Source organism: Trichogramma pretiosum, unplaced genomic scaffold (assembly GCF_000599845.2).
Source record: "Trichogramma pretiosum strain Unisexual culture from Peru unplaced genomic scaffold, Tpre_2.0 scaffold115, whole genome shotgun sequence".
NCBI lineage: Eukaryota > Metazoa > Arthropoda > Insecta > Hymenoptera > Trichogrammatidae > Trichogramma > Trichogramma pretiosum.
In genome coordinates this window covers 7664-142215 of record NW_019640800.1, presented here as the reverse complement: position 1 = coordinate 142215, position 134552 = coordinate 7664, and the positions used below count along the sequence as shown (strand labels likewise).

Here is a 134552-nt window from a genome sequence, read left to right as displayed (position 1 = left end):
CAAAATTCATGTCTAAAAACATCAGATTCTTAGTTTTATACACACTAACAAGGAGAGCTTTTCAGGTTTGGGTCATGGATTTGCTCCAAAATTTTTTTGCGGTCTCCCGGTACCCAATACTGAAGCTCCCTATGCTTAGTTTGATCCAATGGGCCTTAGGGCCCATTTTGTAGAGGATCTTCCACATTATAAAAAAATCTTTGTTATTTTCTATATCGAAATACAAGTATTTAAACGAAAAAATGGGACGATCAAAAGTTTTAAAATTTTTCAAAGAATCTGCTTAAATTTTTTCAGAATTTTTGGGACCATCTACCACTCTCTTTACGAAGTTCTACCCAGGTGAAAATAGTATGTAAGATCTGACTCCAGATCTGGCATCAGATCCGGTATAAGATTTGACAAATGTATACCAGATCTGCCATCAGATCTGACATCAGATCTAATGTCAGATCTGAAGCGACTGTATTGCCTCTAATTAATTAAACAATAAGTTTATTAATAATTAAAATTTTATAATAAATCTTAAAAATAAAAGTTGTTGAATCAATTTAAATTCACATTATCAGAAACCTAAATAATGTAGGAATTTTTCTTAAAGTTATTATTGATGTGATTATTAAAATATAACTAAATTTGTTATAAAACTTTAATTATTTATAAACTTATTGTTTAATTAATTAAAGGCAATACAGTCACTTCAGATCTGACATTAGATCTGATGTCAGATCTGATATCAGTTCTGATGTCGATTATCGAATACAAGATCTGGAGGCAGATCTTACATACTATTTTCACCAGGGTAAAATCTACTAAAAAAGCGTCAAATTTGGGCCTCTTGAATTAAGTGATAGATGTTCCAAAAATTCTAAAAAAATTCAAGTAGATTCTTTGAAAAATTTTAAAACTTTTGATCGTTCCATTTTTTCGTTTAAGTACTTCTATTTCGATATAGAAAATAACAAAGATTTTTTTATAATGTGGAAAATCCTCTACAAAATGGGCCCTAAGGCCCATTTGATCAAACTAAGAACAGGGAGCTTCAGTGTTGGGTACCAGGAGACCGCAAAAAAATTTTGGAGCAAATCCATGACCCAAACCTGAAAAGTTCTCCTTGTAAGTGTTGAGTCATTGATGTATCGACCACCCTAACGTTTACACAGGTTGAAACTCATTCAATATTTTATAGATGCAGTTGCATTGATGTTCTTTTTCTGCTGGGCTCCGTTTCATTTGCAACGGCTATTATATGTGTATGGACAAGATGCAGATTATTATCTAGATATAAATGAATGGTTATATTTAATGAGTGGATGCTTATATTATTCAAGCACAATTGTGAATCCTTTGCTGTATAATTTTGTTTGTAAAAACTATCGCACGGCATGTCTTAAGCTGATGAGATTTATATTTTCATGAGGTATATCTTTGTAAATTTATAAAATAATAAAATAAATAATTGACGTTAACATTGCATCATTTTTTCATCTTGGTTTCAATTTTAAATGTGATTAAAAAGCGTTGAGCTTATTAGCTCGATTTTCTTCGACTGAGAGCAGATCTGCTTCGTTTCGCAGAGCCACAAGATTGCAACTTCGACCTTGCGGACAGGAAGGTGCATTTTTGGGCTCCAGTGAATTAATGGCGTATTATTAAACACGCTGATCCTGGTATGACATGAGGGGTGGCAAATTTTAGAATGAATATTAAATGGTTTTATTATACATGTGTATAAAGATTTATTTACTCGATTTTTTTGCGTGCTCTCGATATTTCCTGTCGGCAGTTTTTACCGGAGTATTTGGATTTAGAAGTCCAAAAAATTCGTCGAAGAAATCTTCGCCAAGTTAGAATTTTTAATTGTTTAAAATATTTCAAGAATAATGTATAAACCGATGAATGGGTAACTCAATTGTAAACAAAATAATCATAAACGATTTTGACATCGTCCCTTGGCACACTGATCATGTTCATAATAAAAACAAATTAGCTTGAATTTTGTCTTTCCCGATCAAACGAATCATAAAAACAAGAGATAAATTTAACTTATTCAATTTCCACATTCAGTATACTGAACCATCGTTTAATTCAGGCAACGAAATGAATAAAAGTGAAAAGAAATCCGAGGAAGTTGTCTCGAAAGATAATTTAAGTCAACACGACATTGTTGTTGCAGACGACAGAAACTACGTATGTGACGTTTGCCAGGAGGTATTTTCACTAGAATCAAGCATGATAACACACCGAGACACAATTCACAATGATCAGAAAAATTACGCATGTGACAAATGCGAAAAAAAAATTGAGTTCCGAAGTCATTTGAGCAGACACCAAGTATCAGTGCATAAAGTCCGCAAAGATTTTGCATGTGACCAATGTACAAAGGAATTTGTGAAAAAATCGAGTTTGCTTACGCACCAAAAATTAGTACATAAAGATCGCGACGATTTTACGTGTAACAAGTGCAAGAAAAAATTTGAAAATAAATCAACTTTACTCAAGCACAACAAAATATTTCACGAAGTTTTCAAAGATTGCTTATGTGAAAAGTGTGCGAAGAGATTTGGAAATAAACGGATTTTGCTTTTGCACATAAAAAGAGCCCATGAGGTCTGCAAAGATTTAACACGTGACAAGAGCGGGGAGAAATTTGAAGCTCAAAGTAATTTAATGAAACACCAAAAAACAGTCCATGAAAGTTGCGAAGATTTTGCATGGGACAGGTGTGATAAGAAATTTGGGGATAAAAGCAATATGATAAAACACCAAAAAATTTTCCACGACGGTCGCATAGACTACGTATGCAATATATGCGAAAAACCATTTGGACTCAAATCTTATTTGCTCTTGCACATAAAGACAGTACACGAAGGTCACACAGACTTCGCATGCGATAAGTGTGAGAAGAAATTTGGTCAAAAAATTCATTTGACCAGGCACCAAAAGACAGTCCAAGAAAATCAAAAAGATTTCCTGTGCGACAAGTGCGAGAAGAAATTTGGGGAACAAGGTAATTTGATCAAATATCAAAAAATAGTTCACGAAGGTCGCAAAGATTACGCATGCGACATTTGTGAGAAGAAATTTGGAAAAAAACCGAATTTGCTCAGACACCAAGAGACAGTGCATTATGGTCGCAAAGATTTTGCATGTGATAAGTGCAATAAAAAATTTGGATATAAACAGCATTTCCTCTTGCACCAAAAGACAGTCCACGAGGGTCGCAAAGATTACGCATGTAATGATTGCGAGCAAAAATTTGGACTTGAATCAGATTTAATGAGGCATCAAAATACAGTCCACGAAGGTCGGAAAGATTTCTCATGTGACAAATGCGAACAGAAATTTGGACTGAAATTTTATTTGTTAAGGCACCAAAAGACAGTCCACGAGGGTCGCAAAGACTACGTATGCGATAAGTGCGAGAAGAAATTTGGACTTAAATATAATTTGTTCATGCACTTAAAGACAGTACACGAAGGTCTCAAAGATTACGCATGCAATAATTGCGAGAAAAAATTTGGACTTGAATCAGATTTAATCAGGCATCAAAATACAGTCCACGAAGGTCGCAAAGACTACGTCTGCGATAAGTGTGAGAAGAAATTTGGACTTAAATGTAATTTGTTCATGCACTTGAAGACAGTTCACGAAGGTCGCAAAGATTACACATGTGACAAGTGTGAAAAAAAGTTTGGACAAAAAGGTAACTTGCTCTCCCATCTAAAGACTGTCCATGAACGTCGAAAAGATTTTGCATGCGACAAGTGTGAGATGAAATTTGGACGAAAATCGCATTTGATCGACCATCAGAAGATAGTCCACGAAGGTCGCAATCATTATGCATGTGACAAGTGCGAGAGGAAATGTAGGGATCAAAGAGAGTTAACTAAGCACCAAAAGATAGTTCATGAAGGTCGCAAAGACTACGTATGCGATAAGTGTGAGAAGAAATTTGGACTTAAATGTAATTTGTTCATGCACTTGAAGACAGTTCACGATGGTTGCAAAGATTTTGCATGTGACAATTGTGACAAAAAATTTGGGGTTCGAAGCAATTTAATCAAACACAAAAAAACATTCCATGAAGGTAGAAAAGACTACGCATGCGAGAAATGCGAGAAAAAATTTGGACTGAAATCCAATTTAGTCAGACACCAAAAAACAGTTCATAAAGGTTGTAAAAATTACTCATGAGAGATGTGCTAGAAGAAATGATGATTAACAGTTGTAAATATGTATAGATACTTATGCAAATAAATTTTTTCAATTTTAATAACAGTTGTGTCAAATTGATTGAGTCTCACCATATATCTATTACAACTTTTAAATTGTCTTAGTGGTATGTTTTCAGATTTTACGTATGTACTACTGATTAGTATACTGTGTGTAGAATTTTTCAAAATTAGTAAAAGACTTGATAATTGTTTTATCCCTTGCTTACTACGTTTATCTGTCCAATTTGAATTGCGTAAGTTGCCCATGCAAAGTTGCGCCGTATTGAGAGCGGCTCCTCTTTCAATCCGGCACTGGCTCCAAACAGAAAGGTAACTCTTTGGAACTCCGGACAGAAATATGTCGGATTCAGCGTTTGATTCTGTATGCTTATACTAGTGCCACACTAACCAATGATCATTAACAACCAGAAGGATTGATTTTATATCGACTTTCAACGTCATTTTTTCCATGTTAATGGCCAAAAATTATGATAAAATGCGTAGATGAAATGTTCGAACAGATTAAACGATAAAAAAAAAACGTTAACATTTTTGCAACAAATTTTTTCGCAATGCTGAAAAAGGTTGATTCTAAATAAGGCTCCTCGTGAATTCACACCTACATATTTCCGACAATTTTTGAGTGAAAAGTAATATAGCAATCCATAGGGTAATCATCCATTGTAGAACAAATCTTCAATTACGTCGATATAAAAATTTAAAAAGAAACTAAATTTTCTAATATTTAGCTGCCTATTCAAAACAAGGAATCAATGACTGGGTTTGGCAGTTAATCAAATCGAAGGTTTTAATAATTCTGCGTCCTATTCTTCGACAGATTGGAAGGCACAAATTGGAGTCCGACTGAATCATGCGCTGCTGTGTAGCTTGTCAAATGTTCTCGGGGTATCAGGTCGAGATAGTCCTGGCCTAAATTTTTTCGGGAAAATTTTTATCTTCATTGCTAAATAGGTAGATACAAAATATAATAACAATATGACCCTATAACCATGTCGTTGAGTTCCACATCTTTGTCAACAGTACGTACACCACATATAGAATGAAATAATATAATGCACTTGGTACGATTGGATCTAGATCGTCATCACCTGAAACAGACCCTAATTTAGAGATCATCAACGAAGATCGAATCCATGAGGTTGATTTCCGGTGTTAAATGATATAATTCTGGCGGCGGGCAGCTAACAGCTGCTGATATCTGCACGCTATACTGCGCTTGCGCAAAAAAAATTTTTGAGAAAATTGAATTAATTAAAATTGCCCCTGCTAAGAGACGAATTTACACATTTTCTGCATTTATTACAGCATAATAATATCATGAGCGTCGAAATTGCTTGATAATATTTCAATTTCTCTGCGCAAAAATGATTAAATGGTCATGAAGTGACGAGATACCGTCGTTTGAAAATAACTTCGATCTATTGATTTTGGTCAATTTCTTACAAAAAACAACATTAAACAGAGTTCAATGTACTCTCTTTTAGTATTTAGTAAATACTTTTCCGTGGCACTTTCTTCGATAAGCTCGTGTAATTTTTTCTTTTCAATTTCCGCTTTTGACTCAGAATACATCTGTAACTCCCGTTCCATGTCTTCGTACAAAGAATCTTCCAAATGCATCTCTAATTTTTCACTTTTGCAAGACATTTCGATAGGTTTCTCTTTCTTTTGGCGTTGTGCGACGTTTTCAGGCGATACGAAGATAAACCAAGCGGGGAACGAGCGTGTCTTCACTGCTTGGCTGTTGAAAGCTAACTGACGAGTGACGCTTGACCTGTGTTTGGCGGTATATTTATAGGTATTACGCGGACGTCGGAGAGATTCCTTCTGCTTTCGCTTGTATTCTGATTCACCAGAGTCTCTCTTACAATCCGGTTGTTTGAAACTTAAAACCACTATATCTTTTGTTCAAGGTTTCTTTGAGAACTTTTGAATGTACCAAAGTAAAGGTAATTAGGGTTCTCCGCACTCGTTTTCTCTCTTTTTCTCTCTCTCTCTCTCTCTCTCTCTCTCTCTCTCTCTCTCTCTTTCTCTCTTACTTCTATATACCGCGTCTTGATAGCTTGGGTTTTCCGCACTAGGGCTGTGCGAGTATCCGATTTTTCGAGTTTTACTCGACTCGAACTCGGCGATTCTAGTCGGGAAAATTCGAGTACCCGAGTTTTTTCGAATACTCGATTTTTTGTCGAGTACTCGAGTTTTTTCGAATACTCGCAATATATTTAAGTTTTAAGTAATTAAATGATGAATCAACAGTCTCTAGACCCCTCTCTTTTTGTGTATATGCTTATAAGTGTGATATTCGCAGCGGCTAGAACTGGAAGAAGAAAATAATTTAAGGGCTGGAGATAGTACCAGCTACTTACCGACGTACTGAAAAATGTTGTCCTCATTTTTCTCCACGAATAATGAATCAATTATCTTGAAACTTCGAAGTAACGTTCAGAAGATTGATATAATTATGCCTGTGCTCTTGTTTTCCAGGATTTGTCTTATAAGCATACTTAAATTAAATTTTTTGGAATCAGAGGTTATGAAAACCAAAAAACATCAATAAAATCTATTTACTTAAAATTTTTGACAATTTCGGAAAAACAAGAGAACAGGCATAATTGTGTCAATCCTCTGAACGTTATTACAAAGTTTTGAAATGATTAATTAACTATTCATTGAGAAAAATGAGGACAAAATAGTTCGGTACTAAATACCGACTGAGATAGGCCTGGCCCTTAAGGCTCCTCTATACAGACGGACAAATACCGACATACCGATATTATTTTGTACCCATTTTTTTTATTCTCTAGACAACCGTTGAACTTGAAACTTCGTGGGCGTGATTATGAAACTTATAAAAATGTGCCTCTGGAGCCAGTTTTCAATAAAATGTTTAATAAAATCATTTTAACTAATTGTTTGAGAATACGTTACTTTTGAGGTTATAAAAGGAGGATAATAGAAAATCAAGTTTGTTTGAAAGTACCGGTCATTTAATTGAAAACTGGCTCCAGAGGCACATTTTTATAAGTTTCATAATCACTCCCACGAAGTTTCAAGTTCAATGGTTGACCAGAGAATAAATAAAATGGGTACAAAATAATTACGTAGTTGTTATCGACTGAGTGTGTATAGAGGGCCCTTAATAGTACCACACCTCATCTCACTTCCCATTATAAGCATGTATGATGTACACACAAAGAGAGGGGTCTAGAGACTGTTGATTCACCATTACTTATTTAAAACTTAATTATATTGCGAATATTCGAAAAAAATCGAGTACTCGACTCGAACTCGAGGAAAAAACTCGAACTCGACGAGTCGAGTTTTTTCGAGCGCACAGCCCTAGAGTACACCTTCTCTGCATTTTCAAAATGCGAAAATCAGAACTAATAATTCAGCATAAATTTTGTTTTTTATTTTTCACCGTTTCGGTCGGCTTAGACTTTAGAGGTTGTATTAGCCGTGTGCTGTACTATGCATGATAATAATTCCGCTGCAACTGCTCATAATAATGTAAAAACAGCGAACTAGAGGCTCTGACTATGCTCGTCTGAATATTATTGTTATTATTGCTGATTTCTTTAATACACGAGCGACCCCTACAACGCTGTATTTACCTATCGAGCTGATACAGATTCATCATAAGGCGAAAGCACATAAGTAAAATTATAAACAGTATAGTGATGTTCTTACAGTGTAACTGTGTCATGTAAAGTGTCTACGACTGTTTTGGGCCAGTAAAGGAAAATAAAAGTACTGTCATTCCAGATTTTACATGACATAATCTTTCAAAATCAATATAAATATTAAACGTTATTTTGATATTCTTGATTTATCATTCTTGACCATTGTTAAACGTCGTATTATTTAATTCAACGTAAATGATCCTTATCTCAGAACCTATTTTGTGGGAAAACGTGAGTGAAGTCTTCTGATTAAGAAATATGTTTATTTTACAGTTGCAGCATAAGTGTTGATGTGGTATTTAATTTTTGAGGTATACAATTTCACCATCCACCATGTTTTGGCATAATAACTATGCACCTTCTGCAGAAATTGAAAATTTGCTTAATGAAGAGGTAACAGTAATGTTTTAGCTTTTATTTGACAATTAATTATAACAGATATAAATTACAGATATATTTACATAATGCATGTTATTTTATGTTACTTTTGTAATCACTGGAAATTAAAATTTATTACAGGATGTAACGTTGAATAAACTGATGGATGCTGAAGATATTTTACAGGAATGTAAAACTCAAAATAAAAAGTTATTAGATTTGTAAGTATAAATTGAAATCTTACAATGCCTTCATGAAATCCAGTTTATAAAACTTTTATTCTCTTGTTCCAAAAATGCAGTTTAACTAGAGCAGATATCTTAGAAGAATTGGTTGATTTAATTACTATTGAACCATCTACAGACTTAGAAGAGCGCAAAAGATATAAATATTCAAATATAGCTTGTGAATTACTCACATGTGATTCGCCACCGCTCACTAAGAAATTAGCAGGTTGTTATTTGATTTTTACCTACAATTTATTTTCATTTTTAGCCTAACTCAATTTTAGCATTACTATTTTTAAAATGTACTTCTTTTTAAAATAAATAATATTTTAGGAAATGATGTTTTGTTGGCAAAGTTATACTCTTTCATAGATAGAGAAGAGCCTTTAAATCCATTATTGGCTTCATTTTTTAGCAAAACTTTGCATGCATTATTAAGACAGCCTTCAGATCAGGTAATCATCAAATATTTTTAATTTTTGTTTTTACCAATATGATTTTATCACTTTATAATGATTTTTTATTTGTTAAGGATTGGTTTTCATATCAGTTTGTATGTCTACAAGTTTTGGAATCTTTGAAGAATCGAAAAAATTGTGTTGATCTTTTGCTGCAACACTTGGGAACTTCTGCAATCATGGATTTAATATTGATTCTATTGACCAAGATTGAAGGAAGTGAGATGCGTCAAAATATTTTTACTGTAAGGAATCCTATTAAGAAGTATATAATGTTTTTTAAATTTCATACAGTTTATAATTAATTTTTTTAGTGGTTAGATGACCAAAATTTGATACAACGTCTAATAAAATTACTATCTCCAACTTCTGATCCTGAAAAACATACAAATGCATCACAACTTTTGTGTGATATAATTAGACATTCCCGAATGGAAATGGAGAAACAACCTACTTTGATACTGCAAACATTGCAATCGTAAATACATTTTTAATTTCATTATTAAAAATTGCTGTACTATGGAAATAATTAAAATACTTTTACAGTGAAGAAACGATACGTTTAATTCTTGACACAATTTTAGTGGAAGAAAAAGTTGAAACTAGTATTGTTGGTGGAATTAGAGTCTTGAACAATATTTTGGGTCAAAAAAAAGAAAAAGACACAGAGACAACTGATGGATATGGTTCACCATTTAACAATCATGTAGAAGATGAAGAGCGTGAAAAATTTATCCCAGTAATAATACCTTACATAAGTCGACTTAATAACTTATTAATTGATCCACCTGTGGTAAGTTGGATATTACATATCTACTACTTATGGATCAATAAATCTTTGATCTTTTTTTACAGAAAGCATCTGTAAAAACTACTGCTGGTCTAGTAGAGAAACCTTTTGGAATGACGCGATTGTACATTTTAAAATTATATGTTAATCTTCTTTCAACACAAAATTTAGATATTTTAACTGCATTTGCAGAATTGAATACCTTTAGTATTCTATTGGTAAGTACAATTAATTTTGTAAAACCTTGTTCACATAACTAATGTTTTATTAAATATTTATCTATTAATATTTATTTCAGGATTTATTTTTTGAATTTTCATGGAATAATTTCTTGCACAGTCAAGTGCAAAAATGTTTGTCTTTAGCATTAAAATGCAGCTCTTCTGATGTTAACGCCAAACTATTTGATAATGTAAAAACCTTTAGTATCAATGTCTTTTTATATAAAATTATGTGTAACATTTAATGCTTATTCTGTTTTGGACTTTTTTTCAGATTTTTATCAAAGCTAGATGTATTGAAAGATTACTCGAAGTTTGGGATGAAGATTATAATAAAAGGTAAAATACAAAGCACTTTAGCCATATAGTTTCATTTTGATTTTTAGAAAACTATCATATCTTAACATTTCTTTTTACAGGAAAGATAACAAGGGTCACTTAGTTGTAATTGCTAATGATATTTTAATTAAATGCTCTGAAGATGATGATTTTAATTCTTTCTTAAAAAAAAATTTATCTGAACCAGTTTTTTCTAAATGGGAGGATTTTGTATCAACTAAGTTACATGATACTAATGAAAATCAAAAAATGTCTCTGGTAAGTAAACAAATAAATAGACGAGTTAATAACAAAAAAATTTATTAGCGCATCGAAAAATTGCTAATTTTTTTTATTGTTCTAATTAAAATATTACTTTTAATATCAGGGCAGTCCCAAATTGACAGAATCGTCTGGCGATGAATATGCATCATCAATGTCTACTTTAACATGGTTGAAAGAAGTATGTAGAAATTTTATGAATATCATAGATAAAGAAATTCGAACTATTAATTAATTATTTATTATTAATTTTAGTCCTTCATGAATTCTCAAGACCAACCGAATGCATCTTCTAATGTTAGTTGTTATCAACCAATATTAGAAGCAGAGAATTGTTATTTCAACTTCCAATCTGATAAGTTTCATGACGTTGATGCAGAAATGTAAGAAATATGCTATTTAATTTGTTAATAATAAAGTTGTCTAGATGGAATGGCTTAGTACTGGTGCCGTTACTTTTATCAATCATACATTATTTAGAATTTTATTATTTTTACATTACAGGAACTCTTTGGAACAAATGAATCAACAATCTCTTAACTTATCCCAAGATTCTGAATTTCTGAAAAGCCAAGAAATATTTAATAATATTTGCGATGATGTTAGTAGTGCTATGCAATGGGGACAAAGTCATGACTGCAATACCGACCAATCTGATTGGTTGAAAAATGAGAAGAATAGTTCAAGCTCTTCGGACGAAGACGAAGGTTCTAGAGATTTTGGCATGGAAGATAATTCCACTGATCGTAAGTTATTTTATTAAATTTTTCAGTCCAACATATGCGTACCTCTTCCTTGACTGCAAAAATCTTAGTAAATATTTCCTGATGTCTTAATTAGAAATACCACGGTACACAAGTGAGGCAATTTTTTATTTACTTTTTTTTATTTTATTTTTTTGATGCGTTGTATATTGATTGAAATATTTCGATTATTTTTATGCTTAAACTGTAAACGGCTGCCTATAATTGTAAACCGTCTTACGTCTAAGTATGTTGGAGCATAATCAAAGCAGTTTTTTATTTAGGAATAACACAACATTTTTTCCAAACATCCAGATCATTTTACGTAATTTCATATCAAGATCTCCAAATGAAGCGTTGATTTTTAGATATGTTTTCAGTTAGTTTACTGCGCTGCTCCGAACTAGGTTTATTCCATTTAGGAACACTTAATCAAAAACGTGGTTTTTATTGTGAAATTTTGAACAAAATGTACTCACACTTATCTGTTGTAGAATCAAACAGATTGCTATTTGCTAAAATTGAAAGTCTCTAGCAACCCCTGATGCGAATATATTTAAAAATTAATTTTTTTAGTTTGGGGTCAAATGAAATCTTTATCGATGAGAGATGCATCATCCCCTATCAATCTTTGGAGTTCAAATACGGTTGAACCTGTTGAGCAAACTGGATGGGCCAACTTCGAAGAGTTTAGTTCTGCGCCTTGTGAAGAAGGTTTAGTACCTTCAACACAATGTGAAAAACCAGAGGCAGAAATAGTTAATGTACCAGCTGAGCCAGAAAATCCAGTTAAATCCGAACTATTGTCACCAATCATTGACGCCGATTCCTCAATAGTCACAAATGAACCAAATTTGACACATAATGCTCCATTAGATTTTGAAGACGAAAATCTTTCTCGTTCGTCCGATTCAAGTGATGAAAAATCTTCAGAAATCGTTCCAGACAGCAACACAAACGCAACCGAAACGGACGGCCGGTATTTAAAATAATAATGTAAAAAGTAGAGTAACATTAATTCTCTTTATTGACCAATTCATGAAGCTGATTAATGTGTAAGATTTTACTGATGAGCTTCGTTAGAATGTGGTATAACAAACAGAATTACTGTTAATCTTAAGATACCGTTTTCTGTCAGTTAATTTCATATAAAAAACTTTTATTTTCAGACCACCTCAAACAGAAGAACTACCCAAAAGTTGAAAAATGTTCATTTAAAAAATTGTTCAATTTTGTTAACAAACTGTTAAATATAATAAAAATAAACGGTAGAATTAATTCCACTAAAAATTTTTGAATAGCCTTGTACTTTTCCCATTATACTAAATAGCTGTCTGAAAGAACAAACTTACCAATTTATACATAATCAATATGTTGAAAAAACATTTAAAAGTACCAAAAAAAGAATAAAACCATTGTGATAAAACCATCTTTTACTAATTTGGAAAAATACAGGAAACATTTTATGGTTTAAATTAAATTATTACGTCGTTAATATCATTATCGATCACTTATTTTGTAGTGGAAATAATCAGTCTTTCAGCAAATTCATCAAAATCTTTCACTAGTTCACGCTTGATCAATTTATTTAGCTTATCATTATGTGAATCCTCGTTCCATTCATAGCTCCGAACAAGATGTGAAAAAGACTCTGGGCTCATCGCTGCATAGAAGAGCTGCAGGAACCAAGTAGCTAAAAATGCTGGAGGGTAGTAATTAATAGTACTAGTAAGACTGAATCAACCAGGCTCCATTTTTACGAAAATTTTATTTAAACATATTAAAATTTTATTACAAATATCTATACATATATACAATAGTCAATCATCATTTCTTCTGGCACTTCTCTCATGCGTAGTTTTTAAAATCTTCATGAATTGTTTTTTGGTGCTTGAGCAAATACAATTTGTGTCCGAATTTCTTCTCGCATTTGTCGCATGCATAATCTTTGCGACCCTCATGAACTGTCTTATGGTGCTTCAAAAAGTCTAGTTTTCTTCCGAATTTCTTCTCACACTTGTCACATGCGAAATCTTTCCGGCCTTCGTGGACAGTCTTTTGGTGCAAGAGGAAATGCTGTCTATATCCAAATTTTTTATTGCACTTATCACATGCAAAATCTTTGCGACCATCATGTACTGTCCTTTGGTGGACAAGCCAATGCTGTTTAAGTCCAAATTTCTTCTCGCAGTTATCGCATGCGTAATTTTTGCGACCTTCGTGGATTGTTCTTTGGTGCTTCAACAAATCTGATTTTTGTTCAAATTTCTTCTCGCACTTGTCACACGCGTGATCTTTTCGACCTTCGTGAACTATTTTTTTATGTTTGATCAATTTCGATTTTTCGCCAAATTTCTTATCGCGTTTGTCGCATGCAAAATCTTTGAAACCTTCGTGGACTATCTTTTGGTGCCTGGTCAAATCTGTTTGATCTCTGCATTTCTTTTTGCACTTGTCGCACGTGAAATCTTTGCGACCTTCGTGTACTGTCATTTGATGTCTCATCAATTTCCTTTTTTCGACAAACTTTTGCTCACAATTTTTGCATGCAAAACCGTTGTGACCTTCGTGTATCGTCTTTTGGTGCCTGTTCAATTTCGATTTTTCGCCAAATTTCTTATCGCATTTGTCGCATGCGAAATCTTTGCAACCCTCGTGGACTATCTCTTGGTGTTTAATCAAATTGCTTCGATCCCCAAATTTCTTCTCGCACTTGTCACACGCGTGATCTTTTCGACCTTCGTGTACTGTCCTTTGGTGTTTAAGCAAATCTGATTTTTGTCCAAACTTATTTTGGCACTTGTTGCATTCATAATCTTTGAGACCGTTATGGACTAGTCTTTGGTGCCTCATCAATTTATATTTACTTCCGAATTTCCACTTGCATTTGTCGCATGCGTAATCTTTGCAACCCTCGTGAACTGTTTTTTGGTGCCTGATCAAATGTGCCTTTTGTCCAAATTTCTTTTCACACCTGTCACATGCGTAATCTTTGCGACCATCATGAACCGTTCTTTGGTGTGTTAGCAAATGCGATTTTTGTGTAAATCTCCTATCACAATTGCTGCATGCAAAATCTTTGCGACCCTCATGGACTGTCTTTTGGTGTACACGCAAAATCCATTGATATCCAAATTTCTTCTCGCATTTGTTACATGAGTGATCTTTGGGACTCTTGTGGACTGTCTTCAGGTGAAATAGCAAATATGATTTTTTTCTAAATTTCTCATCACATTCGTCGCATGCGAAATCTTTGAAATGTTCATGGACTATTTTTATGTGCAAGAGCAAACTCTTTTTATTTCCAAATCTCTTCGCGCACTTTTCACATAAGTAATCTTTGAAAACTTCGTGGAATATTTTGTTATGCTTGAGTAAAGTTGGTTTATTTTCAAATTTTTTCCTGCACTTGTTACACGTGAAATCTTCGTGATCTTTATGTACTAATTTTTGGTGTGTAAGCAAACTCGATTTTTTCACAAATTTCCTTTCGCAACTGTCACATGAAAAATCATTGCGTCCTTTGTGTACTGATATTTGGTGTCTACTCAAATGACTTCGAAACTCAAATTTTTGTTCGCATTTGTCACATTCGTAACTTTTTTGATCAATATGAATTGATTTTCGGTGTGTTATCATGCTTGATTCTAACGTAAATAAGTCCTGACGAATATCACAAACGTTTTGTTTGTCGTTGGAAGAAACAATGTCAAGTTCACTTAAATTATCATTTAAGACAACATCTTCGGATTTCTTCTCATTATTATCCATTCCGATGCATAAATTAAACGATGGATCCTTCTACTTGGTGTCACAAAAATTGAATGAGTAAATTTTATATTAGGTATATAACGACTTGTTTCATCGGGAGCAACATTTAAACTAATTTATGTTACCAATAAATATGATCAGTGTATTGAGGGACGATGTCAAAATCGATTATTATCATTTTGTTTACAACTAAAGTATCGATTTATCTGTATAAATATGATTCTATTAGAAAATATTGTTATAGTTCCTAATATATGATGCGACAAGTATATACGCTACAAGGTTCGAAAAGTTCGGATAAAAAATAAAAAATGAATAATTATAGATTAATGAAATATGTGTACCATGTCATTTTTCAGTCTTCATTTAATAGGATTATTATTAAATGCAATGTTTACATATTCAAAATAAATAATATACCAACAACGTGAGTTGTAAGTTTTGAATAAACCTCACATTAGTTAAATAAAATGGCGCCAATATGAAAAATATGTATTCAGTCTAGTATATATTTCGGAAAACTACCCAAACAAAAAACTCGCATAAATTTTACATATACATCAAGATCTTATGTTGGATTTTATCTACGATAATCGACAGGAGAAATGGTATAGAATTTTATGTAAGAGGTGAGCATTTTTTAACCAATGATAATTTGAATTTTACATCGAAGAATTGTTAATTCAAAGTTAGATAAATATCTAAAAGTCGGTTAACTAGATACATAACTTAGAATTATGTACTTTAGATAGTAGGCAAGTGCATAACTTTTTATGTTTATGTAATTATTATATACGCGCATCACGTGTAACAAGGTAGAGATTACACTGTTTTTTTACTTTAATTGAAGATTTAATACCACTTCGCCGACATGTCTAAACTTAAATATGTTTTCATTATGGATCGACAAACGATTCGAAATTAAATCTTTCAAATTTATTAAATCAATTTTCAAAATTTACCAGCTTGAAAAACTCGTACGAGCCACGACTGAATTTTATCTTCGTATCAGCTAGATGAATCAAGTAAAAATCATAATAATGCATAATTTAATTTTTTTGTTTTCACTTAAATAACATGTTAAATTTTTAAATTAACTTAACCCCTCGAAGGAGCAGAATTATAATTTCTTTTGAAACGTTATAAAATCACTCATCGTTTGAACAACAAAAAAATATTCAAATGTCTGAATCTACATTAAACTCGAAATTTACGAGTAGAGAGTTTCACATTACCGGTGCTGCACGTATGATTTTCAAAAAATTCAAAACATTAGTCTACAATGCTTTTGGGGAACTAAAAATTTCCAATAAGTTTGTTAAACATTTTCCACAAAATTCTTTATGATAGTATCTTAAAGTTTTTTAAAATTATAAAATCTTTACTTGGCATTTGTGAATGAGACTAATTGCCACCACTTTTTAATTAAATTACGAAAGATAGATAATACAAAAATAGAATCATAGAAATAATAAACAGTGTAAATAAAACCTCTCAAAATGAATCGTGATGTTATAATGATTGTGTATACACGCAGTTATTTTATGTTTGAATGAGCTACACTACTTTCTATAATTGCATCATTTCTACATTTCTACAAGCATTATGGTGAATAAAATCGTGATATTTGCACAACGAATGAATTTTTAGAGTACCCGTGTAACTAATATTAATAATTTAAATATTTACTTCGACGAAGCATTATTAATTAATAATTGATGATTAACTTTCCAAATGTGTAGTATAATGCACTTGACTTTGAATAATGATTTTGTTATTAATCTGAAGAAAAATTAAATTGAATATATATCAATATATTACGATAGTTTTCAGAGATTTTTTTTGCACTCTTACTTTTTCTTACTTTTATTTATACACGAATCTCAACAATAACGTTTTAAATCGTTTCTCAAATAAAAACTTGACATTGAAGAAACAATTCAAAAATCTAGAGATACCGAAAACTTTAAAATCTAAGGCTAAAATCGAAATATTTATTAAAAACGCATAAAAATATTTCGAAGAAACTTTTTTGCTGTTTCCTAATCAGAAAATGAAATAATTTAGCACAGGTAAATTTATTGGTAAGAAAAAGATCTATAAGTATCGTACAAATTCCACTCCGCAATCTGCGCTTTGAATATAACATTTTTCAAATAAAAATTTAATTGTAAGACAACTTTATATGCAAAAACGAACAAGACAATTTTAAAATTATTTATTTTAACCAACACTTATGTAATTTACAACCTGAATAATTATGCCCGATTTTTTGCCAAATGTATGCAAATATATTCCTAAAACTTTTAAAATACTTTACTCATGATTTCTATAATTATTGTATGTTATATGAAATATTTCTATTATATTTAAGCAGATATTCTTTTATGTACTGCGCATTCATAATTAGCCAGGGGACGGAGTGGAAGAAAATTATAACTATCCGATTTAAAATGATATCATGCAACGACTGAGTGAGGAGAGGGCGCTGCTCCCTTCTTAGCTAACGGTTGAAGTTGTAAATTATAAATCGTAAACATCGTAAACACTAAAATGTAATAATAGTTCGTATTTGCTGAAGAAGAATGTATTTTCCCATCGTCAAAGCGGTATTAAATATTTTAAGTTATAAATAAAATTACTGCAGTAAAAGGTACAATTATGTTAACTACAAGAAAGTCTACATTCGCATAATTTAAGTACGTGAAACGTGTTGAATAGGAAAAGTATTATCTTGCGCAAGTATATCCGAGCATTATAAATACTCTTACAGTTCAGTATCACTTCCTTATAACTTTCTCTATATTCAAGTGCGCTTGCAAATGATACATGAATCCTTATGGCAATTATTTGAGCATTTTAATTGCATATACAAAGTTTCAAGAGGGTTTGAATGAAAATCATATTTCATTAAACTTGTATCTTCGTTTACAAGTTCGATTTTTAATGAAAAAAAACCTGTTGCCCGAAAATTCTACATGTTTCTACTGAATTATTAAATTATGATCATTGAATTTAAATATTATTCTTACACATTGTCAAAAATAGTTTTTGTAAAAAATATACCAAAACTAGAATTCTTTCCCCCCAAAAAAAGCTAAACATAAAATACATATATTAAGTGACAACTTAATTTTATATAATTGGACTCAGTATTATACCTCATGGGCTTTACATAAGGATCAAGGCCCCTTCCATGAACTATCATTGCTCCCCACTATTTTGGGGCAGTACACGCTATGCCAACTACAAGTTATAAATCTTTATAAATACATTACATTTGATGAAGATTGATTCAGATATACTCGAGCTGCATGTTTGGGTTTTATCGACATTAATAATTTTTAAAAACATTTCAACATGCAGTTTTTCCAGATTATTGTAAGTTTCTTTAGATTTATACTTTATTGATATTTTATTTTTGTGCTAGCTTTATTCTGTTTACTCAATAAATTTTATTGTGTAGATCTTAGTCAAAAGTATTAAATGATACAAGCTGATTTTAAAGAAACTTAAAAAATGATTTATATTGAATACATACCTTTTAAAAATTACAACTTTTATTTTTGGATATAATATAATAATTTCTTTTCTTTTCTATATTTAATAATAAAAATAAAGCTATATTTTAAGAATACTTATATAAAAAGTAAAACAAAGTTCATATGCAAAATATTGCAGCAAGTTTCTTTTGTTTAACGTACTTGTACTTATTTGTATATTCATCTTGACAACCTGACTCTCTTCAGTATTTTTAAACTAATAATTTGAGATTAATTTGATATATTCTTGATAATATTTAAGTACAAAATGATTTATATAATAAATTATTCTTTATTCTAAAAGAGCAGTATTGGTACAAAAAAACAACATGCTATGTAAAATTCATTTGTTTGACTTTATTGGCTTGTATCACTCAGACATTCAATCATTAGCTTTTTTAAATCACAACTTATAATAAAAAAGTAAAACTAAGTAAAACAAAGCAAAATAGTTTAACACAAATAAAAAAATAGTTTTCTACAACTGACACTTAATTACAGTTTTTTGCATGCATGGTTTTTGTGGGAGTAATAGCCAAACCTGGAGACCACCAGTAAGTAAACCAAGATTTATTTTAATCATTTTATTCAAATACTACAACTGAGTTATGAAAAACACATTCATTTTTCCATTTCACTGTTACGTATCAGTTATATGCTGTACGCTATGTTAGAATACACATAATATCTCATGAAAAAGTGATTTCAAATAAATTCAATCATCGTGTCACAAGTTCTAATGCAGTAACATGAACATGAAAAAATTTAAATTCGTTCATTTTCTTCTTGCACTTTAAAAACAAACTTTTTCAGACTACACAACAACATTTATCCAAAAATGTTAATTTTGAAATGCATATTTATGAAAAACTTTATGTAACTTGGCTGCTTTATATAATTAAAATGAAACTTATTTAGACGCGCTTGGGTTGGGGAATAAGTCTGGAAAAATCGGGCAAGCGACCGAACGCGATAATCCTAGGATTATAGACTGCCGCAATCGAGTCTTTAGTGCAGTGACTTAGGTTGGCGCTCGTGAGCGGGGAAAGTCTTTTTGCTCCTGTTTGATGCATGCGGCCGATGCGTGACATACAGTTAGTACTTTTACCGACCCTGGCCGCATTCGCGGACTTGGTTTTTGAAAAGGACAGTACATTAAATATTCTACATTTCGAAAGTGCTAAAAAAATGATTGCCCGTCAAATTTCGTATTTGTCTCTAAAAATTATATTGGAAAATTATGCATCTGGCTACATTCAAAACGCGGAAATCTCGTATAACAAAGCAATTTTTAACGATTTGACTGCCTAGAACGATAAAAATTAAATATGGCTTTTCTTCAAACCTCTTTTTATTATTGAAAACGTGAAAATTCGTCTCTCACAGGAATTTTTTCAAAGGTCGTGCACGTACATGAGCATTGACATCGGTAGTTTTTGTCTGCTGGATTAAGCATTATTTAATTACGGTTTTTGTTTGTGTAAAAGCCACATCCCATCGGTAATCAGAGTAGTTGAGTGAATCGGTAATTTTTTGTTTTGAATTACTAAATTAATTAGCGAAAAATAGAAAGTAAATTTTGCATAGGTGCTTATATGGGGGGACACGTAGTCGATGTATCTAGTATGTTCTAGAGTATTAAATTGTGAGCTAAAATAATTATAAATTGTTCTTCTAGTGAACATGTGAGAATCCACGTGCCATATAAGATACATACCGTGCATCATCATCATGTAAAAAAGGTCCACATTCCAGTGACTAAAATAGAAAAGGTACAAGTACCGGTGCCAGTTCATCATGTGAAAAAAATCGAAGTTCCTGTACCTTATCCTGTCGTTGAGAAAGTCGTGGAAAAGGTGCATGTCCCAATACATGTTCCTGTGCATATACCCGTTCATCATCATCACGAATCTCTACCCGTTCATCATCATCATGAGTCTCACCACCACCAGGGTTGGTCTTAAATAAATGGCCCGAAATTAGATAATCATTTACTGCATTATCGTACAGTATTTTTATAAAAATTTGTCTCGATAATAACTCTGTTTTTTTACCGTCTTTCATCAAAAATGCACTAAAAATCACCTAGTAATACTTCAGCTTTACGTATAAATTTATAATTCAAAATAAAAAAAACTCAAAAAAAAATTCTCAATCAAGATCATGAAAGATTCTAATGCATCATGAAAGAGGTATTTAGATGATCTTTTGTTAATGTGTATTACTTTCAAAACATTTTCCTACCTTTTATATCTATTGAATACTACGTAGAACTATGTTTGCACGATACATTTTCGAATCTCAAAAATTATTATCATTCCTCCATCAACCAGTAAGATAAGTAGATACAATAACTTGATAGGCAAAAATTAAAATGAATTTATATTACCAAAACCGCTGATCAAAATTGAATTTTTTTTTTTATAGCGAATTCTAATAAGCGTTTTGTGAATGAATTTTCTGCATTTAATGGAGATTTTTAAAAAAAGCATATGAGACACCATGTTTTAATGCATAATCTACTATTTCCTCTTAACGTAGTTCAAATTCATTTCTCGAAGAAAACATCAACCGACTAAATACTATATTGTTATCGATTTTTGGTGATGATCGATAATTTATATATCATATTTTTGCCGAAGGACTGTCAAATGAAAAATTATATTTTTAGATGTAAATTAATGTACGCTTCTACCCGTTTTCTACTTACTGCATTGAAAACTGTTTGATTGTAAGACTTATATAAATCCAAAGTGGTGCTGAGGAATCGATATTGAATATCGCCGAGTACGTGGCTACAAACTTTGACTATTTTACTTTGTACAACATGTTGTAATTGACATAAGAATTTAATTGCTTAAGAATAAACTGTAATAAAAATTTATGGAACTTGTTCGACTTTTTTTCACCTTAAAATTTGGTATCTCTCTAAAGATTTTCTAAAGACCCAGATTTTACCCAATAACATTAATGACCAAAAAAAATGTTATACTGAACATAAATGTTTGCAAAAATAAATTTGAACTATAAATCCCTTCTTACCTTGATTTAACTTGAAATTCCCCATTTTATTAGTATCTAACATATTGCAGCAGACCTAGACAATATTTTTTCGAATTATTAATTGTGAGGATGCAAAATGATGTGCGCTTTTTACGTAATTACGATGGTTTGTCTGGATAAAAATTTCATAAGTTTTAGTAATGTTTGTATTAAAATAAATCAGGGTCAAACATTTTTTCTCAATCTTTATTTATTATATTACATACATGTTAAAATATAACATAGAATTACGAATAAAGTAAAAAATTGTCGTACATCAAGTATGCACTGTTAAAACCTTCACAATAGTGTACAAGTAACTATGAATATTTGACATAATTAACAATTTTCTTTGATATATAATTTGCTTATATACTCGATTGCAAGCCCAACAAATTTGTTTCTCCAAACATAATAAAGGTGCTAAGTACTTTTTCTCCAGAAGAAAATCTCAAACCTTCATGCCCAAAACGTGCATTTTCTAACTCATCAGTGTTAGAAAACCTCGTTTCTCGATTCATGTTTTTCTTGTTTTCAAATTTTAGTATTATATTATAAAATAATATAATATATTACAAAAAATTATAAAATATTATTTCAAAAATTACAACTTTTTTAGAAAATTTTTTTACACTTCATCGTACTCTAATAAACCCATCAAATATTCTCATCACACCGCAGATTATTGAAATTTTTTAAAATACGAATTACAAAATATGTGGCTTAAAGATAAAGTTCAAGTTCTACCTACACGAAGACTTGTCAAACTATATTTTTATAAATATTTCTTTGAATAAACAGAATTATCTTTAAACAGATTTTACATTTTTTACTTATGAAAATAGTACATAGACATTAAATGTACATTTATAGTAGTTCGTGACTGAATTTCACACGATATCGTACAATGCTCGTGTCATAGAGGACACTTTCTGGCAGGGCTATAAATAGTATCCAAACTCCATGATTCAACCATACCAAACCGTCAAGTGTCCCCTGAGGTACGAGTGTCGCAAACTTCTACAATACTTAACGTCATAAGCCAAACAATCAAAGGCATTTATTGTCTTTACATACGCTATACGGCCACCGAATAGATACTTTTTTGAAATTATTACGAGTTAGAAAATATGACGTACTGTTTGAGAGATCTAAAAAGTTTTACATCTATTCGAAAATCATGTTTTCAATTTATAGTTATAAAAAACTCCTAGAAAAATAACGCAGAACTATTGAGAAAACGTGCATTTTGTATATCTATAAATTTCAAGCACGACTCCCTAATAGAGAATGGTAAACAGTTATTAAAAGAAAGATCGCTATTTACCTTTAATCTCTCAATTGAGTACTCTTGATAGTTGTTTTAGACTTAAAGAGTTGTCGACTTTACATTAAATTTCTATCAATAACAAATTGAAAAAGTATGTATCGTGTGGCATTTATTAAACTATATAAAAGTAGAAAATTCAAATAAATATTATTCTGTATTGAAAAAATTCTTAAATGTACCAACATGCAGTATTCTGATTAGATTGGAAACTGTAGTGTCTTTTTTCAAATGCTCGAAAATATTTATTCAAATATTTATTTTAATTTATTGTGCATTTACAATCTGAGTTTTTAATATCTTCGCTGTTAATTTTATACAAAAATAATTTTTCAGAAATTTAATCAAAGTTATATTACGTTCGAACTTTGAAAGAAGCTATTAATTTTTAAAAATATTATTTTTTTCAAAACTCTCAGCAATAAAGCTTCAGAGTTTCAGCAACCAAAAGAGACATTTTCTTTAACTATTAGATAGTTCTAAAATATTTTTAATTAATATAATTATCAAAGTTATTTCGCTGCACGAACAACTTGGAGGGATATAAGGGGGCTCAGTTGAAGATTTTATCGAAATTTGAGTAAAATTTATTCGAATTTGTAATCTCGAAATGAAAACGTTCGACAAAACGAATTCGTTAAATTCTGCGTACAAATCTAAATGCGAGAAATTGTGAGTGTCAATCGTGCCTAGAAATTGTTTCTGTAAAAAAATATTACATCAGTAATTCACATCGCCTTTTTGTAAATTTTAAACCGTTTTTATCTCAGTGTTTTTTTTTCAAAATAGCCGATCAACTAGAAAATAGTGAGGCAGTTGTAAACAATACATGATTATCAACCGATTTTCCGAGTTAAGTACTACATCCGTAACGTCTAATGTAACGACGATGTAGTAGTGTTAATGATTCGTACTACCTTATCTTTTTTCGCCATCTATTAATTCTCTACGAATTAATTATCTTATTAGCCATCAACAAACTTTCCAAGAATTTAACCTGCTTTATTGAGCATAACTAATAATGGACTATACAATAGAGACTTGAATGCTTCCAAAAAAGAGCGTATTAAGCAGGCAAGGAATATTCCTTCAATCTAATAGATGTGGATAAGAATATTAGGTCTTATTCGCCACGCCTAGATCTTTCAGATTTTGCAGAACTTTGCTCTCTCATATACGAATATAGTCCCGTGACAGGTTCGAAAACGACTTAAGTAACCAGAGGCTCAAATCTATTTTCATTGCTAATTTTAGAAATGGGATCGAATCTCTGAACAATGTCTGTGTACGCGTGCGTATACGTCCGTACACAAAATTCTTGGAAAAAAGTTGTTTTATTTTAAATGGACTAGTTGCTTTTTATATCGTTTTATAATTAAGATACCACCCCTCTAGAGAACTCAGAATTTATATTTTTTTTTCAAAATAAGGGCTCACAGCACGAACCGAACGCAAAATCGATTAATTTTTATCATTGGAATTTTTCATAATTTACACGTGATTTTAATGGATCAGACAACTCGGTTACAAAAAATAAGTCCAAAAAACGTGTCATAAAAAGCGTACGTAGACAGTAAGTGCATTGGTACTTTTTTCAGCTGTAACCAATTTTTCGTAAATTTATTTTAATGAAATTAAAAAATGTTCATAATGGTTGCTGTTAACTCCTCCAAAAACGTCAGTAATATTAACTCGATATTATGTTCTCTTACGAGGACATCAACTAAATGAAATTAAGCTAAATTTCTGAAAATGTATGCTTCACGCAGTAAAAAAGTAGTTTTCTCAGATTATAAACATTATCACGATATTTTTTAAAACATTCGAGAAATGTTTTTAAAAATAAACTGTTTCGGGGGGACGAATTAAAACAGTCCCCTATGACTAGTAGACATATTGAATAAATACTTTCGATGAGGATTGTAAGACATGGAGAAGCGTCCGTATGGAATAGGTGCTGGTAATGCATTGTTCGTCGAGTAACTTGGAACTTTTTCTTCGTCGGAATAACGTTTTCGCTCCGCGGATCTTCTTCTGACTTGCAGAGTCTCGTTGTTCGGAGCGCAATATATTTTATCGTACATTTTTCTATTGGGCAAAGGCAAGGTATGGCTCCGCGCTTCGAGCTGTCTATTGTCTTCCCTCAACGCGTACAAATGTAATTTTTGCGGCATCGTTAAACTAAGGGAGGGATTCGCTCTTGGATTATTGGTAGACACCAGAACGTTCTTTTTTCGATCGTTGAATCTCGTATAAAAACTTTTCCTATGAATACGATCTATTACGGAATCGGCTACTCTACGGTCGTTGCAGCACAAGGAGTACGATGGCGAAGCTTGCGACGAGGATAAACCATTGACAGGCTGATACGCGCTGTTCGACGAAACCGACGGAGAGTCAAAACTGCGCAAATCTTCGCTAGAGTCGAATGAGTCTCTATTCGATCGAATTTCTCTCGATCTGAGTTGCGACGGCGCTACAGTTTGAGTCTTTTTGTCGTCCTCTGGGCTGGTACTTTTCGAGGGTTTCATTAATTTGCTATTCATTTCGAATTTTTTGAATCTAGAGTCTTTGAACTCTGTTTCCATTTTCTCGTGTTCATCCAAAGAACCATTATTTCTTCTAGATTTTCCTACGGAATTATCAAAACTGTAATTCTCTACGTGCTCTGTTTTTCCATTTGATATACTTTTGGGTTTCACAATGCTCTGAAAATTATAAATAGGTATTTTTGACAGTTTTGAATTGTTTTTTCTAGCTTCATTTTTATTCATACTGACTTGCAATAACTCTACTGCCTTCGGTTTGCGCTCGGTCGATGCGGGGTTTTCCACTGTTAATTCTGGTAATAAATCTGGCTTCATTTTAGATGTGGAAGTCAGATCACGTGCGTTCTTTTCGATAATTATCTGTGTCTGTTTGTTTTTATCTTCAGTTTTGATATTATTTTCTATCAATCGTTTTTTACACTTTTGACATTGGTCCATTATTAACTTTTTACTGACTTCTTTTTCAGGAATATTCACTGATTTAGCAGTTTTTAAACTTTGACAGTTTGTGTCATATTTATCAAAACCCTCAATCGGCTTTGAAAGAGTATTTTGCTTGGGTTCGACACTTTTATTCAAAGTAAGTTTATGAGACCCATTAGGAATAACTTCTGAATTTTCTGAATTATATTTCACTTCGGATTTAGTCGGTTCTGAGCGTAGCTTTTTAGAAGATGCACCGGAAGATTTTCTCGTTCCATTTGAAATTGGTTTGCCGTTAGAATGATGATTTGGTATTTGATTGCTATTCAGTTGTGGATCTTTCAATTCTTGACCTGGCAACGAGCTATTTATTTGATTATCCAATGAACCTCCCACTACTGGAACAGCGATTTTATCTTTATTTTTTATCCGTGGCTGTTTAAGATGACTGTAAGCTTTGGGACGTTTCAAACATGATTTAAGTGGTCCACATTCGGATACCTTTTTTCCGTTTCGTTTTTGCATCTGTTGACCATTCGCTTTGTCAAAAGTGTTGAGATGCGAAAAGTAAGGGGTAAAGTTTATTTTGATTTTATTCGAAATATCATTGAGACTTCGGCTGCGCAACAATTGTGCAATTATTGCAGAAGGCTGATTACTCAATTTAGAGCCAGAACAATCTTGCGATTTTGATCTTGTCAATAATCCCAAATGGGCTCCGTGTCGATAACCGAGCATCAAAAGTTTCTTTATATTTCTTTTCAATATTTTTTGCTCGTTATTAGTAATTTTTCTCCCACAAATGTGCTTATTAAAATCAAGATTTTTAAATAAATGATCGTTCAGGACAGCTGGCGGAATCTTAATTGATTTGTGGGAAAATGAATCAATTTCGTTGCTTAATTTACGATGCGCGTTCGATGTTAACGATTTGGAATATGGGCGACATAAATTTGGGAGACTAATACTGAAGCGGTGGTCGCAGAATTTCCGAATGTTATTACATTTACTTGCTTTCAGTAACTTGTCTAGAAGACGCTTTGGCATCCATTCGAATAAACGATACTTGGATTTCGTCGACTGTTCTCTCGTGAATAAACTGTCGCGCAAATCGAAATCTAGTGGCAACGAAAGGGAGCGTGGGAGCTTGCAGCGTAACTGCTCGACGAGTCGTTGACTAAGCCAGTGCTTCTCTTCGGGCTTGGCTTGACTTTCCGATGTGCTTTGACGTTTCTTGGCTGTGAACAATTAGGAGGCTCACATCAATATTCTGTCACGTTGATCCCTATACTGTTCGGTCCATTCCTGAGACCATAACATAATTAGAAAGTAAAGAACACTTGTAATACAAGTCTTGTATTTGTTTTTTTTTTAATAATAAATCGTAATATTAAAATTAAAGACTTATGGAAAATCAGTGATAAGTTTCATAATATACTTAAATGGAGACCAATCGACCTCCGATCTACGAGTCGTGGCCAAAATATTTTTAGGCTCTTCTGGTACCATATAATGAAGCCTTTCACCTTTAGTTCAACCCAATGGGCCTTAAAAAGCCATTTTTTAAATTGTTTTATTTTTTATATAGGTGTCTTGAAAAAAAATTTGAAAAACCTAAAAATCTCAGAATTAGACCAAAAAAGTGTATGAAAATTTTCAGAATTTTTTAAATATCTGTATAAAAATGACATATTTGGGCTTTTGAAAATAAGAAATAATAAAATAATAATTTGAAGTTTTCGAAAGTTTTAAAAAAAATTTTTTTCATTCTTTGTCGAATTCTAAGCATAAATAGCTCCATTATTATGTACCAGGTGACCCAACATAATTTTGAGGGCAGTATGCGTAATTAAATATAAAACGACTTCCGAAGGTGCGTAAGGCATTTTCTTCTCAACTTTTCTCAAGTTCAAATTAAAAATGAAGCAGGGTTCGTCGCCTCATAAATCGTTACAACCGTCAAACTCGTGGCTATTTTTTGCTAAATTTTCATACTAGTGGTAACTTTTATCTACGTCAAACGAATTATTGCATTTTTAAATTCAATAGGTAATACATGTGTCAAAATAGAAAGCTAAAAACCTTTTACTGAAAATGACTGTAAAATCATTATTCACTCAAAAACTACTACAATTTACCCTTGAATAATTCTAAGATATTCTTCAAAAACAAAGGAACGATCTTTCAACCTGTATTTTTGATTGATTAAAATAAAATTGATGAATCATTGATTTCTCGTAATTTTCGAACTGTTGAGGTCTACCGGTCATCTACCGTATTTTTTTCTTTGGCCGATAAATACGGAGCTTAGAGAACTATGAGAAAATTCCAATTATTGATAAAAGAAGTTTTCAAACGAGTCCCTGATCTATAATCGTCTACCCGCAATATGTGGGATGTATTTTTCAAACCGATAAAGGGTGAACGTTTAATGATATTTGGAAACTAACCGCGAGGTTTAACTTGCTCACGGGGGAAAAGAAAACTCACGCACATGCACACATTATTCACAGACACACACAGAACTTTCTCCGAGAGAAATCAATGTTGATGTTTATCATTTTTATCTCAATTTTATCGAGTCAAGTGAACATTAACATGTAAAAAATTAACGACACACACCTTTACTTACTCTACCTATTTCGTCTTCATAAAGATTATTTCGTGGCGATATAAGCTCTGCCAGATTCATCATGTTATCAACCATATTATCTTTGCTTTCATCATTGCTTGGAAAGCCAAATTTTTCCGAGCTTACCGATGGTCTGAACAGCTTATCCTCGGTATTCCTAGAACATAAAATTAATAGGTACAAAAGATTGAGATTTATTTTGAGATGATTTTTTGAATCAATAAATAACACTCAAATTCACACCACTTTTCCGATAAGTTGATGGTGAATGCTGTTGGTTATTTTGAAACTAATTTACATGTATGTTTAAAAAAATTATATATGATGGGTAACTTTAAAGCTTATGAAAATAGTAATATACGTAACGAGGGCGCAAAGGCTACTTGGGTAAGTAATTTGCTTTACGCAATTGTCGCATAATATACTAAATATCTAAAGAAGAGACTTTTGGGTGACATCCCTCTTGGAACATTTTTTCGAATGGAAAAGCCTATATCGATTTTTCAAAAACCTGCAGGGATTTTACTTCCATCGAGAGAACTTCAAAGTAAACGTCGACAATTTATCAACGCTGAATCGATGCATTATCCACGTAAAATAAGTAAAAGAAATCTACATTAATTTCACGCTAAGTCTACGCCGATTCTGCGGGAATTTTGTGTATGATTTTAAGTATAATATTGCCATTAATGGATGCTTAAACTCTGTAAGGCTTCTAGTGATATCAGTGGTTTTTACGAGAGCTATTTTTACAGTAAATATCAATAATTTATACTGCTATTTTGTTTAAATGTGTAGTTGTTTCCGAAGAATTTTTAATTATTTTTATTCGTAAGTTAATTTTATAAGAAAAAATGATGGGTTTTTGTGCGTTCGTAAGTAAGTAGATTAACCTGGGTAGTGTCGACGGCATCGTCGTGCAAAGCTGATGTGTCTCAAGGGTCTACCCACCTCTACAAGGTGAGGACGAGCTTTGTCATAATGTATTTGATATAATTATATTTTTTATACATTAGGAAGAAAATTTGAAAAAAGTTCCAGGTTAAAAAAAATTACAACACACATAAGTTTCAAATACACAAACAAACCAAAAATACATGAATACAAAATATTAAAAAATTTCAAAAAAAAAACCACGAAAATTAGATTTAAGATCAAAATCATAAGCAGATGTAATCAGCTGTTACGGCATCTTCTTTAGCAATAGTGTTACCTACGATCTCGAATTATTTCACTAGGATTATCACAAACGTTTCGGCTAAGTTCGATTTATAGATTGGTTTTGTGTCTCTACAATTATAATATCACACAATCAAAAAAACATTGACTTTTAAAATCTGAAATTTGTGCTAGCCGCCCGAAGCGTTATAAAAAGCGTGAAAAACTATAGTGAGCTGTTTCATACTGATACCAAAGAACTGACGTATATTGAACCTGTATCGTAGCCGTCTTCTGTATGTGGCAAGTCTCATTAAAAAAAAATGTCAACACGAGTAAAAGGTAGATCCAATTGTTGAGTGAGAACGAATTACAAGTGTAGCTTGTGAGGCGTGTATGAACTTAATTGCGTATTTGTATTTTGGAATTTTCAGGATGTGTTTGTTTAAAATTTTTTGTATTTTAATTGCACTGGACTTACGTATTTTGGCACTGTTTAAGATAAGAACTCGTGGCATAGGAGCATTTGTTCTAAAACCATTTTTTATGCAATATTACAGCCGTCATTTTATCATAGTTTATAAAAGTTTATTATAGTTGGAAATATATTTTCAAAAAAAAAATGTTCATGTAGGCCAGACAGTATAAACACTATTAAAATAAGTAAATGGAATTTTTAAGCAATTTATCAAGTACACGAGAAAAATTCTTTCGAAAATTGTAAATTTCTGCCTCTTGCCACAAATTATTCAAAATTTATTTTTTAAATGTTTGTTCTCTGAAATAACTAATACGTAAATGATAAAATTATTAAATTTTGAATAAATAAAATTATGCTTACTTATGATAAATTAGAATATTATTTATTGAACGAGATTATTGATATCATATACAAAAGAGAAAAGCTCCAAATGAGCAGACATACATGCGTATTACAAAATCAGTGTTAAGTTGTTATGGATAAGGTTTTATTTATTCATACCATCGCAGACGATGTTAAAAATCCTAATTTTATTTTTTAATCCAATTTAAATTACACAAATATATGTTTTCTGATTCAATTTTATGTGTTCATATATAATTCTGTTGAACATATTTAATGTTGTATGGCGTTAGATGTTAAGATTTACTCTCAATGATTATATTTTTTTTAAATTTAATTAGCCGTTGGTTTTTTCCTTTGTTTACTGTTTCGTGTATGAATATTTAGTTACACTTCGAGAGTAAAAGTTTGATAATTTATAATCATGTAGACGATTTTTATTACAAGTGATGTATTAAATCTGTTTCTAAAATGTGTTTAGTCTGTTTTCGATTTGTCATAAAAAATATTATTTCATAGCTAGAAACAAATATATGTAAAAAACTCATCATGTTGACAAGCAAAATTCCCGGGGACACGCAAGGTATTTTTTATACCATATATAACTATCATAAAGTAGACAATCGCAATATTTAAGTTCAATTTTTCATAACAATCTATTACTTTCGTTCAGCATCTCAACTATTTTTAACTTTTATCTATAACAAAATGTTTCCATAGTTTCAAGATAAAACATGTTTTATGAATTTATTAAAATAATAGATGCACCTCAAACCTTTATTTGAAAGGACTTTTTAAGATAATTTACTTACAATAATCAATAAATATTTTATATATAATTTCTCAAGTGAGATAGCGTATGAAAGGATTTTTAACTTATTTTATACTAAGATAAAAACAGGACTGACAAAGTTAGGAACAATTAATTTAATAATTATTTAAACTTGAGAAATGTCGGAGCCAGAGTATTTAGATATTTAGATTTTTATATTAAAAAAATTCAAAAATTGGTCGGACCTTTGGTCGGCTTTTTTCCAAATATTTTTTTTCTTTTTTAATGAACCATTTGCTCATGCGTCATATAGTATATTGCATAACTAGGCCGAAAAAATGAAGAGCCCCCGAAAATGTTACTTTCGGCAAAGATAGCAAACCTTTATCGTATCGAGGCTACCGAATGTGACACTTCCATCCTTGGGTTCCAATAAAAAATATCACTTTTTACAGGATGGAGTCTTGAAAAGAAAGCCTCTTGGTTTGCTTAAAGTAGCTCTTTTTCGATAAAAAAAAATGTTCATATGTAATATACTATACTTGGCTTTTTCAAAAAAGAAAAAGCCAACGACAAAAGTTTGATATCAAAAAAATTGCATTTACTCTTTACACCAGCTTCGACAAATCCTTGAATGAATTTTTTGAAGATTCGTACCTGTTCCAAAAGTCCTGAGAAGAGTTGGAACCGATTCTACTAAGGAGCCTGCCGCTCGGAAAAATCGAATCGCTCGCATTGTCATTTATGTTAAGCCTCTGAGTGAGATTGCGCACGCGCGACAACAGAGTGGAAAAGAGATTCTCGGCCGTGAGAAATTCGAAGCCGTCGTCGTCGTCGTCCTCGCCCGAGGACAGGCTGTCCTCGTGCTCGAGGGTGGCGTAGCGCGGCCTCGAGCTGCGCAGCCGGTGCAAGTGATTCTGCAGAAACTCGTCGTTCTTCTTGGAGAAGCCGGGGAAAAGCGAGGGCTCGTCGTCGTCGTCGTCCTTGCCGCTAGCGTCCGACAGCAGCGTGTTGACTTGGTGCGAGCGCAGGATACGATTGTGGCCCGGATTTTTGGGCATCGTCGGTGGCGGCTCTGACTTGGCGCTGCTGTCGTCGTTGCGCGAATCATTCGCGTAAGTTCTGTCCTCCATCGAGATGGGAATGATGAATTCGCGCGGGCTCTTGCGTATGGGCTCGGGTCCCGTGGCCGAAACGAAGCCGCTCCTCGAGTGCGAATTTATCGGGAAGAACATTTCGGAACGATGACTCGGCGGCTGATGCTGCTGACCGAGCTTCGAGCCGATGTCGAAACTCGAGCGTACGTTGGACGACGACAGGTGGTCCGGACTCGGTACGCTCGTGAGCGTTATCTTCGCTTTGCTGGTTTTGCGAAGTCGAGGTAACGTCGCGCTCTTCGAGTTGCTCGGCTCCGATGCTCCACCGGACGCGCTCGAACTGCCCAACTCCGCTTTGCTATTCTCCAATTGGAACTTCTTGTCGGTCGTCGACAGGGATCGATTCATCGTCGTCGCGCGACTACTGCTCGTCGTCTCCGCGGCGATCTCGATCGGAATCTTGAACTCCTCCGGCTTCGTGATCTTGTTATTGCTATCCGACGAAGCCAACAACGAACCGGCGCTGTATTTGCGCTGCATGGGAGGCTTGCCGAGGGCCCCCGTGATGATGTTGACGGCTCGGCGCTTCTCCTCCTCGCGATCGTACACGTGATCCTCCGATCTCGAACTGTCGATTTTGTTCAGCTCGCACTGCTGTTGCTGGGGCACGTCGATGATGATCTTGGTCACCGCGGGTTTCAGCGTCTGGGGTATCTGCGTGGACGATAGACTGGCCTTGCGCTCGAAGGCCGCCTTGGCGCCCTCCACGTTCACGCCTGGAATGAATAATTTTTTCGCCGGTTTCTGATCGCTCTCGGCCGAGCTCGTCGTCGACGACGAGAGCAGCAGCTGATTGAACTTCTCGGCGGTCTCGAAGATCTTGGATCTGCGGCGCTCGGTGGTGGTGGGCGGCTTGTGCGCGACGATCGGCTCGATCTTCGTCGCCATCTCCGAGTCCAGCGAGAGAGCCTTGATCCTGAGTTTCTTCGGCGCCTTCGACAACTTTTCCGGAGAGAGGCTCTTCTTCTCCTTGTTCTGCTGCTTGTCGTCCGCTGCTTGAGCCTTATCGACGAGTTTAACGATTCTGGGACTCTCTTCCTCCGTTTTCACTGTGGGCTGGGGTTTCGTGACCAATTTATTGGGGTCCGTCAAGTGCAGGAACTGCTTTCTCGATGGCGACGGTGCTATCGATGCCGATTTCACTGGTTCCTTTGCGTCTGCATTCAAAGACATCGCTTCGGGTTTCGTAGCGATGGTATCGTTACTTTGCAACTTTCTTAGAGATTTATCGGATGAATCGTCGAGTTTGATCGCTTGTCGCGTATCATCTGCACTTGGCATTTCATTTTTCGCGTCGGTGATAACTTTTTCTCGGAAAATTTTTACGGGCACACTGGCGTACAATTTCTCATCACTGGAACCATAAATAGGTGCCGAATGATGCCTGAAAAATACACAAACATCAATGCGTAAGAGAAAATTACCGTATTATAATTATGTGTACGTAAAGGATGAAAATTACTTGGTTGCTTTCTTGTACGGACGAGGTCGTCGCGCATCGTTGTCCACCTTAGGCGCAATTTTTCCCTGCTCTTCTTTGGTCGAATCGTCGATCTTCGGAAGCCCTTCACCGACCACCGGCGCCTCCACTTTTTTCTCCCGATGGCTGGCTTTGGGCAGAGTCCAACCGCCCATCTTGTCGACCTGCATGAGGCGCTCCTGGGAGTAGCAGCGCGACGCGGGCGGAACAACGGCGGCGGCGTCGGCCAGCTTATTATTATTGTTGTTGTTGTTCAGCGACGACGTTTCGTTCGCTGCGGCGGGGAGCGCCTCGACCTGTTCCTGAGGTTTGACCAATTGTTGCTCCGGTACCAGCGACAGCAGCAGATCGAGGCGCACGGGTGTCTGCGCGGCCAGATTCTCGGCGATGTAGAGGCAGCTCTGCTCGTAGCCCTCGTTGACCCACCAGTGTGAGCAGATGCGCTCGATATCGGCGCGCTGCGTTGGGGAGACCGTCAGCATGTCTTTGATCAGTGGCGATGCTCCTGCATATACGAAATCAATGAGTTGTATTTAAAATTTTCAAAATAACGAACGATGAAATTACAATGATTTTTTTACGTACGAGACGGCTGCTTCGGCTCGAAATAATCCGAATAAGTTATTTGTTTGACTAGATGTTTAAAGTTGGTACCGTCGAAAGGCATGGCTCCGTAAACGAGGGTATACAAAAGAACACCGAGACTCCAGCAATCGACTTCTGGCCCCAGATAGGGCGTGCCGTTGACGATTTCCGGACTGGCGTACAGAGGACTTCCACAAAAGGTACTGAGCAATCCTTGCTCGTTGAAAACATTGGACAGTCCAAAGTCAGCGATTTTCGCATTGCCGTTCTGGTCCAACAAGATATTTTCCAGTTTTAAATCTCGATGACAGATTTTATGCTTGTGACAGTAAAATATAGCGGTGGATATTTGTCGAAAAATACGCCGAGCCTCCACTTCGGTCAGAACTTTGTGCTCGCTGAGATAGTCGTAGAGTTCGCCTCCCGCGGCGTACTCCATGACGAGAACCATTTTTTCCCGATTTTCGAACACTAAGAAGACAAGAATCGTTATTTAATTTAGATATATTCATCACCGTATTCATAATGTAATTCGTAGTCACCTTCATATATGTGTATGATGTTAGGGTGGTGCACGCTCGACATGATTTGAATTTCACGCCTTATTCGCACGAGATCGGCTTCGGTTTCGATCTTACATTTTTTGATTGTTTTGATAGCAACCTCTTGTCCGGTCTCTTTGTTGATTCCCAGTTGAACTTTGCCATAAGTACCTTGGCCAAGTTTCTTGATGATTGAAAATCTGAAGTAAATAAATTAATGAAACTTGCTGTCATTTGTAGCGATCGAAAATCACTTTTTTAATGTGAACAGCAGCCAAACTTTTTCGGAGTATGCGCTTAGAAATTTTTGGGCGACGTCTAATTATTTGAAATGAAATAAAATTTTTATTTTTAATATTAAGAAAAACCCATACAAGTATTATGATAACTATTTTAATGAAAGCTACATTCAATGGGTTAATTCGTATTTTTCAATTTACTGTAGTGTATTAAATTTTCATTATACACGTAAATCATTCGCTTCGCGAGTTGTCTTTCTAATTTTGGAGTGCACATTAGAATTATGAATAAAAATTTTTAATATTATAAAAAATATTTGACTTATAATTTTTACCTTTGCTTTAGTTTGCGCTTGTGATTGTGAAGCCTCACACCCCCTGCACTCTCCATACCCCCCATAATGTTATGAACGTTTGCTTCACTGATAACCATAGCGATACTATTCAGCTACCTGAAAAATTTGAGAAATACTCTGGATTAGAAACACGTTGTTACCGATTTTTTTTTTAATCACACGATGAAAGTTGCATTAAAAAAATATTTTTTATTGTTTTCTAACTCCAATAAATTGTTATCATTATATTAGTTTTATTTTTCTCATTTTCGCCATGCTATAAAACTAAGATAGATCGTTAAAACATTATATTCATTTACTAAAATGAAATATTTTTGTAGTTACAGATATTAATTTTGTGGTCACTATATGTTTTGAATGTGAGTAATTTTCATTAAGCATATTGTGAAGCGCCTTTCGCATTCTATGGGATAAGTGTGCTTGATGAAAATCAGTCATACTCGGATAAAGAATAAATACGAATTTTGCCTCGCTTATGAGAAATATTCGTATTCGAGTACATAACTCAACAAGCTATAGTACGCGATATGTTTGGCTTTTGAAAATGAACTCATTTCCAAAAAATTTAACAAAAAGCAAACAAATTTCGATAACACGCGATCAAGCCAATTTTCAACATTAAAGCGAAGAAAAATTCAATCGAAAACACTAGACACGTAGTTTTTAAATCAAATAATTTTTATTTTTCGGGTTTGGAATTTTTTGACAATATTTTTATCAAATCTACATTACAAAGCATAGGGTATTAGGTTTAAAGCGTCTGAAAACGTCGTATTAAGGTAATAGCTCGAAAAATATTGACTATAAACCGCATGCCACCGCTTGAGAAATTTCAATTTCTTGAGCCAAAACACCACAAAACATGTTATTAAAATTATTTTTCAAAGGAAACAATAGCAGGCGCGAACTCACAATTAATACTGAAAGCCTATTAATTTATAAATTAATTTTTTTAGTAGGATCTTGGTATTTTTGAGTAAAGACGATCAAATTTTCAAACATACATAAAAAAACTATTTTGCGTTGAATATTTCTCTTTTTTCAAAGTTTCACGAACACGAATGAAAAATTATCGTGAGAATATTGTTTTAGTTTTTCATCAATTTATTGAAAATTACACACTTTCAAGTCTTTTTAGTTAAGACAATTATTTCGTTAAACAGAAAGTTCATAGCTCCATTGATTATTTTATATTTACAAACTACGAAAAAGCGAAAGTTTTTCAAAAATAAAAAAAACGTCTACATTAGTTATCTCATGAAAACTATTTTTAGTACTTCATCAAGATCAAAAATGGCTTTTTTATTTTTAAATTCAAGTGATCGTTATCCAAACATCCTGTTGGCGACTTATTTTAATATAAAATCAGATTCTTTGAACAATTGTGTTTCACCTTTTTTTTTTAACACTACCGTCTACTGCATTCGAAAAAGTCACATTTTATACTGAGGTATGCAACTCATTTTTTAATAATTATTTGAATATCAACATTAAAGTCACATAAGTTGGTATATGTAATAAAAAGGTAAGAAAAATTAATAAACTAACTTTGAAAAATTATAAAAAAACTAGTCGAATTAACGTTGTTTGGCAAAGTAGACTGCGATTTGCTATGAAGTTTAGCTTGAGAAATTATTGACGAACAAGGTCTGAAAATTCAATGATTTAATAAACAGTAGGTTATTTACTAAACCAGATTAATCAGTAGTGCATTTTCATAAATAAACGCTAGAATAATTATTTATTTGATACCGGCAATTCATAATTGTCCTCAGACTTAGCCAGATTTGCGATGACTGCTTTAGGAAAACGGCGCAACTTATACGCAGTAATGTAGGTTTTTGTAGACCAAAATAGCAACAGTATCTGTGCAGTTCAAGAATAGCGAGCTTTCCGTGTCTTCTTAATTTTTCATTTTTAGACATGAGAACACACACGCACGGTACTCGTTTAAAAACCCAAAAAACAAAAATCAAAGTTGCATGGAGATTTTTTTAAAGTTTTATAATTTTAAATTATTACCTTATTTAAAAAACCGATACTTCCGCTGATATTAAGCTAATACTTTATAATTGGATCTTTTTTAAACGTGGATTAGTTTCAAAGTTTTGATGCATAATTAATAAAAAAATTCACCATGTATAAAAAAAACTCGTTTCATAACTGAATTTTCACTTTTAAATCCGAAATGTTCAATCTCTTTACTAGTTACGATGGGTTTAGCACTGCACTGTAAGTCTACAGAAGTTTGAGTTACACTTTTGACGATGCTGTGTTTCTTACTGCGGTCTCTAAGTTAATGGTTTGAAGAGAGTTACAAGTTGAGATTTGAGAGATATCTCACGGCTCAAAACTAAACTAGATATGCTCAAGATATTTTATCTTGTGCGTATTTAGATGTATATATCTGATTCCACCTCTTTGATATTTGATTCGCAATAACGATTTTAGGTCCGCAATTAGTAAAGCTAATAAAATTAATAAGGACTCGTAAAAAGCAATATAAATATTTATATTTTTCCAGTATGTTAAAACTAATAAGGAACAGATCAGATGATGAATTAAGCCGAGTGAAAACTATTATTTATGATAATAAAGATGCATGGTTATTCGTATTCAATATTTACGATTTTTAATTTGCTTTTTAAAAATATACCAATACTGTTAAAATAGTTTTCAATGATATTCGGTTCAAAAATTCGTTTTATAAGAAATTAATCGACAAAAGGCACAAAAGAAGGGTGCGAATAAAGTAAATCTAACTAGGAACATTTTGATTTGATCAAAAGAATATTAAATCGTCTCGTATCTCCTATCGAATGAGCAAATGGTAAAATAAGTTCTAGAAAATGAAATAATTGGCCTAGATTTTTATAAAAATGTTTTGTGGAAATATCGAAAAATAAAGTTTCAAGTTAAAGTTAAAGTCAACCGAATATAAAAGGTTCAAAGTTAATATACATAGTAGATTTTAGTTGTATCATGTATCAGATTAGTTTTAGTGCTTGAATAGGATGTAGATCGTTCTTATTCTTGTGTACAACTCAATATTTACTTTTTTCAATGATTCACTTGATGAAATTTGATAACTACATTTCAATTTTTAAATGACAAAAATAGTCAAAATATTTATTATTAAAGAGCAACTGTTTCAATCGCCCTTATAGTAATTGTTGAAAATTATCAGTTTGAATGATAACAACGCATGGAATGATAATTTTTTTTTTTTATTATTGTAACGAACACGTTCGAGTTTTGCATTGTACATTTACAATATGTAATTATGAATATATATAATATGATATTAATATATACATCTATAAATTTTTTTTATATTCTATGTTCGTAATAAAATTGCATAATAAAACGTAAGCTTTATTAATTAACTATTTAAAAATCTTTTTTTCAGTTAGCATGATAAATTTTAATTTTTACACCATATTACGAGTTTGATTATGTACGTTTCGTTCATGTTTATAAAAAGAACGTACTATGTACTAAACAAAAACAAGATTTCTGAATAAAATTCATGCTCAAAATTAAATATTAAATCTACAGTCATATTTGATACTTCAATGAATTATCTATACTTAAAATTACATTTTAACTAACAATTCTCGGTGATTGTTACAGCAAATTTTGCCTAATTAATTAGTAATATATGTGTAATACACAATGTGTATGTATGTGCAAAGAAACCATTGATTCTAAACCATTTTTAATTCAGCTCCAGACATTTAGATCGGTTATTGATCACTAGAAAATCCATTAAGTTGAATTGATTTTTCATGACTTTTTCGAGTCGTACGTCTCTTTGTATTATTTTACAAGGGAGGCCACTTGACCTCCAAAAGTTCGATGAGCAGATACAATTTTATCCTGCATCGAAGCTTTGTCCATATATTCACGAAAATTCACAAATAATTTCAATTTTACACAAGACTTCATATCGTTTGCTTGTCAATATTAAATTTTTGTACCTCGTATTTACATTGAATATTCCTATGCATAATCATCGGCACGTAATTCTAATAATTTGTCAGTTTTTATCCTATTAATTTTCGTTCACAATGGAACGCCTATAATGGATTTTCTATCATAACTGTTTTCATATTAAATTCTTTTAATTATTGTAACAAAAGAACTGATATAAATTTATGGAGCGTTGTTAAAAATGTTTCAAGAAACAGTTGTGAAAATTTGTGTAAAATACATACACGCATTATAGTTTACCTACATTATGCTATTCCGTAATTCATTGACACCTTCGATAAGTAAATGTTACAAGAGTTAAAAATTTATTTACATATCACTATAAAGTTTAAATAAGAAGTTAATGTCAACAATAAATTATAGAAATAAAATTTCCAATGGTTTCATAAGTCACGCGAGCGTAATTATTAATATATGCTAGTAAATTATCAATGGCTAACATTGGAAGTATTTGTTTTCATTATTCGTAACTTTTTGTTTTTTTTCCTTTTCAATAACTACAATAGTACTTTTTTATTACAAAATTTTTTAGAGAGCTCAAAAAATGTTTCATACTCTTTTGATTAGATATTATACAGAAAAACATCGATAGCAATGAAATATTTAACATAAAATACTGAAATTTGTACAAACTTGCCATAAAAGATAATATAAAATAAAATGAAGTATTCAGTGAATAATAAATATCCGCAGTCTTACAAAGTGAACTTAAAAATAGGCTACAGCCATGAAGTCCTGTGATGTGGGGGTGGCAAAGCATACAAAGAATGAATGTACTGTTGATAACTAGCCGGGTCAACTCCAATATTATGTCCATGGGGTGGAACATAAGAGGGCACTGGTGATGCATAAGGATTAGGGCGTTGCCCTGGTGTGTGAAGAAATGGATGTCCTGAATAAGTTCGTGCTGCAGCAGCTACTACAGCATTTTGACTTGTACACAATTTTGATTCATCTACATTTGTCGAATTTGTTTGTGGCTGTGGTTGATGTTGAGCCTGTTGCTGCTGTTGCTGTCTTAATGCCATGCTATAATACTCCTGAAGATTTGGGTTCCTGAAGTCATCTAAAAATGCGTAAGCAGGGGGGGCAGAGTCTTTATCATAATATGCTGCAGTTGTGGCAGCCGTTCCAGTAACATTTGAGGTTGCAGTAGTAAAATTAAAAGCACTATTGGACTGTTTGAGACCCATCGAATCAATGGTAGAACTGGTAAATTGCGAATATGTTGTTTTTACTTGGTGACTTGCAATATTTGTTGGCAATGGGGTCGCCTCTTTTTGTGACTTCTTTTTTTTAGTTTTTTTCGGCTTTGCAGCATTCAAACTTGGTTGAACTGGTTGATGTGCAACTGGCAATACACTAGGTGATTTTCTCGCTACACCTGCAGCATTTTGTAAATTTTGTAGTAAGGTGAGTTCTAAATCAGATTGTCCAGATGACACAGGACGTGCATAAGGAGACAAATGTTCAGTTTTAGGATCGGGTCGTTGAATTGATAGAAGTTGCTGATCTTTGGCAGTCGTTGAGTGACCAACCAACCCTAAACTTAACCGAGCATAAGCATTATCAGCAAGGCCAGAAGAAAATGCATTGCTAGAGTCAAATTGACTGTGACTTAGTAATGGCTCAAAACCAAACTGCTGTTGTGATTGCGGTGTCGGATCCTGATGTACTCCTCGCTTCATTCCTGGTGAGAGATTGGTATTAGCTGACGCCTCATATGCACGTTTTTTAACAGGAGGTAAACTTGAATTAGCAGTTCCGGGCGGGATTTTAGAACCGACATCGAAAAATCCTGGGTACACTGGTCTACACGCCGGATTTGAAATAGCATATGAGCTAGCCTGAAAACCACTTCCATATAGATGTTCGTGATTTGACAAATTTTGCTGTAAATGAACAATTGAAATTAACGTTATAAAGAGTATAGATTTGACAGAAAATGTTTTATTGCAATTTGTGACTGATTATATAAGCTTAAAATTATTATTATTTCAGTTTCTAATTTTGTCACCAATAGTATAATTTCATGATTGTAAGCATGAATAGAAAATTCTATGCTTAAACATAGCAAGAGCATCAACATACTACAAATCAGAGAAATTTACAAACCTGTCTTTGTTGAGCAAGTTGTTGCTGCACATCATGATTGGATGCTCTTGCACTAGCAGATAATCCAGAAGAGTCAATATTCATTTGGTTGGCTACTACTGGTGAATTTTGTAAGATATTTGTTGGATACGGTGGAAACTGTGCACTTATAGGAGTTTGATAAATCTGTTGGTTGTGTAATCTTTGATCTACATTATCATGCTGCAATGGATGTTTGTCTTTTGATTTAACATTTGAAGTTAAAGGTGCAGAAGATTGACTATAAGCAGATTTCAAAGATTGCGAAAAATTGGAAGGATATAATTGATTTTCTTCTATAACTTTGGTTGTATTTTGAACTAATCGTTGTTGTTGTTGCTGCTCTTGAACTGAAGACTGTGAAAAATTTTGTATCGGCGACGGCTGCTGGGTGGTTAATTCCTGAACTGAATGCGATGATATATACGATTTTGAATGTTGCGAAGATAGCGCAGAAAAATTTATCGGCGCCTGAGACGTTGGTTGCGAATAAGTAGACAATTGTTGTTCAGAAGATTGCTGAACAGAGTACGGAGATGACGATTGGGATGATGAATGAGCGTAACTCGTAGGTGTTTGAGGTGATGTTTGTGAAAATCCTTTCGGCGAAGATTGAACAATCACTAAAATATAAAGAAAATATTCAGTACTTGATTTATATTAAAATATGGCTTAATTACGTGATAATCTGTAGTAAAAACTATGCAACATTTGCTTGCCTCTTAAAAAAAAATGTTAACTCGAGTTTATAAAATATCGATCTTGAATTGTAAAACAACATTTTTTTAGTTAATTTTATTACTGGACAAACATTTCTGCTATAATTGCAGTTCTTTTTCCTCAAGGCAAGGATATTGCATTGCCTATTAGATTAGAAATTACATCAATACACTATGACAAAATGTGAACGTATTTTTTCTTCAGGACAAGGGGTACCATGCAGAACTATTATGCATAATAGCCTTTGTGTATGCGTAATACTTTTAGTTATGAAACAAAAATATAACTTTGCTTACCAAGTTCTGATTGTAAGTATGGACTTGGAGATTGAGTTGCACAGCTCGGTGGTTGAGGTGAAGATTGTGAATAAGTGGAAGACGGTGGCCTGGGAGATACTTGCGAGTATGTTGAATGAGGCGAAGGTTGAGAATAGTTGGGTAGTGGTTGAGGCGAAGATTGCGAGTATGGAGAATGCTGTTGTTGCGGCGAAACTTGTGGACAGTTGAGCGAAGTTGCTGTTGATGGTGAAGGTTGTGAATAGCTGCTCCCAGGAGTTTGTGGCGTAGATGGTTGTGTTTGCGGTGATGACTGAGAATAATTCATAGGTTGCGGCGATGACTGTGGATACGGCGATGTTTGAAGAGAACGAGGAGACTGAATAATAAAAAAAACCAAAGTAAAAATAAAATCATGAGCAAAAAATCATTTATGTTACACAACATCGTTGTGTGTAAAATAATTTGAAAAGTATAATGTTAAGCAGTTCAAAAAAGTAGTGAGCAAACTTAATGATTCCTTTACCTGAGCTGGACATACTGATGATTGATTTTGAGCAGAAATTTGATTAGACTGTGGCAAATGCTGTGGATTTGGACTGATTTGAGAATACAGACTAGGTGATGAAGGCTGATCATAACTAGCTGGTGCTAAGTAAGCAGGCGATGTGGGCTGCTGCAGTGGTGACGGAGTTGGTGGAAGTTGAGCACTATAACGCGGTGGAGTAGTGTAATAAGGGCTATTGTATGGACTGCTCCCAGTTGACATAGCATCTTGATAAAATCCTGCACCTCTGTTTTGAGGATCTATTGAGACAGTTGGCGAAATGACTTCTGCAGATTGACTCACTTGCTGAGGTGAATGACCTGCACGACTAGGCATTGATTCTTGTGAGAAAGATGATAAACTTTCATTTGTATTACATCCACTCATATTAGTGAGATGCTGATTGTTTACTGCAGCAATCGGTCCAGTGCTACTACTTTCATTCGTTGAAACTGTAGTTTTAGATTCTGGAGCCGTCTGGATTTTTTCTTCCTTTTTTTTCTCCAAATTTTCTTCTTCTTCTTTTTTACACTTTGATTTTGGACCTCCAAAAGCTTTGAACCTATAAAAAAAGGGGAAGCTCTCAATATTCATGATGAAGAAGCTTATGAACTTAACAACACATAAAATAAATTACAAGTAAAACAAGATTATTCATTCAAAATATTTTAAAATTGTTTGGTCTGAATTCATCTCTAAAATAAATTAGAATATAAGTTATTAAGACAATTAAAATGAGTACAAAAATTGCTATTGTTTGAATAAAAGTAAAAAATTAATGATGCATTTGTCTTACCATGCACTAAGATTGGGAGTTGCAGTTTTTGTTTGAGGAGTCTCTTGTTTAACAACATTTTTATCAATACTAGTATTCTTGCTTGATGCAGATGAAACTTTTGAATCAGAAGATCTGTGCACATCATTATCCGTTGAAGTTACTGATTTGCTTATCCCTTCATCTTCATCATCTTCATTAGATAAATGTGTATTTGGAGAGGAAATAATGCTTTTACAAATTAGTTGAATTGAATCAACATTTTTAAGAACAGTGCCAAGGCTAAGTTTTGGCTCATCATCATTCTTTTGATTGGAATTTTGTTCTTTATCAGTGGTTGAACGATTATCCATAGATTCAGATAAAGATGGTGATTCACTGTTTGGCTTTTTAAATAATAAGTTTCCTTTACTCTTTCCCGGTTGTAATCTATCAATGGTTCTTTGGATTTTTTTAGGTCGAGGTAATGTGTTAGAAGATGGACATTTAGGTCTTTTTCTAGAGTTTTCTCCTGGACACAATCCTGCTTTATTATTTGTTGAAACTGATGTTGTTGGGAGAATTGGTTCATTCGAAGTATCACTCACAGATTCCTTTTTGATAGATGTATCATTATCAGATGAAAATTCAGAAACACGAGGAGTATCATCCAACCATTTATTCATATCCTAATTTCACAAATAAATCAACTATTATATTTAGAAATATAATTTACAATTTGAGTACTAAATATACTTACATTGAGTGTTTGTTCCGTTGCTTGATTTAGAGCTTGAATATCATTCTTTACTAATCCTTTAGCTTCTTTCTTTACTAATCCTTTAGCTTCTTTCTTTTCTAATCCTTTAGCTTCTTTCTTTTCTAATCCTTTAGCTTCTTTCTTGATTGAAGATTTGCTTTTTTTTGATTCTTTGTCATCTTGACTCTTCTTTTCATTTTTAATATGTTTTTTCGATTTTGACTTCTTAACACCTGATTTATTTTTGTCATGAATAGGTTCATCGTGAGAAGATACTTTTTTAGAAACATGAACGCCTTTTGCAGATTTTTTTTTTCGTTTTTTTTCCAATTCCAATTTTAATTTTTCTTCTTGACGTTTTTTACTTATCCTGTCTTTCAAACCATCCAGGCATTCAATATCTTCCTTTTTAGTTGTAATGGACTCAATATTTTTTACAATATTCTTACTAGTGCTTAAAATACTTCCAATATCATCTAAAGAAGTTTTCATTTCCCCATTTTTCAAGAATAAATTCGTGTTTTGACATTTTTCGATTTCTTCTTCTTGATCATCCTCATTGTCTGAGTAATCTGAAGTATTTTGAAGTTTTTTAGATAATTTATGAATAAGGTCTTTTTCACTTTTTGATTTCCTTTTTTTTACTTTGTCAATTAAAATATCTAATTTCTGTTTTTTTCTTACTTTCTGAGTTTTATCCTTGGAATCATCAACTAAATTTAACTCCTTTTTAATATCTTTTTTCTTTTTATTTTCTTTAAGTTCTTTATCTGTTTGTGATCCTGAATTACGTTCAACTTTTTTATTTTTTTCAGTTGTTTTAATATTTAGATCATCTACTTCGTTGCTTGATAAATTTTGATTTTTAGAAACACTATTAATATTATGAACTTTTGTTTTTTTCGATTTTGTCGAATTTAGTGCAGCTTTCTTTTGAGTTATTTCAGATTTTTCTTCAATATCATGTTCTTGTATTTGATTCTTTACTTTTTTGGCTTTACTTTTAATATCTTTATTTTCATTTTTCATAATTACCTCTTCAACAATATCCTTTTTTTCAGATGTATTTGTAGACTTGACTTTAATTTTTTTATCACTTAGTTTTGCAGGCGATTTTTCTTCAGAATTTTTTTGTTTTGACTGTTTACGTTTTGGACTATGTCTGGGAGATGCTGGTGAAAAACTCTTACTTTTGGAATTTTTCAAAGATTCTTTTTCATTACACGAACTCGTAGATAAAGAATCTTCACTAGAAGCTTCAAATTCTAAGAATTTATCAACAGCTTTATTGAAAATTTCTTTAAGATTCAAAGCCATTTCAGTGTATTCTGAGTAAAAAAAAAAACCATAAGATTAGAATGTCTATTAACTTTTGAAATTTTTTGAATTTGGATCTTACCATTATCAGAACCATTATACTGTTTACAATTTTCTATTATGAGATTAAAATCACGTTTAAATTGGTTTATGGTTTTATATGCTCCATCATCTAATTTATCTTCCATAGTGCTAAGATCCATTGGTTTTCGAACAACACTATAATACCTGAAAAAAAAATTCATTTTTATAATTTGGTAAACATTATTAATTCAAATCTTGCATAAGTACCTTGGAGCATATTGTTCATCCACAGGATCGGCAAAAGGCCAGGCATCTTCATGATCTTTTAAAATCTTGAGAACTTTATGCATACCAATTTGTTGCTCTTCTTCTTCAATACCAATATTATCTTTATATCCATAGTTAGTGGAATCATTCTTTCCTTGCTTCCCAATACTACTTTTGTCCTCAACATTTTTGATTACATCTTGTGTAACTTCCAAAAGAAATGGTCCATCAAGGGAGGCTAGAGAATTATTAGTTTGTCTGCCTTTCTTTTGAATTGGAGGTAAAGGCAAGTCTTCAGTTTTTGCAGCTTTTGATGGATTCTTAGAATTCTTTTTTATTGATTTTGTATTTACTTTTGGTTTAATCTTGCTTTTGACCATGATTAAATCTTTGATCTGAGACAAGTTTTAAAAAATTGATTTACTCCTTTTATTACTTCTTTTATAAAAAGAAAGCTTTGGTACGTAGAGTATGGTTCTTCAGTAAATTTACTTCAAAGTCAATATATAGTATAAAATTTTGTGTACAATTTGGATAAAATTTTTTTAATAATTTAAAGAGACTAATAATTTTTTCATGTACAATACTTTGTAAATGTTTGAGTTCAATTGAAAGACACTATTTTACTACTACTTTTTTAGAACTTCCTTTAAGGAAATTAATTTGTTTTCCTCCTCCTTTTCTTCCTCCTTTTTCTTCTTTGCCAATCAACACCAACTCCGTTGATATCAACTGTTTTTATGTCAGGAATTTTTTTACGAGATGGATTTAAAATTTCTGAAGTTATTTTTTCTATATAATGGATTTCTGTCAAAGTACCAATAGGTAGAATTTTTACAGTCATGACCTAATGGTTCCACATATAGAATATCCAAATCCAAATCATATGATTGTTATTCCTAAAACAAAGGATTTATAATATAAGATCATTTTGATTTATAAAAAATCTTGATGTTAATATTTTAAGATAAATCATTATCTTACTTTGAACATCAAACCAAAAGTTGTAAAAGGTTTGAAAAAATATTGTCAAACATCTTTTACAAGAATAAGGCTTTTCAAAGGCTGATGATCAAATTTTCAACTTTTTGAACCTAAAGTTAGAAAATTCAAGATGTTAATCTTAGATATCTTAGAATCTTATATTCATTATTATGGTATCATGGTTTTTAATTATTCAGTTGTTTTGTTACTGATAAACTTATCTCAACTTTCAGTGGATTACTGGATTACTGAAATATTATTATTTTGAATATTGATTGAATATTCTAATTTTGGAGATGCATGCTGAGTTAGTAAAAGGAAATTTATAGAATTAAACAATTTTAATAAGATTTGAGATGTATCATTGTGAATAATATTTTTATCAATGCTATGAATAGTACTTTCTGCAAGAGCATTGATGAATTAAAAAACAAGAATGAAATGTTAAAGTTATTATGTTATAAAGAAAATGTCTAATTTATATCAAGTTAGCACTGCATAGAATATTTTGAAAACAAGTTTTAATGTAAAATTATTAACAATCAAACAAGAATAAAATTCTTACAAATGCTAATATAAATTGTAATATGACATTTCATTATATTCTATTCAAAACATTCAAGAACATAGTAGATATTAATGTTTTTTGTATTCTGACAATCAAATACAGTTCTACTTTTTACAATTGTTACAATATGAGTTTAAAATGTAATTTAAAACAAAGTGTATTATCCATAAGTTATATGCAAGATAGAAAATATTGTATACAAAATATGCATAAGCTCAAATAATGAATTAGCATTGTATTAATTATCTAAGAAGTATTTTTAATATGGAAATATTTTAATTCAAATTACATGTTTATTAATGGAATAATACTATTTGGTTCTATATTTCATCAATATAATTTACTTTTTGATTTCTAAAATCTATTTGTTATTCTCCAAATCTTCAAGAGTTGAAAATCTTGATTGATTTTACAGTCAAAAGTTATTGTTTACACAACTCATAGGTTTATTCAACAAAACCAAATCATAGCAATTTTATTTCATTTGCATCATTGAAAAAAGTAAATACTATAGAAGTACCAATAATTGACATAGGGGTTAGTATGAGTCACATCTTTGCTCTTGATTTACTTTCATAACTTTTTCACATGATAATTATTGATGGATATTGAGGATAGACTTATAAATTTGCTCATTTGGATAACAGAAGAATTGATTGATCAGTGTTGCATGTGGTATAAACCAAAAAGTGAAACATTGAATCAAACAACAAGAGAAAGTTTAAAATAGATAAAAGTTGAGGCAGAATTGAATATAATAATTGTAATTTATGTATACCTAAAAGTTGTGTCCAGGTTCAAAGTTTACACTACATGTTGAACGTAGCATATCGTCTATGCTTCTAATGTCACTCAAAAACAATACTGGACATGTTAGAATCACTCGATATTTAGCGAAAACACGAATTCACAGAAGTGTGCCGTGGACGTATGCAGCAGCTTTTCTTGGTCAGTTTCAATTTGTCGTCGAGTAAAATTTTCAACACTGCACGATTCTTTCACTAATTATAATCGATCGTCGTTTTCGCATCGGTCAGTACTCAAAATGTGATCTAAGTGTCTGAGTGCACGGACGTGTATGAAGCGCAATAGTGGCACACGAATCGGACTGCTTGTGTGAGCCAACTAATTTATCTTATCTCTTTTTTTTCCTTCCCCGCCTGCGACGCTCGAGGATAAACTGTGGGACTGGCGGAGCGCGGACTGGAATTGATGCGCAATCAGCATTGTGCGTGTGTGCCACATAGAGCTAGTTACTATAGAGTACTCGGTGCCTCTGTTGATTTGTTTTTTCGACAACAATTGAAAATGATGCACGAGCAAGGGTCAAACTACTTGTCAAGTTTTGAAAGATCCACTGCTTTCGTAGTTCGTAATTAGAACTTGAGATGTAATTTTTAATAATTGAATTTCTACGAAGTTTTGCGACAAGTTTGCATGGTTTCGATCGTAGTCTTCGTACAATTAAAAATGTTTCCGACCATGGAATAGTTAAGTTACTGCTCCAATAGTCATAATCAATGAATGAACATTTTACGAAAATTTCGTCGGTATTTTTTCCTAAATTTTGACATTTTTTAATGACACTTTCTTCGAAAGCTTACGGTTTCATGAGGTGAAATTTCGTAGCTCTCAAGTAACCTGACAGTAACGCGCAAGCGCACGGTCAGCATTATTATTATTTCTGAGGTTCATTCCACTCGGTCTCCATGAATCCATGATGCCCCCTTGCCCCTCGAGTCAACACTTTGCACATATTGCGTTCGTTCCAACGTCCACAAAAGCAACGAGAAATGCGGGAAATTTAAAACTATGGGAGAAATTAAAGTTGATTGCATACGGTAAATTTTAAAAAAATTTTCAGTTATTCCAATACGAATTTTCAAACAGACTCCAAAAAAATGTATTTTTTTTCAAACAAGGAACGGGTCACTTATGTACTTAAGATAATACCAAAGTTATTATATTAATGACATTTTTATACCCTTCTATACATTACACAAGCTTGTCTTTATTTCGATATTTCTAGACTTTTACGCAGATTTTTATTTAGAAAATATTGGGTGACAATTTTTGAAAACTTTGTTCAAAATCCTTATTTTTAGCCTGATTTATGGTGTTAAAACTATTTATAATATAGACTCATGAATATTCCCAATAAGTTAAAAATTTTAAAAATTGCCACAAGACACTATATAAGATCCTAAATAAGTGAGTATGAATGATCCTTCCAAAGATCTCATAGGTAATCCATGTCATAATTTGAACTTTCTCACCTTGGTGCAGCCCAGTGGTCTGTGATATTCAGCTACGACTGCTGATATCGTCAGGTATTGGCATAAACAGAGTTTCAATAGATTAAAGTCAATTCATCTTTTCAAAATGTGTGGTGTTGTATGTATTTATATTTATATTACAGTTGAAAAGCTGAGGAATTTTTTTCAAAAATTATTTAATAATGGTTCAACTTTGAGGTCAAAATCTCAATTTTCCACAAAAGCTAGCTCTTTTGAAACAGTAAACTTCATGACAAAGTTCTGTAATACAAAAATCAAACTTGAGAATTTTTTGTTAGATACATAGAAAGGTATATTATTTTAAAATAGTGTTTATTTTAGTTTCATGTTGATAAACATTTTATAAGTTATATTTAATTCACTAATTAAAATAATATTAGTCACTGATATTAAAATTGTTTCAAGGAATACTCAAGAGAATAAATATTTTTTATCAATTATGAAGCTAACATTAAACATGCTGCTAGTGTAAACCAATTGACAATCTGACTTATTTACAAGGTATGGAAACTTTATAACTTAAAAGTATATATATTGTCATATTAATAGAGATGTTCCAGTGAAATAGATTTACAAACCATGAATTCAATAGCTTTAATTAATAATAAAGTATAAAATGGAATGTTTTCCATAAAAGTAATGAATTTGTTAACACTATGCAATAATTTGTAAAAACTCATAAAATTAAAAGCAGATTATAAATTTAAAAAATGTATGTTTGTATGTCTATATCCTTTTTAGTTGCAAACAATTTTATTGTATATTTTCTCACAAGCCACTAAGTTATTAACTTTTTAAAACAATCATTTCTTTTTTTTGGTTTTTGTTTGTGACTCCGTAACTTGAAACTGTGGTGCCTGCCAATCTAATGGTTTTCTGCGATACATTGGCCATGGCGGAACTGTTATAATGAATGCTAAGACAAATCCAGCTCCAAGAATGTAAATTGTCTGTGAAAATTGTTGAATAATGTAACCCCATATAAACCCTACAACCTAAAAATAAAAAAATTAAATTAGCTTTTTGATTCTAAAAAATACTACTCATTAACTAAAGGAAAAAATTACCCCAAATAAAGTTACAATAATTCTTGATAAACGTTCTGCTCTGGCTTGGCCTTCATAGTCCTTAAAAGTAAACAAAAATAACGAGTTTGATGTGAGACAATAATTTTAATATGATTTATTCTGGTTACTTTAATCGTAAAATAATTGTTTGAGATCTGTCAAAAAAAACATATGTATTCCAAAATAAACCATTTGTGACTTACCATATGCATGGGTATATTTTTCAATTTTTCTATGAATTCCGTCATGATCTCAACTAGATACAAATAAAGTGGTAGAAAAAGCACGAGACATTCAATATGGAATGTGCTAAAATTCAATAATATTTCGCGTGTGAGTAATATGAGTTATATTTTCATGTATTATTATTTTTGCTTCACGTAAAAAATCATGTAAATACATACATGTATAGCAGAAGAGCGCCCTCACCTCATGAAGCGCCGCAAACCGCTAACATACATATACCTATATGTATAATCGGCACATAATATACCTATATTATATATATGTGTGTATTGTGTATATGTATTTGATGATTGATCGTGCATATGTGGCGAGTTGCTATGCCAGTTGCCACTGGATGTCGCTTTGCTATAGGAATTTTGCTGCAAGCAACTCCAAATATAAAACGGTTGGGCGTTACTATAAATGCCGGATCCGACTCATTATCCCCGAGCACTTAAGGGTCAGGGATGGCCTTCGCCTAACTGATGAGCCCAATGGGAAGGCCCCTTAATTTTTTACACATTTTTTCGTGAACTTTTTAAAGAATCAATATTTTTATTAATAAAGATCTCATTTAATTTTTCTATTTCCCGTCACTCTCATACTTCTATGTTCAAAGCGAGGGTTTCTTTCATTGCTCATTTACGGTACGGAAAAAAGAGGTTCAGTAATAAGTAAACAAAAGAATGTAATAAAATCGTATTATTATTTACGATTTGTAGTGCTCGCATGCGTCAACGTACGGAGCTATTTGCCGGTGATCGGCGAGTCATGACAACTGTCTGCGAAGCTTTATAATATTACCAAAATTCGGAGCTGTATTTCTGATCATAAGTTTGTCCACAAGGAGCTCTTTCTATAAGATATTGTTTTTTGCAGTTCTTACAATCATTATGAAGGCCTTTTAAAAATCCTCCTAAAAAATTCACTCAAGATTTGAGATAAGATTTTACATAAGATTTGGCACCAATCTTGCGGGGGAGTAATTTACTTTTTAAACGAGAAAAAAAGAAAAGATTTGATTTGACCCCGAAATCCGATTCTACGGGCAAAAATACATAAGTATCATACACAAGTATATTTTTTTAAAGGTTTTTATTAAAAAATTTATTGCAAACAACAAAAATTGTTTATACATTTAAGAATTTTTTTCTCGAGAAAAAAATCATGAAAAATGAAAAGTTCTTAAAACTTTTCAAAAAATACACTGAAATTTTTCAATTTAGCAACTGCCATAATTTTGCCAAATTTGAAGAAATGGTCATAAAAATCAAGAAAATTTCATATTTTAGTGTATTCTTTGAGCAATAATATATCCCCATATATAATATTATATTTAAAAGTTTTTTTGAAAGACATAAAGGACCTTAGTTCGAATCCTATTTTCGAACACAGAATTTTTCGAAACAAATATTAAACGTTGTAAATTCAAAAAAGGGCTGCATGAAAGAATAAGTGTACCATAAAAATGTACACAATTTATGGAAAATTAGATAGGAAATCAGGTACTTTCTTACCCATGAAGTCTCATCTGATTTCGTACCTAATTATTTTTCCTTAGGAAGTCGCGATTGCAACCGCTTATTAATTGATCGAAGCCCTAAATTGTTCTGCATAATTAAAATAATCACCACAAAAATAACTTAAAATGAAAAAGAAATCAAAGCATAGGTGTTTCTTGAATGTGATGAATAATTATAAATTTAAGTACAAAGTAACATGGCACTAAATGAATGTGTTGGATACTAGGTAAATATTGTGCTTTTTGCCACGAGAAAAAAAGGAAGTAAAAAAGTAATTAAACATCGAGTATACTATTCGTATTCAGTTTTGATTATTACATAGGAAAAATTCATGGAAATACTTTCAATAATTACAAAATTCAATTCACTTCTGCTACAAGCTTTCAAATATAAATCACTTTTCATATTGAATATATTGTCTTTTCATAACGTGTACAATTAAGCCATCAACAAATTCTCATTCAACTTGACAATTAACTCAATTAAAATGCAATCGATCCAGTGGTCAACTAACGGGTCCGAAGAATCCTAAATTCCTGAGCGTTGAATTGACCCTTGGTATCAGTTGATCTTTGTATCTCCAAATCGTGGTGTCGAGCACGCTATTTTCACGATACTCGACGCACGACTTTTTCAACGATTTTACGCAGTCGGCTCGATAATGCTGCAATTGAGCGTCCGTTGTGTCAATGGGGTAACTAGTGCAACCAGCTCCAAGACAGGCCAGTGGAAAGTGATTGTGCAACGTAACAACGCGCTCTGGATTGTGAAAACATTTTATGTACTGATTTGGCTTCGTGAAGTTCTTGGATCGAAACACGTGTTGCAGCATGTGAGCCCAGCTGTAAGGAACAAAAAAAAAATGCGTACATTTTAGTACGCGTGAAATTTTACAGAAAATAAAAATAAAATGTCGGGTAATCTCACCTAGGTATATCTTTGAAAGCGCCGTGCGAATGAAGGAGATCGTCGAGAAAATAAACGTTGCGCACATTGTAAGAGGCACGAGTTTCGTTACGCAGTTTCAGTGCTTTTGGCATGACCCTGTCCATGAGTTCTCGCCACGTGGCGTCGCGAACGGGCATGATCACCTCGTCAACGTCCAGAAGGACTATGTACTTGAACTCGTACATGTGTTTGTACAAGCAATCGTTGTAGGGAATGAGCTCGTTCTGACGCTTGTGATTGGTCTTTTTGGTGAGATAAAGATGCTGGAATCCCGGCACATTGGGCTGGTGTCCCGGCAAAGTGAGCGGAGTCACGTGCACGCGTCCCAGACGCTCGTAATGTTGCAGCACCTTGCTGACGTTCGGATGAACTTGCAGCTCGTAGAAAAAAATTTTGTCAGCGCCGAGAAGGTTGAGCAGCTCGATCCACTCGACCATTCGCACGGACAGATCATCGTGCAAAAAGTCGAGGCCCTTGACGCAAACGGCGAAGTCGTGTTTCTTGTCGTTGGGCGGTCTGTTGTAGATGACTCGAAGGTTGTTGCTCGCCGTGTCGCAGCGACGCTCGACCAACGACACCGAGGCCGGGGCGCCTCGATGCCAGTGCGACTGCGGCACCTTGCACGCTATCACGTACGGTTGATAGATGCCTTGCTTGTAATTTCCCCACTTTTTGTACCACACGTATTTGTACTCTAAAATCTCGACGATTCGAGGGTACCGCTCGTTTTCCCACCACATCTGACAGTAAGTGCGAACCGTCGGTTCGATGCGGTCGATCATGCCGACGATCCTGATGGCCGGCCCGATGCGAGACAAGCCGCGCACGTCGTAGAACGCGCCGAACAATTGAAAGGTGCCGTTGTTCGTGCGCAGCGTTTGCCAGTAGGCATTGTTGAATTCGAGCTCGAAAATACTGGGATATCGCGGCAGACAGCCACCCTGATTGGTCTCGTTGCGATTGGGCTTCGTCTGTTGCTTGACTCTATAAAGATTCCAATAGCTCAACGGAAGACTGGGAAGACGTTCCTCGATCTCGCGAACCAATTCGTCCTCGCTACGGGGACCGCGTCGATCGATGAGAAGCTTGTCCAACTCCGAGTCTTGCTGTTGATTGGTCTGAGATTCTTTGGCCGACTGAAGAAATACGCTATTTTGATTGCTGCCATTGCTGACCGCGACTTGGCGCAATTGTACCGTGGCGATCAGAATCAGACCCCAGGCCAACAGCAGCAATAGCGCGCGCTTGGTGAAGCGCGAACTAATGTAGTTTTGTAGCATTATTCATGAATTACTTATTTATTCTTGCTCTCCAAATTGGATGTTACCTGAAATTAAATAAGTCGATTTGCGTGAAAAAGGTTTGGATAAAAAATGATTTTGCATAATAATAATTGTTTTTATTAGAATTAGTTAGGCATTGTCCTCTTTACCATGTGTATTGTATATTATTCAAAAAAAAGGTTCCAAGCAATTATCAATGAATCGTTAAAACCCGATTTTTGGGTAAAAATGCAAAGAAGATCGTCCATCACCTTTTTACAGGAGCATCCAATACATGCTAGCTTTTATGTGTTAATTTAAATATAAAAGTGTTATTCTTTGTAAGGAATATCAATATATTGTACATACAATGTATGTGTACTGTAAAATGACACTTATAGGAACATGTACATGCAACGCGGTCATTCCTAGTAAGGTGATGCCTTGGCCACAATTTTTACCGAACGAGCACAGATAATGTATATTTTCGTAACTTTTTTCCAGGCTGATTTTTGAAAAACGGCTCTGCAGAGCCCTCCGAATTATAGCTGTGAATAACTGTACCAAATTTCAGCCAATTTCATCAGGTAGTTTTTCCGGAAAACAGGATCGAAATTTTTGATTACTGTGTGCAGGATAAAATCATATGATGTTTTGGCATGATTTTTCATATAATTTTTTATATGATTTATCATATGATTTTTCACAGCAAAGGAGGCAAACCCATATTTTAATTTAAAAACCACTAGAAGGAAGTGCCAAAATATAAGTTAAAGTCTGAATTAATTAATGTCATTGAAAATGAAGAAACTACTTTTGAAAATAGCTTAAAAATGTACATTTAGAGCACAAAAATTTGAATATATTAAAAGAGTTTGAAGTGAATTATAAAACTGCCGAACTGTTGAATCATCAAACTGCCTGAATTTGTACCGTTTTGTAAACGATTAGCATCAATATTTTCTTGATGGTAAGATAACACTGTTATATCTAAATTTCCATGACTACTAGTTTTATAATTCACTTCAAACTCTTTTAAATTATTTAAATTGTTGTGCTCTAAATGTACATTTTTTTAGCTATTTTCAAAAGTAGTTTCTTCATTTTCAATAACAATAATAAATTCAGACTTTATATTTTGGCACTTCCTTCTGATGGTTTTTATATTAAAAATAAGGGTTTGTTTCCCTTCCTGGGAAAAATCTCATGATAAATCATATAAAAAATCATTGGATAAATCATGCCAAAACATCATATGATTTTTCCCATGATTTTTTTCAGCAGAGGACGTCGAAAAGTAACCTTGAATTTGATCTTGAACGTACAGAAAAAAGTATTTTCCTAACTGCTGGAAGCCAGCAAGCGAATCTCGACTTTATCGTTTCGCTAGCAGTCAGTCGTACCCCTCGAACCGCAATTTCAGTCCGGTCATTTATTGACCGATTAAAGTCGTTGTTTCGGTAGTCTCGATGAAAGAAAATGTGCTGCTCTACGTAAACAGTAAAGTGAAAGTATATATCATTCAAAAAATTGAATAAATTAAAAGAATTGAATTAATAATAATTTAGCTTAAGCTTCGATAAAAAAAAAGTACACAATGCATACAATCAAAATATAACAAAAAGTTATCATTTTCTAGGCTCATGATCGTAATAGTAGTGCTGCTGCTTGACAAACAGAAGTAGGTAGCGAAAAACCCCTTAAAGGAAATTGGGCACAAGTGGCGTTTGCTCGTAATCATCAAGAAACAGCCCTTCAGAATAGCCGATGAGATAAGGTCTGGCACGAGTTGAAAGGAAATTAAGCACTGATCATCTTTTTTTTTTATATTAAAAACCAGTAAACGATGCTCGCAAAGAAATCACCTGCTCCAAGTTCGAGAAGAAATTTGGACAAAATGAGAAACGATTCAAACGCCAAATGACAGTACACAAAAGTCCCAAAGATTACGCATGTGACAAGTGAAAGAAGACATCTGGAACGACTTTCGTGATCCAAACGGCTTCTCACAATTGTTACATGCGGAATCTCTGCGACTCTTATGTAAAATCATTTAGGGCTCGAACCGAGTCTCAAATTGTCCAAACCACTCCTCGTACTTGCAACATGTGACGTCTCCACGAAAATCGTCAACTGGTTTTTGATATAAAAAAAATGATGTTCAGTTCTAAATTTCCTTACAACACGTCCCAGACGCCATCTCAGCGACTATCCAGGAGGACTATCTCTCGATGAGTGTAAGCAAACGCCACTTGTGCCCAAGTTCCCTATAGATACCACAGCCCCTTGCCGGGATACTCCGAGCTGTCTTATCTATAACACGTGGCCTTATGGGAGAAAGTCTTTTCCTGGCTGACGCGAGCCACTGGGTCGCTCTCGACTTTATCTTTTCGCGAGCATTCAGTCCTACCCCTCGAACGGCAATTTCAGTCCGGTCACTCGGCGCGTCGTTCTAGTACGGTTGGTCATTGACCGACTCGAGTCGTTGTTTCGGTAGTCTCGATGAAAGAAAATGTGCTGCTCTATGTAAACAGTAAGGGAAAGTATATATTATTCAAAAAATTGAATAAATTAAAAAAATTGAAATAATAATAATTAAACTTAAGCTTCGATAAAAAAAAAAGTACACAATGCATACAATCAAAATATAATAAAAAGTTATCATTTTCTAGGCTCATTATCGTAATATTTTTAGTATCGCCAAACACTATGGCCAAGGCATCGCCTTTATGTATCATTTATTTAGCTGAAACTTGAAAAATCGAGTTCTAATGGAGGCTTATCAAAGGAAAAGTCAAATTTGTTCTTTTTTTTCATTTATTTATTCGATCGACGTGTAACATTGAAAAAATTAGATACAGCGGAGTTAAATTTATCCAGATTTTTGGCCCGAAACCGCCAAGTAAATGTTTATCAAGTCCTTGCTGCTCAGATTTTCGAGGATCATTTCACAGCATTCCATCGGCAGCCGATAGTGCGTCAATCCTATGAAAGGCTCCAGCGCCCAGCTCATGAGAAATTTCCACGCCAGCTTGTCGCACAGAAACGCGTCGCTAGTCCGTCTCTTGGGCAGATCTTTATGCGCTTTCGAGCGCGAGAACGCCAAGTAGTCCGCGTACGTGACTTGTTTCGCCGCCTGTCTGGGCCCAAGCTCGATCAGTTTGTAGAGCGATACGTTGGAATTTATCATCGATCTTTCCGCGTCTTCCACGAAACCACGACGGCACGCGTGTTCTTCGATTTTCTCCGACCCCTTGAAAAAGTCAAACTTGACGAAAAATCGCATGATAGCCAAGGCGTCGCTCTCGGCCAGTTCGTATCCTTTCCTTTTGAGGTGCTCGACGACGAGCATGAGCTTGGACGCCGCTTCCAAGTTGTAATTGATCAAATTTTTACTCTGTATCGCTGCGAATCGCTTGGAAACGCCTTCGAAATCGGGAAAAACGAAGTTCGATAGATCGGCTCCGCGTTCCAGAAGCAGATTGACGTTGTACGGCAAGAAATTCATTACGGCCACATGGAGAGGTGTCAAGTTCCACGCGTTACCGGCATGATCGATTTCAAGCGTCCGCTGTGAGTTGTCGCAGATTTCAAACAGCTTCTTCATAGATTCCTCGTGCTCGTCCGTCATGCAATAAAAGTGTAGCAGAGTCGATTCAGCCTCATTGGTGTAATTTGGATTAGCGCCATTTCTCAGCAGCAATTCGGCAACTTCGTAATTCTTAAAAGCCATAGCTACTAGAAACGGTGTGCAAGCGTCTTCGTTCTGGGCGTCCACCTGCAGCGTCTGCTTCGTCTCCTCGCAAATCTCGATGAACCTCTTCATCAAGTCATAATCGCGAGGATCGTATCGAGTGCTCAATCGGTGTAGAATTGTATTTCGCATTTCTTTGTCGGCAAAATTGGGATCGGCACCGTGTGCCAACAGAATTCTCATCACCGCCGAGCTCGTTTCCGGCCTGCCGATCAGAGCGAAGTACAGGGGTGGAGTGAACCCGGGACAATTGGGATTCTGACCTGACGCGAGAAATTTCTCGACTACGTCCAAGCAGCCGTAAAGACAAGCCACGTGGAAATGTGAAACTATTTCGTTCACGTAATTGACGTCGAACCGATCGTAAATGAGAAAAAGGTCACTCATGACCATGGGCGAGATTGCACCCGCGTAATTGTACGATATGGTGTGCAAAGGAGTAGAACGACTCAATAGCTTGCCGTCTCCATCGAACTCGGGCACGTCCTTGTAGCCGCAGCTGACAACGAACTTGACGATCAGTTCTCCCGGATAATCATCATCGTAATCGCCATCGATATTCACGGCTTCTTCGAGCAACTGATCGATTTGACGTGGCTGAAGAAATTGCCGAAGATCCGGATACGGCGAATCCCAACGGTGAATTAACTCGTGTAGTCGATAGACAAGTGTCTGTCGCTTTTCTAGCGATTCCCACTCGACGTCGCTTAGTAAATTTTCGAAAATTTCGATTTCTCCTAGTGTAGGCACTGACTGCGGTAGACGCGACATCTTCCTGCGCCGCACTCACTAAAAACTTTCACTTATGACTTGAGATACTTTTAATTTATTTCACGAGACTCACGGCGCAACGATGGATGCAACGTCTCTGTGATGTTCGCGCTGTAAAGTCTCGGCGTGGACTGAGAGCTGTCTTGCATCATGTTAATTTTCATAAGAAAAAATTTAGTTCGAGCGGCCGACGCTGGCATTTTTTCGGGACGCGTCCGGTTTTTCCATAAGATTACGTGTAAATGGTGACTGTAGCGCCACTCTAAGCTCCACTCAAACGCTCAGAGCGAATTTGGAGAAAGTAAAAAAGTGAGGCCCCGCCTACTTTACCAGTTGGTTAGCTGTTCCACAGCGCAGCGCCTCTCAGTATTCAATGTGAGAGACCCATAAGAACTAATAAGGAATATAGTCATACCCTATTTTTCTAATTCTAACATGGAAATTAAAATTAAATGAGATGCGCTGCGACATCATAGACTTTCCAATAAATGGAGGTGGACACGATGCTCTCACGAAGAAAGTGGGAAACTATTTGTTGGGAAGATTAAGTTATCTTTCAATTAGTGTATTAAAAACTACATGTACACTGAGACAAAAAATTCATTGATTCAATGAAAATTTAATTAAATACAATCTTTGAAATAATTTCATTGAAATAATCTTTTGTTCTTTAGTTTCATGAAATTTTGGTAAAAACAACAAAATATTTAGTTGTACTACCAGTTGTACCACTTGAGCTGAAATTTAGAAATTAAGGTTCTTGGGGTTTATGAATATGATTTTTGACATAAAATTTGAATTCCTCATCACATTTTACATAAAAAATCATGTTTCAATCATTTTTTCATATTCACTCTTGGAAAGCAGAATAAAATATGAAAAATCAAATTACAACTCTGATCCAAGGGGGGGGACAGTTGACACGATATAGTCCATATACATGCCAATCTTTAGATCATGACTGCTAGGCAAGGTATCATTTGTACACATGAAACTTGTACACGGGCATTTCTGTACACAAGTAAAATGTGTATAAATATTGGACAAGTTTCATATGTACAAATGATACCTTGCCGGCTGCTATACTATGGGTACTTGACCAAGAGAAATAAAAAGTGATAAAAGAAGTAGTCAAAGAAGAAGTGTTCTCAAAGTTTCTGGGATGATTTCATTTTCATAATGATTCAAAAATATTGTATATCAAGCCCAGCTCCCCTAATTTTACCCACAAAAATTCCAACAAATAAAAAATGGTTCAAATATCATACCAGTGAGAATAAAGAGTTGACAAAAATTTATGAATGTTTTGACAGCAAATTTTAGATATTTTTTGGTAGGTAATTTTTATATTTTTTTATGAAATTGACTTGAAATTGATTAAACCCTAGATATTGACGATCCAGTTCTATTTTGGAAGCACACTTATAAGTACATTGTACATTTTTATTAAAATTATATAAAATAGTAACCATTCTGATAAAAATGTTAAAAAGTTTTGGGATAATTTGGGCATAGCTGATGATTGAGAAATCAATAATTGATATATCGATAAACATATGGCAATCCTCTCAAAAGTTTTTAAAATTTTGAAGCAGATATGTGATTTGGATTTCACGTAGACTCCTGGTTTGTAGATATTATAAAAGTACATGTTGCGTGGTAATCATTTCATTTGTTTGAAAAATTATTGTTTACATAAATACTCCCTCACCAAGTTAATTATAATTATCAAAAATTACTAAAAATTTCTTTTTTTGTCATTGAAATTAGAAAACATAATTTATCACAGTAACTAGCACCATTAGTACAACAAGTATGGCAACAATAATTAAGCTAGAATACAACAAACTAAGTAAAAAAAATTTAGATTTAACAAAACTGCATAGCATAAATGTGTAATTTAGCTAAAGTAATCAGTATAAACTAGAAAAACTTACTAAAAAAATAACAATAGTGTGATAAATAGCCTTGAAAGGCATCAACTCAGCTACTTCAGTGTAACAAAATCTTCAGAACCTTTGACTTGCTGAAGTGGGGTGTAATCTTCTTATGGACATTATTGCCAATAGTTTCAACAAACAACTTAGTTTTTCTCATGTTGCTGGGTGATTTTGACATTTTATGTCAATGGCAACTTTTTTTACAGACATAAATATAAACTGATACTTTATACACTTGTTATTTTATATACTTATACTCACTTTAAATACTCATAAAATCTAACATGATACATTTAAGATCAAAATCGGTATACTAATTCTTGTATAAAAAGTAAATTTTCCAAATTTAATAACTGATATGTATGCTAAACCACATGATTTTCGGATTGCTTTTAGGGTCCGTCTTTATATACGATAGCAGATAGTGGTTATAACGCTAAGGTTTTCTGCTAGTAATGGAGCTCGGCATCTTCAGGTGCGATTACAGGTGGCAAGATTCAATTTGGTAATCTTGCAACATTTTCTGTTAGTAATTACTTTTTACCATGTATGTAAAAACTCTATACGTTGATGTCATTCATGATTGTTCGAACGAATTATAAACAAATTTTTTCGAATTAGATACAATTATTCAAAATATTGACATTTTCTACAAAAAAAAAATTATATTTAAAATTATGAAATTTTGAAATAGTTATTTTTTAAGTTTTATTCGTATGTAGAGTCAAATTTGACTTTCATCGAACTTTAATTGTTAGAGAACGAGAGTATTACCAAGAAAGCTTAAATTGTTATCTTGAAAATGTACACTTTGCCGCTAAAATGAAAGCAAAAAAAAATTTTTCAAATTTTTTTTTCGTTTGATGAAGAATCGAGACATCATCATCCACAAAGACTACTACTCGCTATTGACAGCATACACGTATTCGCAAGAGCATGAAAGTTAAATCTTATCCTCTTTATACCGTAAATAATAAAAATAATTGAATTTTTTTAGTATTAATCGATGTTTCCAGTGCCAAGCACATCAATTTTCATAAGCTAAACAACATGATTTGGTGATTTTAATTATTTTAATGAACAATAAAATTTAATAAAATTTATTTCCACTCACCAACATGTATTGAACATCGGAATATCCTGATACCTATATTTTTTCATATCTTTACCGTTGAATCATGTAATAGACATTTTCAAATAATTTTATTCTATAAGGTATAGGAGGTGAGGTATTTAATGAAATAGAAAAAAAGATAACATTTGAGAAGTATTTTATTATTTTTTAAAAATGCAAATAATTAAAATAACTTCGTTGATTTGTATATAAAATCATTTAAAAAAAAAGAAAAATTTCATTCAATACTAATTACTAAGTAATAAATATGAAACAAGAACTATATGATGTAATTTCTGAACTGTGAAACTTACACAAAGCTTCAAATATTCAATTAAAAGTATTTTAATTCTTGCAACACTATTGTGCCGTAAAGATTGCTTATTAACAAACAATAAAAGCTATCAATGAGGAATATCTCTTTAGGAGTCATAAGAATATCAAAAACTGAACGATTCATAATAATTATAAATCAATGCTTTTTGGGTAACATTTTTACAAACTTGTCAGTCTTAGGTGTAAACATTTTACAAGGTTTCTAAAATTTACATCATACCACCCATGCCACCCATGCCACCCATACCACCCATGCCGCCCATACCACCGCCTGGCATTGGGCTTTCTTCTTTAGGTAATTCGGTAACAACGGCTTCGGCAGTCGTGAGGAGAGAAGCAACACCAGCAGCATCGGTCAGAGCAGTACGTACTACCTTAGTAGGATCAATGATTCCCTTCTCGATCATGTCAACATACTCATTGTTTAATGCGTCATAGCCCAGTGTACCTTCTGAGACTTTGGCTACTACCACGCTACCATCAACGCCAGCGTTCTGAGCGATTTGTTGGCAAGGCATGCGAAGAGCATTTGCTACAATGTTGATGCCAGTCTTTTGATCCTCATTTGATGGTGAAAGAGTTTTCAGAGACGGCGCACATCTCAACAAGGCAGTACCACCTGGAAAATTTGAAGTGTAAATTAATATGCTGTATTAAAAAAAGACATAATAAAAAAGAAAGAAAAGAGTACTAACCTCCGGGGACAATGCCTTCTTCTACTGCAGCCCTAGTAGCATTAAGAGCATCATGAACTCTATCTTTCTTCTCATTGACTTCAACTTCGCTGCTTCCACCTACTCTCAATACAGCTACGCCAGATGCTAATCTAGCAAGACGCTCTTGCAATTTTTCTTTTTCATAATCGGAAGTTGTATTTTCAATTTGATCACGGAGTTGATCAGATCTTCTGTCAATGTCAGTCTTCTTACCCTTTCCTTTCAACAGAAGACAATCATCTTTCGTAATGACAACTTCTCCAACTTGACCTAAGTCAGTGGGCTAAAAATCAAAGTAAAAAAAAATTATTTATAAATTCTCAATGGAACAAAAACATTTTCATATTTTTCATCATGCGTACTTGAACATCTTCAATTTTCACCATATCAGCATCATCTCCAAAGACAATACCACCGGTGGCAATAGCCATATCTTGCATGGTAGCCTTTCGGTTGTCTCCAAAGCCTGGAGCTTTGACAGCAGCTACTTGGAGACCGATCTTTAATCTATTGACGACCAAAGTAGAAAGAGCTTCTCCATCAATATCTTCAGCAATGATGACAAGTGGTTTACGCTGAGAATTAGCAAGTTCAAGAGCAGGGATTATGCTTTGGACCGAAGAGATTTTTTTGTCGCTGAATAAGAGTAAAGCATCTTGGAATTCAACTTTGGCTCCTTTGGAGGAATTGATGAAGTAAGGTGAAATATATCCACGGTCAAATTTCATTCCTTCAATGATCTCAAGCTCATCATTCAAGGTTTTTCCGTCTTTAACTGTAATTACACCTTCCTTTCCAACTTTCCTCATAGCATCAGAAATCAGATTTCCAATTGCTAAATCACCATTGGCTGAGATGGTAGCGACTTGTGCAATTTCTTCTGGTGTTGTAACAGGTTTACTCAAAGTTTTAAGTTCTTCCTTAATTTTTTCAACTGCCATCATGACTCCTATAAGAAAACAATTATTAAGTACAAGTTTCAAATCATTTTATTATGAAGAGATTATTATATTCGTTCAACTTACCGCGTCTGATTTCAATTGGATTGGCACCTTTGCTGATCTTTTCAAAGCCTTCTTTGGCAATGGCTCGAGCTAAGACAGTAGCGGTTGTAGTACCATCACCAGCTTCTTCATTTGTGTTGTTGGCCACATCTTGCACAAGTTTGGCTCCAATGTTTTGGAATTTGTCTTTTAGTTCAACACCTTTAGCAACTGTAACACCATCCTTGGTGATTTTAGGACTGCCCCAACTTTGTTCTAATATGACATTGCGACCCTTAGGACCCATAGTCACAGCTACAGCATCAGCCAAAATGTCAACACCTTGAAGCATTAAAGCTCTAACTTCTGCTCCAAATCTCACATCCTTGGCATAGCCAGCTTGAAGTTGCACCTTTCGGAGAGCAACCGAGCGAAGAAGTGTGGGTAGTCTGAACATCTAAAATTGATAAAAAGTAAACAATTAATATATAATGCTTTAAAGTAACATAAATTGATGGATTGTTGTTGTTTTTAAACAAATTAAATAGTAATATCGTCATATTATACAATACATTGCACTCAAAGATTCATGGTTATGTAAAAACCGCCGTGTGACCACTAAATCAACGTGTGCAATTGATTACACGAAAAACGTATTAACTCGTTATTGATTCATCTAAGTTGATGAAAACTTTAACCAAAAAAGTTGTTCTAGTTTATGAAAATTAAATTATTTCACATTTTTTTTACAAATGCCGGATACGGAGTTAACAACACTCGATGTGAAAAACGAAGCGAAATTATAACCGCTACACGTAATGACTCGTAATTATTAGAAGCATTCATACCTTGTAAAATGTTTTTTCCTTTCTCGGTAATAAAATTTATGATAAATTCCAAAATTATTCTCGTCTGCAGACTCCGAAGTGAAGTTGCAATGCCAGTTCCTTCTACTAAAATGAGTGAGGTATACCGATACGAGCGGGCAGACGTGGAATTAGATCTCTCGCGTGCGCGTTGCGCTGCGTTGCGTGTTGGAATAGTCTTCGTCACTGTCCCCACTGCGGTCTGGGGGGTCTTGACCGAATCATCCAGAAAGTGTTGTATGTAGATGTCTGCTTCTTTATCGTGTATATTGTATGCCGGCAAAGTTCTGGAAACCCGAAAACTTCTAGAACCTCGATCGATCTGACCGTCTTATCGAAAAAATTGAGAAAAAATGCCTCCCAATTGTTTGTTAAGAATCCATGAGAAATTTGAATATTATATAAACTATACGTAATGACGATCGGATTATAAACAGATATGTTCAAGTAGTACTGTTTAGCGCGGTCTAGGAATTTATATAAAAAAATAAACTCATGTTTTTTAACAAATTATTATGACAAAATAAAACTCATACCGCAATTAATATTTTGAGTTTTCATTTATCAAATGACAAATCTTTTTGCTTCACATGTCAACAACATAAATCATTATCATTCGCTAAATTGCAATGCAAATATTTCTCGAGCATAAATAATCGAGAATGCTCATTCATAAAAATTGTTCGACATAAATATTTGAAGTGATTTTTCGAGTACACCTGAGATGCTCGAAAATGTCGCATTATGACATAATTTCGTGAAATTTCGCATCGATTTTACGTCATCATATTTTTCGCTGTACAATGAGAAAAGTGCTGGGACAATTCGGTACCGGCACTCCTACGCGACGATTACGTAATTTTGGTCCCATGTTACGGAGATGAACTTGCCACATGGAGCGCTGAAAAAATTGTTTTATTCGGAGTTCAAGTTGCCACGCGGCACCGGCGCGCCGGCCTGAATGTTCGCAGTCTCAAAACACGCTAGAAGCCGTGAAGCACGCCGCAATTCAGTTGAGCGAATGATCTAGATAGGTACCGTGTTACACAGACACAGTCGACCGTACTCGAGGAGAACATCTTCATTGCTCGCCGCAGTGCAATTCGTCGCAAAGGTTATACGCGCAAAGGATTAATTATCATTTTTTAGGCTTTTTCCAATTGTCATCCAAAAACGAACTATGGTAAGTCTTGGGTGTTGCAGTTTTGTTTTTCGATTTCAAAGATTATTTTAGTATCTTACCAATTAGTTTAGTTATGTAAAAGTTGAAATTACGGTTTGAAAATTTTATTTTTCAAAATTCATTTGTATGTTGGTAGAATCTTGGTACTTTTTGATAATACAAATGAATGATAAAATTCACGAAGTTTAGATATTTAACGATCATTTTTTTTTTACAATGAGACCACAGAAAATTTTTAGCTCTTAACTTATACACAATTTTTATTCTCTGTTTAATAATTGATAATTTTGTTTAAAATGTTTCAGTCTGCTGCCGCTGTTGTTAAACGACTCGTTCCTTTGTTTGATAGAGTTCTTATCCAAAGGGCAGAAGCTGTTACCAAAACTAAAGGTGGCATTGTCATCCCTGAGAAAGCCCAGGGCAAGGTATTGAAAGGAACAGTTGTCGCAGTTGGACCAGGATCCAGAAATGAGGTCAGTCTCATTAAAGCAATATAAATATTTCATAATTATTTCATTTTTGATAAACAATAATTTTTATATTTTATAAATTTCAGAAAGGAGAACATATTACACCAAGCATCAAGGTTGGCGATGTAGTGTTACTACCTGAATATGGAGGTACTAAAGTCGAGCTAGAAGATAAAAAAGAGTTTCACTTATTCCGTGAGGCAGATATTTTGGCTAAGTTGGAGGAATAAACAAAAGTTAATTTACTCGATAGAACGTTATTTGATACATTATCAGTGTTTAATTTTTACTTTTTAGAAAATGTTGACGACAAGAGTTTTGTCAAATAAACTTTTCAAGTCATTTAGTTGGTAACCAACATTGTTTCATTTATGATATTAATAATAAAATATTCAAAATGAAAAAGTTCGATTTTTTTATGTATTGACACTTATAACTTTTATTAACAACTAAATTTTTAACATGTATATGGTTTTTACAAAAGTTTGATTCCTTTCTTGACACCAGCCTTAATACCAGATATTTCACCTCCATATTTGGTAACTTCTTTTCTGACTTGTCGGACCTAAAAATAATTAATATTATAGTAATATGTATGTATAAATGTTGGAAAAAAAGAGAAAAAAAGAAACTTACTGCTCCTTTTCTATGTATAATGGCCTTGCGATATTTGTTTCTATGTTTAACTCTGGGATTCCTCTGTTCTTTTTTCCTGTGTGGTGTAAGACCTTTGTTTTTAGCTATTTGGTAATTAATAAATCTCTTTTCATCTTCAGGATTTTCGCTGCTCTGTTCTGAACTTGGATTAACTAATGCATTATTATCATTCTTACTGCTTTCATCCATCATATCCTTTTCCTCTTCATTATCTTCTTCATTATCTTCTTCATTATCTTCTTCATTATCCTCTTCACTGTTCTCTTCGTTTGACATTTCAAGTTTATGTTCATATTCACATACAGACTTGTCACAATTTTTGACCTTGTACAGTGTTTTTCCTTCTTCTTGTGATTCTAATAAAATTTGTGCTTTTTCTATGAGATCTCCTTGATCTTTTTCAATCTGGTATAATATCTCCTTATACTTTCCTAATTTTTTGATGACAGGATGAGAGGCAATAGGTACATTTTTTGATTTTAGCATTAAGTAGTAAGAAATATTCATACAGTAGTGCATGATTACATCTAATTTAGTTTTGAAAAATTTTGTTGAAGCCAATTCTGGATAATTTGATTCAAAACTTTTTAAATACGGAACTAAAACATGTTTAGCTTCTGTCAAGTACCCTACAAAAAAACATGAATCAATTATTAATTATAGTTATATCATGTATGTTAATAGTTATATTAAGCTAAAGAGTTTAAAGCATTACCTTTGAAATCAGCTAATATTGGTTTAAATTCAGGACTTTCTTTTTCAAAAAATATTTTTTTCTCTCTTTTACTAAGTTTATCCAAATCAGTCTTAGTTTTGTAGGATTCGTATTTATCATCACTGACTGTACTTGATGTTGTAACAAAAGACTCTAGGCCAAAATCATTTTCATCAATTTGTTCAAACAGGCGCTTTTGCAAACTTGTTGCTACCTCTTCTTCTTTTTCAGCCTCTTCAATATCTTTTTGACTGACTGAATTATAATCAGGATCAACATAGTCTGTGGCATAATATGCTTTTTTCTTTTTACCCCACGCTTTTTCGTTGGGTAAATTAAAGTCAGTATTGAGACCCTCAATATCAGATTCTATAGAATCATGGTCATCTTCTTCAGAAATTAAACCACCCATAACCTCATCATCGCTGTCAAAATTTTGTTTTTTTGATCCATTATATTGTTGTAGTTTATTTTGACCTTCAAATGAATCATCATCAGAATCAAAATTGTCCATCATTTCTTCATCAGACATTTTGAGTATTAAAAATTTTATTATTTATCTACAAACTGTCAATCGACTGAAAATAATATAAGTATTATTAACATCATTTATAAAAATAATGACTTGGTTAAAAATAAAAATTAATGCTACAATAAATTGAATATGTTTCAAAGTCTATGTCAAGTTTTCAAATAAACACAACAAGTTAATCTACAAAATAACGAGGTTAAAGTAGTCGGTAAAGTGCAAGGAAATGATGATTTTTATCAAAATATATCACTTAAATGTCAACTTGATTTATATTAATTGTAGAGCATGAAAAAGTTTCAAAACATACCTGACAGTAAAAAACAAAAATTAGCTGGCACGTTTGTTATTAGTATAATAGATGGATCTATACACTTCAAAAGCACGTGTGAAATGTTCGACAATTTAAATCTCAACTGAGAGAAAGTATAATCATTAGAACCGAATAAGCAACTCCATTATTGCCCGCATGGCGCACGTGCAGTCAGATTTCAGAGTCGTGTTAAAACAGGTTGACCCAGGTCCCAGCAGCCTCAGCACAACATACCTTATGAAAAAAGCTGACTGTCTTGAACACCATCACCATGGCATGTTTTTACACAGCTTTGCGCACGTGTATATGTATATGCAATGCATATCGCAATGCCCAGCAGACCGCGGGAAATAAATATGAGAGTCATTCAAAATGAATTATTCGGTATTAATCCATTTGAAGTTTTTACAAACAAATTAAATTAAGTGAACTGTTGAACGGACGTCAGATGTAAAAAAAAAAAAATACGCTTCGAGCATGAACTAAATAATGACAAGGGCTAGTTTTTGGTTTTTAATTTTTCATTGTTGCTATTATTGTTTTTTCATACTGGGTTTAAAAACAATTATAATAAAAAACTTTACCATTTTTTCGTATTGTAATGTTGAAAAAAATCTATGTTTTATTAATATGCTCTACAAATCCATTTTTTTAAGCTTAAAAAGAATTGTGTAAGTACTATTTTATGAAGTATTTGAAAAAAAAGTATCCCGCAGTGTGCGAAGTTGTGAAACGTAAACGCGACCGTCCTAACCAAAGAACTCCCTATACAATAAGGCATTTAATTATGGATCCTTGGTTATAGAACGGTCACGTTTTTCCCCCCACCATAGACTCACCTTACTCAACGTGCCTGCTGTCCGCTCGCAGTAAAGTGGCTGGTGTCTCTGTCTGGTGTATAGATAGTTGCTCCAATACACGTCTATGCGTTGGCTATATAGTACAGTCATCGCATATAAGTCTGACCAGTCTTGTAACTCGCACATAGTCCGTAGGCTTATGGACGTTCGTGAGCGAGAGCTAAACATTTTAAGCAATAATTAGTGTACACCTAGTTTGTGAGTGTATAGTGCATATCCCTTCAATGCATCGTTACTTCTTCAGGCATATATTCCGCTACCCAAAACGTGGGTAATCAACGAACGAGGTATTCTCGTTCAAACTGTCTGCAATTGAGTTTCCATTACACCTGTATTATGTGTGTATAGTTCTATGTCAATAATAGGACTGTAAAACGTTTGTTCTGCTGAATGTTATTTGAGGCATCTTGTATGCATGAGTGCATAAATTTATTGCTGAATACTTATTCACCTTAACCTCTAAAATTGCCCAAATTTGTTGAACTGTGCCGAGCATATCATTCCAAAAGTGAGGTTATACCATACAGTTTCACAAAGCTTTATAATGCCTAATAAGAAATCGAACAAATCTTTTTGGAGTGTTGGACGTGGAGGAGGAAGATCTAATAAATCTCATGATGAAAAACGTTATTCAGGAGGTATGTATTTACACACAACTATTATTTTTGTATTAAATGAATTCTATACTTACTTTTTTGCTCTTGAAGTATAATTTGTACAACTTATGCGTTTTTTTCGTTACTGCTTCACAAAGATATGATTTTTTAGTTTTCTAAAGCTTATTTAATGTTATTTATTTCACATTACCTAATATCAGTAATTTAGATTCATAAATTAAACAAATTCTTCCAGAACATGACGATAGAATGGGTCACTCCGTAGAAGGATCCAAGTTTCTTCACAGCAAACCTAGAGTTTCATTTAAAAAACAAAACTTCAAACCAGATAAATTTAGGAATAATTTTCTCAAAAATATTGATGAGGATGTTTTGATGTCTGGTTCTAATAACAATGGGCGTCAACTTCATAGAGGACGAGGCAAACATTTTCCCAGAGGGAGAAATAGTCCATTACCTAGAAATGATCGTAGAAATGGCAGAGTTCCAAATACACATGAATCAACAGGCTGGTCAAGAATTGATGTAAGTAACTTAAAAAGAATTTTTTTACATTACCATTAATTATCATTTTATTTCATTCTTTAAATGTCATTTCTTATTCTATATGACTAACATTTCTACAATATTTAAAGTTATTTTTATGCGTTTTGTGTGATATGAACCAGCAGAATTTCAATTTTTATTTTTGGGCTAGTTTTGCCATCTCCTTAAATATTACAGTTCTATAACTAGAATGAGTTGTAAATTATTTGAAATAGTTTTTTGTAGGAATATGTTTATTACTTTATTTCAAAATTGTCGCTAGAACTTATAGAAGCAAACTTTTTACAAATTTTTTTGATTTTCTTATGATGAAAAATGGTTTGAAAATTAATTGCAAATGATTCCTAACTCTTAAGTATTAATTTCAGAATATAAATAATTTAAAAATAAAATACTTTTCTTTTCTTATAAGTGTATTAATTCTTTGTATGATAAGAACAATTATTGTGTAATTAACCATAATTAATGCTTACAATTTTTCTTTACATTGCAGATTCCATACGGAGAAAATTACACAAAAGATTTTGTGATCAACAGTTTACACAGATTTGTTGCTCCTTTAATATTTAATCCACTAATGGTAACTTATTAAAAATTATATATTTCAAAAATACACTTGTAGATAAGAATATATCAAATAATAATATATCATTATTTTTTAGTACAAAGCAGAAGGAAAAGATGCACACTTTTATGTGGATGATGGTAATGTTGCTAAGAAATTAAAAGATTGCAATGAATACTTTGAAAGAAATGGGCATAAAATGCAAGTTCGTGTCAAAACTGGAGTTGAGCCACCGGTAGTGCAGCTTAGTAATGAGCTTGAAGAAAAAATAAAACTGGTATTGAATAAACGATTTATTGCAAGCACAATGGCCTTGGATCTGTCAAAATTTCATCTAGACTCAGGTATGTAACATGCTAATTGTGAAATAATTTTTGTTTAATGCAGCAATAATCTCATTGCTAATATTCATTCTTTTATGTATTCTTACAGACTTAGTGCAAGATTATTTTTGTCCTCTTAATAGACCTATCATGTTGGAACATGTGATGAGTGTTGTTGCAGAGTTTAAGCCAGATTTACAAGCACTTAATCTGGATTCAAATAAATTAAACAATCCATCACAAAAAGGATTTGGTTCAATATTAAACAAGTTTAAAAACTTGAAGATTTTATATCTAGGTGATAACAAGGTGCGTTTTTGTTACACTTTCACATAGAGAACGGTTTCACTTATAAAAAATTATTAATAATAAAATTAATTTCATTTTATAGTTCAGGGATATACATTTTTTGAATAATTTAAAAGAATTACCTTTGGAAGAATTACGACTTGAGGGAAATCCATTATGCAACAAATATAATATTAAAGAAGAATATGAGAGTGAAGTTAGAAAAATTTTTCCAAAGTTACTAAAATTGGTAAGTATAAAAAATTTACTATGTTGAATTCATCTTAAGAAACAATAAACTTTAGTTACATTTATTATATGTGTATTTTAGGATGGAGCACAGTTACCACCTCCGATACTTTTTGATGTAGATGATCAAAAACTTAAATATCCACCAACTAATCAAGTTTTTGTAGTTAATGAACAGGCTAAAGAAATTGCTAAACAATTCTTAGAGCTATATTTCAAAGTTTTTGACAGTGGAAATCGTAGTCCATTACTCGATGCGTATCATGAAAATGCTTTATATAGTATGACTTCAAATATATCCCAAGGTCCAAATTACAAACAATACATTACTGAAAGTCGAAGTTTAAACAGAGTATCAGATTTAACTAAAAGAAGAAAATTACTGAAAACAGGAAAAATTTCTGTACTTTCCTCTATTTGTGAATTGCCACCTACAGAGCATGATTTAAACAGTTTCACGATGGACGTGAATTTTGTAACAGTGAGTATCTAATTTTAATACAAGATTTAATTTAATTAATATAAATAAAAACGTCGATTATAAATCATTTTACTTTTGTAGGAAGCAATGATGATTATTACTGTTACTGGATTATATAAAGAATTAATAGGAAAAATTAGCAAAGATATTATAAGATTTTTTAATCGTACATGGATCATTGTCCCTCAAGGAACTGGATTCTGCATAGCTAATGAAGAATTACACATAACTTATGCATCCGCACAACAAGAAAAAAAATTTATGAGCCAACCTGCAGCTGTTCAATCACCTTCATTAGCAGGTCCATCTTCAACAGTTTCAGTTGAAAATCAGGTTCCTTTAAGTGAAGAAGCAAAACAACATATGACAGTTGAACTTAGTGCGCAAACAAATATGAATATTGAATGGAGTTTCAAGTGCTTACAAGAAGTAAACTGGAGTTTTCAAGCTGCTGTTGCAGCCTTTCATGAGGCTTCAAGACAAGGCAAAATACCTCAAGAAGCTTTTAATAAATAAGTTTTTGTGTAATTTGATAATGTTTTTATTACGAAAAATTTCACGAACCTGTACAATAACTAATCATTGCTGAAATCATTAGCTTCTTCAGAATGTTTTAATTTAATAATGAATTTTTGAAATAATTGATAATTGATGATAGATATTAGTTGTTCAGAGATTATGTTCATTATAGCTATTCTAAAGGAGAGAAAAATATCATGGCTATTTAACTTATTTTTCGGAAACAATATTTCTGAATTCAACTAAATAAAATGATGAATTAAAAAAAAAATTATTTAAAAATTATTTTTTATAGATTTAAATAGCCAAAATTTTTTAATTTTGAACAGATAATAACATTTTTATAAACTGCTAAACTGTTGTTACATTCACATCTTTGATCATCTCTGAATTGTCAATAGTGTAAATATATACTTATGTTCATTTACTTATTAAAAATGAGTTACTCTAATTTACAAACTGTAAATAATATTCAGAAATAAAATTCTTTTTATAATAAAAATAGTAATTATCAATAAGATTCTAATAACACCAAATACCTAGTCCACATAAATAGATAAAACCTACTATAATAATAAACAAAATATCAAGGGAAGTTTCTCAGTTAATTATGATAATAAGAATATACCATCTCTTACAGAATAATCTCACAAGTCATATTGATTTTTTCACGCTCATAAATATCGAGGAATGAATTTTTGACGAATTTTTTAAACTGAAAAATGATGATAGACCCAATGTTTATCGATTCAGATGTATTGTTTCATTCTGGAATCGATTCTACAAAACAAAAAATGTCTAGCATTAACTCCCAGTTCGCGTATAATAAAAACTTTACGTGCTAAGTAAGCAAACCATTTTACTCATATTGAATTCAATTTTTTATATGGATGTGAATTGAATATGTTCTCTTTGACCAAATTTTTATTCAAAGCTCAGATATTAAAATTAAAAAATTTATATTCCGAAGTCTGGGCACGCAAAATTACACTTACGTAAAACTCAGGCATTTGAATACAGATTTAAAAAAACATCGTATAAGCTATGAAAAATCTTTTTTAAAATATAACTTCAAAACTGCCTACACGATCCCGATTACTAACAAAACTGCCAATAATTATTCCTATATTCCCCTCCTCTAGCTTCCGCGCGAGTCTAGAGACAGCAAGCTTTAAGAATTCAATAACACACTAATGTCAGTTATTACGGTCGATATCGTACTGCGCATAAACAAGCAACAATAAACATATTTGTTTAAATTAAATAATTATAACTCTTCAAAATAAAATATTGTTATATAAGAAGATCCGAAGATGAACAACAGTGAGACGTATCAAACAAGTATCAACTCTTTTGTAGGTAAATAGCTATTCATAATTTTATGCAAATTTATTTAATCAGCCCATTAAACTTCATTGATATTGCGACTATAATGTTTTTAATTATAAATTATATTAATGTTGTTATGAGAAGGTGTGCATGTAGAACATCAAATTGTAATCATAACCTTTTCAATAACTTGTAAATAAAAGCCCTCAAGATGACAACAAGCACTATTTGACATTGCATCTGTTATTCATTTGCACATAAGAGAAATGAAAGATAATATGCATATTTTTATACCATAGATAATTTTATAAATATTTTTGTAATTTACCATCTCAAGTACAATCTAGTTTCTGATATAATTTAAAGATCAAAATTACATTAAAAATAAATGTAAAAAAAGTATCAGCTAAATAAATTTTTTTTAAATTTTACAGGTACAAAAGCCCAAGAAAGTTCTTATTAATAACTGGATAATGAATAGTAGTGACATTAAATAAGTCAAAATGTCAGTTCAAAATAAAGTAAAACTTCTGAGCCAGTTAAAAAATTTACTAAACAAATTTTTACGTGATAAAAATTATAAAATAATAACAAATAAAGATTATATTGAGTTCTTTCAAAATCTTTCTTATGCACAAAATGAATTTGGAAAAAAGTATTTAAATTTTTATGAAAATCAAGATTCAAGCAGTGTAAAAGTTTCTATTAAAAATAATGAATCTATTCGTGATGAAATAAAACCCAAAAATATACTCATCTGTGACAAAAAAGATGATCAACCAAAAACTGGAATGGTAAATGAATATTATTATAAACATTTATTATTTATATCATGGTCTGAAATATAAATTTAGCTACTTCACAATTTACTTAAAATTCAATTAATTGGTTTTGATTCCTTGATAACAGTGAGGAATTTTAAAGTTTCAATATTTCATATTACATATTACAACAGTATTATTTCAGGCTTTGATGTATATAATCAAAAATTTTTAAATTATATTATACATTCAATTTAAAACAATTATTAAAAATTTGTATCAGTTGACTCCTCAAACTGGAACTTCATCAGAACTGAAAGATGCTTATTATTATTTACCTCAAATAATCACAGATTTAATTAAGCCAAAAATAAGTAGCATTAACAAACAACCTCTTCCAAGTACAATGCCCAAATGGAAAACCAGTGTACAAAATAAAATCACTAAAAATAGTATATTATCTAGAACAAGACATATTTTAAACAGTATTGTTACTGCAGAGTCAAATTCTTCAAAATGGAGACGAATTGAAGATTTACTTTATCATTTGGAACAGTTTCCAGAAGCACGTCATTACGCTGTTAAAAGTGGTGCAGTTAGAATTTTACTCAAATCACAAAATCTTACAAAGGATCAACAAATCAAAGGTAATTTTTGAAACACTCTCAAATTGATATTCATAATAATAAATTGAATATTATATATTTTAGCCACAATCAAAGAAGCCTTAGCAGTTTTAGGTCATGTAGATTTTCTACCAGCTCGAGGAATCAGAATTTTAGCTATTGATGGTGGCGGAATAAGAGGAGTCTTAGTTATTGAAATGCTGAAAAAATTAGAACAGTTGACAGGGAAAAAAGTTCACGAAATGTTTGATTACATTTGCGGTGTAAGCACTGGAGCTATTTTGTCTGCAGTTTTAGGTAAATATCCATGAAAATCCATTCATATTTAGCATCACATTTTATCAATCATTTCTTAATAAATGGTTTATTAAAGCAGCCATGGTTGAAGACACAAAACAAGGTAATTTTTTCCAACGTGCTCACATTGTTTTCAATATCCTTGCGCATGAAATTTCATATTTTTGTAAAATAATTTTCCTTTGGATAGCTACTTAGTAGTAACTTCATTCGTAAAATTTTTTTTCATAATATTCTCACTTTTTTCACAAAAAAATTAAATTTGAAAGGAGGCCACAAAAGAAAATCATTGGATGAAATTTCGGAGTTGTACAAAGAACTGAGCACTAGAATTTTTACACAGAGTACTTTTAAAGGTACTAGCGGTTTAGTTTATCGGCAAGCTTATTATGATACCGCACTATGGGAACAAATGTTACAAGAACAATTAGGTACTAGAGATTTAATAAAAACAACTCGAGATCCAATTGCTCCGAAGGTAAGAATAACATTTTTATTAAATTGATTGAAATCGTAAGTCCCATAGTTTTATATTACGTTGATATACTTATTATATAATTTTTCGTTAATATTTACCATAGTTTTCAGTAGTATCTGCTGTAGTTAATCACGAACGTGTGATGGCCTATGTCTTTAGAAATTATGCCATACCTATTGGTGTGGAAAGTCAGTATTTAGGTTCTTACAAGCACAAATTATGGGAAGCAGTAAGAGCTTCAGCAGCAGCTCCAATATATTTTGAAGAATTCAAATGTGGTGGTTTTCTTCATCAAGATGGAGGTAATTTTGTAAAACTGTTAATGCTTTTACTAAACTCAATACATTGAAAAATAGAATTGTATATCGCTCTTAGCTTTTTATACTTGTTGATCACGTTATTGCCCTTAGTATATTTGCGTAATTGACGTATTCATTAGTTACTTTTGACTTTGACTTCGGTCAAATGAATGAGCTATTATGTATTCAAAGAGACTTGTAAACTTTTTTCCTTCGTTTCGGGCTTGACAGATCAAGTATCCGTTAATCCACATGTCTTGTTAATTTCAAAACTGTCGAAATCTTTTAGTTACACTCCTTAACCGGTATGCGAACGATTTTTCAATCTTCGAATTTATTTTTCAATTTTTAGATTTTCCGATGTGGGCATATATCTTTCTCTTAGAATTATTATTTCTTTAGAACTTTAGGACCTTTGCCATAAGGAAAAGTTCCGTAAAGCTTAAAACTGTTCCTATCCAAAATGCAACTTTAATCCCGTTTCATTTTAGCAACATTTGTAATATGATTTAATATTGTATTCGAAATTGAATCTTAACTTTCGAGTGAACGAGAATAAAATTGTCGCTTTTTACTGCGTTAAAGCTAAACGAAGTTTAAATAAAAAATATTTCATTTTCTGTAGGTATAATGGTAAATAATCCTTGTGCTGTCGCTATTCACGAAGCCAAACAATTATGGCCGAATAGTCCAATTCAATGTGTCCTTTCATTTGGAACTGGAAGAACACCGTTAAATATTAACAACTTTTCGGATGATAAGATAGAAACGGCAGCATCAAGTTGGAAAGATAAATTCTACAAAATTCTTGACAGTGCTACTGACACAGAAGGTTTATTAATTAACAACTTTAACTTCTATATAATTAATTCACTTAGAAATATTTTGTTCAAACATTTTCATTATTTTTTCGTAGCCGTACATATTATGTTGAATGATCTTTTACCGGACCACGCTTACTTCCGATTCAATCCTTATCTAACGGAAATGGTGACAATGGTGGAAATTCGCCCTGATAAAATTTCTCAGTTAGAGCAAGATGCTCGAATGTATATTCGCCGAAACGAAGAAAAGTTTCGACAAGCAGCTAAAGTTTTAACGCAGAAGAAAAAACTTTCTCAAAAAGTGAAAGATTGGATAAAATGGAAAAAAACTACTCTTGGTATTTAATATATAGTCATTAATAGTCATTGATTTAATAGATGAAATTTTATTATTTCTTAACATCAAAGAAATTTGAATAAACTGTGATAATTTATTTTATATTAAGTGAATCTTTACTATAAATGCGTGTATTGTACAAAGAACTGAAATAAAATAAAAAAATGTATTGAAAAGAAATTTTATTTGCATAAATTTTATTCATGATACCAATTTGAAGTAAATCGTTGCATGTTATCCTGTCTTTATTTTAAATATTATTTTTATTCGTAATTAAAAGCCATTTATTACTACTGGAAACACTAGCTGCATTTAACACTCAATTTCGAATAATAAACATTAAGTATTGTAGAATAATTATTAACAAAGTTTTAGATCGTTCTGCGTTTTTTTGCTCACTTAAATTCACATTACTTTATTTTTTCACGAAAATTTGTTTTTTCATCCAAATGTAATCCGATAATTATAGCGATTAGCATAATGGATTTTTCAATGACGTTAATTGATAATAAATCGCAGATGACTCAAATTTCCATGTAAATTCAAAATATTTGGATTGTTTACATTGGTTTTTAAAATTGTTGAAGAGTGACTTTATAAGAATCTTTTAAGGTGATTTATCTGGTTTTTAAATTTTTTTTTCAACCAATTCCCATCAAATCTGCCGGCTATGGCTCAACAGCGTTCTGCAGTCAGTGCACACTTAGCCGCATGGATTACAACAGAGCCGGCACGCTGTAAATTCAAAACATGATCTCGGCAAGATTTCAGTTATAGAGGTTAAAAGTTGCATTCGAGTTATAAGATGATTGTATACATTCTATCGCATATCATTTGCATCAATTGTTAATACACAAAAAAGCTCGATTAAAGAGTATCATTTATGATTTGAAAGGTTTTTGAGAAAATGTTGTCCAAAGTTAATTATACCACCATGAGATGTTGTTTCTCATCAATGAGACTTTACTTGGATTGCAGTAGATACAATTGCATTGTTGTTCATAGTAAAATTCAAAAAAGGAAATATTCCGACTCGTCAAAAGAACCCTCTGTATCAAAACTTTTAGAGGAGGCTGCATCATTTAATACAAGTGATAGTTCAGAGTGGAGTACAAGCCCCTATCCTGTTACAGCTGATCATGACAAACCAAAACCAAAGAAAAATATCATAGATCCTACAGATACATCAATAATATTGTTTCCAGGCCAAGGAGTTATAAACGTTGGAGATGCCAAAAAGTATTTAAGATTTCCACGAGTGAAAGATCTTTATGAGATTGCAAGTAGTGTACTTGGATATGATCTTTTAAAGTTAAGTCTTAAAGGTCCTCAAAATTTGTTAGATAGAACTGAATTCAATCAACCCGCAACTGTTGTATTATCATTGGCAGCCTTAGAAAAACTTCAGGAAGAGAGGCCGAAAGCTTTTGAATCATGTGTGGCTACTGCAGGTTATAGTGTAGGAGAATTAACAGCTCTAATCTTTTCTGGTGCTCTAACTTATGAAGAAGGACTAAAATTAGTAAAAGCAAGGGCTGTAGCAATGCAAAGTGCCACAGAAATGTCTAATCAAGGAATGCTTTCATGTATTTGTACTCCTAGCGCTAATGTATCTCTGATTTGTAAAGAAGCTGAAAAATGGGCGATGGATATTGGTGCATCCGAACCAATTTGCAGGTCAAATATTTTTTTATGATATTAAATTTATACTATTAAGATTACATTCCTAAATCATATATTTTTTACAGGGTTGCCATTTATTTGTATACTCAAATGAAAGTTATTGGTGGGTGCAATGAAGCTCTTCAATACATTGAAAAAAATTCTCGTAATTTAGGTTTACGCAAAGTGTCCAGACTTCCTGTATCTGGGGCATTTCATACTAGTTTGATGGAACCAGCGTTGAAATCATTCGTGAAAGCTTTAAACAATGCACCTTTAAGTTCACCCAACACAACAGTATATTCTAATTTTTCTGGTAAAGTCTTCAGTACGAATCCATCACAAATGAAAAAGCAAATAATCAAACAAATCATTTCACCGGTCAAGTGGGAGCAAATTATGCAAACTATGTATAGCAGGCCACCAGGAACTGAATTTCCAAGAACTTTTGATGTGGGGTCAAAAGGAATGCTAAAAACTATTTTAAAAAATATCAATGCTAAGGCAATTGATGAATGTCATGTATATTAATGTTAATAAGTTGTTGACTATTGTACATTTTTATAAAATATAATTTATTTGCGAGTTTTTAAGAATGTTAGTTTTTGATTATGTATTTTTACACTTAATAAAGAACTAAAATTGACGATGGTTGATCTTTATAAATAATAGTAATGATAGTAATGATATGGATAACATTTGTGAGATTCTTATGATTGATACAATACGTTTTTGTAAATTTTTTTCTGATAAAACCACTAATGAATACGCGCCCACCTGGCCGTACTCGATCGTCAAATTGAACGTCACCCGTCTACTTGACAAGACGGACCGGAACCTTTGTATCGTTAGAACAGTTTGATGCTGTTCTAATTCTAAGACTAGGTTTTATAGTAACACTATAAATTTCATGCTGATGAAAGAGTTGTTTGAATATTTTTTTAATGTGTATTCATCTATTCGTGTCAAAAATGCGCGAAAAATCCGACGGTTCTCTGCCATAATAAGGTCAGAGCGATCTGATAAGAGTATTAAATGATATATTTTTATAAAAATTTGTTTCGACTATTTGATCCATAGAATGAGACAATGAAACAAAAATAAAAAGATATGATGATATAAAAATGAGTACATTTAAAAAGTGCTAATAAAATATTGTACAAGTATATGACTGAGTTATTTGCACCAATTTGTTATATTTTTATTTCATGTTATGTGTAAACATTCAGTTATTGATAAAGTACGAATGGTAACTTGTCATGATTTCGAGATTTCAGACTTACACAGATATATTTTATACAAGAATAATAAACACAATTAACATACCTAAATTAAATTCATATATTACGAATAAGTCTTGGCTTGCGAACTAACAAACAACATGAAGTTAAGCCAGAACTCACTTTAGCCAGTTCCTGTATGCAGACAGGTTTGGATGGAAAATCTATTTTTTCAGCGAATAATTTACTTGACTGCGGTATTTCCTCCGGCGATCGGTGAATTAACACACCATTTACGTAGAGGACATTTGCCGCGGTATCTTCTGGTACTGTTAAAGTTTGATAACTGTACGTGGCTTCCCTTTCGATCCGCTGGTGATCAATTTAATTATTTAATAAAAGCAAATCAAGCGAAAAAAAAATGTTTACTATTGTACCTTGAGGACTTCTTGAGATGATTTTCCTGAACTAACGCAAATAACATCAGGACCTGCCATGGTTACCAAAGTTTTCAGACGGTTTGACTCGGATACCTGAAAAATTATTTTTCGCTCATGTATGTGGATCTTGGAGAATTCTCTACATTCATAAAAATATTAAAAAAAAAGAATGATGGATTCTATTCTATATATCATACTACAAAACTCGTAAATCGGAAAATCGTTGCTGTTAGGTGATCACTTTGCTTACGAGTTATTACCGATTTTTGCGCGATCTCGAATGACAAGGCGTGCGTTTTTGCTATTACTTTTATTAAGTTACTCAAACGTTCCTATTTAGAAAAACTTTTTCGAGTTCGTGTGACTCATTCCATTTTTGAAAAATATTTAGAAAAATTATATGTCTGTTCGAAATGTCGACTTAGGTAAAACTTTCAATCGTCACAAAAACTACGTAGAGAATAAGAAAATATAATCGTTAAAATAATTTACTTTTATCGGTGTGCAAGGGTATTCAGGAAATGCAGCTGCCACAGCTTGTGCTCCACCTTCATTTGTGAACTGCGACAATCCAACGAAAAATTCCCTGCCTGAGAAAAAATCGATGCATTATTTATCATAAAAAAAATAAAAAATATCAAAAAACAAAAATAAGTTACCAGTAAATAGAACGTCTCCACCGTCTAAACATGCTTGCTCATCCGCAATTTCTATCAATGGAATTTCCAATTCTTTTTTTAAGACAGCTCTCAAGGTTTGAATCTGAAACGAAATTTTAATCATTGAAATGAATATATAAAATTGAATAATTATCCTTTATAAATTATTCGCTACTTTACTGTCGCTTTTCCTACATTAAACTATTATGAATAATTATATCTAAAAGCGCGATTTTTAAAAATCTACAGTTTAAAAACGTTATATTCCATTAACAAAATCAAAAATGACTTCATAGGCTTTGGATTTTTTCTGAAACAATCACGAGATTTTAGGCCAGACTATTAAAAAATAATTTCACAATTTTAACAAACTTTTTTGAACTTTTATAAATTCAGATGACGTCTACGGTAACTTGAGCTTTCAACTGTACAGTTTTCCGCGCGGTCTATAGTTATACATCTTGAGGTAACACTTAATGAAAGTTCATAGTTTTATAATTCTTCTTTGTCAAAATGAACTTCTGGCGGGGATATTCAATTCGTGGTAATTTATAGTGTTGAAATTAAAGCGCAGTTGTTCGAAAAATAAAGCGTAAAAACAAGAATTTATCGCCCATTGATAAATAGAGCTATTGAATATATAGAAATGGTATTCCTCATCTTTTTTTCAAAAATAAATTCTCGTGTGTATTAATTTTAAATAAAGCACTAATCATTCGTAGATGGTGCATAAAGTGAGCTTTCTACGTGAAAATTACTTTTAAATTCTACTGTATTAATAATAACCTCCTTGATCCTGGAAGACTCCTTTGGTTTGGCGATAAGGGCCACGCCGTTGCAGACAATCGCGAGATCCTCGACGTAGCAGCAAAGGGGCGACGCCTCGTCGGGCGGCATCTCGATGACGTCGAGGCCAATCTGTCGCAGCAGCAGAGCCAAGGCCTGGTGCTGCTTACGAGCCTCCTCCGGCTGTATTTCGGCACAGGTGCGCAAGGACATGGGTACGCGACAAATGATCGCGTGCGTGTAATGCACCGACATCTTGACAGCTCGCCGAAAAAAAAAAAAATCTTCGCGATCTCACTGCGCGGAAGGAAAATTACTAATTGCGATGCATCATCGTACACAGTATACTGTATATATGTACGTGTATTTCGGTGCAATTGATACGAACGGATACGGCGCACACACGCAGTACACACAGTACCTTAGGCACTGTGCACTTCCCGATTCATTATATTATATAGATTGGGTGGCGCTGTGCAGGGGGGATTGTGTGTCGAACATATTATAGCAACACCCGTGAATATAATTCTGTAATATGGTTGGTCGAATTCTTTCTCTCTCTCTCTGTCTAACGGAGTTCACGACCAAGTCCAGCGCGCAACAACATATAGAAACGAGCTTAATTTCAAGGGTGCGTCAAAACCTGGCGTCGACGTTTCGAAATAAAGCAACAGGATGTATTTGAAAATATTATTCATTGGAAGCGTAATAGATTGAAAATAAAAATTTTGAGGATAATATTTTTCATGCGTGTTACCCATGAAACAATTTCAATACTATTAATTAAAATTCATTTTTTGAAAAATAATAATTTTATGACTTCAAAGAGCTACCTTAAAGTAGGCCCCAGGAGAGTCACGACATTGTTCCTGAACATATCAAACGTAGCTGTATATGAATTATGCTGAGCGAAGCGAAATTTTTTAACTAAGCTTTTCATGCAGTCTTGTAGGTAGACGAAATTATATCTCATTATCGTAGACTTAATTTATGTGAAATTCATACGCTTTTTAAGCATCTAAGAAGTAGCTGCTTTTTTGTGGAAGTGACAAATTTAGTCAATTTTGTTTTCAAAAGTTTATAAGAAACAAACAATATTATTTTTTACGTCTGTACCAAAGCCCTAAGTATATTTTTGACATTAAAACAACTTTTTTTTAAATTTTTGTAGATAAGTAAGTTGCTAGGATTTTATATACTTCCGTTTTTTACCATTTGTTCATATCAAAAAGTTAGCACCCGAGACAAAACCGGAAGTATCATACCACGCTGAGATTTGATTTTCAATATGAGATTATTGAGATGATAAGTGCAATCTTCCCAATTTTAAATATTCTTGAGTTGATTTAAGTATTTTTGAGTTATTTATAAGCTTTTTGAGTTTTATTTTTGTTGCGATAAGACATTTAGATTGCTTCGGATTTTTTTTTACTGAACTGAGTCATTAAATTTATTTAGAGTTGTTTTGGTTTCTTATATATTCCTCAATAAGCTTGAATTTTATAATTCAACAGTGAGTACAATTGAATGAGAATTATAATTATCAAATTGGACAATTTTTTCGGAAGAGAAGGAATGGATATTTACAGTGAATTATAAAGCAATGTACGAAATTGAGACCGTACGGACGGGTCGCGAGATAAATAATTTTTATCTTACAGACTGTTATGTGATACTTTTTGCAAAAAATTTTATATTCCATTATTTGGCTGAAAGTCGTAAAATTAGAAAGCAACTCGTTCAAACTGTGTGAACATATTTAGCCTAATATTTTTGTAGTTTGTAAATAGCCGGCTAGTCGCAGCTAATAATTGATAGTATATATTCTCACTATACCTAATTATTTAAACAGTAATAACAATTTGATATTTTTTAGTAATTTCTATTTGTTCTGTAGGCAATCGTACAAATAAATCGACTCATATATCGCTGAGTTTTGTATTCATTAATCTTACTAACAAACAAAGGTAAAAATGTATGACGGGAGATTCCACATAAATAATATTGCATGTAATTTCTACATTAGGACTGTGCGTATCTACGATTTTACCTACGATTAAAAGTATTCCAGTGAATCACATTGAGATCTTGTTATCATATTTCATTTATGGGACTTAGCTCGTATATTTTATGCCTAACGGTGAATTTCATTTTTATTACAATAAAAGAAAACGACGCAGCGCGAAGAAGTCCTCCGTTCACATATTGCTGTTGATTACATTTTTTACATAATGCGAAAAAAAAACACTTGATAAAACAGGACGTAGTTACTTAAGAGCAATTGGTTTCGTCGTGTAACCGATTGATTAGCGGTTTGATACGAATAACACGCAGAACAATGCCCGCAGACAGAAGTGTCTTTCCCAGCTCGCTGCTCAAAAGAAATTTATATTTTCTATTGGGAGTTGACGAAAAATCATGTAAATGTCTACGAGCCGTGATTAAAAAAATTCAATGTAATAACAAAATAAAAATATTACTACCATTTTGAAAAATTGATTTGCAATTTTAACGATATACCAAGCTCATAAATATTTTTCAAAGGATGCAGAAGATAAACAAAACAACTTTTTTTTACCAATTATTTATTTAAATTTTCGTAAAAAAGAATTTCAAATTATACTTTACAGTAAATGCATTCACAGTTCATCATGTTCACTTTGTTCATCATCCTTCTCGTCGGTTGAGATTTCAGATTCATCCTTTTCTGAATCATTGATGTCTTCAATGTTATCATCTTCAATTTCTGGAACTTCATCCAGTGGAATACCTAAGGATTTTCGCATGAGTTTTTCAATGTTATCAGCAAAACTTGCTGTTTCTTTCAACATATATCCTGATCTCAAGGTAGCAGTTTGGAACATCATCAAAGCCATATTGTAGGTGTTTTCATCTTCAGCATCTTGTTCTACCCTTCGCAATAATTCCCTCATCAGTGGATGATGTGGATTGATTTCAAGAGTCTTCTTTTGATTTAAATAATATGACTTTTGTGGGTCATCAGATTTCTGATGGGCATTAGATATCGCAAGCCTTTCCATGTTTCCAGTCCAACCAAACATACTTGCGACTAGAGCACAAGGAGAATTTGTCAAACGATCTGAAATTTGTGCTTTGCTGATATTATCTTTCAACTTTTCATTCAAATATTTCAAAAGAGGTTCATAAATTTTTTCCAATTCTGCTTTCTTCTCAGTATATTTTTCTCCTTCATCAATTGAAAATCCTTCTTTAGCTACATTTTGGAATTTCTTTCCATCAAATTCTGGAATTGATGAAAGTGCATACTCATCAACAGCTTCAACCAAGTATAAAACTTCATAATTCTTCTTTAGCAATCTTTCCACAAATGGCGATTTTTCAACATCACTAATTGAGGAGCCTGCAATGTAATAAATGTTATTTTGATTTGGTTTCATACGAGAAACATAATCACTCAATGTTGTTGCTTTATTGCTGAATGAGCTGCGGAACATAAGTAATTTTGATAATCTGGCACGATTTTGAGCATCCTCAATAAGTCCTAATTTAATATTAGTACTGTATTCTTTCCAGAAAGAATCATAATCTTCTTTTGGTATTTTCTTAATCATATCTAAAACTTTACGAATAAGCTTCTTCTTGATAATTTTCATTAGCTTGTGTTGTTGTAAGTTTTCTCGAGAAACATTAAGGGGTAAATCATCACTATCAACTATACCTTGAATAAAAGACAAATAATTTGGCATTAAATCATTGAATTTGTCTGAAATGAAAACTCTTCTAACATATAACTTAATGTTATCATCTTTAGTTCCATAACGATTAAAACTATCACTAGGCTGAACCTTAGGAATAAATAAGAGAGATTTAAATGTAACTTCGCCTTCTGCTACGAAATGAACTTTAGCTAGGGGTTCCTGGGTATCTTTAGTTAAAGACTTGTAGAAACTATTATACTGCTCTTCAGTGATCTCTGATGGTTTTATAGTCCAAATTGGTTTAGCATCATTTATTAATTCCCAATCCCAAACTGTTTTAGTTACTTTTTTCTTCTCTGCTTTATCTTGATCATTTTCAATAGTGGCATCATCATCATCACTTTGCTCCTTCTCTGCATCTTTTGTTTCAGGAGTTTTTTCATCAACTTCATCTGAATCTACTTCAATATTTTTACTACTCCACATGTAAATAGGGAAATTGATGAATTGGGAATATTTTCTGATAAGATTTTTGATAGTATCCTCTTCCAAAAAGTCTTGAGCTTCATTTTTCAAGTACAGGCTGAAAATAAACAGTATTATTAGTAAAATAATTAGAAATTAACAATCAATACAAAATTGAAATTATATTATTTACCTTATGGTTGTTCCCCTCTTGAGTGTATTCCTAGGGTCTTCAACAATGCTATAGCTGTTACTGTCAGATTCCCAGATGTATTGTTTATCATCATTATGTTTAGTTGTTACAACAACTTTGTTTGCAACAAGAAAAGCTGAATAAAAGCCAACACCAAACTGACCAATCATATCATTCATGTCTTGTGAATTCATAGAGTTTTGCATCTTGCCCAAAAATTCTGCTGTTCCAGATTTGGCTATAGTTCCTAAATTACCTATCAGATCATTTTTAGTCATACCAATTCCAGAATCAGTAATACTTAGTATTTTATTATCTTTATCAGCCTTTATTCTGATCATTAAATTGGAGTCTGATTCAAGAACATTTTTATCGGTGAGAGAGAGCAACCTGATTTTATCAAGTGCATCGGAAGCATTTGATATGAGTTCTCTTAAAAAGATTTCCTTGTTACGGTATAATGAATTAATAATAAGTTTCATCATACGATTAACCTCTGTTTGAAACGTAAAACTCTCAGCTTTTTCTTTGAGTTTTTGATATTCAGCACTATCCAGTCCATCATGAAGCTCCTTTGTTTTCAATGGTACATGTTCTTCTGTAAAATAAAAAAATTTATACACATTATTTTTATTGGAGTAAATTAAATCTTAACGCAAAAATTATTGTTAAGTAATTTAAGAATATAATAAAAATAATGAAAGTTTTCAAATTATTTTGCTTTCCTTTAATTTGATCAATGGACTAAGTCCGTAACAATTGGAAAGTATTTCGCAAAGACAAAATAACGATTTGAGTCATCAATAACAAAACGAAAATGTTTATAAATATTTCAATTTTTGTTCCGGTAATTATGTTAAAAAATTGTGATTGTTAATTCACCTGTGCGAAGAGCTTCGCGACTTGATCCTAAATCATCTTCGACAGTGCCGACTTTTTCGACGATGAAGTCTTCTTGCGCCGACACACATTCTAGAAAGGAGTAGAAAACAATTTATCAAAATATGTTTCAAACTGTTGGGCATACTTTATCTCAATGAACACAAGAAAATTCGTACCTGTTACTAAGAAAACGGCAGCGAGAAAAATTATTAGAGGCTTCATATCATTTGAATAACTAGGCAACAAAAATGCCAAAGTAACGGAAGAATCGAAACTAAACTTTTTTGCAAAAGTTTTTGCTTTTTGAACCGTTGTAAACCGGCTGCGTGACACACGCTACGACCTTCTAGACTGATATAGCTGTTCTTGCGCTGTATTTACACGTATATGTTTGTGTATCGATGCTGTATACGTCGCGAAGGCAAAGCGAAAATTCAATTCGCTAAAATTCTGACCAATGGGCGCAGTCCACGACGTTTATTAGTCTACAATCTGTCAATATTTTAAGTTCAGTACACGCAAAAAGAATCTAAGCGGTGATCGATTTATTAAAAAATTATAGAGAAATTGAACTATAAAAATCCTTTGAACCAAAAGTTTAAAATTATAAACATCGCAAAAATAAAGAAAGAGCTTTCTGGATTGAATATCGGTTTTGTATACTACCCTTATGCATGCGTGACCGTCCAAATCAACTTGAATTAATGAAATACATGTTTTCTTTTAAAAAATGTTAAATTCTTCATTTCCACCAGTATTTTGATCGAGAATGCTAAAGTTTAGAGTATAATTTGTTTACATATTATAAATGTCGCAAAATTAATAAGAAATAGAATACGAGAGGGGGGACTGAAAACGTGTACAGTTCATTATTGGTGTTATGCCACATCCAGAGGGTTTTCGTAGCTGATGAAGCGAATAGTCTCCGCGCACGTTTTTTTATGTATTTTGAATTTCGAAATAATAATATTTAAAGTAAATTTCGTTAACGAAGAATTGTTATTAATAAATACCAGACTAATTTAAAGAATATTAAATGTTATATAATTCTTTGACTTTTTTCGCACGAAGTATGAATTATAATATGTAAAAATCGTCGAGCATTCAAAATCAAGTTGTAACACTTATGATGAAATGAATAATTTTCAATTTCAATGCCAGAAATCGAAAACATAAGATTAGGTTTTTATTTTGTAAAAGTTGTAGGTTTGTATATGTGTGGTAATTATGCCTAAGTATACAGTAGCGAAAAAAGGCAAAATGTTTGATGAAAAATAGAAAATTGAGATTGTGTTATAAATAAAACACATTTAGTTCTCAACAATTCTGCACTGTTTCACCAAGCTTTTTTTATAATTTATGTTGTTATTTTCTCAATGGCGCTGAAACGGGCAGCAAATATTTTTATTTTAAGTCCCCAATGAATTACACCAACTAGAAGATAATAGATATTACTTGAAATTTCAACTCCTGGATTTTTACATTCAAATACTATTTATCATATAAAAAGTTATACAATTCGAAAATTAATACTTTTAACGAACCCCTAAGTAAATGTTGCTAAGAACAACTGTAGCAAATTTTGCCGCCAATTTTATTTTGTAGTTTTCCCGGAAAACTGCGAATCAATTTTTGATCTGGAATAAGGGAATTGAAAATTTTCAAATTGTTTCCCGAGAAAATTTATACCGAATGAATTATGTTTATCCAGTTTTTCAGACCGATAATGTGATGGAAGGGTCAATTGCACCGTTGTTCAAAAATCATTCCAGAAAAAAATTAAGCATTTTTAGTTACGCATGCAGTCTGCACTCTGCAAACAACGAGACTTGCATGCAGCAACATGTAAATTATCAGATTTATTTTTCGATCGATGTTTAGGTGAATTTCTGAATCATTTCGCAGATTGATCTATCATGATGAATAAGTTATATTTTTGTACGGATAATTTTAAAACGTATCTGAACAAAAAAGTTAATTAATTATGCAAATGTTAAAAATGATTTAAACAACTTTCATGAAATCTTGCAGCAAAAGTTCAATTTTGTTTTTCAAATTAGAAAGATAGAGGATAGAAATAGTTCACTTAAGCTTTCAAAGTATGTTTATAACATATAATAACTAACAATTGATCAATAGTTCATTAATAAAAATTAAGTGATCGCTAAAAATTTGAAAATAAAAGCTAGCTCACGTTTGCCCGTTGGTCACCGTTCCTTCCATTCCTTAAAATTCTTATTCTTTACGTTTCTGATTTCGACGGTGGTGCTCTTGCATTAACTTTTTCTAACAACAAGTATTGCTATTCAGAATTTAAAACTGGAAATGCATTAGAATTGACTCAACATTGAATGCAAGCTTATGAACATTCAACAATTTGATTGCAGTCAAATCTTTAACAAGTTCCATAATGACAGTTTGACGCATATGTTCCTCGCAAAACCTTATACCTACGATCTAACTTATCACGTGTCCTGCGTGTTAAGAGCGGTTGTTGTCCCGCATTTTCTATACATTTGAAGACAGTTCCCCGGGTAGCTGCCATAGTATAGCGACTCTCACGAATTCAAGAAAGTTCCCCTAATCGCGAGCAATTTTCAAACGATATCGCTTTTTTGCAAATCTTCAGCTTCAACTCTAGAAGTAGTAGTGTTTTATTGAGTCGCAATAAATTGAACTTATTTTCTAATTCAAAATGTCAGACGAGAAAAAGGTAGCGTACCCCAACCTAAAAATTTCGCTTGTATCAAACGTAAACATTGATTTTGTAATTATTATAATTTTTTTTTCGCTAGGATTCTAAAGAATCGGAGCACATCAACTTGAAAGTGCTTGGGCAAGATAACGGTGTGGTCCAGTTCAAAATCAAAAAACATACACCTTTGAGAAAACTAATGAATGCTTACTGTGACCGAGCGGTAAATAAAATATTGCGTGCATAGAACATTTATTTTTTTTACCAGTTATTGTCAATCGATATTTTATTCAAGGGCCTGGCGATTGCTGCAGTCAGATTTCGATTCGATGGACAACCAATTCATGAATTAGATACACCATCAACATTAGAAATGGAAGAAGGTGATACTATAGAAGTATATCAACAACAAGTAGGCGGGAATCTACTATAGAAATAATAATATCATACATCCGTACATTATCACATTTAAGCGTACAACTAGTAACTTTAATATCCTTGACGAATACGTTTTTCTATTTTATTTTTAAATGTAAGTAAGGTTCAAAAATTAAACAGAAGTTATTTTGTAACTTTATTCCATTTAAAGATTTACAAATGTCATTATTATTCAATAAGTAAGAAACTTTTTTATTTTACATAAATTTCTTAAATTATAGAATTCTAAAGTAATTTATGTAACTACAGTGAATGTATATTTTTAAATAAATGTATAATAGCAAATGATAACTATATATTTATTTCATATTCAACTTGTTAATCCAGCTTTCTGTCGACATAGTGACATTAGTGCTCGGAGCATAAATTGTCTCCTTGATAATTGCCTAACTTGCTTCAAGAAAACATCCAAATCTATTATCCCACTCCTTAAACCTTCAGCCAAATAATATATAGCATCTTCTGTAGCAGCTTCCTCAACGAATGCATTTAACATTCTGTAAGCATGAATTATGTGTTAGTATGAGAAGAAAAAAATTGGATAGAAACAAAGGTAAGTACTTACTGTTTATATAAAGGTGCAATTGTAGTAACAGCTTCATCAACTTCGATAGTTTGATTATCAGAAAGTTTCATAACTTCTTTCTCCAATTCCACTTCTTTTTCTTGCAATATTTGAATATTTTTTTCAAGCTGAGTCTTCTCCATTTGCAGCTTTGCAAAAAGCTCACTTAAATTAGCAGATCCATTTGATAACTCCTGCTGAGTACGTCTTAATGTTTCAAGTTCCGCTTGTAATTGCGAGAATTGTTCGCGGAACCTACGTTTTAATTTATCTCCAATAGCTGATAGCAATGAAACTCTAATGTGCTCTTCTGTTATGGTTCCTGTTCCCCCACTTGAAATTCCAGAAACCGCAGGAGTCTGTTAAAAAAATGCTCATTTATTCAATTCCATATAAAAATATTAAATCTTAAAAGAAAAAAACTTACTGGAGGGTAGGGAAATGAATTAGGATAATTCGGTGTTGGATAATTTACACCAGATGTGGGGTAAGGAGGGTAGTTGGCAAATAAGTCTGACTGTGGATAAATATTTGACATTCCTTGCTGAGGAGGTTGAGGAAATCCAGGTTGTCCAACATTCATTGGCATTGGAGGCATAGTCGCTGAAAAATCACATTTTTATGCAAGAAAGTAAAAAAAATTGTGTAAAAAACATTTCAAAATATCGAAGATTCTAAAAACATTTTCTTACATTGTTTAGGATATGGCGTGGTATTTATCATCGACAGGGGACCTGTTTTTGGACGTGCATACACAGGGGGATGTTCTCCAAACACAACAATCATAACTTGAATGAGACTGCACAAATCTGATTTGTGCTGCAATAAGATAGTTTTCAAGTAAATTATTTGATTAATTTAATTTTTAGATAGCAAAATATCTTTTTACATACAGGTATCCATTCGTGTAAATATGGCAAGTAAATTTTACCATTATGGTCAACATAATTGCTAACTTTAATATTCATTTCTGGAGTAGGTGTAACATAACACATAGGGGCATTATTAGGATGTGTGTCCATTAACCATATACAAATTGGTATGTGGTAAGTATTTCCTTCAATCAAAATATACATTAATATGTTTTTTAAATTATTGAAATATTTCAAAATTTCTAAATCATACCTTTAAAGGGTACCGGTATGGTTCCTTGTAAGTTAATTAGTTCCTTCCGAGTTCCATCATTAAAAACTTTGACATAAAATAAATGCATTGATGTGAAACAAATCTTAGGCTAACTTTCACATGAGGATATAATGGTCACTTACCGAATTTCTCTATTTTCCAATGAAGCCCTCGGTAGTATTCCAAAACTCTGAAAACATCTCTACGTGTGACATCTGGATTGACATACTGAAATTTATTAAAAAATGTATTGTTTTGAAACATGGTATTTCTTTTGTAAACTAAATCAATAAATTACATACTTTACTAAGAAACTGCTTTATTTTTAAGTCGTCATTATGAGCCATTTTTACAGCGTGTCTGAAAAACTACATAAATATCAAAGATAAGGATGCAAAATTAAGTTAGTTGAAGGTATAAGTAAAAAAAAGTTCATTTTAATAATTCAAGTCACAGATAGAAAAAGAATGAGCATTTACTTTCGATCGAGTACTTCACGTTATCTGAATTAAAACGTAACGAATCAATGTGATGAGTTAGTAAGAAATAAAAAATTGCGGTCATAACAAAGTGTGTGTGACGACATACAAATGTCAGTCAATTATAGAAGAAAGAGCATGAGCATTTAACCGAATATATTCATTCAATGCATCAAAAACGTAACTAAAATTTTCATGAATTTATGAAATGAAATTGCTCCACATTTGCGTGAATAACGTGTATTTCTTTCATTAAATGCTTTGAAGATAATGTCAATTGAAATTAATTTTACATAAAATGTTTCTTTCAATTATTTTTAAACTTTTTTTATGCAATTATTCATGAAAATGTCGATGTTTCAGATCATTTTTGCGGTTAAATAAACTTCACAAGCACATTTGTATCCGATCGACACTGACAGATGAAAAGAATTTATAAACAAAGTTTTTACGATGATTTTATGCTTTTCGTTGGTTTTCCGTACAATACTCACGATCAGGAATTAACCAATAACACAGCGCCTCTATACACATCGCATATGTTTCAGCCCGCATTTAGCTGACATACATGACACAGACTATAGTTTTATGCTTGGGTTATTCAAAAATTTCACGTCTTATTCACGCTAAGGTATATTGACAGTCATTCCTCATAGGTTTAACGTGGATTTCCCTTGGATTTCGGGTTAAATGTTTAGTAAAATTGACTCAGCAAAATAATAATTCGTTATCTTCATTTTTGCAAGTTTTAATTTCTATAAAACTTTGAATTTTTTGTAAAAGACAAAAATCGTGTCATTTATACCATGGCTGCTTATAAACCGAGGTGAATATAAGGAAACAATAATTTTTAACAAACTAATTTTTTTACACACCCAATCAGTTAAAAAAGTTGAACAAAAATCACAATGTTTTCACGCTAATCTATCTGAAAGAAATACAATATAAAATTAAACAATTACGCAAATAATGATATTGTGCCGTAATGAACTTTAGTTACACATAAATATCAAAGCAAAGACATAAAATATCTTTAAAATTTGTACTTGAAAAGTAAAATAATTATTTAGGCATAAATTTAAGGGTTTTAAAGTGTATCTAGTTGTAAATAGCAAAACTTGCATTCTAGCAATTCATATATGTATTGTGTTGTGTACCCCGGAGTATAGAGGTCTCTGCTTGATGTAGAAGTGAGAGGTCTAACATCATGGATCATAAGCCTGCGGTGGCGTCATTTTAGTGATCAGGTCAGAACTGCAGAACCATTAGGCACTGCGTTCTTAGCCATTTCCGAGTTTTCACTCTCCACAATCAGAGATTTTTTAGTAAAAAGTGTTCATAAATGCAGAAACTTGTCTTAGAATTACTGACGTAGAAGCAAGGAACAGCAACACAAAGCAAAACAATGTCAGATCAGTAAGTAATTTACGAGCACTATTAGTAATTTTAATGATTATTATCATCTTGTTACAAAACATATTTCATTTTCTCATCTCTTTGGAAATGAATTGCACTGCAGTTTAGTTTTATTTTAACAATGTTAGATGTAACATTGTAATCAAAAGCCAAGTATTGTAAGGTTAACTCGCATGACGTCGCTATTATTTTAACGTAAATATTTACTGATTAGTTTCATTCATCATTTCCTAAACTTGCTATACTCATTATTTACTTTCTCATTTGTGTTGCTAGATTTATCTTTGATTACCAGAACAGAAACTTGCATTTTTTATGACTTCCAGCCAATTTTTTTTTGTGTGATACTATTACATAAAAATTAATGTTTTTCATTTTTACAGTGATGAAGCCTTGCTGGATGAAGATCTTGGCGATGAAGTTTACGACTTGGGAAATGACGAAGAAGAAGCTCTCTTAGCTGATGATGAAATTGATAACGAGAGGGTGAGAGTCTCATGCGGCACACTGCAAATTTTCTTCGCTTAATGCCGCATACTTATTGTGATTTACCTATTAATTTAGACTATATTAGGTTGACGATCTATCAAGTATCTTATCTCTCATGTGGAAACACTTTAAATTGATTTGTTTTGTGAAATTTTATGGCCCCTTTTTCAATGCACAAGTACATAAAATAATGCTTTTAAATAATGGATAAACTACATGTCACGTGTTTTATGTCCAAAGTATATTCTCTATTCAGACCTTTTCATTTAGTTTCTATTTATTTAATTAGTTTTAAATACATACCAAGAGTAAAATTTAAATGTAAGAATGATACAGTATTAGAAATTGTTGTTGATTCAATTTAAAAATTTATAAAAACATTCAACCTTGTTTAAAAAGTTATAGATATACTTGTATTTATATATAAATAACTACAAATTGCGCCAAGTATTCCTTTAAAATATCCAGAACATATTTAGGTAATATGTACATCGAAATCATGAAAATTTTGAGTTCTTGTAAATGGTATCACTATACCACATTATCATAACCATTAATTTTCAATAATTTTTTTATTAATATATATCAGGATAGAAACTCTATTTATACCCAGGCTTGTATACTTATTAGAAATGGATCAAATTTTAAGAACTTTTTTAACTGAAGTTCTTTCAGTATTTAAATTATACTAGTTCAAAGAAGTAGATATTGGTTTCTTTTCATTATGTACATATGAGTTCAAAGAGCATGTGTGCTAAAATTATATTTTAAATGGAATTAATATCACTTCTATTGAAATGATATAAGAATTTTATATTTAAGATTGTATATATCGTTGAATCGTTTGTTGCGCGCAGTCCAAAAAAACTTTTCCTGAGATGAATAATTAAAAAGGAAAATAACGCTCTAATTTTTATACAGTCATTTACACTACTATATATGATAAACTTATTAAGACATGCAACCAACTATTCAACCAATTGCCTCAGAATCAGCTTTAATGTATCTTAGTATTTATTAGGCTGTGTTAAACAATGAAAAATGAAGTTTATAAACTATTTTCCTCCCGTATAATCGAGGTGTGTTGAATGAATGATCAAGAATAATGAGATATATTGTGATGTTGTTATTTATAAATATATATTTATATATTTTATGTTGTATCATTTTCATTACAACATATATTTTCAATTACTCAAACTCTCTGATTCTTTAAAATTAACAAAGCTTCACTCGCTTGAAGTTATCTTGATGACCAAAGAAAAGGGTTAATAATGAATTTTATAACATGTACAGGAAAAATTTCATGAAGAATTATAATTTTTTATTGGGGAGACTGGATTTTTTTTCTGAAAAAGCTTTAATTACACTCTTTTCGAAAAGAAAAAGAATATTTCAACTGTGATTATATAAATTACTTCCCTGAATTGCACCAAAGATTTTCAAAAAGTTACTGCCGAAAAAATAATATTTTTACTTACATTTAGCGAAAATGTTAGACTCATGTAAAATTGGTAGTCTAAATGAAATTGGTGTATATTTTCTTATTTAAATATTTGGATTTGTAGTAAAATCATTAAAATTGTAATACATCAATTTTACATCTAAATGTTAAGCTTAAACTTTTTATAAAAGATATATACAGTTTAAAGAGAGAAATAGGTTTTACAAATTGTAAATGGTTAATAAGTTTAACTAAGCATAATTAACATACTATAATGTTTTAGAATGTTACTGTAGTTTAAGATTTACTTAAAGTCAATACAGGAAATGTTTTTCCATCAATTTTTATCCCAAATGTTCGTAATTTAGTTACCTGTGCAGCAGAGCTACTCTTCAAAAGCAGATGAAGAAACAGATGACATTCTGGATCTAGGAGTCACGGATGCTTTCGATGATTTGGTAACCGAAGATGAAAATATTCAATCCAAGACAAAGTCACATGTAGAAGTCAATATTTGTCAAAAAAATGATATTCCTAATGAACTTAGTTCAAATGAATTGAGGAAGAGTCAAATACAAGAAAAGTCAGAAGCTGTAAAAAGTTCAACAAAATATGAATCAATAGGAGATAGAGGAAGACAACAGAATCATTCGGATGAAGAACCTTCTGTGAAACAGAAAATAGATCTTCGTGAAAAATTGAAAGAAAGAAATAATTTTAATAAACACAATCATGTTACTGATGATGAAGATGGTGAAGAACTCAAAGAAAGGAGAAACCGTTTTCAAAGTGAAAGGACTGTTGTTCCAACCAAAGCCAATCAAGAAATCCCAGATTCCTTGGAAAAAGTTGTTACTTCAGATCAACACGTCAAGACACATAATCGCAGAGAGCGTGATAAAAACAGGGATAGAAGTGAGCGCTTTGAACGAAGAACATTAGCAAATCGTCCTGGAGGAAGGTATGATCCTCATTTACCTATAAGGTAAGATTACAATCAGATTTATGCATTTATATCTAATTTTTTTAACACAATTTACTTAAAACTAAAATTAATGTTAAAGGTATCACCATGGACCTTTACCTCAGACTCCAGGAACAATGCATTATAGACCTGAAAATCGTTCTGCTTTTCAATGTGGAAATTCTGCTAGTGGACCTCTACCTTTAGGTGTATCAAATTTGGGTCAGCCAAGACATTCTATGTATCCTCCAATACCATCTTATCATCATCCACAGAAAAGTGGACCACATCCGCACTATAATGATCCACAGTTATCAGCACCAATGTTGCCCAATCAGTATCCAGAACCTATGCAGCCATCACAATTACCTTCATTGGTTCCAGGGCCGTTAATGGATTATAGATCGCGAGGATTAGCTCCTCCACCACCAGGAATAGGTCAGGCTCCGGCTGCCTATGGACTAGCACCTCATACTTTTCCGCCTGCTCCATATTCACAGCACATGAATGAACACAGCTCTGTGCCGGTAATGACAGGTAATCAAGCTAACCAACCACTGCCACCACACAGACCTTCTACCTATGATTCTCGAATGACCAGTTCTTATGAGCCTGGTTACGAAATGAGACCTAAACCTCCTGCAAACTTTGGTCAAACGCCATCGCAAATCGGGGTTCCATACTCAAATCAATCCCTACAACAATGCAGGCCACAACCATCAGTAACAGCAACTCCTCAGGAAGTTAATACATCTCAAAAGTTACTTGTTACTCCCAGTGTAAACAGTGTATCTAATGTTCCTGTTATTCCGACGGGTCACAAGATTCTCATAAACCCTCACTTCAAGGGAAAAATCGATAGTATGTTCTTTAATATTATTTGAATTTTTGAATATTTTTTGAGATCATCGTTAATTGATTTTTATTTTTTAGATAAAACATTGCATGATCCAGCTGAAACATTTGTTCAAGCGCTCAGAAATGCATCTAATTCTAGTTCACGAGACGGACGTTCGTCTTCTAATCAAGCTAAGAGTGATGTAAGATTCATTTAAGTAACTTGACATTATTAAATTTTAAAATTGATTAATTTTTAATTTCTATTTCAAATTTCAGGATCCCTTTTCTTATTTTTCCGATATGTGGCAAGAAAGCAAATCACAAAGAGTACAAAATTCTCATTCGCATCGTTCATATTCTCCTGAAAATAATTACAATAAAAGTAGTAATCATGATAAGTTCAAATCTGAACCTCAATGGTCTCACAAAAATGAACATTTAGAGGTAAATTAGAAATTTCATAATTGTATAATATCAAAATATTAAAATTTGTTATTGTCATATTTACAATTTATAATTTATAATATTATAGGCAGGCAGCAAAAAAAATTATGACTCCAGAGACTACATTGTTAGTATTGATCAGCTTATTCAAATATTCAAACTACTATTAAAATCAAAAACTATATTTGAATTTTTATTTTCAGGAACATAAAAAATCGCGAGATATGTATCGAGAAAAAGATAGAGAGAGAGAAAAGGAAAGAGAAAAAGATAAAGAAAGAAAAAGGGAGAAAGATTTGTCTCCTAAATCTAAAAGTGATGTAACAGATTCACTGTTAAAAAATAGTCACAAAATTGATGACCATGAAAATTTAGTTAATAAATCAGTGCACGAAGAGAAAAAGAAATTTTCTCACCACTCAGGTAAAGAAACCGTTCGAACGGTTGTTAAAAGAGCTAGTGATACGCCAATCGATAAGTTTACAGTAGATAAAGTAGCGAAAAAACTCAAAATTCCTGCAAAAAATTCAGCAAGCAAGAATGCGGAAGAAAATATAATAAAGGTTCGTAAAATCTTTGCTTAATTACGACTCTTTTTGGCTGAATTTTAATTTAATATGTATTAATATTAGCAGGAAGAAGAATTAGACCCTGAAATGAAAGAATACCGAATGAAAATGGAAGAACAAAAAAGGCTTCGTGAAAAAATTATTTTGGAAAAGGAAAATCGGCGAAAATTAGCAGCTATGGAAAAAAATAAATCTGAACATTCCACCAACAGCAATGAAATAGGTAAGCCTATAATAATTCAACAGACTTTCGGATATTTTCAATGTTAACATATTTATTAATACTTTTAAACATTTTTTACAGACAAAGCACGAGTTCAGTTAACAATTGTTTCTACCGAAAAAGAAACCAAAAAAGGGAAAATCAATCTTTCAGCTGCCAAAACCTTAGAAAGTCTAACAAATGTACACTCCTCAGAGGTATAAACCAATATCTCATTCCACTAGCTTCCGAAGATTTATACAATTATGAAACAATACCGTGATCGCGATTTTTTAAATCAATTAACTTGCCTTAGTAACTTTCATCAACCATCTGTTTAAAGAATCATTGAATTATATTTTTAGATTACCTAGTTAAATTTTTTTAATTTAATTGTTTTTACGACAATGAAATTATTTTACCTGTTTTACAATTTGCTAGTGTTTTATTTTTATTTGTATTATTCTTTATTATCTGACTGAAGTCATTAAATTTATTTTATATTCCATGAAGAATGGGACCCGTGTTGTAGTAAAATATTTTACAAAAATTGATATCAGTTCAATTTGTGAATCAAGTTTTTTTAATAAATATAGAACGCATTTTTCATGACCCGAAATTTATTCTGTTGTATGTTTTTATCGTTTGAATAAAGTGAATATTTTTATAATTTTTGTTTTCTTTCCAATTACCCTGAAGTTAGGATTTATGAATTATTAGTAATTTTACATGAATTTTAGATATTTGCATAATAATTTCAATGCATTAATTAATACATGACAAAAATGAACTACTTTTTGCAGGAATCTTCATTCGGTTTTCAATCTTTGAATGAAATGAAAAAATATCGAAAAAAAAATGTATCTAATGTATTGGAATCTGAACAAAAGTCAATAGAGGAATCAAAAGGCGATATTGAAAAGATTACTGAATCGGATCAAGAATCTGATGATGACTCTGAAGAATCAAACACAGCAATGAGTGATTATATCGAGAAGGTCAGCGATAAATCTGATGAAGATGATGGCGGGAAAAGCAAGCTTTTATCACGAATTGTTCTGGGCAGAAATAAAAGAGTTCTCAAGACGAAACTAGATCAAAGTAGCATAATTCAAAAACCAACAGTCAATGCACACAGACAGCTTGGACAGATTCGCAAGTTGCTCGCAAATTCTTGTACGCAACGCGTTGTAGTTTCTCCAGCATCTAAAATTCAGCAGAAAAATAATGCAGGAGCCATCAGTCAGCGCAATATTGTACATAAATCGGACGCGAAGAAGCTTTTAAAATCAAATATCGTGAGGGTTGATAACCTGGCTGCAACCACAACTGAGCATCAAATTAGGAAAATGTGTCAAGGGATCGGCAGTATTGAGGTCATTCTCTCTTTTTTTTAAGATTTCTATATAATGATGTACATAATATTTAATTTTTTCTTTCTTATTTTTTTTTTAAATACACTAATGTTTATTGCCCTTACAATTACTTTTATAATTATGTGATACAACCTAAATTTTATATCATTAATATATTAACATATTATTTTTACTTTATGTTATAGAGTATACAAATGGGCGATGGTAATGCCACAATTATTTTTAAAACGCAATCAGCAGCTATGGTTTTTCATAAGAAATATCAGCGAAAAATGCTGGACTTGTCACTTATTAAAGTACAATTGATATCACAAATTTCGATGTCTAAGAACTCATCTGAACACTAAAAAAAATTACACAGAGGACTAACGAAATTTCCTAAAGCTATAGCTAAAGATTTTGTCTTCATCTAAATATCGATATATAGTAAAGCAAAAAAGATTTGCTAAGTTTTTTGCCTTCTTTCAAGTCAGGCTATTTGTATAGTATGAATAAATATATGTTATATATATACGTATTACATTGCAATTATTTATTATGGTTTTCGCATACCAAGTTACCTTTTTTCGTTTAAGAAAAAAGAAAATTGTAAAAAAATGAAATAAATCTATAAAACTTTGTAAATTACATTTTTTAAATAAACAGCAAACATTATCTTTACAAATACTATATTAATTGTAAGATATGCTATGCAATCCACGTATTCTCGATCGAATCATGATGTTTTATAACGATTTAATGAGTAGTCGGTAAAAATGAAAATTTTTATAATGTATATTTAAAAGATGACCGAAATAAACTTGAATCACAAAAAAATGTTTCTATTTTCTGAATGTTGTATCCGGTGCATGTTTACTTTCGATAATGAACAAAAAATATATTCTGAGAGCTTTGTAGAGCTTATGTACACCTTGAAGTAAATAATTATACATAAATGCAAATTGTATAACATCTGTACTTTTATCCGAACTTTAGGCAGCAAAAAAATTTATTTGAACTTCAGAAGAAAGATTTTCGCGTGCGAATATAGAAATAAAAAAAGGCTCACTTGTTCGCCCACGAATGCTACTTTTAATAAACTTAAATGATTTATAAAAATAACGTACGTAAGAGCCATTCGATCGTGAAAAGATTAGCTTGGTTTTCTCAAAAACGACTTTTATGGCAAGCTCTTGGTTTAATTTTCAAGTAAAACAGGTAAAAATTTTAGTTTTCTTAGAAACACTAATATGATCCTTCATTAATAGTTAATAAAATCGAGTTATGAGATAACATTTTAGAAATTTAGACCAGTTTGTCGAAGAATTTTAATAGTAATTTGTAAAAAATGGTTCTTGGGTGAAATAAAGTAATTTTAACGTTATTTTTTATGAATTCCCAAAGAAAATTATTTTGTACAACATGATTCATTGATTTTTCTGATATTTCTAAAAACTATTAAATTAAATTATATTTATTCTCAAAAAATTAGGTGTAACTTGTATGAATGATTATATACGATAAATGTATTACATAGAATTAAGGAGTCAGAAGTAATCACCTGAAATTATTTATAATTTCGAACCCGCATAAGCTCGATTAAATTGACTTATCTCATAGTTTAGGCATTATTAATTAGTCAAAAAATGTCACGTGCACGATCAGATTGTCAAGGAAAATTTAATTTGTAGTTCAATAATGATTCTTATGAAATATATCGAGTTTCGCATTTTGTTGATCAGTTACAGAAATTAATTTTTTTGTATTGCATTTTTGGACAAACAGTTTTTTTTTATTCATTTTTTTCATATGACTTACAGAATATGTCAAAGTGTTACTGCACCTCCTGATCATGCGAATGAAAAACGCGTAAACCCATATTACGGTGTTATGTCGACCATTCTACTTTTCAACTTTCAACTTTTCTTGATTCTGAAATATTTTATGTAATAATTTTCTATGATATACTGTACTGTGAAGAACAAAAAAGTCTTTGAAATTTTTTCAAAGAGCATGCATATATTTTTTCTAAATTTTCTCAAAAATCTTTTTAATTTTAAAATAGCTTTCAAGTGGCGCCGGGCGGGGTCAAATTACTAAATTATAGGCGACAATTTGACAGCACACTGCACAGACCCTGACAAGCTGACTGATCCAAAATTGATATAAATTAATTAGGAGCCGCTTTGAAAATTCCTTCATTACATCGATTTATTAATATTACAAAAAATGGAGTTGCTTGGAATTTATGCAATTTTATGGATTTTTCATTTATTAGATGAAATCTTGAAAATTTTATTTATTTTTTTTTCAGAGCCAAATAGACTTTTACATTGCAATTTGAAAATATTTATTTATAAATAAAACTTTTATAGCGATTTTAAGTTTCCGATAGGGTGTATCACGGCGTTCAAACATTCATAAATTCAACTTGTTCCACGTTCTGACTTCCATGATTTCTAACTTCACGTGCTAGACCTTAACCAGAATTGTAGAAGAGGCCGTTTCTCGCTGTGTACCTCAATTATAGACGACGACGTACAAAACTGTTACTGTTCGTATAAGCCGCTTTACAAAAGACGAATATTCATTTACTCTTACGGTTGCTTTAACGACTGACCATTTATAGCGAAACCCATTGTTTCATTTTAGCTGTTTTAAATATTCCCAACTCATCAGAGGTTACTCGATCGTTTACCATTGCTAATCATTACAATCACTAGTAAATATTTAACGTCTAAGCTAGAAGCTAAATACTTTGGATAACCATGACTCAAGAAGGACAGTAAGTAAACTTACATTTCACATGTAGATATTTTATGTTACGACGATCGAATCTAATCGGTGCATGCCGCTATTCGCCATGTTCATATTTTTTCGGCTTATGATAATGCTTATTTGAGAATATTCCCGAAACTTAGACGGGGTGATTGTAGCTATAATTCTATTTTATTTTTGTCTCGAATATATTTATGATTTCTTAATTAATGAGTTAACTAACAGTTAATATACCTACGTGATAAAATGTTATTAGTCAGTCATATCACTTATAATACTTGAACCCTATCTAAGTAAAAATCAATTTCTATCATTTTATGTTTCTGATTACAATGATGAACAAATTATTACTTAATTTTTACGAAATGACAATCATTTTACCCAATTAGAGATAACTATCATTACACATACATTCTTTAATTATAGTTTATTACAAAAATGAACTCGAATTCTTGAAAATAAGAATTTTACTTTAATATGGCACCTAAGTCAAAAAACGATATACTCCTATTCTTTCTTGATTCCTCAATCAGAAGTAACATTTTCTATCTTGCAACCAATAGACAAATGTCATTATTTGTCAAAGACTCAAGAAAAATAGTACAAATGTACAAGTATAGTAATACAGTGGTAACAAATTGTCTCAAATCTCATTTTAATCAACCTCAGCTTTGCTTTGATTACTTATACACAACAGATCCGGAACATTCTTTCTTACTTTTAGTATTCAGTAATCTATCATCAATAAAATACCTATATAATATTTTATTTTTGCAGGATTCCACCTCCTCCCGTTATTTGGGCTCAAAGAAGTAATATTTTGTATGTAACAGTGTGTCTAGAAGACTGTAAAAATCCAACTATAAGAATTGAGCCAGATAAAATATACTTCAAAAGTGTTGGTGGAGTAGACGGTAAAGAGCATGAAGTAACAATCAATTTATACAAGGAAATAGATCCAGAAAAATCGGTCAAAACTCCCAAAGGCCGAATTTATGAAATGATTTTGTCAAAGAAAGAACCCGGTCCATTCTGGCCTAGACTTACAAAAGAGAATAAAAAGTTCCATTGGCTGAAAAGTGATTTCAATAAATGGCAAGATGAAGATGAAAGTGATGATGAAGTAGGTAACATGGATCCAAACAGTTTGGAAGAGGTAAATAAATTTGACATTTAACTTTTTCTAAAGCCAATATATTATCTGTTCATGGAATAATTTTTTATTATGAATTTACTTGTAGATGATGCGTCAAATGGGTGGACTTGGTGGAGCTGGTAATAATATGGCCAAACCTAACTTTGATGATTTAGACAATGATGCAGAGGGTGATGATGACAGTGATGACGACGAGATGCCCGATTTAGAATAAACAACTGATTAAGTACTGATTATTAATAATGGGACGAATTGCATTGTTATAGAAATCAACATGCTCATACAAACTTCTTTATCATATCTTATTGTTTTTATGTTATAAAAATAAATGGCCTTTACTATACCACTAGTAGTAAAAAAAATTAAATAACTTCAATTAGACTGCCATAACCATTTATTTATTGACTGTAAAGCATATATTACAAATCCAAGTGTCAATTTTTCATTTTTACTTTTGATAATGAAGTTTCTACCTCATCAAGTTAGAAATAAGAGTTGAATAATAATGATGAATTAGATGTGTATACATAAATTCTTTTGCATTTTTCATTTGTAATAAATGGTTGTTTTATTTAATTGTACTACTAAGACAAGTATATATCACAATAATCCTGCTACTAACAAAATGAATTTAAAATTACATTAAATTAAAAATTATTCGAGGCCCCTCTGAGTGCTAAGTATCCAGCATTTATGTCGGTAGGCAAACTTCTAATTATTTTAAATTCTTCTCCAGTAGCATAAAACAATTTGGTCTGAGGATCTGTGTAAGGTGCCTGAAAAAAAAGTATTGTTACATGTTGTCATCGGAGAACATTTGCATTCTAGAGACTGGCTTTACATACCGGTAGACCTGATAGATCTGAGTACTTTTTATTTGGTTTTGAACTTGGCTGAGAATTTATTAAACTATCTGAAATGATAAAAATATTAAAAACCCTCTGAAAAAGTTTCTAAATGATGAATTATGATAAATAACTTACAATGCATCATGTGGCTTCCCCATGATACGACTCTTTCTTGGCTTAAAATTTGTTTGAGAGAACGCCAAATACGTTTCTTACCAGAATTGTTAAAATTCCTATACTTAGGTTTGAAACTGGAGTTTTTAAAAAATGGAGAATCATTTGTTTTGATTACTTTGTCACTAACCATGTTTGTTTCTTTAGTCATACGAATTAGTACTTAATTTCGTTCTTAATGTTTAGTATTTTAAATACTAAAAATAATTTCTTTACCAATAATGCAATTGCATACTGCTGAAATAAGCAGCGCAAGTAAGAAAAAGGTACTGAGTTTTGTTGTTGACTCGTGCAACACGTGTGCTTACAATTCAGGCGATGAATCGTGTTCGTTCTCGGCTCTGTTTACTATAAGCGGCAAAGATGGCCGACGTTATACATATATATTTGATATTATCCGGACAAAATAATCATTTGCTCAGAATTGAAGGAAAATGACTATTTTTAACGAGATCTTCTTTCGAATGAGGGGAAAGGCCCACGAGGAGCGAAGGAATATCATGATTCAGAATGTAAACAAATTGATTGGATCCACAAGAAATAAGGGTATTTGTACGGCAGTATAAGTAGCATGCATGGGGAGACTATTGATACGTTGCCCAATGTGGTATCCGTCTCATTTACGACGAATAAGTTTTAGCTATGAAATTAAAGCTCGTATCATAGTACTTCGCAATGATTGAAGCTAAAAAAAAATTCGTTAGGGAGAATCAAACCAAGAACCTTATGAATCCAACTTATCTTTTTTTTATAGCTTTGATAGGTAAATAGCTTTCCCAACAGACAGTACAGCTGTCACATCCATTGACATCAAACTCTCGAGCTGCCATAATTTTTTTTCAATGCTCGCGCCGTACAAAAACTCGTTTTTTAAGGCCGAATTTTGGGCTTATCGGAAAACTTGTATGGGACTTGGCGCTTTCCTGCAGGATTTGACTGGACATTTTTTCACGGAAACGAGTTTAAATAGTTCGCGCCACCAAATTGAAAAAAAATTCATCTTTTTTATTTTTAAATTTTATATTATAACTAGATTTCTGGAGAATTAACCATTTAAAACAACAAATAATTCTCAGACCCTCGAGAGCGAAGTTTCACGATGGCCCTTAGACAGGAACGTCCTTCCACGAAGCTTGTTAAATGGCTCTCAATGAATCCTTCTGTGTCTCATGATACTTTTCAATATCGAGATAAAATCATCAATTTAAAAAGAATAACAAATTTTATTTAATATTGTTTTAGATGTATAAAAATCTACATTTTATTGTTATTGCGCAGGAGGTCGATTTTAAGATTTTCTCATCTGTTATGATGAAAAATATTTTATGGTACTCAGGATATTCGGAGTAACTTAAAGAGCTCCATACCATAAAGTGTTTTTATACAGTCCTTGTACTGTAACGTACTATGAAGGATTTGAGGCATTTATTCAAAACAATATTACGCATAAAATGTGAAGCTTTTTTTTATTATATAATCACACTAGACATAAAGAACATAAGAAGGATTTGAAAAACATTGTTTTTAGTTCCAGCTGTTCTTAAAAATAAAGAATACTTGTCATACTGTGAAAAGTACGTAAAAACGCCATTAACATTATCCATGGGGCGATCAAGTTGAAATTGGTGAGTTGTGACCCTGAAGAAGTGTAGACTGGGATCGGAGGCGGCGCTGCATAAGTAGACTCTCACTAGGAGGCGAAAGTCCAAACAAACTTACGGACTCATGATTAGAATTGGTTACACTTATTTTCAAGGAATTATGAGCGCATTCGTTGCCTAGTTCCGAGAGCTCACTGTTTGAGTCGGACATATGACCATATGGATGATTATCGTCGTCGGCGGATGAAGTAGAAGTCTGAGGATCCAGCTCGGTTGACACTTCTACAAGCTCTCGTAGATTCAATGAAAAATGTTGTAGGACTACTCTATTAACAGCCATAGCGGATTCAGCAAAAGCAGACAGCTCTCGAGCGGAATTATTGCGTCTTATTGTTTGAGGAGTTTGAAGTGGCCGATCTGTATGCTTGCGGATTCTTGGTCCTGGATTTATCCATGGATGGTTCAATACGCTTTCAGCACTGAGACGCTTATGCGCTTGTTTTACAAGTAAGCCTCGAATAAGATCTTTTGCTTCTTGCGAAATATCAGCCCATTCGGCAGGAGGAAAATCGTACTTTCCATTTTGAATACTTGTAAACAGTAATTGCTGGCAGGCGCGACAGTTCTCACCACGTTCCCAGCCACATTTTTCTCCGCAATTTCCGTAAAAAGGTGGATAGCCGCAAAGTAAAATGTACATTATGACCCCGAGGCTCCACAAATCACAGCGTTTGTCGTAATAATTGGCTTCGCCGACAAAAGCTTCGACCACTTCGGGAGCCATGAATTCGGCACTGCCAACGGGTGTAAGAAGTTGTGGTGTTGCGATCGGTGATGATACGCACGCATTAAATTTTATCCCAGAACCAAGGTCAAAATCACAGATTTTAATTGGTGTAAGTTTATGTGGGTCAACGCATAAAATATTTTCAGGCTTGAGATCTCGATGTGCAATACCTGGAAAAAAAACGATTAGTTAAAATTTAACGTTAAGAGAAACTATTACAAATCATTAGTATAGTGTTCATAAATGATTCTCACCTTTCTTATGCAAAAATTTGAGAGCACTAGCAATTTCTGCAATAATATAACTAGCTTCGCGCTCGCTAAAGTGTATACGTTCTTGGATGCGACTAAGTAATTGTCCTCCGTTAACTTTCTCAAAAACAAGATAAAATCTCTCCTCATCTTCAAAAAACTCAATTAGTTGAATAATGTTAGGATGTCCTTGGCAGTGATGAAACATCTCAACTTCTTTAAAAACGCGTTCCCGGGCATGCCCGGGAATTTTATCAATTATTTTCACAGCATATTCAAGATCTGTGTATAGTGAAGCACAAGTTTGCACGGATGCATAGGCACCTTCTCCCAATACTTCACCAGTAAGTTTATATAGCTCTGTAACACACAAAATTTATGAAAAGATTAGTTTATAATTTTTCCAAAACTTTTCGAAGTTTCAAAAAACGATTATTTTCGATTACATTTCATAAATTGAGCGGACGAAGAAATGTACAATTAATGAGAAGTTGATTAATAAAATATTTATTAGTGTTGTCAGTTTAGTTCATTACGTTTGGAGTTAGTATAGATACAAATAAACCTTCTTGCCTCTGGTCACAAACGCTTTTCAAACATTTTTTCCTATGGGTAGGTCAATATTTAAAATCATTTGTATTGTATTTTTTTTCAATTTTTTATGATCATCGTTGTGATCTTGTCCCAAACGAACGAGATTTCACATATTTTTTTGATAGAAAAACACGAGTTTCTTGAAAATATTTGTTTTGACTCAAATTTCGAAATTGAAGAATAATTGATACATAAATGTCATACGTATTTCTTGCGTTCATAGGATGTGTACCAAAAAGTTCGATGGTTACAACATCAAAATTCAACGACACGCGTAGCAAAAACATTTCTTAAGAACGTTTCAATTTTTTGGGCCTCAACTGTCTTCAAAAATAGGAATTCGACAAATTCCCGAAATAATAAGGCCACAACAGAATAAGTATCAGAATCAAAAATGAATTCAAATGATCAGTGATCCTAAAGCTTAGAAACATCTTGAAACGAAATGAAAATTTTTATGAAAAAAGCTCAAGCAACGAAAAAGTCAGCTCACGCGTTAGAGCAAAACGAAGAAGCCCATCCTAACTGAGTCTGATGATGATTTCTTTGAATCTCGTGGTAATGAAATTTTCTCCGAAATCATTGCAAAATCAACCAACCACACGAAAATATAAAACGAAAAGCTTGATTGAATAAAAATTATAAAATTCAAATATCCACCATGATTTAGGGCGCTAAATTTTAGAAAAACTAATCGGCCAATCATCTCTCGTTTTTTAGGAACTTGATTTATGACAATAAAGAACATACGAAAAGCCTGTATTTTGAAACAAAACACATAATAGCAACCAAATTTATGAAATTAGTCAAAAAGATACATTTTCCCTGCAGTAAACTGAAAAAAGCTCTAAATTAAACATTACTAAATAAAGCATACCTTCATACTCTAACAAACCATATAAACCTGCAAGACTTGATAGCTAGGATACAATTCGACTTCAAAAATGTATACCTAGAAAAAAGCCCTAAGGTATCGATGACAGCATTGCACGGGTATTCAACAGACGAAAGGAACCTATTAACCTCCGCAAAAACCTCTCACTGTAACACCTTCGAAAACTAAAAAAAAATGAAAAGATTGTACAAAAAAAAAGTAAAAAAAAACATTTTAAATTTTATCCAAAATACTTATAAGGTATAAATATAAATAACTAAAAACAAATTAAAATAAAGGATAAGATCTTGGGAATGTAGAGACTTTCCGATAAAACTCAATTGACTTTTGACTTTTCCGGATCGAACAAGCTCGATATATTCTCGTCAACGTAAACGATGGCCTTTCTCTATGCAACCAACTACGGATTCAGCTCCACGCAGATGCCAGCAACGCAAGCGACCGGTTCTGGTGATGGTTCTATCTCGGAGTAGCTCCATCGGTTTTCACGGCTAAGCCATGGTACCACCAACAGCTAAACTGTCGCTTTGAAGCTAATCAAGTACAAGTTAGCATGTTAGCATTGTAAAAATTGGATGATACAACGGAATAAAAACGGATTTTCAACGGCCATACGGATATGAAACATTGTGTTAAAATACGGACCAAGACGTCTCGCCAACCTCGCAAATGTTAAATAAATCTTGCTAAAACCCCCACACGTTTATGCTTTAAATTCGCTCTTATGAAACATTATGACATTTCTGAACATTCGTATTAATTTAGATTGTGTGAGGAGCGATACAATGAATATTAGAAACAACAATGATGTTCCAAATCGTCACACAGACTCATTGTGAAGTATTTGAAATGAAAACGCATGGAGGTTGCAGCAAGAATGGAATAATTCTTGTCGGAAACCCGAGTGATTTCTAGTTAATACAATCGAATTTTGTTATCAGTGCACGGTATCCAAAAAGCAGCTACGTTCTGTGGATTCGCTCACGAAATCAATTTTTGATTTCTGATCTTAGGAATGGCTATTTTTCTTTTAATTAAATTTGGTGTATTATATGAAACGATTCGTTAGAACTTCGAACTTGATTACGAAAAAATCGCAAGTTTTGCGACGAAATTACGAAAATAATGAGATAGAAAATCCCATTTTTAGCACGGATTCAACGTGATTTTTCACCTAACTTTAAGATTAATTTTTCTACAGAAACTATTGGGTAAATTTTGTGAAAAAAACCTTACCTTGGAAACATGTTGAATATATAGATGAGCTAGTACGTTTCTTTTTACGTCTTTTTTGTCTGGCCTCTTCTTGACGAGCCTGAACTTGGTTCATTGATTCTCCAGATGTAGTTACTTCATCTATAAATATAATGTATGTTTATTTCAACTCCAAAATGATAGAATATTTGACAAAGTTCTTAGCAATTTGTATAATTTTAAATGAAAATAATTTGTTATTGAGAAACTTCTCGTAAGACATTCGGTAGGGGGGATAGCCTATGAAAATCGAGCGCGCAAGTGAGTGAGCCTGATAATTGAAGGAATGTAGACTTCTGAGCGATTCTCTAGCTCGGAAAGGAACGTCTTGAAGGAAAAAATAAGCAAAAAATATCCGGGTCTCTACTATTGAATGGTTTATGTAAAAATAAAATCATTAGAAATTTCAATATATTTCTTAGACGCTATAAAAGTAAAAAAAAATCGGTACCGATAGAAAAAGGATGTTCCTATGAATTCTAGGTGATTCTTATTGATTTGATAACGAAAATGATGTCTTCTGTCTAATTTTGACATGCTGCAAAAAATAATGAAAGACCCACAACCCACAATAGGTTTAAATTATATAGAAAAGTTAAAAAAATTAATTTAAAAATGTCACATTGATTATAAAATCAATTATACTTCATCGTTTAAAATCATTTAAAATTTTTTGAAAATTATCTATTTTCAAATTATGAGTTGTTAATATTACTTGAGTGTAACTTCATTATCGATATTCTTTGAAATTCCAGCATAATAGGAAGTAAATGCAAATGCTTAATATAGAAGCCATCTGTTTTGTCATCGGACAGTATATTTTAAAGTCTTTTAATTTATTCAAGTGCAGTGCGTATGTCAAAATCAAGATCATTACTTGTGAGTGGTTGAATACAAAATCAAATCACCTGACATATGAATCTCAACATTAAAATGAATAAATATTTGGTGGAATAACTTGTACGTGTAGACAAAAACAGAGTTTTAAATAATTTAGTCTAATGAATTTGGTTTTATTTAAAGCTAACTTGACAATTTCTCATGTTATTTTATTGATAAAAAAATATTTTAATTTTACCTTGAACGATATCTTGACTTGGCTTCTCTTCATTTTCTTTTTGGATTTTTTGTACCATAGTATTACAAACGCTCAAAATACTGAAAAGAAAATTATTATTTTTCAAAATTGTTAAATAAATCATTAAACAATGAGAGTTTTCTAGTTACATCTAAAATCTAGTATACTTGAAATACAAATTTTAAAATGTATGAATAATTGCGTTGACACAAATAATGCTATAAAATTTTTGTCTAAAGCACTTCATTTAGAATTCATGTTATAATACGTAATAAAAATAAAAAATATTCAATGAATTTGAAAATCAAGTCAACATGCTTATTGAGTAAAATATCTATGTTTCATAGATTATTAAGACTTACATCTAATCCTTGGAGCTCCAAATTCAAGCAACGTACTTGCAGAAAACTCAATGTAAGGCACTGCAAGATGCTTTTATGTATTTTTATAATTCCTATTCACATACTCATGTATCACATTGCAAGTTTGTTGATCAGATATTATCAAAAATCATGTAACTGCAATCGGTTTTTGTAGTGGTAGCTGATTTAGATTATTATAGTCGCTACTGCTATATACTGTGTTATCAAAATGAATAAACACATCAATTGTGTGTATATATATATCTCTATGCAAATTTGACCTTGACGAATTCGAAAACTTGTGAACCAGGTTATATATCGGTGATTTTTATCTACTGTCAACCTGATCACGTTATAACGCTCTAATAAAACAGTTGTAATGGTTTTTTCATTATGAAAAAACTGTCTTGATTGCTTTAACTGTTTTGGAATTCGATATGTTTACTCGTCAAGAGTATATACGCACTACGCAGTGTCATTTAGTGTAACTGGAACTTCAAGTTACCGACGCTGCCCAGCACTGCCGACGCGTGCGTTGATATATTCAATGCTTATAGCTCGCGAATCGTGATAGGTCAAAATATGGTGCACGATCATACGTATTTTGTAAATGTCACGAAAATACGTAGAAAATCCATGAATTTTTATGATGCTATTAAGATGTTTTCTCTAATTCAGCGGTGATTTGGTCATAAATTATATTTGTAAGGTCGTAAATACGAGTTCGTTAGAATACAAACAACTTGATTTTTTGACATGAAGTTTCTCGAATAAAGACATTATTTTGGAATGAAGCAAAATTGAATTTTTTTACCAATTTTGAAACACATATTCTAATATTCTTTCCGAATAATCATGCTAGGGTACAATTAAATTTATTTTTAAAAAATGTACAATCCAACTTTGAGCTCTATTAGATCCATGAGAATATTAACTCAGGTCTCAAATTGTTTAGTTTTAATTTTTAATGTACTTCACAAGATTATACACTATAATTAAGGTATTCAATTCTGCAACAACACAAATCGTAAATACATCGTAAAAGGGGCTAACTCCGTTTTAAAGTACGCGACAATAATAATAATAGTATATAGGGCTAACATACAGAATAAAGGTCTTATTTCGCTGCATTTACACTTTGAGTTATTATAAAATTAAACTCGAGCAAGTGTATTGTTAGATGCTTGTATCATGCCAAATTTTCGAATTATCACGCGCATTATAATAGGGTAGGTAAACATGCTAAAGATAATTTTAAACTTTGACCAATTGCTGCACCTCATTGCATACAAGTAAGTAAAAATTCTAAAAAGCACCGTTGATTAGTAAATTTCCTCACTTTTAAAATGAGTAATTTATTTTATTTTTTTGTATAAGCTTCAAAAACTAAAATAATTTTCAATCACTTGAACCATCAGTTTAAACTAATGATTCAAATGATTTTTTAGTTTTGTCAATTTATCAAGCTCTATTTCCAGAAGTGTAGGAGTATTACATGGTAACATTTTACATTAAAAGAACAAAGAAAAATAAATATATTCATTTTTATTTGAATAAATGATTTGAATTATGCAATGACAGTTGCAAATAAATCAGTCATCAAAGACATTTGATATGCTTATTAGTAAGTAAAAATGGTCAATTTCAAGGGAGTCAAGCCCTTCCTAAATAAATTTTACTTTAAAAAATAAACAAAGAAGCTTACATCAAATTCATGCACACATTTGTACATATACACTGTGGACATCAAACATTTTCAGTATATTATTTTTACATTATTTATGTACATTTTATCTTTTTACAATTTGTAGTAAATATAATATTTTGATCACAATGTTATATTAATTAGTTAAACTTATTATCAGTTTATGATCATTCTTTCATACTCAATTACATTTTTACCAAAATCAAACAGAGTATAAATAAGCATCTAATTTGTTTTTAGTATTAGGAGGAGATGTGAATGGAGAGAACCAAGCGATGGAAAATCTACCAAACACAGCTTGAAGTGATTTCCAGTGACTATTACGAACCCATCGAGCTTCTTCTTTTTTTAATTGTTCTATACCCTGCAAAATAAAAAATTGCATAAGTATTACAATATTTTAAACTCTTTCTCAAACTTACAGTTTCATCATTCCAAATGGCCTGTAACTGAGTACCAAGCATGACCGCTGTAAAGATTGCAAAAAGAAGAGCTTCAAATGTCAAAAATAACAATAAAATTACTGTTGCTGGAGGACTAAATGTGGTGCAATCTTTCCACTCTTGTCGTACACAAGTTGTGAATTGTTGAACGCACAACATTAATGACTGTAAGGATATTCCAGCTACATAGAACTGAAATTATTTAATGTTAAATAATGAAAAAAGATTATACTATTGAATTTAATTATTGAATTATACTTACAGTAAATAATACAAAGTATTTTTGGTTATTTTCTCCCACACAATTATTTACCCAAGGACAATGATGATCCATTTTTCTTATACATCTTTGACACACAGAGCAATGATGAGCTCTTTCAGGTTTAATAGAACAACATTTAGGACATTTAAATATCACTTGTCCTTCTACAAAACCCATCTGTTGAATCATTTCTTTTGTTGCATTGCCTTTGGGTACCGCACCCTATAATAATGAATTCAATAAACTTCATTATTATGATTTTAACTATAAATTTGTTTTAATTACAGAAGTTATAAAACTTACAGGGTCTGTAAACATAGTTTTTATATGTGAAATAAATGCAAGGAAAGTTAATGTCTGGAATATGGCTATGTTCAACGTGGAATAAAAAGTATTAATTTTAGGTATGAGAATTACGGCCATAACAACAAATTCAGCATAAATAATCAATAACCATGTGAGGATTGCACAAATTATACCACATATGTCCTGCAAATTACATTAAAATAATTTTAAATTATTTCCTTAAAATTTTTGAGTGACATAAAAGAAAAATACCTTAATACACCAAAGTTTTTTACTGCAGCAGCGATTATGGATATCTTTCTCTCTTTGAGAGATTAAGTAATCATAATCCATTTTGGCATTTATCTATTCAAATATTGAAATAATCTTGAGGTCAGTTTTCTTTTGACTTACAATTTACATATCCTGTGATACTATCATCTTGATAAATTAAAAAAAGTTTACAAAAAACGTAATTAACTTTAACTTTACTGACAATTGTACTTTCATCAAAATAACTGTAAAGATTCAAAATACTTGGAGCAATATAATTTGTTATTCACGCTACTAACTATCTTCATCACTAAAATTCAAAATTTGTTGATATCATTGACACATAAGAGTCTATGTACAGTGTTTTTGTCAGTTCATGTAGAATTATAGAGAATCTACTTATATATGTGAGTTTGTTTGTGTGTATGTGAGTGCAGTACTGCCAGCGACAGCTCACAGCACTCACAGCACGGCCTGAGGTGAACGGACGACGGATGCTAAAAACTAGTTATCGAAACTAAATATCCTGACTTATCGATAGATACCGAAATCGAAAATATTCTTGAATTATAAGAGAGAGGTAAAATATTCAACTTATGATCGACAAAAAAATTACTTATTAACTGTTTGAGAGCATCCGTAGCAATTAAGATAGCAAAAAGAGTAAAAAAAAACAAAAGATACCGTACGTTTTATTTGATTTGGCGCCGATTTTATGATTCAGACACGAAAACAGAATCGAGCTCATTTCGAAGGTTCGCGTAGACTAAAGAGCCACGATATCACCTGTTGTCCGCAATCAATTGTAATTTTACCTTGTGTTAAACCATAATCCGTAAATTTGGCTGCTCATATCTTCCCACTGTTAGTTCGCAGCGCTGATCCTCGTCATTTGGGTAAAAAAATACACTGATTTGAGAGTGTTACGACTCGAACTGGTATAAAATCAATCACCAGCCGATCACGTATTCATCGTGAATTTTTCATCTGGAAATCCAATGATTTTATTCAACAGGGACCTGATCACAGCGACAGTACCGCTTCATTACGCATTTGAGCAATCACATCCGGTTTTGTCATATTGTATCTAGCATTTTTTCACAATCTTCTTCGGAATATTTTTCCGTATCGCACATACAGAAGATTAAAATGAATTTCTGGACATTCTATATATTTCACGTCAACTTTCTTGCGGAGTTTTTCATTTTCCATAAAAAAAAAAAAGAAAGAAAATAACTGTAAAAGATGAATATCACAAAACAGGTATTATGACTTTTCTATTATAAATCGCATTATTGTCTATTGAGAAAAAATAGTATACTCAATTTTTTATTTTCACAACGAAAATTTCACCCTTATTGCTTCATGTCAACACACTCAACTCATTTTATACATAAAGAGAGAGCACACGAATAGTTTGGTACAGTAGATGCCGCTTATAAGAATCACGATGGGACCAGACGTTTTGATTCGTATAAACGGCTGATTCAATTAAACGATGCAGTAAGAAATTGTAAATATTAATAAAAAAAAACGTTTATAGGTTTGTCAAATTTAACCGTTTTTCAAATTTTATTACGCGTCAATGGAATACTTATTGCTTGGAGGAAGCTACTACAAAAAATTCATCAATTTTTGATTGCTTCTTATTAGTGCGGACTATTTTTTGAACGACTTTAAGAATTTTCTCAACATCTTCGTCTTTTCCACACCTTTTTCTTTTACGATTTAAACTTCCGTTTTCAATGTTAGCCGCTTCTAGGTCATGACGATTTTTCAAAATCCTATTGAGTTGCGTCTGTGAAACTTCTAATTTGGCTGCTGCTTCACGTTGACTGCACTTTTCGAACAAGTCGTACTGTTTTAGTAACTCTTTCTTCTGGAGCAACGTTAAATCTTTTCCAGGCATGGTGAATTTCGAATTTTATATTTGTTTACTTGATGACGGTTCAATATCGTTTGATTCGTATAAACGGGTTTTGATTCCATTATACTGAAATCGGGACTTTTAATTAACATGTAAAAGTATAGAGGGAAATCGGGACCAAGCGTTTTGATTCGTATAAACGGCGGATTCGATTAAGCGAGATTCATATAAGCGGCATCTACTGTATATTCAGCATTCGATTTTCTATACAATTTTTTTTTGTTGCAATCACCAAAAAAAAATTACATGATTCAATTGTAATGCAAATAAGTCAAAAGTAAGATATTTTTCTCTTAAAAATCAATCTCAGATTTAGGATTAGCAGCAATAATTTAATTAAGGAAAAACTTTTAACTATCGATAAAAATTATAGAAATAAGCACATTGAACGAATTTATTTGTTCTGCTCTGTAATTTATTTATAATTTTCATTAATCGTAACATGTATGCAATTTCTTATGCATGAGAGGGCATAGTTAAATATATCTGTAAAGAGAAATGAGCTAATTTCGTATCTTTGATTATAAATTAACATAAATTTCGAGATTATTCTTGGATCATATCGATCATACATTTGTATGAAAAATGATCAGAAATAGTAATGAATTGAAATGGATATGAAACTAACATATTTTGATAACATTTTCAATGTATATTATTCATACACAATAATAATATACACAATAATTAAAAATAAGTTTATTAATACTATTACGAGATAAAAATTTTTCTGAAAATTTGTTTCTCATTTTTCATAAACGTTATCAATCGTAGTTGAATCTTCTTTTGCCATCAAAACGAAAACCGTAAGCAGCACTATTCGGGGCGTTTATTAAAGCCGGATTCTTATATTTGTGGAACGAGCCATGCAAATGTGGAGGGCGTGCTACATCATCTTCGTATCCCTTCAAATAGAATGCTTCGAAGTGTCCTTGAGGTAGCAATATATTTTTCAATGATTCATCTTCTGGATCGTAGGCAAAGGATTGTATCAAAATACTCATTATGATGAATAGAATCTGCAACGAAAGTTCACGAAATCATGCTATTTTTCAGCAGTTATTACAGCATATGTTAGTTACTGCATAAATAAATAATGTACGAAAGCTTGAAATTAGCTATTTATCAATTTCGATATTTAGATAATAATAATTTTGAAGTACAGTAAAACCTCATATTGAAGTAAAAATTTTTAGGAGGCAGCTGTTAACTTTTTTCGATTTATAAGTATAATTGGCATGATCGAATTTTTTATTTGATAGGTTGGAACGATCCAATCATATGTCTATCAGAGAGATAGAGAATATTTCATTAATAAATATCACATTTTTACTGAATCAATCATTCATTTTATTGTAACTGAAATAAATCGGAAATCTATAATTGTAATTGTAAAACTGTAATCGTAATATAATCGTAATGGTTTGTATAGAAAACTATTAGCTCTTATTAAGAAAAATATTAGCTCATACTAATATAGGTCTACTTTTCATATTATAGTTGAAAAAATGTATGTAACGTAAGCGTTTCAACGAAAAAATTCAAATTCGTGGAGCGCAAGTTTTATTTTTACAAATAAAAATTCCTATTATACAGGTTTTTTTGAAGGGGACTTTTAGAGGAATTCATCTTACAAAAGTTTGTACTAATGATTTGAGGTTCTATACTTGTAATGGATTCAAACTATTATAATTAGTCGATGATCTTTTTTTTTAACTTTTAAAATTAAAATAAGATATAACCTACCATAGTGATAATTTGGAGGATGTTATGGTACGATATGGAAAGATGATAAAATATCGATCGAACTCATTAACAAACACTGTCTTCAAAGATGTAAGTAATCTATCGAGAATATATCGTTAAAACTGTAAAACAAAAACATTTTATTTGTTATTTTATTATTTTATTCCACAAAAATAGTCGATTTCTTATAATATCGTTTTATAAAAAAAATATATTCCATGATAACTATTAATTGTTGGAAGAATACATGATTAATAAAACACAAAAACAAAAAAAAAAGAAATAAAACTGCGCAAAAATACATATGATTCACGTTTACTTACGAACATTGCGACTTTCACTTACGGGTTACTTATGTCGAATATACTATAGTGGAATCAGTACCATCAGATGTTGCTCAATTATTTTACTCAAGCATAATGGTTGCATCGATCATGACGATTAAATGTTATTTTATTATGGGACTCTTATGCAAATTGAAACATAATAAATTGAAAGACGTTTTTTTACTATTAGCTGCGCGTGTTATTCAACTATAAATCTATAACAGTATAAATAAGCCTTATAACAAGATTATTTTTTGTATGAACGATCTCTATAAAATAGTTATTACATTTGAATGTGTATTTTACGAATTTAAAAAATAATGAATATTCCAAAGGGAAATCAATGTACGAGTTTCAAGGACTTTATTACAATGTTACTCATGGAAATTCAACAACACAATATACAGGTATGATGTACCCGCACAGTACAGTGTATGATACGTAATGCCGATTCTCAGTGAGATCGAATAGCCAAAAAAAAATTACTAAGTGTTGTCGTGTAAATTGTTTGTAAGGTCATAAATGTTACAAAATTCTATTAGAAATTTTAAAAATTCCTAGCTCAGCTTCGAGAGATTTTCGAAAAAAAGGCTTGTGAGATTTTTTACTGAATATCGTCTGAAATTTTAGAAAAAAACTCCAAATCGGTCTGCGAAAGAATCAATTTAATAAATTTCGATCTGGATTTTTATGCGATATTTTTTCCATTTTAAGCGATTTTTAACCCAATGATGAATCGAATCTTTTTGATATTTACTTTTTTTGCCTTTTCAACGCATAAAAAATCCAATAAAGCCATAGCCAAATAACCAAAAATAAATAATCGATCTGAAAAAATTTTTCTTTTCAATCCTTCCGTTTGTTTTTCTCTAAAATTTTTTACTTTACTTGACACTTCTCGTCTGTTTTTGAACAGTTTTCTCGAGTCACTATGCGTTTATGATAATTCATCAAACTTGGCCAAAAACACTATCAGACGCGAAAGAAAGTAATGTGACCGGTCACGTAACGATGCGTTCAACTTCCGAAATGCAAAAGCTGTCTGCTGTTATCGACCCAGCTTGATCAGCACTCGGCGCTAGGTAAATATATCTTACACAGTGATATCATTATATAATGGTTTTAAACTTTTAACCTAGCTTTTATATATCGACAGGCCTGCGCAAGTGCTCTTTAATGAATCTTTAATGACAGAATTGTAGCAAGAATTTAATCATTCGAGATAACTACGGACCGCATCAAAGTCGAATTCTTTGACATTTCACTCTAGCCTATAGTTGTGAATTAACGAAGCTTAGTATTTCGAACATTTTGTCGAATCGTTATAAAATCTTAGCAGAAATGGGTCGCAAATTTATAGTGGGAGGCAATTGGAAGATGAATGGAAACAAAAAAGAAATAAATGATATTGTTGCTTTCTTAAAAGCTGGACCTCTTGATCCTAATGTTGGTAAGTATCCCCGCATACAATTTAAGAATTCCATATGTTACATCTAATCATGAATAATTCAATTTTAATTATCTTTTTCCTTCTTTTTTATATGAGAAAAGTTAATTGCTTAAACATTTAAAATTACGTATTTTCACGTACTACATATTTAAAATTGGCACGTAGTATATAATACTAAGTGTAGGAAGTCAGTAATTTATGGCCAACCATCACATTAGTAAAATAAACTAGTTTTTTTTTTAAATGTATTTTTTTGTATTAAAATTAATATTAATAAATGATTAAAAAAGAACTTAGCATTTAAGTTACCTTATTTATATTACAGAGGTAGTTGTTGGAGTACCTTCCATTTATTTATCATACACTAAAGAAATTTTGCCTGCTAATGTCAGTATCAGTGCTCAGAATTGTTATAAAGTACCAAAAGGAGCATTTACTGGAGAAATAAGTCCAGCAATGTTAGTGGATAATGGCATTCCATGGGTCATAATTGGTCATTCTGAAAGACGAAATGTTTTTGGGGAATCAGATGAATTGGTAGCTGAAAAAGTTGCTCATGCTCTAGAAGCTGGTTTAAAAGTAAATATTTGTAATTGATTTCTTACACTAACTACTGACAAAATGTAAAAATTTACTTTTGTTTGTATTTATAGGTCATAGCTTGCATTGGAGAAAAATTAGAAGAACGAGAGGCTGGAAAAACTGAAGAGGTAGTGTTCAGACAAACCAAGGCTATTGCTGATAAAATTAAATCATGGGATAATGTTGTTGTGGCATATGAACCAGTATGGGCTATTGGTACTGGCAAAACAGCTTCGCCTCAACAGGCACAAGAAGTACATGATAAACTTCGTCAATGGTTTGCTGCAAATGTTAGCCCGGCTGTTGCAGAATCATTAAGAATTCAATACGGAGGATCAGTTACTGCTGATAATGCCAAAGATCTCGCAAAAGAAAAAGATATTGATGGTTTTCTGGTTGGAGGAGCTTCCTTGAAACCTGATTTTGTAAAAATTATAAATGCAAAACAGTAAAAATTTCCATTCATAAGAAATTATGTTGCACTGACTTGTTACTGTGTATATCGTAAATAAATGTTGCTAGTTGAGAAAATCAATATTTGCTGTATCCTGATAACTAAAAATGGCATTGAAAAATGAATTGACACTAGACCATTCAATAAATAACAAAGTTTATCTTATATTTAAATGATGAAACTATCGTACAAGTAATGAACAAGAGCATTGATAGCATTCATTGCTTCAACAAACTATAAGCTAATGTACAATTCATTTCATTTTCCTTTGCTTAAAACAAGCGCAGGTGCTTTTAAATAACCCATCATCCTGAGCCCGTCCTGTTTGACCCTCTCATGAGCTATGTTGACAAGAGATTTAAAAGTTCTGGGCTCCCAAACAGCTAAATCAGCTAGACTTTTATGATTTAAATGAATTTCAGATCGTGTCAAACCTTCTTTTACACCTTTGTAAGTAAGGCCATGTTCCATTGCTGCAGAATCAATTCTATTCATCCAAATCTAAAGGATAAAAAACATTAATATTTATTCAAAAATTATTGTTTTTGTTTTCTTACCTGTCTTATTATGTCGTACTTTGCATCTCTGCCTTTGGTCGCAAATTGCAGAGATCTGTGTACAGCTCGAATAGCCATACTGTAACAATTTCTGAATCGTCCTCTGAAATGCTGCAAAAGAATATTATTTTAAGTATTTTAATATGTAACTTTATGTTCGTTTTTTTTAAGTAAGTACTTACAGAACTCAATCGAAATATTCTTCTTTTCCGCCAGAATTCATCAGGGCCTCTAGCTCTAGTCATGAGTGCTAAAGTTTGGAAAACCATGTTGATGAATTAAGTTGTTGTCAAATTTCTGTAACATGTATGAAAGATATTTTTCATCAGGACATTGCATTATATTAAAAAAAACCTATTACAAATTTGAATGAGTTACTATTCATAATTCATTGTACAGCCTCAATCAATCAAGGATCAGTTGTATCCTTCTATTAGACAAGTATAAAATTTATTTTATGGGTATGAGTATAATTTGATTATTTGGCAGTGTCTTGTATTAGTTTTAGTTTGTCATAAAATTTAATTCTTTGAAATTCAGTTCTATTATTACAAAAAGGACCGAGAATGCCAAGACTTATTAGTGAAGTACAAAAGTAAATAAATAGAACTCAACAATGCATGCACTATAATTTACTTTGGTTATGTAGAGATGCATTCATAACTTTTTAATATGTCCTGTAAATTAATTCGAAGATTATTTTTAGACCTGTGCAAATAACTCACTTCGCTTAATGTCTCAATAGAATATCCGTTCAGGATCCTGAAACAACTCAGGATTTTTACAAAAAAAATTATTCGCCGGCGTTCAGATGACAGTCTGCTGAACAGTGTCAGTCGTCAGACGATTTATTTCTTAGAATTTCTGTGAATACTAATCAGTCAAGGAGTATGTCACGGACCAGTCATTTTTATTGCAGAAGCTTATTATTCAAAATACCAGCTTGGCTGGAAAAACTTGTGTTTGAGTGCGATTCTGTAAAGTTTGGAAAAAACTTCTTGTGGGGCTAAAGAGAACTCTTTGAAATACAACAATTATTTTTAAAAACATTAGACTATTAGTTTTCGTAATGCGGGGGTGGATTAACATGCATTGAAATGAGCGAGTGAGGTATTTAAAAATACAGATGTCGCTTTTGTTTATTCCATTTAAACGAGGACCCATGCTGCATATGCACGGACCACAGTAGGTCAGCGGGTGGACCCATATTGGTTGTTTATTGTGTATTAAAGTTCAAAATAATAAATTAAAAGTACTTGCCACTAGTTTAAAAGCTCGTTCAAGAAGTATCAGATATTTCTTAAATCATTGATTCTTCGTCATCAGTGAATCAAATATCGAGAACCGAACAAACACTACAAAAAAATATTGCATTTCTGACAGTTCAGCAAGTATTAGCCGCGTATCGTTATGCAATAATTGAAAATAATTATTACGTGGCCGAGTCATAATATGCCGGTATCTTCTGCTCCATGACATTTGGTAATATTGTTTTGGCAGACGGAGTTAGTACTTGCTTAAGTTTGATCCATGAGTGTTCGAATCATTTGTAATGGCAGGTAACACGAAAAAAGCTCTCAAGTCTCTATCCAGCCAATTGTTTAAGGGAAATTTTCCGTACAGTGTTGGTGGAGCTACAGAAAATGTTTCAAAACAGATTTCCATTATACAGAATAGTGCTAGAACTAAATTAGGTCATTTAATGAAGGTAATGTATCATTACCTTTTTCGTAGATTCATTTTAATTTTCTTTTTATTTATTTTAATTATTACTCTTATTTTTAGCAATTGAATGGGTCTTCTATTACTCAAAATCCTGATATTGTTGATCTACAAAGTTCTCGACCATTACCCAGGAATTTGATGAACTATTGGAATTGGTATCAGCAACTAACTGGGATGGACAAAATTGAAGCTGCGAAAAATCATGTGATTTTTATTCAGAACAAACTTTTTGAGTGTCAAGATCAACGTCGGCACATTGCTCAACAAGTTGCTTCTGTCACTGAAAAGCTAAAAGATATATATAGTGAGCTTATTCAAACTAAAAGAAACGATAGCAAATATGTGCAACTCACTATTTTAGAAAATAAAAAGTTGCAAGAACATTTGAAACTAGCTGAGCAGTTAGAACTAATAGAAGGAGAAGAGAAAGATTATTTTACGCGATTAGCAACGGCTATCAAAGAATATCATGATTGTCAAGCTATAAATACACAACAATTTAAATATTTATCTATTTTGGCTTCAGCATCATTAGCCATATTTTCGTTGATTGGATCAATTATTTATAATAATATACGAATCTCGAGTATGAAGAATTTAATATCAGAAGCACAAAATTCAATAGAAAGTAACTTGAATGATCAACTTCTTTTGATATCAAAGAAAATTGATGTACAAGAAGAGAATATTACTGCAGCTCTTACTTCGCTTCAAATCAATAATGTTAGCGAATCACAAATAAGCAATGTTCCTCATCAGGATTATGAAGTTGCATCTACACATACACCTTATCTAGATATGGAACAAATCAAAGTTACTAGCTATTACTTGGGTGTAACGGTATGCCTTATATATTTAATACGATCTTTCAGTTGAAAAATAATTTTCATAAAAAATATTAACGGTGCTAAATATTCAAATTATTTATAATAAATGTAAATAAATTTTACTGTAATATATATTAAAAAATATATGTATTTTGTATTTTAGATTTAATAAATTTGCAGATATCTTTGTTGACAGAATTTTTAGAATTATAGAGACAATAATTTATACAAATATTTTAGCTTTTATTTGTGTGATATCAAATATGCTTTACCATAATAAATAAAGAAATGAACATGAACTTTGTTTTTATTTTCTACAACTGATGTTTTCTTGCCAAATATTTTAATAATATAGTTTTTGAGGGAAATTATGTTTGCCACGATTTCCACTCCAATCCATCTGGAGGCCGTTTTTCAACTGGCTGTTCACAAACTTGTTTCCAATTTGTACTCAGTACTGTGCCACCAGATTCTTGCTAAATTAAAAATATATCGTTCAGTATAAACATTAATGTAAACATAAATGATTCAAAAATTTATATAAACTTACAAATGATTTGTTCATTGCTCGACGTACTTCATCTGATCCTTGTCCATAAATTTTTTCCAAGACTTCCTTGACGGCATCTCCAGAATCAGTTTTCTCATCAGCCTCTTGTTTGGCAATTTCTTTTTCTACTTGATCCCAATCTTTAGGTTTTTTACTAGAGCTTGGGTACTTGGGAGGTTGATTCATATTTGAAATATCTAGAAAAAATCAGTCGTCAGAAAAAATGTTTTAATACCTAAACTACTTTTTATTAATAATTACTTGGAGAAATTTGCTTCAATTGTGGCTGTTCAGAACTTTGTTGTAAGGCAGACCACCTATACCCATCTTGTTTTTTTAATTTTATTTCTATTTTTGAAGGGAACACTTTGTGGAGAGATTGCTCCGGAACAATCTTGTGAGCTAAATCAAGTTTCAAATTATAATCAGCTCCATTAGGTAATTTGGCTGAAGTGTTTATCTAGAATTATGTAACAATTGATCTATATAATTAAATGAAATTATTAATCTGAAATATTGTTAATAAAAATGTACTCATACAACATACCATAGATTCATTATATTCAATGTTAACATTTTGTGCATTTTTTGCTAATATAGTCACAATGACATGTGTCTCAGTTTGGTACCAGTCATATCGAATTTCATTGGATACCTGAAAACAAGGCGAAAATTTGTGTTGTATTAAATTTCCAAACATCAACAATAAATTTCTGTAAAATCATAAATTTAACCTTTTTTACTGGCGGAACAGTTGAAGATAGCTCATTGGACATTGCGACGAATAAATAGTATATTTTATATATAGAATCACTTTATTAAAACTTAATATTCATTAAAAGATGATCTCAAAATATTTCTTCATTCATTTGATGATGGAAAATATTTAATTTGTGATACACTTATTTGAGATAAAACTGAACCTATGAATCGAAGATTTAGTTAATTTCTATCAACTGCAATATCCGACTCGTAACTCTTATGGGAAATTAATAAATACATAAATGAAGCTAGGCAATACTGCAACTGTGTTTTACAAATCACTTATTTTTTATGCCAATAATGCCTTGGTCAGTTACTCATTACACGCATGCTGGCGCGATTCTGGATCTGCTTGGGACCTTTTGGCATTTATTTTTATTCAGCAGTTACGGCGCCCTCTTTTGTTACTCAATTAAATATATATATTCCAAAAGTTCGAGAAGTTTTAGGTGCTTAATTGCGAGTAGAATAACATAAAGATCGAAAGCTTTTATAGGATCATATTAAAAAAAGACAGCAGCGTCGAAAAGCTGAAAAAATATTATATCAGCATTTTCTTGATTGAATAAAATTTCCTCATTAATATAATTCACATGTATAACTATCTGTGAATATTTATTACGTAGATTTTATTTTGCTTAGATTCAACGTAGATAATTCTACACTATTGACTTAAAAACTAACACTCTTATAAATTCTCAGAAAAGTGTTAGCTACTGTACATTAGCAGACTCGATTCATTCAAGAATTGTTGTAATGCTTGGTCGGAAGCAATAATTGCAACTGAATTTTGATTATAATTTGATAAATCAGAATCGAATCAGAATAAAACTGATCGATTCTAAAACTAACGCCTCAATTAAAAAATTCAAATATCATTTATGATTAATTTCACCTACAAACACGATGCTCAGAAACGAAACCCTCTTATATATAATAAAAAATCCAATAATAATATAAAATATATTAAAAAAAATCCAAAAGATTTTCTTATATTTTCGGGCTTGATCATAAATGACGAAAGCTTTTCCATTAAAGAAAATAATTCTAGTTTCAAATGCTGACACTTCATATGACGTCTTAGAAAACATCGGTAATAATGTCAGAAAATGACGTCTGAAAAATGTCACTATTTTTAACGAAGTTATACAGTTTATAACCTACTAATTTTAGTTTATTTATTTTCTTCATTTACACATAAACAAATGACCGTACCAGTAGTGTGTTGAACTACAATGAAAACCATAAATCTATAACACCCAAGTACACGTTTTACTCTCACCCATCAAGATCGTTAGCTTATTTCAGGATTATTTATAAATTGAAAAGCAATGTCTGTCATCAAAATAGCAACTATTTCAAACTATTATTTATTATGCACGAGCTCATAGCGTGCCCTTAAGTTATAATAACGTAAATAAATTTGCTTAAACAATTAAAATTAACTGTATCACGTGGCATGATTAAATTTGAATCACAATGTATATTTTAAAAATTAATTATTTTATCAGATGTGTTGCTAACAATAATATTAGGAAAATTTTATGTTCGTCTGTACGTCTAAAATCATCATATTTTAAAAGTGATAGTGTTCTTAAGCGACATCTTCCAATATACTCAAATGAAGTATATAAAATTGATAAAATTATAAAAAATCAACACAAGTACTTTCATACTACTCCAAAAAAAGATGGCTTGTTTGCAGTCATTATAACACCTCTAATTAGACTTTCTGCATTTTTATTTGGTAAAATATTCAAAAAGTGGTATACTTCAAGGACTGATGAAGAAAAAAAGATATTTTGGCAGAAGTTTCATAAAAGAAAATTCATTTACTTAGGTAATACTTGTAAGCATCGATTCTTGTCAAACTCTTTGTAACTGAATATATTTTAGGAATTTTGGGCTTATATTTGTCTTCAATTTTTATTTATTATATTTCTCATTTGAAATATGATTCATTAATTGACCGCTCACAATTTATCATGTTGAGTGATACACAGAAAGAAGAACTTGCACAAATAGTGTACGAGAATGTAAGTAGTATTTATTGTGATCCATTTTTTTTTTTAAATTAAATATTTTCTGTTTTTTTTTTTCAGCATCTAGAACAATATGGATCAGCATTGATATCTAAAGATGATCCAGTATACACCAGAGTGTTGAGAGTTGTTGCTAGAATAATAAATGCAAATAAAGATCTACCTCATTTTCAAAACAAGACATGGACCTTAGCTATAGTTGATTCTCCAACTAAAAATGCTTATGTTTTACCAGTTAACTAATTATACATTCTTTGCCTAATTTCTACATACCAAAGATCATATTTTGAAATTAAATTTGTTCCTTACTCTAGGGTGGCAATATGTTTGTATTCTCTGGTTTATTACATATAACAGAAAATGATGATCAATTGGCAATTGTTTTGGCTCATGAAATGGCTCATACAATATTAAACCACCCTGTAAGTCTAATCTTTAAATTTCAATGCTTTATTCTAAGGATAAAAATGTATCTAAAGTAATCAAAATAGATTCATTTGTTTTAAGTATGAGCAGGTTTCAAGAGGAATCATTATTGATTTGATTATGGCTATACCTCTGGCTGTCGTATGGGCTTTATTTCCGGACTTATATGCGCTTTACTTTACATTTACAGGTCAATCAATTGTAAATATTTTCTGTAATTTACCATATAGCAGATCACTCGAAAATGAAGCTGATATCGTTGGAATTCTACTTGCAGCAAAGGTAACAATTTTTTAATATTTGCATTAAATATATTTATTATTGTTATAATCATGCTTTGTTAATATAAAATAATTACAGGCATGCATAGATGTTAGAGAAGCTGTTGTGTTTTGGGGTTTAATGCGTACTCTAATAGAATTGGACATTGAACCTAAACAAATTCCATGGTTATCTACTCATCCTGATCATGGCGATAGAGAAAGGCGCATCAATACTTTTATGGATGAAGCTTTGAAAATTCGAAACCTAGCACAAGTAAGTAAAAATTTTTTTGTTTCAAAGAATATTCAATTAAAATATATAGCCCTATAGTTCCAATTGATAAACATAATAATAAATAAAAAATTAATATACCCAATGATCGCATCCTATAATAGTTGAAAATAAAAATTTGAATGAATCAATTCTGTTTCATTTAAACCCCTTATTAAAGAAAATCATTTAGTAAATGTTCTACAGAATACTTATAGAAGTAATTTTCAGTGACTGTATGGATTGAATTTTTTATATATTTTTTTCATTTTTATTTATTTATTTTACTATCAAAATAAGTCTGAAATTTATTATTGGACAATCTTTTGGACTTTTGGACAACTTGGAGAGCCCGTAGCTCTCAAGTTACGCAACATCTCGCTGCCGTAGATTCAAAAGTGTGTTTGGATCCACAAATGAAAAAAACCGTAGTAGTTAAGCGCTAATGACAAAAGGAAAAAAATAACGACCGCTTGGTCATTCATAATAAAATGAATTAAGCCAATGTTTCATTCGGATCGCTTCAATGCTTCTAAGTCCGCGCTCACGCTTGCGGCTAATTAGTTTTAAAAAATCCGCCAGTACACAGAACCTTGAGAATCGGTAAAAAATTCTAAAAATTTAGTCGTGGTTTTTGACTAAATTTAAGGCTTATTTGAATGTATGGAAAATGACGGTCGCATAGGTAGTCTTTAACTCCTTATCGTAACGCGGTACGATAGTTACCGTAGTCGAAGTGACTCCTTATCGACTCGGCAAGTCGATACGAGCGGGGTTTGGTTTTTTGTGGACTTTCATTGTGCCCAACCCACGCTGATATCTGCTCGATTCACTTTTTTATGCTTTGCTGCATCACAAACGAGTGTTGTAAGCACCCCCTTCTCTTTACCTTCGCTCCGTTGGTGTTTTGACTGAAGAAAAGTTTCAACCAACTAAATTGAAGATTTGGAGTAGCAGGACTATACAGAATATTTTGAAAAATAATCAATAATAGTATAAAAATTAGACCCGCTTCTATATGTGCCGTGTTAAAAGTGCATATGAAATGAGTCAAAAATCCTGTGAAATGTTCTGAATCTACAAAAGGCCCAGACAAATCGCATAAGTTTGTCGACGACCCTTAAAATGACTCTTAAATTAAACATTTTTCCATACATGGTTTTAAAATTTTGGTATGGTATTATTCAAGGGCAATCCAACTATTTCTCTGCGAAATTGCAGATCGTAAAACATCACTTATTTCATATGCAAGGAATTCGCAAAAAATTTGTATCTAAAACTAAGTAGTGAATCATATTAGGTTGACTCGATGCATCTAATGCAATGCAATGAAATCCGATGCATGTCCATTTAGTCCCATTTATTTCCTTGTAGAATTTCGTTTTTTCCAATTTAAAAGAGATAGAAATAGGGTAGCGAGCCAGATCGACCTGATGCAACAGATCGTTGGGATTCAGTTAGATACCTTACACTCACCCACTAAAACTCAGGTGATCAAAACGTTCCTGAAGAATTGTGCAAGCGATCGTAGTAGGGAATCATAACTTCTATCAAAACAAAGCTAGGTCAATTTTAGAGGCGTTAGTAACTTATGGGATTGATGTCCGATACCCGACGAGCCCAAAGAAGTTAAACTTGAAAAATGTATGGCATACGAATACATAATTGATTCTTCGATGAAGACACGACGATGGACATAATACCGACCTGTAGATGTTTATAATGTAAATTTTCCACGGTATTTTTTATTAAATGTGATTTGGAACATTGAAATGATATCGCATGTATTAAAAACTAAAAACTCAAAAATAATTCGTTAAATCATTTCACACCTTAAAATGGGGATTAAACAATAATGTGGTCATTATTATACTTTTTTTTTCAGTGTCCACGAATAAGTTCCAAAGATCCGAGAGAAGCATTCTACGGGCGATCTCGTTCTGAAATGGAGTCTCAGCTTAAGGAGAAAGGAATTATTTTTTAAAAATTGTAACTACAAAATTATTTTATATACCACATGTACATTGAAAAAAAAATAGATTTTTAATAATATACACGTTATAAAAATTGACTAATTTAATAGAATATTGTTATTTTCCTCGCCAATCCATAGACCTTATCTTTTATAGATGATCGATATAATTATAATTTCTCAACTTTAACATTTAAATAAACATTTATTTTATGCACGTCGATTCTACGGTTGATCTACGAAAAAGTCCATGGGCTTGGGACTCATGTCTTTGAGACATGAATGATTACGCCCTCAGGTGAAGTGATTAATTTCATCCTTTACAAAGAGAATTTTCACGAAGGTTCGGATTTATTTATAACTCTAGAGGCAGAGAAAAAATTAGATTCATTTTTTAGATTTAGTAGATTTTTTTATGGGAACGTGAGGTTTAATTCTGTACGAATAACTCTAGTCCAAAGTAGTCCGGATTAATAATCTCACCTTCAATTTTGATTTCATTACGAAAACTAGATGTTCACTTTTTTCAACGCTCAAAATGTAAGCGACTCGAACGATCAACATGTATACAAACTTTCGCATAATTTTCATCAGTATACTGAGAACCTCCGTGAACAGATATTCTCGATAACGTCACCGCGTTAGAGCGCTCAATGTTTAAAATGATGGATTTTCATGGTAAAATCCTCGTGGAAATCCACGTAGAAGTCCTCGTAGAAATATATGTGAAAATCCTGGTGGAAATCTGTAAGGAAATCTTTGGGGAGAACTGCAATATCACCATAGATTCGAAAAAATCTTTGTGTAAAATCATCTAATTATTTTAAACGGGGCTTTTTTTGTCGACTCCTATGAACTTACCGTAAACTGCTCTGCACCAAGGGATAGACATTACTTCCGTCGCAGATTTTGGTGATGTTCTTCACATTACAACGACTTGGATTCGCAGTAAACAAGGACAGTGGACGAAGACACTCAGTCACTACGTTGAGTTTTTGCTCGACGTGCCTCGCGACACCTCGGGCGACGCGAGTTTTCCTGTAACCCAAGCCTTCGTTATGTAACGCGAGGATTGTACTCATTCTGAAATTTGTACACGAGATGAAGATTATGTCGCAAGCTAAAAATCATAACAAAATAATTTTGATTGACATCTGCTTACCCTCGCATTCAAGTTTAAGTACCTGTCTTGAGAGCCAGCTATAGCGACAGAAAAATATCGATGTGGCCCGGGTACCTTCATTATAGATAAATAATTTGATTGTCAATATAATTATTAGATTCATGATTATTATGAAGTAAAAAATATTTCTGTACATTTATTTTACCTCCACTTACCTACAGCAAACTCATTTAAGCTCATGTACAGCTTGCGAGGTCGAAGTAATACGTGTAAATGTGAAATATGCACTATTTTTCTCATGTAATCTATAAGAATTTTGAGCGAAATCGTTGCTTAGTTTTTCCTAAATTCTCCTAGATGCCACGAAGGGAAATGAATATTAACAACTATCGAACAAAACATGACTATGCATGACTATGATGCTTTATTATACAAAATTTCGATCGAGTTTGATTTTATTCAGTTTATTTTTAAAAAAGAAAAACGCGATCAACGATTGTCCTTGTGTGCAGTGCAAATCAATAGAAAACAACAATAGGCGGAAAGGAAGGAAACGAAGGTGTTAGTAAACCCATTAACCCAGTGGTTATCTATTTTTCTCAAAATACTCGTTTTTCTGTTTGTAATTTTGAATTGTGCGTACAT

General features: G+C 32.2%; 29 protein-coding genes across 39 annotated transcripts in view; 13 read left to right on the top strand and 16 right to left on the bottom strand.

Moving 5' to 3' along the window:
- The window catches only part of LOC106652827 (neuropeptides capa receptor-like), an 8415-nt gene extending 3330 nt beyond the window's left edge, over positions 1 to 5085 (top strand). Inside the window, exons 6-8 of the mRNA XM_023458718.1 lie at positions 1190 to 1383; positions 2068 to 2211; positions 5056 to 5085. Coding sequence (XP_023314486.1) covers positions 1190 to 1383; positions 2068 to 2211; positions 5056 to 5085 — 368 coding nt within the window. The remainder of the gene's footprint in view (positions 1 to 1189; positions 1384 to 2067; positions 2212 to 5055) is intronic.
- Positions 5086 to 7887: 2802 nt separating this feature from the next.
- Positions 7888 to 12607, top strand: LOC106652869 (serine/threonine-protein phosphatase 6 regulatory subunit 3). Of its 2 annotated transcripts, none has more exons than XM_023458734.1 (17): positions 7888 to 7988; positions 8195 to 8314; positions 8441 to 8520; positions 8601 to 8752; positions 8860 to 8981; positions 9059 to 9229; positions 9299 to 9462; positions 9531 to 9777; positions 9840 to 9992; positions 10073 to 10186; positions 10270 to 10334; positions 10415 to 10592; positions 10702 to 10776; positions 10851 to 10978; positions 11100 to 11341; positions 11915 to 12317; positions 12508 to 12607. In XM_023458734.1, exons 2-17 carry the CDS (start codon positions 8255 to 8257, stop codon positions 12539 to 12541), a joined length of 2388 nt encoding a protein of 795 aa, XP_023314502.1. In that variant the 5' UTR covers positions 7888 to 7988; positions 8195 to 8254; the 3' UTR covers positions 12542 to 12607. The 2 variants fall into 2 exon arrangements, with proteins under 2 accessions (XP_023314502.1, XP_014227511.1); XM_014372025.2 differs by having other exon boundaries at positions 7906 to 8112.
- Positions 12608 to 13684: 1077 nt separating this feature from the next.
- On the bottom strand, positions 13685 to 14259 carry LOC111693617 (zinc finger protein 2 homolog; the record flags this gene model as incomplete). The annotated part of the gene is made up of 1 exon (XM_023458739.1): positions 13685 to 14259. A coding segment is annotated over exon 1 (507 nt), but the record flags the coding sequence as incomplete, so codon positions are not given.
- A 4162-nt stretch (positions 14260 to 18421) lies between these two features.
- Positions 18422 to 20615, top strand: LOC111693602 (histidine-rich glycoprotein-like). Its single transcript, XM_023458677.1, has 3 exons — positions 18422 to 18490; positions 19153 to 19205; positions 20330 to 20615. Exons 1-3 carry the CDS (start codon positions 18470 to 18472, stop codon positions 20613 to 20615), a joined length of 360 nt encoding a protein of 119 aa, XP_023314445.1. The 5' UTR covers positions 18422 to 18469.
- A 10248-nt stretch (positions 20616 to 30863) lies between these two features.
- Positions 30864 to 37981, bottom strand: LOC106652828 (protein kinase kin1). The gene is made up of 6 exons (XM_023458693.1): positions 37759 to 37981; positions 35716 to 35832; positions 35142 to 35341; positions 34600 to 35070; positions 33997 to 34519; positions 30864 to 33918 (listed from the first exon to the last, which is right to left on the bottom strand). The coding sequence occupies exons 2-6, from the start codon at positions 35811 to 35813 to the stop codon at positions 31986 to 31988; spliced, it is 3225 nt and encodes a 1074-aa protein (XP_023314461.1). The 5' UTR covers positions 35814 to 35832; positions 37759 to 37981; the 3' UTR covers positions 30864 to 31985.
- A 2163-nt stretch (positions 37982 to 40144) lies between these two features.
- On the bottom strand, positions 40145 to 47419 carry LOC106652829 (histone acetyltransferase KAT6A-like; the record flags this gene model as incomplete). Its single annotated transcript, XM_014371969.2, has 10 exons — positions 40145 to 41621; positions 41845 to 42485; positions 42879 to 43236; positions 43384 to 43966; positions 44201 to 44847; positions 44919 to 46246; positions 46318 to 46463; positions 46527 to 46921; positions 46991 to 47003; positions 47286 to 47419. Coding segments are annotated over 10 exons (5418 nt in total), but the record flags the coding sequence as incomplete, so codon positions are not given.
- Positions 47420 to 50925: 3506 nt separating this feature from the next.
- LOC106652882 (signal peptidase complex subunit 1) lies at positions 50926 to 51931 on the bottom strand. The gene is made up of 4 exons (XM_014372043.2): positions 51847 to 51931; positions 51646 to 51751; positions 51443 to 51502; positions 50926 to 51370 (listed from the first exon to the last, which is right to left on the bottom strand). Exons 2-4 carry the CDS (start codon positions 51688 to 51690, stop codon positions 51179 to 51181), a joined length of 297 nt encoding a protein of 98 aa, XP_014227529.1. The 5' UTR covers positions 51691 to 51751; positions 51847 to 51931; the 3' UTR covers positions 50926 to 51178.
- Positions 51932 to 53462: 1531 nt separating this feature from the next.
- Positions 53463 to 62256, bottom strand: LOC106652859. 2 transcript variants are annotated; one of them, XM_014372012.2, is made up of 4 exons: positions 62127 to 62256; positions 61863 to 62059; positions 54118 to 55465; positions 53463 to 54032 (listed from the first exon to the last, which is right to left on the bottom strand). In XM_014372012.2, exons 3-4 carry the CDS (start codon positions 55416 to 55418, stop codon positions 53696 to 53698), a joined length of 1638 nt encoding a protein of 545 aa, XP_014227498.1. In that variant the 5' UTR covers positions 55419 to 55465; positions 61863 to 62059; positions 62127 to 62256; the 3' UTR covers positions 53463 to 53695. The 2 variants fall into 2 exon arrangements, with proteins under 2 accessions (XP_014227498.1, XP_014227499.1); XM_014372013.2 differs by lacking the exon at positions 61863 to 62059.
- A 954-nt stretch (positions 62257 to 63210) lies between these two features.
- On the bottom strand, positions 63211 to 66281 carry LOC106652841 (60 kDa heat shock protein, mitochondrial). The gene is made up of 5 exons (XM_014371988.2): positions 65863 to 66281; positions 65057 to 65471; positions 64394 to 64980; positions 64011 to 64314; positions 63211 to 63934 (listed from the first exon to the last, which is right to left on the bottom strand). Exons 2-5 carry the CDS (start codon positions 65469 to 65471, stop codon positions 63525 to 63527), a joined length of 1716 nt encoding a protein of 571 aa, XP_014227474.1. The 5' UTR covers positions 65863 to 66281; the 3' UTR covers positions 63211 to 63524.
- A 515-nt stretch (positions 66282 to 66796) lies between these two features.
- Positions 66797 to 67938, top strand: LOC106652858 (10 kDa heat shock protein, mitochondrial). Its single transcript, XM_014372011.2, has 3 exons — positions 66797 to 67063; positions 67369 to 67536; positions 67620 to 67938. Exons 1-3 carry the CDS (start codon positions 67061 to 67063, stop codon positions 67761 to 67763), a joined length of 315 nt encoding a protein of 104 aa, XP_014227497.1. The 5' UTR covers positions 66797 to 67060; the 3' UTR covers positions 67764 to 67938.
- A 7-nt stretch (positions 67939 to 67945) lies between these two features.
- LOC106652857 (something about silencing protein 10) lies at positions 67946 to 70122 on the bottom strand. Its single transcript, XM_014372009.2, has 4 exons — positions 69745 to 70122; positions 68906 to 69483; positions 68170 to 68819; positions 67946 to 68098 (listed from the first exon to the last, which is right to left on the bottom strand). The coding sequence occupies exons 2-4, from the start codon at positions 69435 to 69437 to the stop codon at positions 68009 to 68011; spliced, it is 1272 nt and encodes a 423-aa protein (XP_014227495.1). The 5' UTR covers positions 69438 to 69483; positions 69745 to 70122; the 3' UTR covers positions 67946 to 68008.
- A 495-nt stretch (positions 70123 to 70617) lies between these two features.
- LOC106652852 (nuclear RNA export factor 1-like) lies at positions 70618 to 74534 on the top strand. The gene is made up of 8 exons (XM_014372004.2): positions 70618 to 71245; positions 71460 to 71749; positions 72264 to 72350; positions 72433 to 72679; positions 72768 to 72967; positions 73050 to 73196; positions 73278 to 73676; positions 73758 to 74534. The coding sequence occupies exons 1-8, from the start codon at positions 71152 to 71154 to the stop codon at positions 74190 to 74192; spliced, it is 1899 nt and encodes a 632-aa protein (XP_014227490.1). The 5' UTR covers positions 70618 to 71151; the 3' UTR covers positions 74193 to 74534.
- A 498-nt stretch (positions 74535 to 75032) lies between these two features.
- On the top strand, positions 75033 to 79305 carry LOC106652856 (calcium-independent phospholipase A2-gamma-like). 3 transcript variants are annotated; one of them, XM_014372007.2, is made up of 9 exons: positions 75033 to 75554; positions 75959 to 76318; positions 76569 to 76932; positions 76996 to 77208; positions 77285 to 77311; positions 77478 to 77686; positions 77790 to 77988; positions 78611 to 78817; positions 78902 to 79305. In XM_014372007.2, the coding sequence occupies exons 2-9, from the start codon at positions 76028 to 76030 to the stop codon at positions 79153 to 79155; spliced, it is 1764 nt and encodes a 587-aa protein (XP_014227493.1). In that variant the 5' UTR covers positions 75033 to 75554; positions 75959 to 76027; the 3' UTR covers positions 79156 to 79305. The 3 variants fall into 3 exon arrangements, with proteins under 3 accessions (XP_014227493.1, XP_014227494.1, XP_023314429.1); XM_023458661.1 differs by having other exon boundaries at positions 75037 to 75554; positions 77288 to 77311; XM_014372008.2 differs by lacking the exon at positions 77285 to 77311 and having other exon boundaries at positions 75034 to 75554.
- A 446-nt stretch (positions 79306 to 79751) lies between these two features.
- On the top strand, positions 79752 to 81896 carry LOC106652853 (probable malonyl-CoA-acyl carrier protein transacylase, mitochondrial). The gene is made up of 2 exons (XM_014372005.2): positions 79752 to 80823; positions 80895 to 81896. The coding sequence occupies exons 1-2, from the start codon at positions 80054 to 80056 to the stop codon at positions 81337 to 81339; spliced, it is 1215 nt and encodes a 404-aa protein (XP_014227491.1). The 5' UTR covers positions 79752 to 80053; the 3' UTR covers positions 81340 to 81896.
- An 88-nt stretch (positions 81897 to 81984) lies between these two features.
- LOC106652854 (N(G),N(G)-dimethylarginine dimethylaminohydrolase 1) lies at positions 81985 to 84338 on the bottom strand. The gene is made up of 5 exons (XM_014372006.2): positions 83914 to 84338; positions 83128 to 83230; positions 82961 to 83058; positions 82466 to 82561; positions 81985 to 82400 (listed from the first exon to the last, which is right to left on the bottom strand). The coding sequence occupies exons 1-5, from the start codon at positions 84166 to 84168 to the stop codon at positions 82146 to 82148; spliced, it is 807 nt and encodes a 268-aa protein (XP_014227492.1). The 5' UTR covers positions 84169 to 84338; the 3' UTR covers positions 81985 to 82145.
- Positions 84339 to 86481: 2143 nt separating this feature from the next.
- On the bottom strand, positions 86482 to 89508 carry LOC106652850 (endoplasmin). Its single transcript, XM_014372002.2, has 4 exons — positions 89310 to 89508; positions 89134 to 89223; positions 88252 to 88849; positions 86482 to 88176 (listed from the first exon to the last, which is right to left on the bottom strand). Exons 1-4 carry the CDS (start codon positions 89353 to 89355, stop codon positions 86553 to 86555), a joined length of 2358 nt encoding a protein of 785 aa, XP_014227488.1. The 5' UTR covers positions 89356 to 89508; the 3' UTR covers positions 86482 to 86552.
- Positions 89509 to 91438: 1930 nt separating this feature from the next.
- Positions 91439 to 92551, top strand: LOC106652846 (small ubiquitin-related modifier 3). The gene is made up of 3 exons (XM_014371997.2): positions 91439 to 91846; positions 91929 to 92051; positions 92124 to 92551. Exons 1-3 carry the CDS (start codon positions 91829 to 91831, stop codon positions 92259 to 92261), a joined length of 279 nt encoding a protein of 92 aa, XP_014227483.1. The 5' UTR covers positions 91439 to 91828; the 3' UTR covers positions 92262 to 92551.
- Positions 92390 to 94972, bottom strand: LOC106652844 (tumor susceptibility gene 101 protein). Of its 4 annotated transcripts, none has more exons than XM_014371993.2 (9): positions 94930 to 94972; positions 94259 to 94324; positions 94100 to 94184; positions 93957 to 94022; positions 93725 to 93888; positions 93524 to 93650; positions 93259 to 93434; positions 92832 to 93190; positions 92390 to 92763 (listed from the first exon to the last, which is right to left on the bottom strand). In XM_014371993.2, the coding sequence occupies exons 2-9, from the start codon at positions 94301 to 94303 to the stop codon at positions 92577 to 92579; spliced, it is 1209 nt and encodes a 402-aa protein (XP_014227479.1). In that variant the 5' UTR covers positions 94304 to 94324; positions 94930 to 94972; the 3' UTR covers positions 92390 to 92576. The 4 variants fall into 4 exon arrangements, with proteins under 4 accessions (XP_014227479.1, XP_023314414.1, XP_014227480.1 ...); XM_023458646.1 differs by lacking the exon at positions 94930 to 94972 and adding an exon at positions 94888 to 94910; XM_014371994.2 differs by lacking the exon at positions 94930 to 94972 and adding an exon at positions 94833 to 94861.
- A 687-nt stretch (positions 94973 to 95659) lies between these two features.
- On the top strand, positions 95660 to 103045 carry LOC106652955 (serine/threonine-protein kinase prpf4B-like). Of its 2 annotated transcripts, none has more exons than XM_014372165.2 (12): positions 95660 to 95851; positions 96235 to 96337; positions 98153 to 98769; positions 98849 to 99609; positions 99682 to 99788; positions 99865 to 100032; positions 100121 to 100159; positions 100236 to 100595; positions 100668 to 100824; positions 100906 to 101021; positions 101607 to 102179; positions 102365 to 103045. In XM_014372165.2, exons 1-12 carry the CDS (start codon positions 95841 to 95843, stop codon positions 102524 to 102526), a joined length of 3174 nt encoding a protein of 1057 aa, XP_014227651.1. In that variant the 5' UTR covers positions 95660 to 95840; the 3' UTR covers positions 102527 to 103045. The 2 variants fall into 2 exon arrangements, with proteins under 2 accessions (XP_014227651.1, XP_014227650.1); XM_014372164.2 differs by having other exon boundaries at positions 100665 to 100824; positions 102365 to 103044.
- Positions 103046 to 104691: 1646 nt separating this feature from the next.
- LOC106652860 (prostaglandin E synthase 3) lies at positions 104692 to 106468 on the top strand. The gene is made up of 3 exons (XM_014372015.2): positions 104692 to 104943; positions 105714 to 106092; positions 106178 to 106468. The coding sequence occupies exons 1-3, from the start codon at positions 104927 to 104929 to the stop codon at positions 106304 to 106306; spliced, it is 525 nt and encodes a 174-aa protein (XP_014227501.1). The 5' UTR covers positions 104692 to 104926; the 3' UTR covers positions 106307 to 106468.
- A 187-nt stretch (positions 106469 to 106655) lies between these two features.
- LOC106652861 (INO80 complex subunit C) lies at positions 106656 to 107891 on the bottom strand. Its single transcript, XM_014372016.2, has 3 exons — positions 107076 to 107891; positions 106938 to 107005; positions 106656 to 106868 (listed from the first exon to the last, which is right to left on the bottom strand). Exons 1-3 carry the CDS (start codon positions 107263 to 107265, stop codon positions 106740 to 106742), a joined length of 387 nt encoding a protein of 128 aa, XP_014227502.1. The 5' UTR covers positions 107266 to 107891; the 3' UTR covers positions 106656 to 106739.
- A 670-nt stretch (positions 107892 to 108561) lies between these two features.
- LOC106652847 (MAP kinase-interacting serine/threonine-protein kinase 1-like) lies at positions 108562 to 114436 on the bottom strand. The gene is made up of 5 exons (XM_014371998.2): positions 113937 to 114436; positions 113575 to 113654; positions 112479 to 112598; positions 109757 to 110113; positions 108562 to 109672 (listed from the first exon to the last, which is right to left on the bottom strand). Exons 2-5 carry the CDS (start codon positions 113630 to 113632, stop codon positions 108726 to 108728), a joined length of 1482 nt encoding a protein of 493 aa, XP_014227484.1. The 5' UTR covers positions 113633 to 113654; positions 113937 to 114436; the 3' UTR covers positions 108562 to 108725.
- A 1026-nt stretch (positions 114437 to 115462) lies between these two features.
- LOC106652863 (palmitoyltransferase ZDHHC3) lies at positions 115463 to 117574 on the bottom strand. Its single transcript, XM_014372018.2, has 5 exons — positions 116905 to 117574; positions 116650 to 116835; positions 116347 to 116568; positions 116064 to 116276; positions 115463 to 116005 (listed from the first exon to the last, which is right to left on the bottom strand). Exons 1-5 carry the CDS (start codon positions 116983 to 116985, stop codon positions 115844 to 115846), a joined length of 864 nt encoding a protein of 287 aa, XP_014227504.1. The 5' UTR covers positions 116986 to 117574; the 3' UTR covers positions 115463 to 115843.
- A 2021-nt stretch (positions 117575 to 119595) lies between these two features.
- Positions 119596 to 120693, bottom strand: LOC106652865. Its single transcript, XM_014372020.2, has 2 exons — positions 120578 to 120693; positions 119596 to 119850 (listed from the first exon to the last, which is right to left on the bottom strand). The coding sequence occupies exons 1-2, from the start codon at positions 120578 to 120580 to the stop codon at positions 119596 to 119598; spliced, it is 258 nt and encodes an 85-aa protein (XP_014227506.1). The 5' UTR covers positions 120581 to 120693.
- Positions 120694 to 121976: 1283 nt separating this feature from the next.
- On the top strand, positions 121977 to 123470 carry LOC106652889 (triosephosphate isomerase). The gene is made up of 3 exons (XM_014372053.2): positions 121977 to 122353; positions 122679 to 122932; positions 123007 to 123470. Exons 1-3 carry the CDS (start codon positions 122245 to 122247, stop codon positions 123385 to 123387), a joined length of 744 nt encoding a protein of 247 aa, XP_014227539.1. The 5' UTR covers positions 121977 to 122244; the 3' UTR covers positions 123388 to 123470.
- A 58-nt stretch (positions 123471 to 123528) lies between these two features.
- LOC106652891 (39S ribosomal protein L20, mitochondrial) lies at positions 123529 to 124776 on the bottom strand. Of its 3 annotated transcripts, none has more exons than XM_014372055.1 (4): positions 124672 to 124776; positions 124129 to 124243; positions 123947 to 124057; positions 123529 to 123890 (listed from the first exon to the last, which is right to left on the bottom strand). In XM_014372055.1, exons 2-4 carry the CDS (start codon positions 124213 to 124215, stop codon positions 123648 to 123650), a joined length of 441 nt encoding a protein of 146 aa, XP_014227541.1. In that variant the 5' UTR covers positions 124216 to 124243; positions 124672 to 124776; the 3' UTR covers positions 123529 to 123647. The 3 variants fall into 3 exon arrangements, with proteins under 3 accessions (XP_014227541.1, XP_014227542.1, XP_014227543.1); XM_014372056.1 differs by lacking the exon at positions 124672 to 124776 and adding an exon at positions 124583 to 124669; XM_014372057.2 differs by lacking the exon at positions 124672 to 124776 and adding an exon at positions 124325 to 124550.
- Positions 124777 to 125110: 334 nt separating this feature from the next.
- On the top strand, positions 125111 to 126574 carry LOC106652888. Its single transcript, XM_014372052.2, has 2 exons — positions 125111 to 125654; positions 125732 to 126574. Exons 1-2 carry the CDS (start codon positions 125499 to 125501, stop codon positions 126545 to 126547), a joined length of 972 nt encoding a protein of 323 aa, XP_014227538.1. The 5' UTR covers positions 125111 to 125498; the 3' UTR covers positions 126548 to 126574.
- Positions 126575 to 126787: 213 nt separating this feature from the next.
- Positions 126788 to 128160, bottom strand: LOC106652890 (protein SGT1 homolog). Its single transcript, XM_023458630.1, has 5 exons — positions 127783 to 128160; positions 127596 to 127703; positions 127310 to 127508; positions 127049 to 127245; positions 126788 to 126974 (listed from the first exon to the last, which is right to left on the bottom strand). Exons 1-5 carry the CDS (start codon positions 127822 to 127824, stop codon positions 126867 to 126869), a joined length of 654 nt encoding a protein of 217 aa, XP_023314398.1. The 5' UTR covers positions 127825 to 128160; the 3' UTR covers positions 126788 to 126866.
- A 725-nt stretch (positions 128161 to 128885) lies between these two features.
- Positions 128886 to 132848, top strand: LOC106652887 (metalloendopeptidase OMA1, mitochondrial-like). Its single transcript, XM_014372050.2, has 7 exons — positions 128886 to 129650; positions 129707 to 129846; positions 129913 to 130086; positions 130167 to 130274; positions 130360 to 130560; positions 130639 to 130815; positions 132698 to 132848. Exons 1-7 carry the CDS (start codon positions 129290 to 129292, stop codon positions 132794 to 132796), a joined length of 1260 nt encoding a protein of 419 aa, XP_014227536.1. The 5' UTR covers positions 128886 to 129289; the 3' UTR covers positions 132797 to 132848.
- The last annotated feature ends 1704 nt before the right edge of the window (positions 132849 to 134552 follow it).

Bases quoted from the DNA above. Each gene is read 5' to 3' on its own strand.
- LOC106652857 (XM_014372009.2), bottom strand. From the start codon at position 69,437: ATGTCTGATGAAGAAATGATGGACAATTTTGATTCTGATGATGATTCA. The intron at 68,820-68,905 runs GTAATGCTTTAA...GTTTTTTTGTAG, and splicing joins AATATTAGCTGATTTCAAAG to GGTACTTGACAGAAGCTAAA. The intron at 68,099-68,169 runs GTAAGTTTCTTT...AATTATTTTTAG, and splicing joins TTATACATAGAAAAGGAGCA to GTCCGACAAGTCAGAAAAGA.
- LOC106652888 (XM_014372052.2), top strand. From the start codon at position 125,499: ATGGCAGGTAACACGAAAAAAGCTCTCAAGTCTCTATCCAGCCAATTG. The intron at 125,655-125,731 runs GTAATGTATCAT...TCTTATTTTTAG, and splicing joins AATTAGGTCATTTAATGAAG to CAATTGAATGGGTCTTCTAT.
- LOC106652828 (XM_023458693.1), bottom strand. From the start codon at position 35,813: ATGGTTATCAGTGAAGCAAACGTTCATAACATTATGGGGGGTATGGAG. The intron at 35,342-35,715 runs GTAAAAATTATA...TATTTACTTCAG, and splicing joins AAGCGCAAACTAAAGCAAAG to ATTTTCAATCATCAAGAAAC. The intron at 35,071-35,141 runs GTGACTACGAAT...TTGTCTTCTTAG, and splicing joins CATCATACACATATATGAAG to TGTTCGAAAATCGGGAAAAA.
- LOC106652854 (XM_014372006.2), bottom strand. From the start codon at position 84,168: ATGTCGGTGCATTACACGCACGCGATCATTTGTCGCGTACCCATGTCC. The intron at 82,562-82,960 runs GTAAATTATTTT...ATAATTTTTCAG, and splicing joins ACCCTTGCACACCGATAAAA to GTATCCGAGTCAAACCGTCT. The intron at 82,401-82,465 runs GTACAATAGTAA...ATTGATCACCAG, and splicing joins CATCTCAAGAAGTCCTCAAG to CGGATCGAAAGGGAAGCCAC.
- LOC106652859 (XM_014372012.2), bottom strand. From the start codon at position 55,418: ATGCTACAAAACTACATTAGTTCGCGCTTCACCAAGCGCGCGCTATTG. The intron at 54,033-54,117 runs GTGAGATTACCC...TGTTCCTTACAG, and splicing joins GCTTTCAAAGATATACCTAG to CTGGGCTCACATGCTGCAAC.
- LOC106652882 (XM_014372043.2), bottom strand. From the start codon at position 51,690: ATGACGGAATTCATAGAAAAATTGAAAAATATACCCATGCATATG. The intron at 51,503-51,645 runs GTAAGTCACAAA...TTTACTTTTAAG, and splicing joins AAAATATACCCATGCATATG to GACTATGAAGGCCAAGCCAG. The intron at 51,371-51,442 runs GTAATTTTTTCC...TTTTATTTTTAG, and splicing joins TTATTGTAACTTTATTTGGG to GTTGTAGGGTTTATATGGGG.
- LOC106652852 (XM_014372004.2), top strand. From the start codon at position 71,152: ATGCCTAATAAGAAATCGAACAAATCTTTTTGGAGTGTTGGACGTGGA. The intron at 71,750-72,263 runs GTAAGTAACTTA...TTTACATTGCAG, and splicing joins CAGGCTGGTCAAGAATTGAT to ATTCCATACGGAGAAAATTA. The intron at 72,351-72,432 runs GTAACTTATTAA...ATTATTTTTTAG, and splicing joins TAATATTTAATCCACTAATG to TACAAAGCAGAAGGAAAAGA.
- LOC106652863 (XM_014372018.2), bottom strand. From the start codon at position 116,985: ATGGATTATGATTACTTAATCTCTCAAAGAGAGAAAGATATCCATAAT. The intron at 116,569-116,649 runs GTAAGTTTTATA...TCATTATTATAG, and splicing joins AAACTATGTTTACAGACCCT to GGTGCGGTACCCAAAGGCAA. The intron at 116,277-116,346 runs GTAAGTATAATT...AAATAATTTCAG, and splicing joins AATACTTTGTATTATTTACT to TTCTATGTAGCTGGAATATC.
- LOC106652858 (XM_014372011.2), top strand. The intron at 67,537-67,619 runs GTCAGTCTCATT...TATAAATTTCAG, and splicing joins GACCAGGATCCAGAAATGAG to AAAGGAGAACATATTACACC.
- LOC106652853 (XM_014372005.2), top strand. From the start codon at position 80,054: ATGTTGTCCAAAGTTAATTATACCACCATGAGATGTTGTTTCTCATCA. The intron at 80,824-80,894 runs GTCAAATATTTT...TATTTTTTACAG, and splicing joins GCATCCGAACCAATTTGCAG to GGTTGCCATTTATTTGTATA.
- LOC106652844 (XM_014371993.2), bottom strand. From the start codon at position 94,303: ATGGCTCATAATGACGACTTAAAAATAAAGCAGTTTCTTAGTAAA. The intron at 93,889-93,956 runs GTATGATTTAGA...TTTTGATTGAAG, and splicing joins CATACCGGTACCCTTTAAAG to GAAATACTTACCACATACCA. The intron at 93,435-93,523 runs GTAAGAAAATGT...GTGATTTTTCAG, and splicing joins CACGCCATATCCTAAACAAT to CGACTATGCCTCCAATGCCA.
- LOC106652846 (XM_014371997.2), top strand. The intron at 92,052-92,123 runs GTAAATAAAATA...ATTTTATTCAAG, and splicing joins ATGCTTACTGTGACCGAGCG to GGCCTGGCGATTGCTGCAGT.
- LOC106652890 (XM_023458630.1), bottom strand. From the start codon at position 127,824: ATGTCCAATGAGCTATCTTCAACTGTTCCGCCAGTAAAAAAG. The intron at 127,246-127,309 runs GTAATTATTAAT...GATTTTTTCTAG, and splicing joins ATTGAAGCAAATTTCTCCAA to ATATTTCAAATATGAATCAA. The intron at 126,975-127,048 runs GTAAGTTTATAT...TTTTTAATTTAG, and splicing joins GAGCAATGAACAAATCATTT to CAAGAATCTGGTGGCACAGT.
- LOC106652861 (XM_014372016.2), bottom strand. From the start codon at position 107,265: ATGACTAAAGAAACAAACATGGTTAGTGACAAAGTAATCAAAACAAAT. The intron at 107,006-107,075 runs GTAAGTTATTTA...TTATCATTTCAG, and splicing joins GGGAAGCCACATGATGCATT to ATAGTTTAATAAATTCTCAG. The intron at 106,869-106,937 runs GTATGTAAAGCC...CTTTTTTTTCAG, and splicing joins CAGATCTATCAGGTCTACCG to GCACCTTACACAGATCCTCA.
- LOC106652891 (XM_014372055.1), bottom strand. From the start codon at position 124,215: ATGGTTTTCCAAACTTTAGCACTCATGACTAGAGCTAGAGGCCCTGAT. The intron at 124,058-124,128 runs GTAAGTACTTAC...ATTCTTTTGCAG, and splicing joins GAATATTTCGATTGAGTTCT to CATTTCAGAGGACGATTCAG. The intron at 123,891-123,946 runs GTAAGAAAACAA...TTTATCCTTTAG, and splicing joins AGTACGACATAATAAGACAG to ATTTGGATGAATAGAATTGA.
- LOC106652856 (XM_014372007.2), top strand. From the start codon at position 76,028: ATGTCAGTTCAAAATAAAGTAAAACTTCTGAGCCAGTTAAAAAATTTA. The intron at 77,312-77,477 runs GTAATTTTTTCC...TAAATTTGAAAG, and splicing joins GGTTGAAGACACAAAACAAG to GAGGCCACAAAAGAAAATCA. The intron at 77,989-78,610 runs GTAATTTTGTAA...CATTTTCTGTAG, and splicing joins TTTTCTTCATCAAGATGGAG to GTATAATGGTAAATAATCCT.
- LOC111693602 (XM_023458677.1), top strand. From the start codon at position 18,470: ATGCAGTTTTTCCAGATTATT. The intron at 18,491-19,152 runs GTAAGTTTCTTT...ACTTAATTACAG, and splicing joins TGCAGTTTTTCCAGATTATT to TTTTTTGCATGCATGGTTTT. The intron at 19,206-20,329 runs GTAAGTAAACCA...TTGTTCTTCTAG, and splicing joins GCCAAACCTGGAGACCACCA to TGAACATGTGAGAATCCACG.
- LOC106652955 (XM_014372164.2), top strand. The intron at 99,789-99,864 runs GTAAGATTCATT...TTCAAATTTCAG, and splicing joins CTAATCAAGCTAAGAGTGAT to GATCCCTTTTCTTATTTTTC. The intron at 100,033-100,120 runs GTAAATTAGAAA...ATAATATTATAG, and splicing joins ACAAAAATGAACATTTAGAG to GCAGGCAGCAAAAAAAATTA.
- LOC106652860 (XM_014372015.2), top strand. The intron at 106,093-106,177 runs GTAAATAAATTT...ATTTACTTGTAG, and splicing joins ATCCAAACAGTTTGGAAGAG to ATGATGCGTCAAATGGGTGG.
- LOC106652869 (XM_023458734.1), top strand. From the start codon at position 8,255: ATGTTTTGGCATAATAACTATGCACCTTCTGCAGAAATTGAAAATTTG. The intron at 9,778-9,839 runs GTAAGTTGGATA...CTTTTTTTACAG, and splicing joins TATTAATTGATCCACCTGTG to AAAGCATCTGTAAAAACTAC. The intron at 12,318-12,507 runs GTATTTAAAATA...TTTTATTTTCAG, and splicing joins GCAACCGAAACGGACGGCCG to ACCACCTCAAACAGAAGAAC.
- LOC106652887 (XM_014372050.2), top strand. From the start codon at position 129,290: ATGTATATTTTAAAAATTAATTATTTTATCAGATGTGTTGCTAACAAT. The intron at 129,651-129,706 runs GTAATACTTGTA...AATATATTTTAG, and splicing joins AAGAAAATTCATTTACTTAG to GAATTTTGGGCTTATATTTG. The intron at 130,087-130,166 runs GTTAACTAATTA...TCCTTACTCTAG, and splicing joins AAAATGCTTATGTTTTACCA to GGTGGCAATATGTTTGTATT.
- LOC106652841 (XM_014371988.2), bottom strand. From the start codon at position 65,471: ATGTTCAGACTACCCACACTTCTTCGCTCGGTTGCTCTCCGAAAGGTG. The intron at 64,315-64,393 runs GTACGCATGATG...TTTGATTTTTAG, and splicing joins TGAAAATTGAAGATGTTCAA to CCCACTGACTTAGGTCAAGT. The intron at 63,935-64,010 runs GTTAGTACTCTT...CAAATTTTCCAG, and splicing joins AGAAGGCATTGTCCCCGGAG to GTGGTACTGCCTTGTTGAGA.
- LOC106652847 (XM_014371998.2), bottom strand. From the start codon at position 113,632: ATGGTACAAAAAATCCAAAAAGAAAATGAAGAGAAGCCAAGTCAAGAT. The intron at 110,114-112,478 runs GTAAGGTTTTTT...TGTGTGTTACAG, and splicing joins ATATTCAACATGTTTCCAAG to AGCTATATAAACTTACTGGT. The intron at 109,673-109,756 runs GTGAGAATCATT...TTTTTTTTCCAG, and splicing joins CAAATTTTTGCATAAGAAAG to GTATTGCACATCGAGATCTC.
- LOC106652889 (XM_014372053.2), top strand. From the start codon at position 122,245: ATGGGTCGCAAATTTATAGTGGGAGGCAATTGGAAGATGAATGGAAAC. The intron at 122,354-122,678 runs GTAAGTATCCCC...TTTATATTACAG, and splicing joins ACCTCTTGATCCTAATGTTG to AGGTAGTTGTTGGAGTACCT. The intron at 122,933-123,006 runs GTAAATATTTGT...TTGTATTTATAG, and splicing joins CTCTAGAAGCTGGTTTAAAA to GTCATAGCTTGCATTGGAGA.
- LOC106652850 (XM_014372002.2), bottom strand. From the start codon at position 89,355: ATGAAGCCTCTAATAATTTTTCTCGCTGCCGTTTTCTTAGTAACAG. The intron at 89,224-89,309 runs GTACGAATTTTC...ACTCCTTTCTAG, and splicing joins TGCCGTTTTCTTAGTAACAG to AATGTGTGTCGGCGCAAGAA. The intron at 88,177-88,251 runs GTAAATAATATA...GTTTATTTTCAG, and splicing joins AAGAGGGGAACAACCATAAG to CCTGTACTTGAAAAATGAAG.